This window comes from Lithobates pipiens, unplaced genomic scaffold (assembly GCF_037356315.1).
Source record: "Lithobates pipiens isolate NorthernLeopardFrog02 unplaced genomic scaffold, aLitPip1_a1.2 Scaffold_1, whole genome shotgun sequence".
In the NCBI taxonomy this organism is placed as follows: domain Eukaryota; kingdom Metazoa; phylum Chordata; class Amphibia; order Anura; family Ranidae; genus Lithobates; species Lithobates pipiens.
The window spans coordinates 98,231,277-98,375,455 of NW_027507685.1; the positions used below are offsets into that span (position 1 = coordinate 98,231,277).

At 45.7% G+C, this 144,179-nt stretch overlaps 1 protein-coding gene across 2 annotated transcripts; it reads right to left on the reverse strand.

Annotated features, from left to right (window-relative positions):
- Window positions 1-26,115: 26,115 nt before the first annotated feature.
- On the reverse strand, window positions 26,116-102,813 carry LOC143956264 (keratin, type I cytoskeletal 18-like). Of its 2 annotated transcripts, none has more exons than XM_077466505.1 (9): window positions 102,680-102,813; window positions 84,742-85,062; window positions 78,238-78,320; window positions 72,667-72,823; window positions 67,443-67,607; window positions 64,000-64,125; window positions 59,716-59,933; window positions 43,650-43,678; window positions 26,116-28,412 (listed from the first exon to the last, which is right to left on the reverse strand). In XM_077466505.1, exons 2-9 carry the CDS (start codon window positions 85,054-85,056, stop codon window positions 28,294-28,296), a joined length of 1,212 nt encoding a protein of 403 aa, XP_077322631.1. In that variant the 5' UTR covers window positions 85,057-85,062; window positions 102,680-102,813; the 3' UTR covers window positions 26,116-28,293. The 2 variants fall into 2 exon arrangements, with proteins under 2 accessions (XP_077322631.1, XP_077322701.1); XM_077466575.1 differs by having other exon boundaries at window positions 102,690-102,710.
- Between the last annotated feature and the right edge of the window lie 41,366 nt (window positions 102,814-144,179).

Genomic DNA, 144,179 nt, shown 5'->3' on the forward strand with positions numbered 1-144,179 from the left:
AACAACTGGTCTGACCTATTACCTTGGGCAGAGTTTGCTCACAACAGTGCCTTGAATTCTGCCTCCCGATTGTCTCCATCTATGGCGAATTATGGTTTCCAACCTTCCATGTTGCCTGACTCGTTTGTTCCGCAGATTATGCCTGCGTTAGAGGAGCATCTCCGTGGTCTTCGTTCCACTTGGGTACAAGTCTAGGAGGTTTTGCGTCATGCTAATGATAGGTACAGACTCCATGCTGACCACAGACGCCTGCCTGTGCCTTCCTACCAGGTTGGGGACAGGGTCTGGCTGTCATCTCGCAACCTCCGGCTTTGTGTTCCCTCACTGAAGTTTGCACCTCGGTTTATTGGACCATTCCATTCCGTATCCTTCACAGGATTAACCCAGTAGCTTACGCGTTGGACCTTCCTCCTAGTATGCGCATCTCTAATGTGTTTCATGTCTCCTTATCGAAACCGTTGGTCTGTAACCGATTTACCACCTCGGTGTCACGTCCTCACCCTATTCTGGTTGAGAACCATGAGGAGTATGAGGTACAATCCATTGTTGACTCCCGTAGGTTCCGTGGCGCATACAGTACCTGGTGCAATGGAAGGGGTACGGTCCGGAGGAACACTCCTGGGTTTCATCCTCTGACGTACATGCACCTGTTCTCTTCCACGAGTTCCATAGACGGTTTCCCCTCAAGCACGGTGGCCCTCCGAGGGAGAGGGGTCTTTGAGGGGGGGTACTGTCAGGGCTGGGTTAGCCCTTCCTCCTCTGGGCTGGCCGCTCATCTGTCAGCTCTCTTCTCTTTCCACAGTTACCAGCTGTTCCCGATGATGCTTGTCTGACCTGCCTATTTAAAGCCTTCCTGCTCACTTTTTCATTTGCCTTCGCATTGGTCACATCACAGGGAACCATCTCCTGCTGTTTGTTTCAAAATTTGCTTGCTGACATCCCACCTGGCTTCTAATCCTGCTTGGATCTCTGACTTCCGGACTGGCTGGCTACCCGATCTGGCTACAAGACTCTGGCTATGCTTGACTATGCTTTTTTTCTATTTACCTTTTTATTTTTATTAATAAACAAGTGTGATTTGATTGTTCTTCTGTCTGTTTCATGGTTTCTGACAATTTGTCGCAGATAGAGCATGATCTGCAGAAGTTGTTGGTCAATTTAGTAACTCCTTGTGCTACATAGTACTTGATAAGAGAGTTCATAAGAGTCTTTGTCAAGTGGGCAGCTCCATTTGCCCATTGCACCATGGCTGGGTACATACTCCTGAGTAGAGTTGCTCCTCTCCATTTTCCAGCTTTCCTTCTCATCCGAACTTGCTGCTTCCTGTAATTCTTCCAGATAAACTCTGTCCACTGGGAGAGTCTGTAGGATAAGCACAGGGTGGTCTTCTACCAACCTGCTGTCCACTTCCCGTGGACCACTGGCTGTCTGTTTGGCAGCTGAATTGGCTAGATTGCCTCAAGCTTCCTTCGAGTTGAGTTTATCATGTGCTTTACTTTTAGAATAGTCACTTGGGTTGGGAGAAGCAGGGCGTCCATCAAGTCCTTGATGGCTGAGCTGTGTTTCACAGGTGTTCCTGCAGCCATCAGGAACCCTCTGTCCTTCCAGCTAACACCAAAATAATGGGCAACGCTGAAAGCATATCTTGAGTCCGTATGAATATTGGCTCTTTTTCCCTCTGCCAATTTACATGCTGTAGTAAGTGCTTGCAGCTCTGCCACCTGTGCAGACATCACCTGTGGTAAGGTTTCAGTTTGGAGAACCGAGTTTTCAGTGGTGACCTGGATCCTGCAGGGGTATTTCACTCACGGTGGGGAGATGCGTGGTTTCCAGCCGCATTAGTTCGATGCAGTCATGGGGTGACAAGTCAAGACTCGACTCCTCCTCCTTTCCCCCTCGAGAAGTGGAAGAAGGGTGGTAGGGATCAGTGTGTGACAACGTAATAGAGTAATGCCGTCCAGTAGGAGGGAACACAGGAGTCTCAAGTGTCTGGCAGTGGACAGATGTTTTGGCTGGATCTTGGTTGAGTATGGGAGCAATGTCATGGGGAGCAAGCAGAACGAGGCAGTGTCCGAGGACCAAGTCCGAAGTTTTGCCAAACAAGGCTTGTGCAGCAAAGACAGCTCGCAGACACGATGGGCCTCCTCTTGCTATCGCATCCAGCTGACAGGAATAATATCCTATGGGTCGTAGGCAGATGCCATGTAATTGGGTGAGTACACCTGCAGCATGTCCCAGACATTTGGATACAAAGGGCTTGAACATTTTGTCGTAGTCTGGGAGCCCTAGCGCCAGAGATGGCACACTTGAGGGCCTCAAAGTTGGATATTGCTTCAGGAGACATCTGGAAGGGGTCTGATTTCAGGGCATCATACAAAGGTTGCATCAGTAGGGAGGCTTCTGGAATCCATGCTCTGCAATAGGAAATTAGTCCAAGGAAGGAATGAAGGGGCTTGTGGCAGTGGGATGTCAGAGGTTGCTTTCACCCTGTCTTCAGTGAGGTGTCTTGTCCCATGGGACAAGACAGTGTCCAATGAAAATGACAGATGTTGAGCACCACTGCAATTTGGGATTTGAGGCTTTGCAACCCTGGATGACTTCAACAGTGGGTAAGTCAGCTGCACAGAGGAGAAGGTCATCAACATATTGGAGGAGAATCACTTCCGCGTGATCCTCTTGTTATGTGTCAAGGATGATAGCCATAGCTTTGGTAAACTAGCTTGGAGAGTTCTGTGCCCCTTGTGGCATAACTCTCTAGGTATGTTGCTGTTTTTTTGTGGGTGAATGCAAAAGGTACCAGCAGGAGGGGTGAGGGTGGACACTGAAGAGAGCGTTTGCAAGGTCCACCACTGTGAGGTACTTTGCAGTCAGGGACACCCCCGCAAGTAGCTGGTTCTCTTTTAGGGGTTCTCTTCTTCCTAGAGAACAGAGGTGTGTTGCATGGAGATGTGCAGGGTATCAGGGCTCCATTTGACACGAGGGCTTTGACATGCTTTGAAATAGCTTCAGATTGGACTAACTTTAGGGGGGGTATTGTGGTTTCCGGGGCAATGATGCACCCTCTTTGAACTTGACTGAAACTGGTGGCACCTTTAAGTGACAGTTGTCTTCCGGTCCTGTGTATCATAGACACGCAGGGATTCTGTCAAGTACTTCCTGCGGTATTGAACTTGGAGTTATTGCTTCATGAAGTGTCATCAGAAGAGGCAGAGAATACAAAGCAGATGAGTCTTCTAAGGATAGGGGAGCAAGCTTTTTCTGATATCCTCTTTGAGCCCTGAGACAAAAGCAGTTGATAACGTGTGTGTGTGTGCCTTTCCATAGTGGGAGAAGCCCAGATCATCAAAGGCCTTTAAGAGTCTGGTACTTTATCTTGGGTTGTGATAGTCTGATCTGCCAATTTCTCCTTTGCCCAGTCACGGAGTTGTGCACAGAACTCCATGCCTAAAGTGTAGGAAGTGGAACTTGTCAGGCAGACATCATAGAAGGCTGCCTGCATGACCGGCCAAAAGACATGTCCTACTTTTTTTTTAAATCAGAGAAAGTTTATTAAATAACAACAAAACTTTTGAGTACAACTTGCAGCTTACATCTCAAGTTCAAATCTTTGGCACAGTGTACAAACTTGTTCATCGTTACAAAAGGACTATACAGACAGTTATTTCACCACCTCACATGCCTCAGCACCCCAGCCTGCACAGATATTGACATATTATATTCCTCCCATCCCCTAATTCACCCATACAGAGTTATGTATTTTCAGTGGGTTTCTAACAGTCACCACCCCTCCTATTCTAATTTCACTCCCCCAGCCCTTATCTCAGCATTCTGTCCAGAACTAAATCAACCGGTGAAAGACCAGGAGTATCCAACCAAAACGCCCAGAGTTTCTCAAATTTTTCCGGTCGCCTTCTATGTTGAAAAATGTATTTTTCCATCCTAATAGTGTCCCCCATTTGGGCGATCCATTCCCCCAGTGTTGGGGGCTCGGGCGCCTTCCAGTGCCGAAGAATCATCTTCCGTGCTTGGAACAGGGCCCTGGCCATGGCCTGTCCACTATTGTTCCCCATGGAAACATCATCCAGGATCCCAAGGAGACATGGTTTCGGGTCTGAAGGTATGGTAACCTGAAACACTCTGTTAATAGTGTCCAGTACCCCTGTCCAGAATAGGTGTAGTTTGGGGCATCTCCACAGCAGATGGATCAAATCCCCATGGTCCCTAGCACACCTGGGGCAATCTGGGTCCTGTCGCACCCCCATCTTAAACAGCCTATCCGGCGTGTAGTGTACTCTGAGCACAATATATAATTGAGAAAGCCACTGGGCCACGTTCAGTGAGCAATATTGTACTGCCTGTAGAGCCTCCTCCCATCGCTCCTCCTCAAATGTACCACAATCCCTCTTCCATTTACTCAGTGCCGTCTGCGGGAATCCCGAGGCAAGCACTGAGGACCATGGAGTAAGTTCTGGAGATAAAGCCCTGGAACTGCGTTACATTAACCATAGATCAGAAGATCAGGGTCGGTGAAAGAGTCCACGGGGCCCCCCCCCGTTTGGGCCTTCACCGCATGTTGCAGTTGCAAGTAGTAAAAAAGCATAGACTACGGCAAGTGAAATCTCTCCCTCAAAACGGGGAAGGGAGTCAGCCTCCCCGCTGTAAAAATTTGTCCCAAGTACGTGACCCCGTGCCTCCTCCACCGAGCACCACAATCCAACAGGAGCAACTCCTCGTAATGCCTATTCTCCCATATAGGGCTGTGCTCAGTGAAGCTCTCCACCCCCTGCATTTGTCGTAGTTTATTCCAAATTTTCTGCATAAGGGCATAGGTGGGCAGTCGTTTATTCGATTTTGCATAGGCCAAGGCCTCCATTCCCGTGGGTACATCACCGTGGCCAGAGGTCAGGCACATCAGGGCCTTAACTGGGTCCAGGCATAGGGTCTCCTCCTCTCCCCCTGTCCCCCCCTGCATAGCCCTTGCTATATGTTATGCCTGTGCTGCCAGATAGTAGGCCCAAGGATTAGGGAGGGCGAGGCCCCCCGCCTCCTTGGACCGTTGTAGTTGTTCCAGTTTAATCCGTGGGGGTCTATCTAACCAAATAAAAGCTCTAAAAATTTAATTAATAATGCGAAAGAATTTCAGAGGGATTACCATAGGGGTATTGTGCAGAATATATAAAAGTTGGGGCATAAAGATCATCTTTATCAAATTGACTCTACCGACCAGTGACACCTTAAGACGGGACCAAATTTTAGTTTTATTTCGAATTCTATTTAAAAGTGGGGTTAGGTTAAGGGAAACATAGTCGAGAGGTTCCGACATGACCTGTATACCCAGGTACTTCAGACCCGTGGACACAGGCACGCCATGTACTATCTGACCGTCACTGTCCGGATTAGCATCCAGCAGTAGCAGGGAGGATTTGGTCCAGTTTATAGTTAGTCCTGAATACACAACAAACTTTCCTATCGTCTCCATAGCCTCCCGCAGGGAATCAGATGTATCTCCCTAGAAGTAGCATGGTATCATTTGCATATAGCATGATTTTTTCCTGGAATTTCCCATACTGGAAGCCTCGTATCCTCTGATTTGCTCTAATCAAGGATGCCATGGGTTCGATGGCCACGGCAAAAAGGAGGGGCGACAGTGGGCACCCTTGTCGAGTGCCCCTGTGCAGGGCGAATGGGGCAGAAATGTGTCCCGCCTCTCTGATAGTCGCTCGAGGCGAGCAATATAATAGCTTCACCCAGGACAAAAATCCTTTGCCGAAGCCAAACTTACCCATGACAGCCCATAAGTATTCCCACTCCATGCTATCAAACGCCTTGTGGGCGTCCAGCGAAAGCAAGGCCCTATCACACACATTCTCTCCCTGTGTTTGAAGATTCAGGTAGAGCCTATGGAGATTAACGGCTGTAGACTTTTGTGGCATAAAACCTGCCTGGTCTGCGTGTATAATGGAGGAGATGACCCTATTCAATCTCAAGGCCAAAACATTGGCCAGGAGTTTGATATCGCTCTGCAAAAGGGATATTGGTCTATACGAGCCCGGGTCTAAAGGGTCTTTACCTGGTTTTAGAAGGAGAACAATGTTAGCCCTGGTCATGGAGTCAGGCAGACTTTGGCATTCCCTTGCATAATTAAGAACTCTCAATAGGCGAGGCAGAATCGCCTCGCCATATTGCTTAACCTCCCTAGCGGTATCCCCGAGCGTGACTCGGGTTTGGTTTTTTATTGTACTATCGGTAACCCCGAGTCACGCTCGGGGTAACATTGCAGAGCGGCGAGCGGAGATCTTACCTTCTCCCTGCGCTCCAGCGATGTTCTCCGCTGTCCTCCGTGTCCTCCCCTGTGATCGCCGACGCGATCGCCGGCGAGGTCACGCCATCCTCACTTCCTGGTTCCGTTCTCTGCGAGCAGCAGCGGCGCACGGGAGCGGAACTGGGAGGGAAATTCAAAAAGTTACAAACACACAAACACATACATAGAGGTGATACATTGTAATCTGAGAGGATTACACTGTATCATCTCTATCTGACTGATAAACCATACAGTGCCCCTTGCCTCCAATAAAATAAAATTTAACATGGCATCAAAAAAGCGCCAATTCACTACAAAATCGCCATTGGACCAGCTGAGTGACAGCGATAGCGACACGGAGTTGCTCGCAGAAATTAGCGATAGCGAGTCGTGGGGAGATTTGTCGTCTGACACTGACACGGATCTGACAAGTGACAGCGGTGATGATCCTGCACCTGACCTCAGCGATGTGCGCAATTGGTGCCCTATCCACTGCGATACAGACCAGGTAGCGCCGCCAAGATTCCCTTTCACTGGATCACCTGGGATGAAGGTAGATGTCGAACGTGACAATCCTCTGGCATACCTGCAATTATTTCTCACTGAGGATGTAATTGAAAAAATTGTCACAGAGACAAATCGCTACCAGGTACAGCAATCCGCTACGCTGCATGCCAGGTTTTCCCGAAGCAGAAAGTGGGAACCTGTGACCAAAGAGGACATCTGGCAGTTCCTGGGACTCATCATTCTTCAGGGAGTGGTGGGGAAACCGCTCCAAAAATGGTACTGGACCACCAATAAATTACTGGCCACTCCGTTTTTTGGCACCGTGATGTCGGAATACCGTTTTTCCCTCATCATGAAATATTTCCATTTCACGAACAATGAGGAGTTTGATGAGGCCACGCATCCTGCACCCAAAGTCAAAAAAATCTGGGAGGTATCGCAAATTATTGTGAGCAACTTCCAGCGGACCTACATGCCAGAAAGGGACGTCTGCGTGGACGAAAGCTTGATGGCCTACAAGGGACGCCTGAGCTGGATACAATTTATTGCATCCAAAAGAGCGAGATTTGGAATAAAGTCCTACATGCTCTGCGAGTCATCCACCGGGTACATATGGAATGCGGTCATTTACACCGGTAAAGGCACGAAGTTCAACCCCAGGTACAGCGGCTATGGGATGGCCACATCATCAGTCCTCACACTGCTGGAGCCATTGCTGAACCAGGGATATTGTGTCACCATGGACAACTTCTATACGTCTCCAGAACTTTTTGATGTTTTGCTAAAAAACAAGACCGATGCGTATGGTACGGTTAGGCCCAATCGACGTGACATGCCATCTCTGTTCTCCCGCAAAAATCTAAAAACCGGAGAAATGGTTGCCTGGCAGAAGGGTAAGATGATGGCAATGCGATGGCGAGATAAGAAGGATGTGTGTCTGATGAGTACCGTGCACAATACCGCCACTGCCATGGTCCACACCAAACGTGGGAAAGATGTGCTGAAGCCGCAAGTCGTCATAGACTATAATTGCACTATGGGAGGTGTGGACAGAGCCGATCAGGCAATAAGAAATTTTATCCGGCTATGCGCAAGCAGCAAAAAAAATATTATAAAAAGATTTTCCGGCATCTTCTGGAGCAGGGGAGGGCTGACAGCCTTAGGCCTGGGGGGCAAGTCCAGTCACGTGGCCCACTTTAACCCCAAATAAGTTCACTATCTATGCCCACCTTGTATTACAAGGTTACCCATGGCTAGTGGCCAGCAGAGCCCTACAGGCCATGATAAGCTCCCAGCAGGACCTACAGGTGCATGGCCAGCTCCCAGCCTGTGGGTCCTGCTGGGCACTGGCCATAGCCAGCTCCCAGTAGGACCAACAGGCAGCGATGGTGCGTCCATAAAGGCGCATGAGCGCTGCCCCCCTGTCACTCGCTCTCTCACATAGATAGATTGCATGAATCTATATATGGTTGCTGCTGCCGCCCCCTATTCATGTGCCTGGTCCTTTGTTGGGCGCCATGCATATGAATTACAGCGGTGGAGTTTCTTTGGAAATGCCTGATTAGAGCCATAGGCTCAAATAGGCTTCCTGATTAGAGCCATGGGCTCTAATAGGCTTCCAAAAGGGAAAACAGCGGGCACACTGCTGTGCATTCGCCGATTACTTATTGGTGTGTTGGTGTTGCTTTCCTAACACTGATCTGGCTCACAGCCAATCAGGTTGCTCAGGTCATGTTACCTGTCACCTGATTGGCTGAAACAACAGGCGCCGCTATTGGACGCCTGATGGGAGGAGAGGACGGGAGGAAAAGAAGTGCAGGAGACGCATGAAGGACCCACTCGTTGTCACCTGCTGCCCCACAAGACAGGGCAAGTGCAGGGCAGAAGGCAAGCGGGTGGCACACTGTCACACTGGCAGCATTTGATTGGCACAGTGGCTGCGAATAATTTTTTTTTTTCACATTTTTTTCAGTTTGCCCCCCCCCCCCCCAAATATTTTAGCACCAGCCGCCACTGCCAACAGGCCATGATTAGTTCCAGCAGGACCCACAGGGAATGGCCAGCTCCCAGCAGGACATCATGTACTGTACCATTCCCGAGTCTTTTCTGCAGGTGATCCCTCTGTGTAACGTGGGGACAAGGTCATCCAGTGCCCAGGCAAAGATAGCAAACTGCATCCCCCCCCAGGTGGAGGAGGGAATCGGGGTAATAGTGCCATAATGTTTGTGACATGCTGTGGGGTCACTGGAAGGAAAAAAAAAATGCTGCTGCATTTCTGTCAGTTTGAGAAGGACTGATTGATAACTATGTCAGTGCCATCCAGTGCACTGCGATAAAATGTAGAATTACTGTATATTATTGCAGCTTACTGCACTGCACCTCTGGACGGTACTGCAGTGTAAATGGGGCACATAGAGAACCAGGCATGTACTGGCCATCGGGACTACCGGGAGATTCCCGGTGGGCCGATGGCTCAGTGGGCCGGTCTGGTGCAGTCCTGAGCCGCTCCTCTCTGACAGTGAGTGATTTCGATTTCACTCCTGTCAGGAGGAGCAGTCTCCGAGATATGCTGGAGAGAGCATTAGGCTTTCTGCTCCCTCCAGCCTGCAGGGGGCGATAGACACGGTCAGCAGACTTTCCTTCCTCTCTCCCCTATCGCTTGTTATCACATGACTGGAGAGAGGAAGAAGAGAGGCTGCCTTTAGAACCGTGAGTACATGTGGGAGGGGGACACTCTGATGTAAGGAGCTGGTGGTGGGACTCTGATGTAAGGAACTGGTGGTGGGACTCTGATGTAAGGAACTGGTGGTGGGACTCTGATGTAAGGAACTGGTGGTGGGACTCTGATGTAAGGAACTGGTGGTGGGACTCTGATGTAAGGAACTGGTGGTGGGACTCTGATGTAAGGAACTGGTGGTGGGACTCTGATGTAAGGAACTGGTGGTGGGACTCTGATGTAAGGAGCTGGTGGTGGGACTCTGATGTAAGGAGCTGGTGGTGGGACTCTGATGTAAGGAGCTGGTGGTGGGACTCTGATGTAAGGAGCTGGTGGTGGGACTCTGATGTAAGGAGCTGGTGGTGGGACTCTGATGTAAGGAGCTGGTGGTGGGACTCTGATGTAAGGAGCTGGTGGTGGGACTCTGATGTAAAGAGCTGGTGGTGGGACTCTGATGTAAGGAGCTGGTGGTGGGACTCTGATGTAAGGAGCTGGTGGTGGGACTCTGATGTAAGGAGCTGGTGGTGGGACTCTGATGTAAGGAACTGGTGGTGGGACTCTGATGTAAGGAACTGGTGGTGGGACTCTGATGTAAGGAACTGGTGGTGGGACTCTGATGTAAGGAACTGGTGGTGGGACTCTGATGTAAGGAACTGGTGGTGGGACTCTGATGTAAGGAGCTGGTGGTGGGACTCTGATGTAAGGAGCTGGTGGTGGGACTCTGATGTAAGGAACTGGTGGTGGGACTCTGATGTAAGGAACTGGTGGTGGGACTCTGATGTAAGGAACTGGTGGTGGGACTCTGATGTAAGGAACTGGTGGTGGGACTCTGATGTAAGGAACTGGTGGTGGGACTCTGATGTAAGGAACTGGTGGTGGGACTCTGATGTAAGGAACTTGTGGTGGGACTCTGATGTAAGGAACTGGTGGTGGGACTCTGATGTAAGGAACTGGTGGTGGGACTCTGATGTAAGGAACTGGTGGTGGGACTCTGATGTAAGGAACTGGTGGTGGGACTCTGATGTAAGGAACTGGTGGTGGGACTCTGATGTAAGGAACTGGTGGTGGGACTCTGATGTAAGGAGCTGGTGGTGGGACTCTGATGTAAGGAGCTGGTGGTGGGACTCTGATGTAAGGAGCTGGTGGTGGGACTCTGATGTAAGGAGCTGGTGGTGGGACTCTGATGTAAGGAGCTGGTGGTGGGACTCTGATGTAAGGAGCTGGTGGTGGGACTCTGATGTAAGGAGCTGGTGGTGGGACTCTGATGTAAAGAGCTGGTGGTGGGACTCTGATGTAAGGAGCTGGTGGTGGGACTCTGATGTAAGGAGCTGGTGGTGGGACTCTGATGTAAGGAACTGGTGGTGGGACTCTGATGTAAGGAGCTGGTGGTGGGACTCTGATGTAAGGAGCTGGTGGTGGGACTCTGATGTAAGGAGCTGGTGGTGGGACTCTGATGTAAGGAGCTGGTGGTGGGACTCTGATGTAAGGAGCTGGTGGTGGGACTCTGATGTAAGGAGCTGGTGGTGGGACTCTGATGTAAGGAGCTGGTGGTGGGACTCTGATGTAAGGAGCTGGTGGTGGGACTCTGATGTAAGGAGCTGGTGGTGGGACTCTGATGTAAGGAACTGGTGGTGGGACTCTGATGTAAGGAACTGGTGGTGGGACTCTGATGTAAGGAGCTGGTGGTGGGACTCTGATGTAAGGAGCTGGTGGTGGGACTCTGATGTAAGGAGCTGGTGGTGGGACTCTGATGTAAGGAGCTGGTGGTGGGACTCTGATGTAAGGAGCTGGTGGTGGGACTCTGATGTAAGGAGCTGGTGGTGGGACTCTGATGTAAGGAGCTGGTGGTGGGACTCTGATGTAAGGAGCTGGTGATGGGACTCTGATGTAAGGAGCTGGTGATGGGACTCTGATGTAAGGAGCTGGTGATGGGACTCTGATGTAAGGAGCTGGTGGTGGGACTCTGATGTAAGGAGCTGGTGGTGGGACTCTGATGTAAGGAGCTGGTGGTGGGACTCTGATGTAAGGAGCTGGTGGTGGGACTCTGATGTAAGGAGCTGGTGGTGGGACTCTGATGTAAGGAACTGGTGGTGGGACTCTGATGTAAGGAACTGGTGGTGGGACTCTGATGTAAGGAACTGGTGGTGGGACTCTGATGTAAGGAACTGGTGGTGGGACTCTGATGTAAGGAACTGGTGGTGGGACTCTGATGTAAGGAACTGGTGGTGGGACTCTGATGTAAGGGGGCTGCTGATGAGAATCTGATGTAAAGGGGATGGTTATGGGACACTCAAAACGTAAGTGGGCCGGTCTGGATGACGTCCAGGGCCGAATTTCTGTCCCAGTCCAGCCCTGTAGAGAACAGCTGTATTCTATGTGCTCTAGCAGTGACTGGTATTTTTTTCAGTGTGGAAAAATACCAATCACTGCACTAGTGTGAAAAAGCCCAAATTCTGTAGTATAAGTTAATGGAGAGTGAGGGGCTGCATGTGTTAGACTGAGGCATGATTCTGACAGAACTATTGTATTAGATAAAAGTAAGCTGGGATGGAAAGGGTGTCAGCCCAAGTACATGTGTGGAATGCCCAGAGCTGAGAGGCTACAGTGATTTATATGAGGAGAGCAGAATTACAAAACAGGAGAGAAGATAAAATGAATGGGAAAAAGATAAGTGAATTGGTGCAAGGAGAGTGTGACTTACCTACAGCAAGATTGTACGACCAGGAGAGATGAGTGCACAGAGGGAGGGGGAGGGGGATGAAGCATGAGTGAAATCAGCCTGGAATAAATGAAAGAATCTGAACAGAAACAAACTTGATGTGTCCTGGAAGGAGAGAGAGGTTATAGGAGAGCAGCCAGTAGGAGAGTTAACACAGCAGCAGGAGAATGATAGCTTGAAGTTGCTGGCTGACCGGCCCCCCTGTGAAGTGATGGGTCTCCCTGCCGGTGTTCTGCCTAATAGAGTCCGGCCATCCATATGTGTCCGTTCCGTACTGCGCATGCGCAGTACGGAGCAGACGAAGCTTCGGAAAATCTCCGAAGCTGAACGGCGCCTGCGCCGTGAGTGGAGGAGGTAGCCCCACTATCCAAGCGGACATAGGGTTTAGAATTTTAGAGGGCCCCTCGCGGGCGAGCTTCGCTCGCCACGCTTCGGGCTCGGCCTCGCTGCGCTCGGCTCTTTTTTATTCTAACTCTATGTCCACTTGGATAGTGGGGATAGAACCTGGACTCACGGCGCAGGCGCCGTTCGTCCTCGGCAATTTTCGGAATCTGTGCTCCTGTGTACTGCGCATGCGCAGTACGCAGGGGACAGCATCTGATGGAGGACCCTATTTCACAAGACACCGGGAATAGAAGTTACCTGCTTCGCTGCTCAGTTCCCTCCAGTCTCTACCCACCAGACTACAACTCCCAGAATGCAGCGCAGCAGCAACACAGCCAATCAGCGGCCGACTTCCTCAAAAAAAAAAAAAAAATATGTCAGCAAACAGCCTGTTTTGATTAAAAGTTAGACGGCCTGGGGGGAGATTTCCACCCTGCCCCCCGGCCCAGCCCGCCCCTGTTCTGGAGCAATGCCTTTGGAACGCATATGTCCTATATAGAGCACAGAGTCGCAAGCCTCTTATTCATGCTGATTTTACCTGGAAGGTGGCTGAGCAGATTTTCCTCCAACACCAGACACCATCAGGATCTGGGATCAGACCTGGACGACATGCTGTTGACGTTGTCAACCCAGAACGCCTAACAGGTCGTCACTTTGTGGACTACATACCACCAACCGCAAAAAAGGCAGCACCTACCAGGATGTGCGTGGTTTGCTGCTCAAAGAGAGATAGCATTGGGAAAAAAGTCCGAAAAGAAAGTCGGTTCTATTGTCCGGATTGTGATGTTGGATTGTGTGCTGTACCTTGCTTCAAAATGTATCACACTCAGGATGTTTATTGAATTTTCTTTGTTTGACAAATTTCATTATTTCACATTACATTATTGAATAAAATTATATTATTTATAAGATTATAATTCATGATTTTGTGTTTCTAACTTTATCACATCTGGGATGTCTACTAGAGCCTTGTTTGGTCAGGTTTTAGTAAGTAATTACTAAGAATTACAGGCCTATGATACATAACACCAAATTTTCATGCAAAAGAATTGTACCGCTTTTGGAATAGAATTCCTGACAGAATCATACCGCCAGGGAGGTTAAAGACCTCCATTGGGAGACCATCGTCCCCTGGGGCCTTAGAGTTCGGAAAGAGGCTAAGAGCCCCTTGCAGTTCCTCCAAGCTAATTGGAGAGTCCAGGAGTGCTCTGTAAGAGTCAGAAAGTTTAGGCAGCTCAATTTCCTGCAGGTAATCTCCTAAGTCAGTGGTCGAATAAGATGCCCTGGATTTGTACAAATCTGAGTAAAACCTCACCAATTCTGCCATAACCTTAGTTTGGGTGTTTACCAGCCTCCCTCCCTGTGCGCAACGCTCCAATAGACGGGGACATCTGGGAGACCTTAACAATTTTGGCCAAAAGACGGCCCGTTTGCTCTCCCTCCTCATAGAAGGCCTGCTTGTGGAAAAATCTTTTCCTGTCAGCCGCCTCCTTGGAGATCCGGGTAACCGCCTCCTGCGCGGCTAACCACGCCGCCCTAGCTGTCTCAGAGGGGTCAGCAATGTAGTCTGCCTCCAGTCGGCTTACCAGTCGTTCTGTTTGTTCCCTGATAGCATGTGATTTGGATTTAATTTCCGCCACCTCGTTGATCAAGAGTCCCCTGAGATGCGCTTTAAATGTCTCCCATACAAGCCTTAAATCAGGGTAATCCTCATGTCGTCTCCAAAAGTCAGAGATCTCAGCCAACACCCTGTCATGGGAGGGAAATAGATTAAGCCAGAATGCATTGAGTTTCCATGGTGCCCTCGGCAGATCCGTGGCCGGCTTGGCAACCAAGGAAACCAATAGGGGTGAATGATCGGATATACCCCTCACCAAATACCTAATATCCTCCAATAAATGGGTCGCCTGAGGTGAGCAGAGACACAGGTCAATTCTCGACAGAGAGAGGTGGGTCTTCGAAAAACAAGAAAATTGTTTCTGTAGTGGATTACGATTGCGCCACGGATCAGCCCATCCAAACTCCTCCGTAAACTTCCGCAATGCCGTTCGAGCCCTCGTGTTGGAAGCCGCCAGAGGTGGATGCTTATCCAGGACTGGATCCATGTAGCAATTGAAGTCGGCCACAATAATAAAGGGTACATCCGAGTGGCTCAATTGGTACGTCAACATGACCATCAACACCTCTGTCGTGAAAGGAGGTGGCACATATACAGCAGCAATTATACAATGCAATTGGTAAATTTTACACAGTAGGATCACATATCGCCCCTCAGTATCTATCAATTTGTCCAGCAGGACTACTCACCCCCCTGGAAAACGAGGTGTGAGTGGAATGAAACGCACTACCCACCCAGGAAAATCCCAGGCAGGAGATCGTCTCCGGGACCAAGTGAGTCTCCTGCAGTGCATAAATGGCAGGGGAATATTTCCTAAGGATAGTAGAAACCATAGATCGTTTCAAAGGATTCTGAACGCCCCTAATGTTCCAAGACAACAAAGGTACAGTACTCATTAAGATAGTCACTCATCAACATAATAGGGTAAGGCATCGTGTGTGCCCTAGGCGCTTTAGGGCGTGCATATGTGTGGGGCGCCAAGTGTAACAAAATCTTTTTACCTGAGTCCCAATGAACGGAGTCTGCCATGGCATGGAAGGTGAAACGGCATAGAACACTCCTGTACGCCTGCCGGTTCCTACTCGAGCTGAAGCTACGGTGACAACAGAACAGAAACAAAAAATAAGAATCACAACTACAAAGCAAAAATTCTCCCGAACCCCGCAGGGGCAGAGAGGGTAACTCTCTCCAAAAAGTGAGAGCGGACCCTCCATTCGGCAAAATAGGGGGTAAATATCATTCAATAAAAGGGGGGAGTACCGAGAGAAAGAGTGTACAAAAAAACTTGGGTTCAACATACCCAAAAACTCCAAATGGCTCATTAGTTCAACTACTGAATGTTCCAAACCAAAGTGTTGCTTAACTGTATCAAAGATAACTTCACTTGCTCTCGTTGCTTGTAGAAAAACAGTAGGCAATGGCTTCCCAGCCCAATGGCGTTATGATAATCGCTATACAATCATGCTTAAATGGAGGTCTGGTCAGTCTCCTTCTGCCGCATTTCTTCCCGCTTGTCTGATAATGTGTTCATTAGCATCCAACCACGCGTACGCCTCGGCAGCCGCCTCAAAAAAGTGGGATTGGCCCCCGCCGTAATCCGCAGTTTCGCCGGGAACAGCATGGCGTATGTCACTCTAAGCCTTTGCAAACGTTTTTTAGCATCAGTAAATCTTGCTCTGCGCTTCTGTATCTCCGCTGAGTAGTCAGGATAAAATGAGATGCGTGCCCCGTTATATTGGACATTGCGTCGCTCTCTTGCCTGGCGCAGTACTATTTCTTTATCTTTAAAGTTAAGTAACCTGGCTATCATAGTGCGGGGCAAGTGCCCTGGTGGAAGGGGCCTGGACGGTACCCTGTGCGCGCGTTCAACAGAGTACAGTGGTGTGAACACTTCTTTCCCAAACACCTCCAATAGCCATTGTTCAACAAAGTCTGTGGGGTCCCTACCCTCCGTCTTCTCGGGGAGCCCCACAATACGGATATTATTCCGTCTCAAGCGATTCTCAATTTCATCAGATTTCAGTTCATTCGCTCTAGCGATCCTGGCTGTAATTTGTGTGTCTCTCAGCTTGTCCTCTATCTCACTGATGCGGCCTTCTGCTGCGGTGGTACGCTCCCTCGTTTTCTGTAGATCATGCCTAATAAACCCCAGTTCTTCCTTCAGACCACCAAACTGATCCTGCGGAGTATGAACTGAAGCTGTGCACCGCTGTACTGCCCTCAGTATGTCTGCTAGGGATGGCTGAGCTGCTTCCTCTCCCTCATCCTCCTCCTCCATAGCAGGAAGGCTCTGACTGAGGGACGCCACAGGGCCCTGTGCGTCGCTCCCCTCCTCCTGCTGAGTATGAAACAGGGGTGGCAGACAGGTCCTCCCCACTCCCCTGGGCCGTCTGGGGCACTATTTTCTGGGCATAGTATAACATGTCCCTCGGGGGGTCTTTCGCTGTGCTTGTAGGGGTCTTAGGAGCCTTACCGGGATTTTTGTGCTTCTCCTTGCCACGCTGTGAGAGAGGAGCTGCGGCGCCATGTTGGGAATCTGGCGTTCCGGTCTCCGTGTGTTTTCGGGTCATCATAATCTCCACGGACCGTGGTCGCGGTTCCAGGCACACCAGTGGGATCCCCTGTGCTGAGATCAGCCCAATTTATTAGCTGGCTGGGAAGAGGATCTTTACAGGATCAGTGCGAGAGCTCTGTGATGCACGTCCTCTCACATGGCGGTCTCTGCCATGCCCCCGACATGTCCGACTTTGGTTTGGCATAGGCTGATCAAGTCTCTTGTATCCGAACTATTCTGCGGTAGAAGGGCATTGGCTGTTTCTCTGGGTCAGGCAGACTTGTCACTAAAGCGACATACATCGCCAGTGCCCCTTCTGGTAACTGAGACGGGGGCGGGGGCTGGGAATGGGCACTGTTTCTTATGGTTGCCAGCATATGTTTGAGATCCTCTCAGAACTGTCAGTCCGGAGCCGGATTCGGAGTTAAATCAGCAGGTGGCCTTGGTGTCTGTTGTTGGTCTTCCCACTCGGACGCTTCTTCATCATTAACATATCCGGCCTGTGAAGGTAATGCTTCTGTATTGGGGAAGATGGGTGTGTGGTAAGTACCATCCTGGTTTAAAACAGAAAGAACTGGGTATAGGCTGTGGCATAGTTGCCAACATTGTAAAAAAAAATTCGGGACACTTTTTTGGCAGTAGGCGGAGTAGTAGTATAATTAGGGGACGGGCATGCGGTTATAGGTGTGGCATAGAAAAAGATAAAGCACGCAGCGGCAAAATATGGGCGTGGCTTACATAAAATAGTGGGCGTGACTTATATGGGGCGTGGCTCAAAGGGGTGTGGTTAGAGTCTGAGATGAATGCGGGAAGGAGAGGGAAAGGAGGGGGGGAGAGGGAAAGGAGGGACAGCAGCCCCCCGATCCTACACCACAATAGCAATATGTGTTTTCCAGAGTTTGACAATCAGCAGATAAAGATACTCCAAATACCTTATGTTAGCACTTCAATCATCCCGGCGCCATGATTGTTATGGTGTAAGGATGATTGAAGCGCATTATTTCTATTATTACATTGTAATATGAAATGAAATCATTCAACTCACCATAATGCAGAATCAGTGGGAGCCATAAGCGCGTCACTAGCCACGTTGCCTGCCACCAGATGCCATCAGGTGTCCCAAGCGGAGTCTGTCCTTAGATCAAGTGCCCCATCAGAGGTACCTTCCTCACATCTGTGTCCATCAGCGGAGCCCCTCCTTACATCTGGTGCCCCCCACATACTCCACAGACCGCCCCCCCACATACTCCACAGACCGGCCCCCCCAAACTCCACAGACCGGCCCCCACATACTCCACAGACTGGCCCCCACATACTCCACAGACCGGCCCCCGACATACCACTGGCCCCCACATCCACAAACTGGCCCCCACATACACAGACTGGCCCCGACATACACAGACTGGACCCCGACATTATCTTACCACTGGCCCACGACATCCGACTGGCCCCCACATCCACAGTGACAGACTGGCCCCCGCTCCGACATCCACAGTGACAGACTGGCCCCCGACATGCCGCCGTTGCCGCGCAGAGGCTTTGAACTGTGGCACCGCCCACTGCAGTTTACACACACACACACACTGGCAGCGGGGATGGGCGGTGCCATAGGTTCTCTATTGAAGACCAACTTCTGGTCTTCTTAAAAATGGCGGCCGGCGGAGACATTGTCTCCGCCAGCCGCGGACCTCTAGCGGCCGGCGGCAAAAAACTGGGAAATTCAATTTCCCGGGACAAAATTCATTCGGGACAAATGTCCTAATCCCGGGAATGTCCCGGAAAATTCGGGACAGTTGGCAACTATGCTGTGGTTGGGCCTACCGGGTGTACCAAGATGGCCACCGGCAGGAAGTGCATTGGGCTGGGCAGAAAGTGAAGGCCTGGGAGCACTAAGATGGCTGCCGGGCGGAGTTGTCACAGTGGGTTGTGCTTGGGCTGGAGTGGTGAGAAGGGAGTGGGTGTTTGGGTTGCCCCCTCCCCCCCGTTTCAGGTTTTTGCATATCATCAATTCTGTGATACATAATACATTTGCCAGCTTTCTTAACTTTCTTTATCCAATTTTCTTTATCACACAGGATTCCTCTCTGTTTCTTTAGCAACATAACACAACTTTGTTAACTATTTCAACATCTTCTCTCCTCTTCACAATATCACATGCTAGCATTCCCTTCTCTCTCTCTCTCTCTCTCTCACTGCGGACGGCTTCAGAGTAGAATACAGACAACTAATGGGTTAATACTCCTCTGACTGCTGTCTTATCAAAGAATTCCTAGGGTGGGGGCTCGCAACGTTGCAAGGAAAAAAAAAACCCAACAGGCTCCTCTGTCCTATCTCTTTGAGGGTCTGCCCAAACTCCCGTTTCACTGGGTAATGTACATTTAATCTCAAAACTAGCACGTCAGGGGTGGTGGGGAGCAGGGGCTTATGGCCCAACTGATCCTTCAGGTAGCCACCTTCTCTCACCTTCACCTATCCCCAACCCTTCTTCGTGTATGGCAAACAGTAATCCACAAATACACTCAGGACAAGACATTACACCTGCCACTCTTTGAACTGCAAAGCTCCAGCAGCTGAGAAAAACCTCAGGAGCAGCTCACCTGAGTTGCAAGACTGCCAAATTCTAGCAAGTCTTCATTCAGACTGCCAAATTCCAGCAGCTGAGAAAACCCTCAGGAGCAGCTCACCCGAGAAAACCGTTTATAGACGTTTGCAAGACTGCCAAATTCCAGCAAGTCTTCATTCAGACTGCCAAATTCCAGCAGCTGAGAAAACCCTCAGAGGTCCTACACAGTCAACCTCGAGTAACCTGTCTATAAAGGGCTGCAGAATTCCTTGAGGCAGACAACTAATCTATGGGTGAGGATGGACACACACCTGCAGCTGCACTTTCAGTCTGCTGATTTGCAGTCCTTCAGGATGACAGACAATGAACAGATAATACAATCAGCAGAAAACCATTGGCCGGTTCGTTAAAACAGCCCCAGGCAAGAAATAAGTTACCTGCCTCTTTGGACAATCTAAAGGAGCCAATGAGACAAAATCAACCGGCCCAATCAGAGAAGTCGTACAGTGGTAAGAATAAATATGCTTACCGTACTGTTAGGGCTGCGCGCTTAACCCCCTTGCTCTGATTTGGCCAGCTGTTCAGTCCTGGAATGCGGTCTCCGTTCGATTGAAGCCTGGGGCCCCACATTGGGCGCCAATTGAAATAGATAAGAACTACATTCTAGTTCAAGGTTATCTGCTGCTGTTTCTAATTAAAAATTATAAATGTGCATGCACATTAGAAGTAAACACTCTCTGAGACACGTTCAGCTTGGTTACTTCTAACTTCTGGTTTATTTCTGGGCGGTATCAATATTTTATACAGAAAGATACGTCATTGCTGTGTCAAATTGGTACATCTTATTGGTTAAAATACAAGAGAAATGGAGAAACTTGATTCTTGAAGTTTAGTTGAAGCTGGTTCTGTTATCTCATATGCATTCTTCTCACGCGTAGGATGTAGGGTTCAGATGCCATCTTTAACTCCAAACAGAGAGCCAATCTGTATACTACATAGTAAGTAAGGAGTTGCATAGAAACATGTGTATACACAGAAGCAAATAGATATTTTCTGATTATCATTATGTACATTACATTCCTTCACACTATGGGGCAAGTTTTGATTTTGTTATATTGCAACATGACATGAAAATAGATATGTCAATTGAAAGCCATGGGCTTGAAAGCAGAGGCGAAGCAAGAAATCACAGGGTGTTAATGTGTTGCCCCCTCCTACAGTGAATAGGGATGGGAAATGCAGTGTACACCTTCATATTAACCTTAAATATAGTAGAAAACACCTGTTGTAATTCCCCTGTTGTGCTACACCTGGATTAATAAACGCATTTGTAACCCTTGCAGGGCGGGCCTTGACTTATTGGGCTTACCAGTTACCTTCTCTTGGCCTGCTCTTCCACGTCTAGGGGTTCCCAGGGTTGATACCCAATGACTTGAACACTGACATGGATAAAGTCCTTTTTAAAAGGTCTCTCATGGGAACAGAAAGCACGGGTGAAGAAGTCAGGCACCTTGAACTGCCAGTCTAGCAAGTCCCTAATTCCACCCAGAGAGTAGCCACTTGCAGCTGGGTACTTCAAGGCTGAACAGATCTCTAGCTAGAGATCATGGCAGTCAGCACGTTGACTCAAAACTTGAAGCAATCCTATGAACATATACAAGTTGTAACTAAGGGTGAACAGGAACCTTTTTCCTCAGTACCTGGAACGTTTCTCCTCAATGGTACCGGAAAAGCGTGAATTCGTCAATGTCCTTCCCAACTCCGTAACCAGGCACTTCCCAGGATGCCACTTGCCGGCCCTCCTCTGAAGAGTCCTCCCCCGGTCACTTCCACGAGCTGTGGTGCCTCTCCAAGCACACCCGGACACCTTGAATCCTCCCTCAGTTACTGCACCTCGGACCAGCAAGTTTCGAGACTCGGGAACAGACGGATCCCTACCCCAGACCAGGCCGGTCTATCAGGGGCCTCTGACAGGAACATGTTGTGGGGTGTTGGACACCCCGTTACCAGGACCCCTCATGGGGCTACCCCAGTCATGGAACCAGAACTGACCACACGGGCCTCACAAACTCCTCTCTCTGAACACGTGACCCACACATCTTAAGTACCCCTTTCCAAACTCTCCAGCGGGCCCAGCACTCCCACTGATTGGTTCCGAGAAGGTTGATACTCAAACCGTCCAACCAGGCCTGGTTCTGGCCTGTCATGTGCACCTCACTGCTCACATGACCAGGCAGAACTTCCAACACAGCCCAACCAGACTGATGTCAAGACCAACGTAATTACCTACGTAATTAACCCTCAGAACCCCTACTGTTCTGAGGCAAGAACTAAATTTACATGCGTATGACATTTTGTCCAAAATGTCATCTGCTACACATTCATTGTGGAAGATCGAGCTGCCAGCTTTGTTTTACTTACAGTAAACATACAGCTTCATGTTAACCTGGTAGGTGTTGAAAAGTAAGTAGAAAAAGGAAAAAGGGGGAGTTGTGGGACTGTAAATGCTGTTTGTCGTAAGAAGAAAAAAGAAGGAGAATCAGCCATCTTGGGAGAGGAGGCAGTGGTGGCTGGTGATGGGGGTTCCATTGGAGGGGTGGCTTGGTGGCTGTATAGTCTACTCATCTAATCGGCAGGGTCCCTTCATTAGGGCCTGCTGCATTATGGAACCCTCTTAGGGACTGGACTTGGATGATGTTGTTGAGGTCTCTGACCATGCTTTGGTGCCAAATATACTAGAGGAGGTAAGTGAGGGACAGGCATAACAGCAGAGAGACAGGAGGTCAGCTTAGGGCAGCTCAAAGAGAAGTGGAAGAAGCAGCCACCCTATACCAGATACCATATATAGCAGAGCTGTGGGGTCTAGGCTACTGCTATCTCCTGGGGCCTTTTTCAACACATGCAACCCTCAACATGGTCATTTGCAGTCAGCAGCATCTCAAGTCTGTTAATAACATCAGTCATTTGGGTATTACATGTATGAAGTGCTCACCATGCAGCTTGATTAGAGCAGCACCTGAAGGATATTGGTAGGCAGAAAAAGGGCCACACTTTTCCTTCTCTTTCCAGTTTTTCTCTTTCCGCCTCTCAGCCCACTATACGAGAATCCCTATTAACAGCCTCAAGTGATAGGGATGAAAGTATTTAACGGGTGTTAGAAGTTTTTGTATACCGGTCTATTCCAGCAGGGAAAAGTATCAGCATTGGGTCACGCAGAGAAGGGGCAAGCATAGGATACAACCAGTGAGTGTGGTGCCAGTAGTGATAAGGAAAAAAGGACCACACTTCTCTTCTTCCTTCTTCTAGCTCTTCTCCACCTCTCCGTCTACAATACAAGATTCTCTATCATGAGTCTCAAGTGTTAGGGATGAAAGTATTCATAGGGTGCCAGAGGTTTACCTTACAATTCTTTCCGTGGAGCAACCAAAGTAGGGGCAAACCCTGGGCTGCAATCATGCTCTGATTCTGCCAATCCCAATCTGCCATCTCCATCTTTAGCATTGAGCAGGCAGGTTTCTTTGCCCCAGATGCTGGAACAGAAGAAAAACTGCACTCTCAGCCATACCCATTTCCAGCTTATCAGTGCCAGCTTGGAAAAATATTTGGCTTTACAGCTGATGTTCCAGCTGGTGCAGTCTGTTCTTTTCCATATACTTTTTTCACCTCTGCCCTACCGGCTACCACAGTGGCTGGTTCCCAGACACTATTTGTTTACCATCTCGTAAAGCTATCCCTGCCCTCCATCATCATGAATAAGGTAATGTTTCCATGTCCTGGACAATGTGGTCAGGTTCAGTGTCCACATGGCCACAAATATGCATCCAGCAAGTATAGGCAGGGACTTTATATCTTGTTCATGGCCCACTAAGTCACCTTGCTGTAGCGGGGAAGGATGAAGGATGGGGCACACCACTGGAGCTGGTTGTGCCACTTTCCATCCCGATACCTGGTGATGGTGACAGAGGAGTCACTTTCATCTCAACGCTCTCTTCCGGTGAGCTGTTCTTAGCCCTTGTACACACGGTCGGAGATTCCGACAACCAAATCCATCGGATTTTGTCCGACGGATTTTGTCCGAAACTGTTGCATACACACAGTCGGACAAAGTTGTCGGAAAATCCGACGTGATTACGTTATTTTGTTACGACGGGACTACGTTCACGCTAGTAGCCAATAGCTTTGGTGTAGGATTTTGATCTGAGAATGCGTGGCACTTTGTCCGATCGGAATTCTCTACACATGATCGGAGTATGTCCGATCGGAGCATTTTGTCGAAAAATTTTACCAACAAGTTGGAAAACTTGGTCCGTCGGAATATCCGACGGAAACAGTCCGATGTAGACCACACACAGTCGGAATATCCGACAAAACGGTCCGATCGGACACATTTCGTCGGAATCTCCGACCGTGTGTACAAGAGCTTAGAAACACCAGTCTCCCCAAGCAACAGCTCAGACAAAATGCTACCACACAGTTTTGCTGCTGGTATGCCTAGGGGGCAGTAAAAACACTAGGGCACAATTTCTTTCAGCTCTGCAATGGCAGGCCCAAAGGCTATTAATCCCACACCATCTTGTACCAAGAAAGGTTGTGTGTGACAATGGCACCAACCTACTGTTCACCATTCGGCAGGGAAGGTTTACACAATTGCCTTTCCTGGACACTTGTCCTCAATCTGATGGAGCAGATAGAGCATGGGATAATAGACTGGGCACTAGAAGTAGAGCAACCTGAGGTAGCCTTCCTGGTGTCTCAGGGTCCACTTTATCCTGACCCTGTCCTTCTGAGACTACATCTGGCACATATAGAGCATGAGGAGCATTACTGTCATGGTGTCATTCAGAAGGAGTAGAACATTGAGCAGTCTTCCAGGGGTGGGTTCCATCCCTCACAAATCCTGGGACTTCTATATGTTTGAGGGGAGATAGCTAAGGACAGTGTTTTCAGAGAACTTGCGCCTTTGGTAACCTCTGCCTCTGGTGATTTGTGGCAGATAGCCTTCTTTATGCTCCAGTGCATGCAAAAGGACCCCAGAGTTTGTGAAATCAGAGGGACCATTACCTCTTTAGCTCCCTCCTGGACATTATAAAGGAAAAGCCAAAAAGCTCAAACTGCCCTTGCTAAAGGGGGCAACAGAAGAAACACATTGAGGACCTGCTGCAGAGGAGCCTCCTCTCCAGAGGCTGACAGTGTACCCTTTCATGGTCACGGTGGCTTGCATCGACCTTCTTGCATCCTTACTGGGGTCAAGGGTAGATGAATGGACTACATGCCAGAGCTTGCCAAGTATGCAAATCGAGCCTGTCATAATGACCTAGCTTTAACCGATGGTATGCATATTTGGACGGCTGCTGCAGGTTATGTGACTGCCTGTAATATACATCTGAATCAGTTTTCCATACCCACCTCCCTTCCCTAGTGAAAGTCTCTCTTTAACACACGCAAGACTTAAATCAACCCTGACTCTGTCTGCTACACAGTAAAATATAGTTGTAAATCTATTGTAAAAGTGTGAGTCCTTGTCACATATACATGTCACTACCCCCTATAATATCAAATTGCAAAAAAGAGAGACACTTCCTCTTTAACTCTAAAAAAGGATCATGAGGAGATGGGCATATTTAAGGTAACCAAAATTAGACAAACAAGAAAAATGCAAATTCCAATATTTAATGTATACAGTAGGATCAGTATGTATGTATATCTATGGACCAACGCATTTCGACCCAAAAATTGGTCTTTCTCAGGATCCACTTGATTGTAAACTCTATCAATCACAGTGCCAAAACAAACATACATTATATTATGCAGTATCTATACTGTATGTAGTATCTATAAACTATTGCTCTTTGTAATAATATACATTTTATTCCTTATCAGCTGCATTGCGTGACAGAGTTTACAATTAAATGGATCAGGAGGAAGCCCTGCTTTTGGGTGAAATGCTTTGATCCATAGATATACTTACATACTGATCCTACTGTATACATTGAATGTTGAAATTTGCAGCTGTGGGCAATTGCACAATAAAATTTAGTTGGGTTATATCAGGGTTTCTCAACTAGGGTTCCTCCAGAGGTTGCTATGGGTTCCTCCAGAGGTTGCTAGGGGGTTTCTTGAGCAATGAGCAATTTCTGCCTCTCAAATAAGTACCCACTGACACCCTTGATCCTTTTAGCCATCTGTAAGGGGGTAATTCTTCCACTGAATGCAGGTGTAAGGAGCATTATTCCCACTGACCATCACATTAATGCAGTGATTCTCAACCAGGGTTCCTCCAGAGGTTGCTAGGGGTTCCTTCGGCATTGGGCAATTTCTGCCTCTCGGAAAAGTTCCCAATTACACCTTTGACCTTTTTAGCTATCTGTAAGGGGGTAATTCTTCCCAATGACCACAAGTGTAAGGACCATTTTCCCCAATGACCATCACACTAATGTATCATGAGTTGTAGATTTCTAATTTTTAGTAGGGGTTCCTGAGACCAGAGAACTATGTCAATGGTTCTTCTGTGTTGAAAAGGTTGAGAAAGGCTGCATTAATGTATCATGCCTTGTAGATATAGATTTTTTTTTAGCAGGGGTTCCCTGAGATTAGATAGTAATTTCAAGGGTTTCTCTGTGTTAAAAAGGTTAACAAATTCTGGGTTATACATTTTGTCATCTAAACATATACAGTATTACTCATTTCCAACTACAATGTCAAACAAAATGGATGTGTTTCAGAGCAATAAAGAGCCATATTACCACAAAAAAATTATTTATACAGAGAACTTTGTCTGATTTATTTAGGGCACAAATAGGGAAAAACCAGTTGCACAAACAGAAAACTATATCAAAAAGGTGAGTATTAGATTGAAGGGCTACCAATAAAATGGCCACAGGCCGAAACACAATACACATATAACAATCTCCAAACAAAAACGCAAGAAACCTCTCGTCCACTTTTATCCTATTAGAATTTAAATAGAGTTAATGCTTTATACACACAAGTTATATGGCCAAAGAATTGTAGACACCCGACCTTCACACCCTCAATGAGCTTGTTGGAAATCTCATTCCAAATCCATGGGCATCGATATGGAGTTTGAGCCCATTTGTTCACTTTTCTGGGAAGACTTTGCTCGAAAATTTTGGAGTGTTTGTGGGAATTTGTGCCCACTTGTGAAGTTGGGTACTGATGTTGGATGAAAAGACTGAAAAGCTTAAACCTGATTCCTCACAAAAGTTGTGGGCTCCCCAGAGAGTTCTCCCGTACTTTACTGCCTCCTTTTTCTTTTCTTTTTTCTTTCCCTTCTTTTTCCTTACTTCATTTTTATTTTGCTAGGTCTACGAATATCATAGGCAATTACAATAGGACCACCTAATCATCTTTGGTCCCCTTGAAACCTACCTTTGTTCAGGATCAAAGGCTCCCTATCTGTGAGGGCCCCATTTTGAGTGTTAGCTGCAGTAGCTCTATTTTTGTTATAGACCGGCCCTCGGCAAACATTAACCTCACATGCTGCTTTACCTATCAAACTTATGAATCTTGGAGCCCACCATATCTCAATGCACGTTTGTTATTTCAATTATATAAATTCTATTTATCACCACCTCTTATGCCTCGTACACACAATCAGAAATCCGGCCAGCAAAAGACCAATGAGAGCTTTTGGTCAGGAAAATGGGACCGTATGTATGCTCTATCTGATTTTTGCTGGCCGAATTTCCGCCAGCAAAATATTGAGAGCAGGTTCTTAATATTTTGGTCGGAAAAAGTTTAGATTGGAAATTCCGGCGCGCAAAATTCCTACACATGCTCGGAAACAATTCGACGCATGCTCAGAAGCATTGAACTTCATTTTCTCGCGTCGTCGTAGTGTTGTACGTCACTGCGTTCTTGACGGTAGAAAGTTCAGCGAACGTTTGTGTGACCGTGTGTATGCAAGCCAAGCTTGAGCAGAATTCCCTTGGAAAAACAATCCAAGATTTTTCAAAATGAAAATCCACTCATGTGTACGCAGCATCAAGGGGGACTTTATGTTACAATGGCACTCACGTTTTATTTGTTAATGCCATTCATGCGCTGCTTAGAAGAATATTTATTTACGTGACAGATGGTATGGTCCATGAATCTCATTTCCCTTACTTTTTCTGGCACCCATGCATTGTGATTTCCTCAAAAACCATTCTAATAAAAGCATTGTGAAAGAAAAGACCTGGCATCACCATTGGCATGGTCCATATCTTCTCAAAAGGTGTTCAGTAGGGTTGAAGTCAGAGATCTGTGAAGGCCTCTTAAGTTCCTTCATACCCAGCTCATCAACCCACGTCTTTATAAGGTTGGCTTTGTGCACAAAGGCATAGTCACGTTGGGTCAAAAAGGGGGCTAAGCCCAAACTGGTTGGAAGTGCACAAGTGTGTAAAATATCTATAACATTACCAGTACCCTTTACCGGAAACACCTGTGAGTCAATCATTTGACAGAACGTCCACATATTTTGGCTTTTTATCGTAGGAAAAGAAAATGGGTGGCCTCTAGAAATAATAGTTATAAAAATTTAAAGCAACAATTTGGACCATCATCCAAAATTTTAAGGAATCGGGGTTTGGGAATCTGGTCCCCAACCATGGTTCACCAGGCTTTTTATTGTAGGCGTGATGGTCAGGGGTTCACAACTTTTGGCTATATAGCATACATCTATATAGGAACAGGTTACACTAACACATATACCAAGCAATGGCCAATATTCACTCTAGCTTATAACTAGACTTGAGTTCGTATCCAATAAATGAACAACTTTGAACCCTGGGTAAAAAAAAACAAAAAAAAAAAACAGCCATTTTGCTCTACACTGTACGATCCAAGAACTTGATTAATGGCTGAGAGACTCTCACGGATGACTTTGTTACACGATTATTAAGCAGGCAGCTCAAGCAGTGACTGGATTGGCTAATTTGCTTTCTCGGCATTCTCAAACTCTTCAACCTCACTGGATTCACCAACAATTTTCCCGTCCACCAGCGTCTGCGTGACAATCTTTACAATCTTCTTGGTTCTAATGTCAGGTTCTGCGAAAAAAAATAAAAGATTTTTATATTTTTTTCATTTGATAGAGCTCTCATGTAAAAGCCATGCCATTCTCTAACTAGAAACATTCCAGCTACAGCATTTAAAATATGTCATATATATATGTGTGTAGCGCTGACTCCTGACGAGCAGGCGCTATTGTTTTTGTAAGGTTAAGTTGCCTAAAGCCACAGTTGGGCTTCGGGACTATTGCACTGGGTTCTCCTTGACCGCAGGTGTCGCTCTCACTGCCGGCAAGAGTAGAAACACAGTCTAGCTGTATGCGTTGAATTCCACTTATCTTGGAACCAGCCCAGTGGGAGTGTTTTCCTGCTGTGCATTCTGGGGGGTGGTGTTTAACCACTTAACCACTTAAGGACCGCCGTATTGCCATTGTACGTCATCGCAATGGCACAGGCAGGACCCCCTCCCGCTGGATACGGCGGTCCGGGTTCACTGCAGGAGCGATCCGTGATGAGGGGATGGCCGTTGGTTTCTGGCCATCCCCTCTCGATCACTCCTGGCCAATGAGAAGCTTCCTCCCCTGTGTAAATGTAAACACAGGAAGGAGGAAGTGATGTCACACTCCTCGTGTCGGTCTTTTTGACCGGACAGCACGGAGTGAAGACATACAAGTAAGTGCACCAACAGTCCACTGACACATAGGTACACATAGGCACACATTTCACCCCAGTCACCCCCCGATCACCCCCCGATCGGCCCCCACCCCCCCTAGTCACAGTGTCACTAATGGCAGTGTTCATTTATTTACTGATCACTGCATTTAGTGTCAGTTGTGACTGTAAAAAGTGTCAGGGCAGCTAGTGTTAGGCCCCTTTAGGTCCAGGGTAGCCCCCTACCCCCCCTAATAAAGGTTTAACCCCTTGATTGCCCTCCCAGTTAACCCTTTCACCCCCTTTTACCAGTGTCACTAAGCGATCGTTTTTCTGATCGCTGCATTAGTGTCACTGGTCCCGCTAGGAAGCTATTTTTTTTTTAGGTTCAACGCCAGGTTTTTATAGCGTTAGGTACCCCGATATATAACCTAATAAAGGTTTTAACCCCTTAATTGCCCCTAGAGTTAACCCTTTCACCAGCGATCGCTGTATAAGTGTCACTGGTGACGCTGGTTAGCCAGTTAGTTATTTAGTTATTTAGGTTCCCCGTCAGGTTTTTATATAGCGTCAGGTACCCCCATATAAATACCCAATAAAGGCTTTAACTCCCTGATTGCCCTTAGTTAACCCTTTCACCAGTGATCACCGTATAAGTGTTACTGGTGACGCTGGTTAGGTAGTTCGCTTTTTATAGCATCAGGGCACCCGCCATTTATTACCTAATAAAGGTTTAACCCCCTGATCACCCGGCGGGTGATATCAATTCGGTTTTAGGGTCAGAAAGGGTCTGCGTCGCCCCATGCAGTGCTAGGTTAGTGCCAGTACCGCTAACACCCACGCGCAAAGCATACACCTCCCTTAGTGGTATAGTATCCGAACAGATCAATATCTGATCTGATCAGATCTATACTAGCGTGCCCAGCAATTTAGGGTTCTAAAAAAGCGCATTGTTAGCAGGATCAATCCAGATACCTGCTAGCACATGCGTTTTGCCCCTCCGGCTTGATCCCTGCGATCGCTAACAGTTTTTTTTGTAGCGTTTTATACAGTCGCTGACAGGCTAGGTGCTTTTTTACCTGTGAGTCTCACTAGTGTACCCCTAAATTTAGAGCCCAAAATGGCAAAGCGAAGGTACACTAGTGAAGAGGCCTACACGTTTCTGAGCATGACAGATAGTGAAGAGGAAGACACTGCTCTGTCAGATTCAGGCTCAGAATACGAACCTGTAGAGGACAGCGCCTCCATGTCAGATAGCTCTGACGACGAAGATGAGGTCCCTGCTAACGTCAGGCGTACCCGACCCCGATCTTCTGATGTTGTTGAGGTGCAGGAACCGCAAGTCCCTCGTATGGAGTATAGAGCCAGTACTAGCGCCGCTCATCCTTTTGGTGAACTGGCAAGCACCAGCGGCCTAGTACACCCTGGACGTACATCCAGCACTGCAGTATCACGTGGTGACGTGGCGAGTCCCATAAGTGCAGTTCAAGCTGGCAAAGTGGCAAGCACAAGTAGTGTCCCGCTGCCACCAAGAAGAAGACGAAGACAGGCCCGTCGTTCCCATAGTGCCCTTCCTGCAGAATTCGCCAATCCTGATTGGGTGCCCACCACTTCTGCAGCACCAGTACTTCCCCCATTCACTGCCCAACCCGGTATTCAGGTGGATACAGATGATTTTACGCCACTTGATTTTTATTCTCTGTATTTCACGGAAGATCTCTATAGATCTATTGTGGACCAAACCAATTTATATGCTGGTCAACACATCGCCGCTAATCCCCAGTTGCCTTCCCTTGCCAGAGATGGGAAACCAGTTACGGTTTCCGAATTTAAGACCTTTCTGGGCCTTTCCCTCAACATGGGCACACATAAATTCATGACGTTGCGGGCTTATTGGTCCACGCATCCGACTGACCACATGCCCGTGTTCTCTAACTCCATGTCCAGGAAACGATACGAGCAGATCTTGCGGTTCATGCACTTCAGTGACAATGAACTTTGTCGTCATCGTGGAGACCCTGAATACGATCGGCTCTACAAAATTCGGCCCCTCATAAACCACTTCAACCAACGTTTTGCAGACTTGTTTACTCCCCAAAAAGTTGTCTGCTTTGATGAGTCCCTGATTAAGTTTACTGGTCGCTTGTCATTCAAACAGTACATTCCCAACAAGCGTACCAGATACGGGGTCAAGCTCTATAAGTGCTGTGACAGGGCCACAGGCTATGCATGGAGCTTTATGGTTTATGAGGGTAAAGATAGTTACGTAGAGCCGGAGAACTGCCCTGACTACATAGGAAGCGCTGGCAAGATAGTGTGGAACTTGGTGTCACCCTTATTCGGAAAGGGGTACCACTTGTACGTGGACAATTATTACACCAGTGTGCCACTGTTTAGTCACTTGTTTGATAATCAGATTGGAGCATGTGGCACCGTGCGACCTAATCGCCGGGGCTTTCCCCAGCGGCTTGTAGATTCCCGTCTTAGGCTGGGGGAGAGAGCCTGCTATCGGTGTAATAATTTGCTCGCTATGAAGTGGAGGGATAATAAGAATGTTTTCGTTCTTACCTCCCTTCATGCAGACACGACGGTCCAAATTCCTACGGCGACTGGTATTGTGGAGAAACCCCTCTGTGTCCATGAATATAACAAAAATATGGGAGGGGTGGACCTCAATGACCAGTTGTTGGCGCCGTATCTAGTTTCCCGTAAGGCCAGACGCTGGTACAAAAAAATGTCTGCTTACTTATTTCAATTGGCTTTGCTGAATGCTTTTGTGCTATACAAAACTTCAGGCGGGACTTTAACCTTTCTTTTCTTCCAAAGAGAGGTTGTCACAGAGCTTCTGTATCCAGACGGTTCTGCACCTCACCATTCCCAACCAAATGCAGTAAGCCGGCTGCATGAGAGGCATTATTCTTATGCCATCCTGAGTACCCCTACCCAACGAGCCCCCCAAAAAAGATATCGTGTCTGTACCAAGCGCGGATATAGGCGTGACACCCGTTGTTATTGTCCACGCTGTCCTGGCAATCCTGGTCTTTGCCTTGGTGAGTGTTTTGAACGCTACCACACACTAGTGAAGTATTAGCGTAGGGTACAGCATTTCACAGGCTAGGCATACTAACACAGAGTCTCCCAAGATGCCATCGCATTTTGAGAGACCCGAAATGTTACAGTTGTTACAGTTTACAGTTCAAAAAAAAAGTGTATACAAAAAAAAAAAAGTAAAATAAAAAAAACAAAAAAAATATAAAATATAAAAACCAAAAATAGTTGTTGTTTTATTGTTCTCTCTCTCTCTCTCTCTCTCTCTTTCTTCTCTCTAATTTTTTATACTTTACTGTTTACTGTGTTTTATTGTTAACCATTTTTCATGTTTTCAGGTACGCCATTCAGCTGCAGCGTGGATTTATTTATCTTGACAGCAACAGCATTTGCTCCCACGATACATAAAGCCTTGACTCCAGTGCTGTAGGAGGTGATTTCACCACCACAGTTAAAAAAGAGCATATATGCCGAAGCATGGGGGCATAATGGGTGGAGGAGCGATTTTGCTCCTAATGCCGCGTACATACGGTCAAAATTCCGACGGAGGGCTTGCCCGTGGAAAAGTTTGAACGTATGTACGCGGCATAACTTTTTTGCGGGAGGATGCCCCCATGCTTCGGCATATATATATTTTAGGCACAGGTTGTGTTAAAAAATGTTTTATTTTTTACAGTTTTTTTTGGCATTTGCTTTGCAGGTATGGTATGGTAAGGTTTTACTGTTATACTGTAATGTTACTTTGTTTTAACGTTAACCATAATTTGCTTAGCAGGTACGCCATTCAGCTGCAGCGCGGATTTATTTATCTTGACAGCAACAGCATTTGCTCCCACGATACATAAAGCCGTGACTCCAGTGCTGTAGGAGGTGATTTCACCACCACAGTTAAAAAAGAGCATATATGCCGAAGCATGGGGGCATAAGGGGTGGAGGAGCGATTTTGCTCCTAATGCCGCGTACATACGGTCAAAATTCCGACGAAGGGCATGCCCGTGGAAGAGTTTGAACGTATGTACGCGGCATAACTTTTTTTGCGGGAGGATGCCCCCATGCTTCGGCATATATATATTTTAGGCACAGGTTGTGTTAAAAAATGTTTTATTTTTTACTGTTTTTTTTTGGCATTTGCTTTGCAGGTATGGTATGGTAAGGTTTTACTGTTATACTGTAATGTTACTTTGTTTTAACGTTAACCATAATTTGCTTAGCAGGTACGCCATTCAGTTGCAGCGTGGATTTATTTATCTTGACAGCAACAGCGTTTGCTCTCACGATACATAAAGCCGCGACTCCAACGCTGTAGGAGGTGATTTCACCACTACAGTTAAAAAAAAAGAACATATATGCCGAAGCATGGGGGCATAAGGGGTGGAGGAGCGATTTTGCTCCTAATGCCGCGTACATACGGTCGAAATTCCAATGCATGCTTGCCCGTGGAAAAGTTCGACCGTGTGTACGTGGCATAACTTTTTTGCAGGAGGATGCCCCCATGCTTCGGCATATATAAATGGTGCATGTATGTCCATCATTAGAAGTGGGTGGATGAAGGGAGGTATTCTAATGGTGGGCATACCCACCGATCAATCTCTTTTTTTTCGTTCAGACAACATGACTCTCAGCAAATAGCTTGGGGTGTCTACTTTCCAAAATGGGGTAATTTGGGGGGGTTTTGTGCTATTTTGGCATTTTATGGCCTTCAAAACTGTGATAGGTAGTGAGGAGTGAAATAAAAAATTAATGCCCTTAGAAATCCTGAAGGCGGTGCTTGGATTTCGGGGTCCTGTACGCGGCTAGGCTCCCAAAAAGTCCCACACATGTGGTATCCCTGTACTCAGGAGAAGCAGCAGAATGTATTTTGGGGTGTCATTTCACATATGCCCATAGCATGTGTGAGCAATATATCATTTAGTGACAACTTTGAGAAAAAAAAAAAGTTTGTACTATTCCCGCAACTTGTGGCAAAATATAAAATATTCCATGGACTCAACATGCCTCTCAGTAAATAGCTTGGGGTGTCTACTTTCCAAAATGGGGTCATTTGTGGGGGTTTTGTGCTATTTTGGCATTTTATGGCCTTCGAAACTGTGATAGGTAGTGAGGAGTAAAATAAAAAATGTGCACCCTTAGAAATCCTGAAGGCGGTGATTGGTTTTCGGGGGCCCCGTACGCAGCTAGGCTCCTAAAAAGTCCCACACATGTGGTATCCCCGTACTCAGGAGAAGCAGCAAAATGTATTTTGGGGTGCAATTCCACATATAACCATGGCATGTGTGAGCAATATATAATTTAGTGACAACTTTTTGTAAAAAAAAAAATATTTTTTATTTTTTGTCATTATTCAATCCCTTGGGACAAAAAAAAAAAATTCAATGGTCTCAACATGGCCCTCAGCAAATAGCTTGGGGTGTCTTCTTTCCAAAATGGGGTCATTTGGGGGGGTTTTGTGCCATCTTGGCATTTTATGGCCTTCAAAACTGTGATAGGTAGTGATAGGTAGTGAGGAGTGAAATAAAAAATGAATGCCCTTAGAAATCCTGAAGGCGGTGCTTGGATTTCGGGGCCCCGTACGCGGCTAGGCTCCAAAAAAGTCCCACACATGTGGTATCCCTGTACTCAGGAGAAGCAGCAGAATGTATTTTGGGGTGTCATTTCACATATGCCCATAGCATGTGTGAGCAATATATCATTTAGTGACAACTTTGTGCAAAAAAAAAAAAAAAGTTTGTAATATTCCCTCAACTTGTGGCAAAATAAATATTCCATGGACTCAACATGCCTCTCAGTAAATAGCTTGGGGTGTCTACTTTCCAAAATGGGGTCATTTTGGGGGGTTTTGTGCTATTTTGGCATTTTATGGCCTTCGAAACTGTGATAGGTAGTGAGGAGTGAAATCAAAAATTTGCACCCTTAGAAATCCTGAAGGTGGTGATTGGTTTTCGGGGTGCCGTGTGCGAATAGACTCCCAAAAAGTCATGTGGTATCCCCATACTCGGGAGAAGTAGCGGAATATATTTTGGGGTGCAATTCCACATATAACCATGGCATGTGTGAGCAATATATCATTTAGTGACAACTTTTTGTAAAAAAAAAATTTTTTGTCATTATTCAATCCCTTAGGACAAAAAAAATAAATATTCAATGGGCTCAACATACATCAGCAATTTCCTTGGGGTGTCTACTTTCCAAAATGGGGTCATTTGGGGGGGGGGGGGGGGTTGTACTGCCCTGCCATTTTAGCACCTCAAGAAATGAGATAGGCAGTCATAAATTAAAAGCTGTGTAAATTCCAGAAAATGTACTCTAGTTTGTAGACGCTATAACTTTTGCGCAAACCAAAAAATATACGCTTATTGACATTTTTCTTTACTAAAGACATGTGGCTGAATACATTTTGCCCTCAATGTATTACTAAAATTTAGTTTATTCGATTTTTCTTATAACAAAAAGAAGAAAATATCTTTTTTTTTTCAAAATTTTCGCTCTTTTTCCATTTATATCGCAAAAAATAAAAATCGCAGAGGCAATCAAATGCCATCAAAAGAAAGCTCTATTTGTGGGAAGAAAAGGACGCAAATTTCGTTTGGGTGCAATATTGCATGACCGCGCAATTACCAATTAAAGCAGCGCAGTGCGAAATTGTAAAAAGACCTCCGGTCCTTAGGGTGTTTATTGGTCCGGGGCTGAAGTGGTTAAGGACCAGGCCTCTTTTTCAGATTTGGTGTTTACATGTTTAAAACAGTTTTTTTTTTGCTAGAAAATTACTTAGAACCCCCAAACATTTTATATTGTTTTTTTTCTAACACCCTAAAGAATAAAATGGCGGTCATTGAAATACTTTTTTTCACACCGTATTTGCGCAGCGGTCTTACAAGTGCATTTTTTTGGGAAAAAATTCACTTTTTTGAATAAAAAAATAAGACAACAGTAAAATTAGCCCAATTTTTTTTTTTTATATTGTGAAAGATAATAGTACGCCGAGTAAATTGATACCCAACATGTCACGCTTCAAAATTGCGCCCGCTCGTGGAATGGCGTCAAACTTTTAGCCTCAAAAATCTCCATAAGCGACATTTAAAAAATTCTACAGGTTGCATTTTTTGTGTTACAGAGGAGGTCTAGAGCTAGAATTATTGCTCTCGCTCTACCGATCGCGGCGATACCTCACATGTGTGGTTTGACCACCGTTTTCATATGCGGGCGCTACTCACGTATGCGCTCGCTTCTGTGCGCAAGCTCGTAGTGACGGGGTGTTTTTAAAAACCTTTTTTTTTCTTATTTATTTTAATTGATTTTATTTATTTTTACACTGTTAAAAAAAAAAAAAAAATGGATCACTTTTATTCCCATTACAAGGAATGTAAACATCCCTTGTAATAGAAAAAAGCATGACAGGTCCTCTTAAATATGAGATCTGGGGTCAAAAAGTCCTCAGATCTCATATTTGGACTAAAATGCAAAAAAAGAAAGAAAAAATGACATTTAAAAAAAATATACCTTTAAGAGGTATGGTCGTAAGTGACGTTTTGACGTCGCTTCCGCCCTCCTATGGCATAGAGACGAGTGAGGGCCATCTGAGCCTCACTAGTCTCCATACCCAGCTAGCGAAAGGACCCGATCACCTACCAACGGCTCTGGTAAGCGGCGGAAGGTGCGGGAGGGCCCCCTTCCCACCGCCAATAGCGGTGATCTCACGGAAGGGAGAAGCCCAGCAACTGAAGAACCCCAGGGGAGGACTCTTTCAGAAGACCATGCGCAAGGCTGGTTTCTCTGAAGGAGCCTGGAGACTTAGTTGAAGGATGCCACTTGGATCAACACTCATACGGTATCGCCGGATTGGCTGAGAGAACCTGGTACCGTATGCCAGTTCTTTAAATTTATCCACATCCCTCAGTAATGCTCAAGTGTATCTCACAAGTCTGTGGCAGAGACTTTTCCGAGCATCCCACCGGCTGCTAGGCCTAGTGAGAGAGGTCTATCCGGGGGTTGTTGAATCGGTTTTATTGTCTGGATTCTCTTAATACTTTCACCTTGCAATTTAAGTGCCTGAACTCACCCCTAACCCTCTACCCTCCATTAAGAGACTTAGTTTTTTCTAAATAAATAACCCGAAAAGAGGATTCAGTGTCAGTTTCAACATTCTTTGGGCCATTTACCACGGGATCCCCAAGATGGAGAAGCAAGCAGGGGAGGTAATGGTAAGCCCAAATCAAACCAGCAGGGGGTTAGTACTACATATGTATATACAAAAGAACACAAGAGGGCGCCAACTAAGTGCAGTATTGAAATGCAGCAGCCAAATGCAAACTCACATAAACCAGGTTTGACAAAGAAACCTGTTGTTTTTTTTGAAAGCCCATGGTGTGTGAAACACACTCAAAAACTTCACCCGGTGCCCAAAAAATGTGCCCACATATAAAAAGGTGACACAAAAAAAGTGCAACGGGTACACAAGCCCTCTAAAACCAGAGGGCCTTACCATGAATCCCCCAGGGCGTAAAGCTCCTGATGGGGACAAAGGGGCCCTTTGTCTGGAGGGTCTTCCGAAAGACAGACCCACCAAAGTACTTGGTAGGGCTCCCCCGAAGGGAGCCCCCATGGGAGAGAGTGAACAAAGCCAAAAGGCCCATGTCCACCCCCTCCCAAGACTTTCAGGGCAGGCCCGAGGACCTGCACCCTACCAGTCACACAGTACAACAAACCATGTACAAACAAAAAAAAAGACAAAAAACATGACACACAAATGAATAGGTAAAATAAAGTGGGGGAGGAAGGAAGTTTAAAGGAGGGTGAAAAGTGGCCATTGTGTAATACAATGGCCAGGAATAAACGATTCTTCCGGTCCCAGACAAAATCTTCAGACCTCCTCTTCCTCCTTAAAGTCCATCAAGTGATAGTCTCTGAGCAGACTGTGGACCATGGACATCTCTCCCGCTGGTGGGTGAGGCGCTTTCTGGCACACCATACAGCGTCCTTAAAGCAAGACAGCGCCCGATAGGCGCTGTCAATGTCCTCCTGTGAATGAATTCCACAGAAGAGTCCATTCAGCTCACCAAACTGTGTGATGGGGCAGTCTGTGGCACAAAGTCTTTAAGTTCTGGTTCCAAGGCCCTCAACAGGCCCTGTGCAAAGGGGCACTTCCAGAAAACATGCAAAGCAGTTTACTCCTGGATAATACAAAAAGGGCATTGCCTGTATCTGCACAGGTTTCTGGTTATCTTTGTGCCTGTTGTGCCTGTGCCTCTTTGAAGAAACATTTCTCCAGACCACTTTGCAAGTGGCTGAAGGGAGGCCTGGAACAGTCTCAACAATGTCAGATGCTCTGATCAACTCCAGGGGCACATGCATCATAGGCTTTCAGTACCAACCTTGACCCACGACTTAGACCACAACAGCCTCCCCCCCAGGCAAGAAGGCATGATGTTAGTGCCTCCTCATCAGTGCCACCCCATTAGTACCCTTCAATGCCTCCTCATCAGTGCCCATCAGTGTCACCTCATCAGTGTGGCACATTCGTGCCTCCCCATCAGTGCCACCCCATCAGCGCCCTTCTGTGCCGCTTCATCAGTACCCATCAGTGTCGCCTCATCAGTGCCCATCAGTGAAGGAGAAAAATGACTTATTTACAAAATTTACTGACAAAAACAACCAAAAATTTTTTTTTTTCAAAACGATCTTTTTTTGTTTGTTTTTTTTTTAGCAAAAAATAATTAAAAAAAACAGAGCTGTGATTAAATACCACCAAAAGAAATCTCTATTTGTGGGAAAAAAATGATAAAAACCATGCCATATGGGTACAGTGCCACACGACCACGTCATTGTCATTCAAAGTGGCTGGAGTTGAAGCGTTTAAAGCACGTCTAAAAGTAAAGACCAAACATTGAATATATCACAGCTTAGCAGTCCTTAGATCGGGTGGCTGCTTTAGTTTTCTAGGAACACTTTCATCACGACAGAAAATAAAGACAAAAAGGATAGAAAACATTTCTATGTGGGGTCTTTATAAGGGTCTTGAAACTTCTGCCACATTATAAGATTGGGGGGGTATTTATATAAAAAAAAAAAAGTGGGGGTGGAGGGGTTAAAAATGTATCATTTACCAGCTCCCTCCTTGTCTTAATGAATAGAGTCAGTGACTGATTTATTTTGTTTGTTTTTTTCCATTTATTCATAGCTGAGGCTTAGTAAATAGTGTTTACTATGCTTCAGTTTACGAATGAACGGGACGTCTCTGTATAGAGCTATTCCTGTTCATTCATTCTGAGCATCTGAGGCTACAGAGAACAGAACTCATGAATCTGTCCTCACTCTCTTTCTCTGTCTAAAAAGTGAGACATCAGGGGGTCTGTTTAAACCCCTGATATTTCATCAAAATGTCCAAAAAATATGTAAAAAAAATTAACAAAAATGTATCTAAATTAAAAAAATAAATAAATAAAATGGTAAAAAAAAATTTTTTATTAAAAAAATGACTGGCACCAGTGGCGGAACTAAAATAACATTAAAAAAATAAAATAACATGGTAAAAAAATAGATAAAAAAATGTAATTAAAAAACGACTGGCACCAGTGGCGGAACTAAAATGAAAAAATAAATAAAATAAAATGCTAAAAAAAAATGTAATTAAAAAACAACTGCCACCAGTGGCGGGACTAAAATAAAATGAAAAAAAAATTAAATAAAACGTTAAAAAAATTTTTATTAAAAAAATGACTGCCACCAGTGGCGGGACTAAAATAAAATGAAAAAAATTAAATAAAATGTTAAAAAATATGTAATTAAAAAACCACTGGCGCCCAATTGGCACCAATGGTGGAACTAAAATAAAACTAAACAAATAAAATGAAATGGTAAAAAAATTAATAAAAAAATGTAATTAAACAACGACTGGCACTAGTGGCGGAACTAAAATAAAATGAAAAAAATGTAATAAAATGGAAAAAAAAAGAAAAAAAAAAGGAATTAAATAACGACTGGCACCAGTGGTGGAACAAAAATAAAATGAAAAAAAAATCAAATAAACAGGTAAAAAAAAAATGTAATTAAAAAACGACTGGCACCAGTGGCGGAATTTAAATAAAATAAAATGGTAAAAAAAATAAAATAAATGTAATTAAAAAATTACTGGCACCAGTGCGGAACTAAAATAAAATTAATTTTTTTAAAAACAAATGGTAAAAAGAATAATAATAATTAAAAAACGACTGGCACCAGCGGCGGAAATACCAGGATCGCAAAGGTCGTGACTGGGCTCTGGCGTTTCGCCACCGGACAGGGGGGCACCCAAGACGGCTGGAAGGTGGCCTATTGTGCAACCGTGATAAAGGGTCCCACAATGGGAGTAAAAGCCCTGGGATCAGTGGGAAGGGCCCCAGTCAGGGGTCCAGGGAGGGGGGAGGCAGGGGCGAGAACACATTCCCAGTCCCGATTCACGCCCCCATCCCGACCGACCCAGCATCGGGGGCCTTGAATGTTCTAGCTACGCCTCTGCCACAGGGCACATCTAAATGCAGCAAGTTTAGTAATTTAGTACAAAACTTGCTGCACCTTGATGTGGCCCTCTGGTGTTCACTCACTATATTACAGGTGCCCGTCTATCTGCTGAGGAGCTGCTATGAGGACAAGCAAGCTAGTCTGCTACCCCTATAGACCTATGAACTGTGTACCAAGTCTTTATCATAATAGAGACTATTGGCTGTTTTGTGTCATTTTTTTATTTTATTTATGGATACAAAATTGAGTGGTTTGGGAAAATACCACATTATGGCCACTAGATTGAGCCAATCTAGTGGCTATAATGCAGCATTTTCCTGATTCATATATTTGACCAAGAGAGAAGAAAAAACTCCTAACATTTTATTTTGGCCCTCATTTAACCACTTGACCACTGGGCACTTAAACACCCTTAATAACCAGATCAATTTTCAGCTTTTGGTGCTCTCACATTTTGAATGACAATTACTCAGTCATGCAACACTGGACCTATATGAAATTTTTGTCCTTTTTTTCACACAAATAGAGCTTTCTTTTGGTGGTATTTAATCACCGCTCGGTTTTTTATTTTTTGTGCTATAAAAGAAAAAATACCGAAAATTCTGTAAAAAAAAATATTTTTCTTTGTTTCTGTTATAAAATTTAGCAGATTAGTAATTTTTTCTTCATAAATTTTGGCCAAAATGTATACTACTACATATCTTTGGTAAAAATAAGTACAAATTGGTGGATATTATTTGGTCTTTGTGAAAATTATAGAGTCCACAAGCTATGGTGCCAATATCTGAAAATTGATCACACCTGAAGTACTGACGGCCCATTTCAATTCTTGAGACCCTAACATGCCAGAAAAGTACAAATACCCCCCAAACGACCCCTTTTTGGAAAGAAGACATTCCAATGTATTTAGTAAGAGGCATGATGAGTTTTTAGAAGTTGTCATTTTTTCCCACAATTCTTTGAAAAATCAAGATTTTTTTTACTTTTTTTTTCCACAAAATTGTCATATTATCAGTTTATTTCTCACACAGCATATGCATACCAGAAATTACACCCCAAAACACATTCTGCTATTACTCCCGAGTACGGCGATACCACATGTGTGAGACTTTTAAACAGCGTGGCCACATACAGAGGCCCAACATGCAGGGAGCGCCATCAGGCGTTCTGGAGCACCCAGGACAATTCTGACATTTCTCTCCTACGAGTAAAATCATCATTTATTTGCTAGAAAATTACATAGAATCCCAAAACATTATATATGTTTTTTTAGCAAACACCCTGGAGAATACAATGGTGGTCGTTGCAACTTTTTATCTCGCACGGTATTTGCGCAGCAATATTTCGAATGCTTTTTTTGGGAAAAAAACAGTTTTGTGCTAAAAAAAAAAAACCCAGTAAAGTTAGCCCACTTTTTGCATAATGTGAAAGATAAAGTTACACCGAGTAAATAGATACCTAACATGTCACTCTTCAAAATTGCACACGCTCGTGGAATGGCGGCAAACGTCGCTACTTAAAAATCCCCATAGGCGACGCTTTAAATTTTTTTTACTGGTTATATGTTTTGCGTTACAGAGGAGGTCTAGGGCTAGAATTATTGCTCTCGCTCTAACATTCGCAGCGATACCTCACATGTGTGGTTTGAGCACCGTTTTCATATGTGGGCGGGACTTACGTATGCGCTTGCTTCTGCATGCGAGCACATGGGGACAGGGGCGCTTTAAACTTTTTTTTTTTTTATTGTTCATTTTACTTTACTTTATTTTAGTTTGACATTTTTTTCCCCAAAAATACATTTTTTGATCACTTTTATTATTATTACAAGGAATGTAAACATCCCTTGTAATAGGAATATGGCATGACAGGTCCTCTTTACAGTGAGATATGGGGTCAATAAGACCCCACATCTCACCTCTAGGCTGGAAAGCCTGAAATAAAAAAAATAAAAAAGATTCTGGCTTTGATCGTATTGGCGAGTCGGTAGAGGGCGGCGGGAGGGGGGGATGTCTATGGCTGGGTATTGCAGGGTATCACCGACTATGGCTGGGTATTGCAGGGTATCACCGACTATGGCTGGGTATTGCAGGGTATCTCTGAGTATGGCAATTTATGGCAGGGTATTGCAGAGTATTGGCTGGAATTTTACTGCAGAGTATTGGCGGGTACTGCAGAGTATTGGAGGGTAGTGCAGAGTATTAGCTGGTGTTGCAGAGTATTGGCGGGTGTTGCAGAGTATTTGCGGAGTATTTGCAGAGTATTTGCAGAGTAATTGCAGAGTAATTGCAGAGTATTTGCAGAGTATTTGCAGAGTAATTGCAGAGTATTTGCAGAGTAATTGCAGAGTATTTGCAGAGTATTTGCAGAGTAATTGCAGAGTATTTGCAGAGTATTTGCTGGTACTGCAGGGTATTTGCTGGTACTGCAGAGTATTGCAGGGTATTGCAGAGTAATGGCAGGGAATTGAGGGGTTAAATTTCGGTGAGCAGCGATGTGGGCACTGCAGATGCAGCCCACAGCGCTACTGACACCGATCTCTTCCCCCTCCGCTGTACCGATCGGTACAGAGAGGGGGAGGGAGAAACCGGCGTCATGTTATGTTATGTTATGTCATTTGACGGAGCGATCACGTGGTAAACGGCCGCGACGAGCGGCCGTTTACCGTGATCCGTGGTCACGGATGCTCTCGAGTGCGCACCCCAGGGGGCGCGCGAGAGCGGAATACTGGGAGGCCGTCATACGACGGCCTCTCAGAGTTAAACAACCGCCCTGTGTAACCTATAAATATTAAATTTTTGCCCCCGTACTTGCGGTTTTACAGAACGAACAGCTCTGCAGATTTTTCCATAAATCCTATAAGAAGAAATTTCTAAGTACTGATATTTTTAAGACCCTTTGTTGGAATTTATCTTTCCAATAGCATTTTGTGTGCTTAGATATATTTTACAAATCATTTTAGAATCCAATATTGGTTACTGGATCTTTATAAAAAAATTTTTTTAACATTTAGACTTGAGAATTCTAATTGAATACCTTTGTTAAAAAAAAAAAAATAATCGAAATTAAAAACCAAAGATAACTTACGTTTTGGTTCAGGGATTATGATCTTCTCTCTGAATAAAAAACAAAACAAAACCATATAAAAACAAATTAATATAAAACTAGAACGAACACACTTGTAAAAAGTACAGATTATAGTGTTATCACCAAGTTTATTTTATTTTCTCTGCATCATTTATTTTAAATTCTAAGCTTTTCAGCTTTCGTACCTGTACACTCCTTACAGACCAGAGCAATTTTTACGTTTTCACTATGGGCCTGTTTATTGTGCAATACCTACTTAAGTTAACAAAGTAATACATTTTTGGGGGGGAAAGAAAATTAGGATTTCTTTTGGCAATATTAGTTTACAAAAAATATTTGATTTATTTTCAAATCAATAGATAGAAAAAAAATTGTAAATCCAAATCGGTATTATATATATATTTATTTTATAAATATAAATATACATACAGTATATATTTATGTAAGTATAGCATGTAGTCACTAATAAATAAAATAATATTTTTGCACAGCCATGTGTTTTTTTTTTCTTCATATATAGATAGATAAATAGATAGATAGATAGATAGATAGATAGATAGATAGATAGATAGATAGATAGATAGATATAAATATATATAGATAGGTAGATCCATCGGGAAGGGACAAATACTACATGTGCAATACCTACTTAAGTTAACAAAGTAATACAGTTTTGGGTGGAAAAAAAATAGGCTTTCTTTTGGCAATATTACTTTATAAAAAATATTTTATTTCCTTTCAAATCAGTAGATAGAAAAAAAATGTAAAACCAAATCATTTTAAACAATGTCTGAAAAAAAAAAAAAGCTAATTTTCTTGTTCTGCAACACTGAAAAAAAATACCAAGCAAAGTTAAGAAAATGGAAAAAAAAAATTAAGGCAAAGAATAAAAAGAAAATCAATAAAAAAAATCAATAGATCTAAAACACTGTTTGAAAGACTACCATGGAAGATATTATAAATCTAAATATACATACAGTATATATTTATGTAAGTATAGCATGTAGTCACTAATAAACAAAATGATATTTTTGCACAGCCATGTGTTTTTTTTCACGTGGCTGTGATTACAAGTTATACCAATTATAAATATATATAGATAGATGTATATATATTTCCTCAATGGGGAAGGGACAAATATGACATGTGCAATACCTACTTAAGTTAACAAAGTAATACATTTTTTTTGGGAGGAAAAAATAGGCTTTCTTTAGGCAATATTACTTTACAAAAAATATTTGATTTCCTTTCAAATCAATAGATAGGAAAAAAAAATTGTAAAACCAAATCCTTTTAAACAATGTTTGAGAAAAAAAGAAAAAGGAAATTTTCTTGTTCTGAAACACTGAAAAAAAAATACCAAGCAAAGTTAAGAAAATTGAAAAAATGAAGGTAAAGAATAAAAAGAAAAATCAATAAAAAAAATCAATAGATCTAAAACACTGTTTGAAAGACTACCATGGAAGATATCAATATATAAATATACAGTATATATTGATGTATATTTTATATATATGTAAGGGACTATACTTACAGCAAAAACTCCAGGTTTGACAGTTTGGATCAAGCCCTTACTTAAGTCTACTAATTGTATCTCATTGTGGGTCCATTCATATCCATGATTTCAGCCCTGAGGAAGGGGGAGGAACATCCCCTGAAATGTGTTGCCTTGATCTTATACCTTTGTTCAATAAACACTTGGGTTTGACCATCTCTTGTCATGAACTTTTGTACTTAGGCTGATTTGGCTCTTACTTTGATCCGAACCTGGAAGTCAGCTGTTGGTACTGAGCCAATGAGCTGGGGGTTCAGGATTCCGGCAAAAGTGGCCATGACATCATTGACCTAACATGACCACATGGCCATATAAGGTCAATGTCCCCTGTTGGGATAAGTCATAGTAATATGGAGTGTAGATCCCTTCCGTTGCTCAGTGGGGGGCTCTTTGGTTATGTTTGGCACACCCATGGTGTGTTGGACCTCTGAAGAGAGGCCACTGCTTCCATACAAAGGTCCTTCTTTGTGGAATGCTGACAGGGGAGGGGCTTTTTTTTAACTCAGGCTGTGGCTACGTTCTAAATAAAATAAACTTTGCCTAAGGAATTAAAGCACTTTATCTGCTGTTGCGGGCAGGAGGTGAGGCAGCCATCTTGGACGCGCTCAGTAGAACAACATATTAAGGCGGAGCAGCTTTATTTTTCATTTCTCCCTAAATTAATAAATGGATTTTACTAGACCCCACCCCCACTCCTATTTGCTTACCAGGACTCAAATTTCATTTCCCTGGACCCCCCAAGATGTATGAGCATTGTGTGTCAGCAAAGATACCCTCCCACCCCCCCCCCCAAAATAAAAATTGAGTACTAATTTTTACCCCTAAGAATAAATTCTTAGCACAAATCCCCCCTTAATCACCCTTCCAACCACATCCCCCAAATCACTCCCAGAAGAAATCCTCTCCCCTGAGAAATCTCCCCTCCTAGAAAAATCTTACCCCCTCAGCAACCCCCAAATTCCTCCTCCAAATCAGCCCTTCTAGCACAACCCCAAATCCCCCCTCCCCCATCTAGCAAAAATGCTCTTCCCCCATCCTCCCTTCCAGCAGAAATCCCCCTAAATCACTCTTCCTACCCCCCATCACCCCCAGCAGAAATCCTCTCCCTTGAGAAATCTCCCCTCCTAGACCAAATCTTACCCCTCAGCAACCCCCAAATTCCTCCTGCAAATCAACCCTTGTAGCACAACCCCAATCCCCCCCATCTTGAAAAAACCCTCTTCCTCCATCCCCCCCCAGCACAAATCCCCCTAAGTCGCTCTTCCAACTACACCCCCCAGATCACCCCCAGCAGAAATCTGCTCCCCTAACAAATCTCCCCTCCTAGAGCAAATCTTTTCCCCCCAGTAACCCCCAAATTTCCCCTCTAAATGACCCCTTCTAGCACAACCCCAAATCCCCCCCATCTAGCAAAAGTCCTCTTCCCTATCCTCCCTCCCAGCACAAATCCCCCTAAATCACCCTTCCTACCACACCCCCCAAATCGCCCCCAGCAGAAATCCTCTCCCCTGACAAATCTCCCCTCCTAGAGCAAATCTTCCCCCCCAAATCACCCACATCCAAATCCCCCCCAGCAGAAATCCTCTCCCCTGACAAATCTCCCCTCCTGGAGAAAATCTTTCCCCCCGGCAACCCCCAAATCCCCCCCCCAATCACTCTTCGGACCACACCCCCCAAATCACCCCCAGTAGAAATCCTCTCCCCTGACAAATCTCCCCTCCTAGAGCAAATCTTTCCCTCCCAGCAACTCCCAAATTCCCCCTCTACATTACCCTTTCTGACCACCCCCCCCCAAATCACCCCCAGCAGAAATCCTCTCCCCTGACAAATCTCCCCTCCTAGAGCAAATCTTTCCCCCCAGCAACCCCCAAATTCCTCCTCTAAATCACCCCTTCTAGCACCACCCCAAATCCCCCCATCTAGCAAAAATCCTCTTCCCCCATCCTCCCTCCCAGCACAAATCCCCCTAAATCACCCTTCCTACCACCCCCTCCCCCCCAAATCACCCCCAGCAGAATTCTTCTCCCCTGACAAATTTCTCCTCCTAGAACAAATCTTACGCCCAGCAACCCCCAAATTCACCCTCCAGCAGAAATCTCCCCACATCTTTCCCTTCCACCACAAATCCCCCACAATCACCCCTCCTAGGAAAAACCCTCTCCCTCAAATCACAGTTTTTTACACAAATCCCCCCCTAAGTTTCCCCAATCCCCACACAATTCCAACTCTTCCTCTGCCTATAACTAATCCATCCCCCCAGTACAAATACTAGCCAGCAGGGAAAGATGCGGGGGCATTCAGCTCAGGACTGAGCACCTGGAAGGGGAGAGAGTACAGCCTGAACCTCCTCCCAGCTCTTTCCTCCACCCGGGCTCAATGCTGACAGTAGTAGTAACACTGCTGTCACTACTTCTGACTTCTGTCAGATTGCAGTGACAGGAAGACTCCAGGCTCCACGTGGTGGCCCTCATTAGTGATGGACGAACTTGCAATGGGAAGTTTCACGGACCCCATTGACTTTAATGGCCACAGTCAGGGCAGCGCAGTCCTGTGCCACTGTCCCAGTGTGCCAACCTGTGCTTGAGCCCTTCCCTCTGCTCGGCCCTTTCCCCCACCTATGCAGGGCTCCACTGTGGTGGTCCGGAGGTGCCAGTCCAGTGCTGATCCTCAGCCATGGTGTTGGCACTGCCTGCTGATGGGCTTCTCCGCTGCTATCTCCCTCACTGTCTGAAACCAGCACCGCGATAGAGACTGAGCACTGGCACCAGCACCGTGATAGAGAGCACTGACACCAGCACCGAGATAGAGAGCACTGACACCAGCACCGAGATGGAGAGCACTGACACCAGCACCGTGATAGAGAGCACTGATACCAGCACGTGATAGAGAGCACTGACACCATCACCGAGATAGAGAGCACTGACACCACACCGGAACCATGATAGAGAGCACTGACACCAGCACCGTGATAGAGAGCACTGAGACCACACCAGCACCAAGATAGAGGGCACTGAGAACACACCAGCACTGAGATAGAGAGCACTGAGACCACATCAGCACCAAGATAGAGAGCACTGAGACCACACCAGCACCGAGATAGAGAGCACTGAGACCACACCAGCACCGAGATAGAGGGCACTGAGACCACACCAGCACCGAGATAGAGAGCACTGACACCACACCAGCACTGAGATAAAGAGCACTGACACCACACCAGCACTGTGATAGAGAGCACTGACACCAGCACCGTGATAGAGAGCACTGAGACCACATCAGCACCGAGATAGAGAGCACTGACACCACACCAGCACCGTGATAGAGAGCACTGAGACCACACAAGCACCGAGATAGAGAGCACTGACACCACACCAGCACCGTGATAGAGAGCACTGACACCAACACCGTGATAGAGAGCACTGAGACCACACCAGCACTGAGATAGAGGGCACTGAGACCACACCAGCACCGAGATAGAGAGCACTGAGACCACACCAGCACTGAGATAAAGAGCACTGACACCACACAAGCACCGTGATAGAGAGCACTGACACCAGCACCGTGATAGAGAGCACTGAGACCACACCAGCACCAAGATAGAGAGAGAGCACTGACACCAGCACCGTGATAGAGAGCACTGACACCAGCACCGTGATAGAGAGCACTGAGACCACACCAGCACTGAGATAGAGGGCACTGAAACCCCACCAGCACTGAAATAGAGGGCACTGAGACCACACCAGCACCGAGATAGAGAGCACTGAGACCACACCAGCACTGAGATAAAGAGCACTGACACCACACCAGCACCGTGATAGAGAGCACTGACATCAGCACCGTGATAGAGAGCACTGACACCAGCACCAAGATAGAGAGCACCGACACCACACCAGCACCGAGATAGAGAGCACTGAGACTACACCAGAACAAAGATAGAGAGAGAGCACTGTCACCAGCGCCAAGATAGAGAGCACTGACAGCAGCACGGATACCAGCAACTCGCTGCGGGACCCAAAAATATGACATCACTCAACCTCTTCAAACAGGAGGGTACGGGCATATAGTACGGTGTGCTTTTTTTGTACAAGGAAGTGAGCCAAAGGTAGAAAAGAGGTCTGTGTGCTTGATTAAATAAATCTTTATAGAGTTATGAATCTACTGGTCACATGTGTTGAATTACTCCGAGATCCATGCCTCATTCATTTTTATAAATGTCAGGTAGTCAACACTGTCGTGAGCTAGGCGAGTGCGCTTATCGGTCACGATCCCCCCTGCTGTGCTGAACGTCCTTTCGGACGCTGGACACTGGACGAGGGGCAAGCCAACAGTTCCATTGCAAATTGGGCAAGCTCTGGCCAGAGGTCAAGCCTGCCCACCCAGTAGTCCAGGGGTTCATCACTCCTCAGAGCGTCCACATCGGCCGTTAACCCGATGTAGTCGGACACCTGTGGGTCTAGGCATTCCCTGATGCTGGATCCGGATGACACCTGTCGATGGGTCGGCTGAAAGAATTCCTCCTCTGCAAAAGCAGAATGCAGCAGTTGTCGAAGTAAGGTCTGCAAGTGCTCCATTCTGACAGCCCTCTGTGATGGTGGTAACATTTCCGCCATTTTGTGTTTGTACCGGAGGTCTAAGTACGTTGCCACCCAGTATTCGTCCTTGACCCTTATGCTTTTTATACGGGGGTCCCTGTTAAAACACTGGAGCATGAAGGCCCCCATTTGCACTAAACTGGAAGCGGTGTGGTGGCCTGGCTCCTGCTCATCATCCAGGATAATGTTGTCCTCCTCGTTCTCCTCTCCCCATCCACGCACAATAATAGGGATCCCAGAAAGGTTTAAAGCATGCTCTTCTTGCTCCTCCTCATCCGCCCCAGCACCATCCTCCTCTGACTCCTCTTCAGACTCCTGTTGTTGACTTGTCTCAGATAGAGTAGCCCCCCTGGGGATTCATCCAGCATTGCGACTTCCTCATCTTCCTGCTCCTGCTCCTCCACAGCTTGATCAATGACACAATGCAATGCACGCTCAATAAAGAAGGCATAAGGTACGATGTCACTGATGGCGCCATGGTTGCAACTGACCAGTTTGGTGATCTCATCAAATGGCCACAGAAGTCTGCATGCGGCCTGCATGAGCAGCCACTGGCGCAGTGAAAAAAAACCAAGCTCCTCAGAACTTGTTCGTACAGGAAGTCGTTAACTGCACGTTTCTGCTGGAGCAGTCTATCAAGCATATAGAAGGTTGAGTTCCCTCACAGCGGGCAATCGCAAATAAGACGTCTGACCGGCAGATTGTGTCGCCGCTGAATGTCAGCAAGGCGAGCCATGGCCATGTAAGATCTTCTGAAATGGGCCGAGATTTTCCTTGCCTGCCGCAAGATGTCCTGGACCCCAGGGTATTGGACAATGTATCGCTGCACGACCAAGTTTAAGACATGTGCCATGCATGGCACATGTGTAATTTTGCCCTGTTTCAATGCGCTAAGCAGATTGGCACCGTTGTCACACACCACTTTACCAACTGTCAAATTGAGCGGTGTTAGCCACTGATCTGCCTGTGAACGCAAAGTTGAAAGGAGTGCATTGCCAGTGTGGCTCTTAGCTTCCAGGCACAACAGACGCAGCACAGCATGGCAAAGTCTCACCTGGCATGTCGAATAGGTTCTGGGGAGCTTGGGCGGCGCAGCAGAAGAGACGCTAGCAGCAGAAAAGGAGGAGTCAGCTGAGGAGGAGAGGGAGGAGGATTGAGTAGGAGGAGGAGAAGAAGAGGCAGGCCTGCATGCAATCCGTGGTGGTAAAACCAAATCTACATGGGTGCCGCGGGTTACATGCTTGACGGCCGTCAGAAGGTTCACCCAGTGGGCAGTAAAAGTGATATACCTTCCCTGCCCGTGTTTGCTAGACCACGTCTCTGTGGTCAGATGCATCTTGGCACCGACACTGTGTGCCAGAGATACATTCACTTGCCGCTGAACATGGCCATATAGCTCTGGGATGCCCTTCTGTGAGAAATACTTCCTTCCTGGGACCTTCCATTGTGGTGTTCCAATGGCCACAAATTTTCGAAAGGCCTCCGAGTCCACCAGCTTATATGGCAGTAGTTGGCGGGCTATCAGTTCTGACAAGCCAGCCGTCAACCGTTGAGCAAGAGGGTTATCCGGCGTCATCATTTTTTTACGCTCCAACATTTGGCCCACAGAAGCCTGCCTTTTTCCAGAAAAACGTGAGGATAGCATGATGGAAGGTGGAGTGGAGGACAATTGTGAGGAGAGAGGAGAAGGAGAAGTAGAAGACGAGGCTGGATGGTGAGAGCCTGGAGTGTGGCTTTGTGTGTTCTGTTGCTCCCACTGGGCTCTGTGATGGCAGCTCATGTGCCTTCTTAAGGCGGTCGTCCCTAGATGAGTGTTGGGATTACTGCGACTTATGCGTTGACTGCAAAGACTGCAGATGGCAACACTATTGTCAGCAGCGGACACGTTAAAAAAAGCCCACACTGCGGAGCCATGTGCCGGCATCCTGGGAGCGCCAGATGTGAACGTACATGGTCGATGACTCGCTCCTGATACATTAGCAGTCTGCTTTGTCCCTCCTGTGCAATCTAAGTTCTGCCTGCTTCCCATCCCTATCTGCTGGTCCATATCTCCCTCTGAACTCCCCTCCTCTTCCTCTCTTGTGGGCACCCACGTGACATCACTAGACACGTCATCATCGACGTCACCTTCCCCACCTGTATATATTTAGAGATCTCGGAGTAGGCAGCACCGGGAACCAACCTCCTCCTTGGGCTGATTTGAGTACTGTCGTCAGACTGCTGAGTGGGGGTTGTTGCTACCTCCTCTTCCTGATCCAATGCCAAGAGTGGCTGCACATCGGCAATGTCTTGTGATGGATTGGAAAATAATTCCTGTGACTCAAGTGGAAGGTATATGGTGGTGGTGGTGTTGGTGGTAGTTTCTTTGGGGGTGCACACAGCAGAGAGTGAAGAATAGGGTGCAGATCGAGAGGATGAGGAGGGTGCAGAAGAGTAAGGCTGAGTGAGCCACTCAACCAAGTCTGGTGCGTCCTTTGACGTAATCTTATGCGCCTTCTGCAATTTGCCACTTTGGCTCAAGTCTGTTGCTCCTGCCCTACCCCTACCACCCCTGCGGAAGGGCCTGCCTCTTCTTCTGCCTGTCATTTTTTAAATGACCCTGTGACAAAAGTCTCTAGAGAAGTGCAGTATGTATGTGGAAAGTATATTATACCTGTACAAGTCTATATACTGTACACCTATAAAAGGACCCTTGTGGACCTAGTAGCAAGTGATTTGCAGACTGTCCCTGCTCAGAACACCAAACTGTCCCTCAGTCCCTACACTGATAAAAGACAGCTACAGAATCGGACAGCACTCAGCAGCACAGCAGTCAGCAGTGCACCATAATAAACTTTGTATATTTGAAAGAAAGTACCGTATATACTCGAGTATAAGCCGAGATTTTCAGCCTCTTTTTTGAGGCTGAAAGTGCCCCCCTCGGCTTATACTCGAGTCATCGCTGTCTGCCCGCTCGATCAGCGTGTCGAGCAGACAGACAGCGGCCATTCTATAATTCAAAAGCCGCGCCTCCGGCTCCGCCTTCGCCTGTGATAGGCGGAACACTGAATTTCCCAGCAGCCTGTGTTCCGCCTATCACGGACATCGTATCATCCTCGTACTACGGACGAGGATGATACGATGTCCGTGATAGGCGGAACACAGGCTGCTGGGAAATTCAGTGTTCCGCCTATCACAGGCGAAGGCGGCGGCGCAGCTTTTAAATTTTACAATGGCCGCCGAGGCGCCGACGAAGAGGGCACGGGACGGAGGCAAGGCAAGGCACGGCACGGGACGGGACGGGACGGGACGGAGGCAAGGCACGGCGGCAAGGCACGGCACGGGACGGAGGCAAGGAGGCAAGGCACGGGACGGAGGCTCGGGACAAAGGCTCGGGACACAGGTAGGCTGGACACACACACACACACACACACACACACACACACAGGGATGGATGGATGGATGGAGACACACACACACAGGGATGGATGGATGGAGACACACACACACAGGGATGGATGGATGGAGACACACACACACAGGGATGGATGGATGGATGGACACACACACACACAGGGATGGATGGACGGACACACAGGGATGGACGGACACACAGGGATGGACGGACACACAGGGATGGACGGACACACACACAGGGATGGACAGGCATGTCTCACCCTCGGCTTATACACGAGTCAATAAGTTTGCCAGTTTTTTTGGGGGTAAATTGGGGGCCTCGGCTTATATTCGGGTCGGCCTATACTCGAGTATATACGGTACCGTATTTTTCCGTGTATAAGACGCTACTTTATCCTTAAATTGTTAGGCTGAAATTCGAGCAGCGTCTTATACACGGTCAGTCAGCCTGGGAGAGAGCCGCGCGGGTGCATAGATGGTGCGTAGCTTACGAACGGCTTCCTCCAATCACGAGCTGTATGCTAGTGACGTCAGCTGGAGGTAGAGGCGGAGGTGGAGAGTGCGCAGATGCGATCCCGTTCGACGTGGAGACTGCGCAGATGCAGAGAGCGGAGCGTTTTGAGCCCAAGATGTCACAGAATACCGGTAATAAAAGTAAGAGACTGTCCTATTCTTCAAAATTCAAACTCAGTGTAGTTAGCTATGCAAAAGAGCATGGGAATAGAGCTGCAGAGAGACAGTTTGGACCTCCCCCCACTGAGAGTATGATCAGACAGTGGAGAAAACAGGAAGAGCAACTCCTTAAGATGCCAAAAAAGAAGAAGGCCTTAAGGGGAAAACCAGCAAAATGGCCAAATTTGGAGCAGAGGCTTAAAACTTGGATTTTGGAGCAGCGCCAGAGTGGCTTATGTGTGTCAACCAAACTTATTCAATGTCAGGCAAGAATGTTTGCAGGCGAAATGAACATTGTTGATTTTACAGGAAAGGCAAAATGGTGCTTCAATTTCATGAGGAGAGAAGGGCTGGCCATGAGAACACGAACAAAGTTAGCTCAGAAAATGCCACCAGTTTACGAGGATAAAATCCAACAGTTTCACTCCTATGTCATAAAACTTCGGAAAAAATATGATTTTGAACCAAGTCAGATTGCAAACATGGATGAGGTCCCTCTCAATTTTGATGTGCCTTCCAACAGAACTGTTGATGTGAAAGGAATCAAAACAGTGCCAATAAAAACAAGTGGCCATGAAAAGACACACTATACTGCTGTGCTTTCATGCTGTGCAGATGGTACTAAACTGCCTCCTATGCTTATTTTCAAGAGGAAAACCTATCCTAAAGAGACCATACCACCTGGCATTATTGTGCAAGTTCAAGAGAAGGGATGGATGAATGAAGACATTATGGCCATTTGGTTTGCAAAGGTTTGGTCCAGAAGACCTGGAGGGCTCTTAAAGAAGCCAGCTCTGCTTGTCTTTGATCAATTCCGAGCACATTTAACAGAAAAGACTAAAAGGGTTGCATCAGATTTGCGAACACACCTAGCAGTTATTCCTGGTGGACTTACAGGTCAGCTACAGCCACTAGATGTTTCAATCAACAAGCCATTTAAGGTCCTGATGAGAGAAGAATGGAGCAGATGGATGCAAAAAGCAGGTGATAACTTGACCCCGGCAGGAAGAGTGAAAAAACCAACCATTACCGAGGTCTGCAATTGGGTCCTAAACTCATGGCATGGCGTCAAACAAGAGGTGATTGTGAAGTCCTTCAAGAAATGTGGAATCAGCAATGAAATGGACGGAACTGAGGATGATCTCACATATTTAGACAGTGACTCAGAAGACAGCAGTGATGCAAAAGAAGTTGAAGAAATTCTGTCTGGAACTAGTGATGAAGAAGATGCAACAGAGGTTGAATAAAGTGATATGATGCATAATATACTGGTATGTAAACTTTAATTACTAAATAAAACTGTGTTCTGTTTTACCTGTTTAAAATATGGATTTCTTAATTCTGGGTTGCAAAAGTGGGGGGCGTCTTATACATGGGGGCGTCTTATACACGGAAAAATACGGTATATTATACGTGTACAACCCTATATACTGTACACCTATAAAAGGACCTTTGTGGACCTAGTAGCAAGTGATTTGCAGACTGTCCCTGCTCAGAACACCAAACTGTCCCTCAGTCCCTACACTGATAAAAGACAGCTGCAGAATCGGGCAGCACTCAGCAGCACAGCAGTCAGCAGTGAACCATAATATACTTTCTATATTTAAAAAAAGTATATTATACGTGTACAACTCTATATACTGTACACCTTTACCGGTCCTTAAAAGGACCTTTGTGGACCTAATAGTAATAGCTAGTGAGTGATTAAACTGACTGTCCCTGCTTCACACAGCGTCCTGTCCCTACACTGACAAAAGACAGCTGCAGAATCGGTCAGCAGTGCACTCAGCAATCAGCAGTACAGCCGTCAGCAGCAGTGCACCAGAACCCTATATACCATACACCTATACCAGTCCTTAAAAGGACCTTTGTGGACCTAATAGTAATAGCTAGTGATTAAACTGACTGTCCCTGCTCCACACAGCATCCTGTCCCTACACTGATAAAAGACAGCTGCAGAATCGGTCAGCAGTGCACTCAGCAATCACCAGCACAGCAGTCAGCAGCAGTGCACCAGAACCCTATATACTGTACACCTATACCAGTCCTTAAAAGGACTTTTGTGGACCTAATAGCTAGTGATTTGTGTCACTACAGTCTGTCCCTGCGCCACACAGCAACCTCTCCCTACACTGACAAAAGACAGAATGTAAAATGGCCGCCAGATCAGGTCTATTTATAAGTATGGGTGAATGTCCAATTGTCCATGTGCTGAAATGTCTCAATTGGCTGTCCTGTACCCCATGATGGATGTGTCATGGGTCAAAGTTCTTCACAATTTAAATAAATATGGCCACCGCGAACAGCGCCAGAAGTCCGCCGGTCTGGCGAATCATGAACAAGCTAAATTCGCCGCGAACCGACCGCCGGGCGAACCGCAAGGCCATCTCTAGCCCTCATCTCACATGATACCACTGGCCCCAGGGCAGCTCCCCCCCCCGCCCATCCTTAGTCCCGGCATTGCTTACACCGGTTGCCCTTAACCACTTCTATACCGGGCCTATTCTGGCACTCCTCTCCTACATGTAAAAATCATATTTTTTTTTTTGCTAGAAAATTACTTAGAACCCCTAAACATTATATAATTTTTTTTCAGCAGAAACCCTAGGAAATAAAATGGCGGTAATTGCAACTTTTTATCTCGCACGGTATTTGCGCAACAATTTTTCAACCGTGTTTTTTTTTTGGAAAAAAAACTGTTTCATGATTTCAAAAATAGCAAAACAGTAAAATTAGCCCAATTTTTTGATATAATGTGAAAGACGATGTTACGGCGAGTAAATAGATACCCGACATGTTGAACACACTCATGGAATAGTGCCAAACTTCAGTACTTTAAAATCTCCATAGGCGACGTGTACATTTTTTTCACAGGTTACATGTTTAGAGTTACAGAGGAGGTCTAGTGCTAGAATCGTTGTGCGTGCTCTAACACACACGGCGATACCTCACATTTGTCGTTTGAACAGCGTTTTACATATGTGGGCAGGACTAACGTGTGCATTTGTTTCTGAGCGCAAGCTACCGGGGACAGGGGCGTTTTACATTTTTTTTTTTTTACTTTCTTTTACAGCATTTTTTTTTATCACTTTTATTCCTATTACAAGGAATGTAAAGATCCCTTGTAATAGGAATTGTGACAGGTCCTCTTCATGGAAAGATGCGGGGTCAATAAGACCCCACATCTCTCCTCCAGACTGGAAAGCATGAGATCAGGAAAAAAAATCCACGATCTCATGCTTACCAGCCACATTCGTGGCTTTATTTACAACAGCGGCCCGGTCGTGGACCTGGGCCTCCTACAGTCATAGAGATGACCATTTGGCCACCATAAATCTCTATGCTCATCATCCAGCAGTGAGCGATTCTTTCTCCAGGTCCCTCGATGGCATGGGAGGGCCTGGAGAAGCACCGGATAGCGGTGGAAGGGGGGTTCCCCCTCCTGTCGCCTGTAAGAGCGATAAAGCAGTGGAACTGCCATTATGATCATTCTTATGCTGAACAGTATCGCTGGAAGAAAACAAGGATATCTGAATGATGCCTGTAGCTGCGGGCATCATTCAGATATTCCCACTGAAAGTCCAGGACATCATAAGATGTCCTTGGGCAGGAAGTGGTTAAAAACTACTGTAGCACCCTCTACATTAGGTAGGTGCTAGAGTTAAGATTTTTGAGAGAGCGGGTACATTTAATCAGGACTAGCTGTTAGCTAGGCCTGTTTGCTTTGATCTGCGGGCTGGGAGCGGCTCAGAGTAGGATGGAGACTCACAGACGGCATCATCTTTCAGTTACCTCCCTCTTGCTTCTAGGCCAGTGGTGGTGAACCTTGGCACCCCCAGATGTTTCGTAACTACATTTCCCATGATGCTCAACTACATTGCAGAGTGCAAAAGAATCATGGGAAATGTAGTTCCAAAACATCCGGGGTGCCAAGGTTCGCCATCACTGTTCTAGAGGCTTCCAGAAGGGAGTAGAGGAAGAGAGGTGGAGCTGTCTCGGGTGTCTCAGGGAGCCCTGACCAATCCCTAACTAGGATTGGCAGTGGGGAAGGCCTGCTTGAAATTCCTGGGAGTCAGCCCAGCTGGGGAGGACTTGTCCGGGTGGAAGAACTGGGGGATGGAGTACTAGATGTTGTGGCCTTTGAGGAAGCGCCCCAGGCTGGGGTGGGGTGACCTTGAGCTCGGGAGTGGAAGAGAACCTCGTACAAACCACAGGGGTGTCCTGACCAAGGAGCAGGAGAGGACAGTGGAGTGTACTTCCGGGCAATTCTGCAGGAGGGAGCCACCAGGTGTTGTTGAGCGACACACAGCCAGGAACACTGGGGAGGCATGCCAGAGTGGATTGGGACTGCCGGGCAAGTCTCCAGGAGGGATCCACCAGGTGTTGGTGAGTGACACACAGCCAGGAACACTGGGTAGGCATGCCAGAGCAGATTGGGACTGCTGGGCAAGTCTCCAGGAGGGAGCCACCAGGTGTTGGTGAGCGACTCACAGCCAGGAACACTGGGGAGGCATGCCTGAGTGGATTGGGAGTGCCGGGCAAGTCTCCAGGAGGGAGCCACCAGGTGTTGGTGAGTGACACACAGCCAGGAACGCTGGGGAGGCATGCCGGAGCGGATTGGGACGATGCAATCTGAGATGGATGTAGAGCCAGAGGACTGTGGTGTCATGGGCAGTGAAGACAGACAGCTGCATCCAGGAGGGCTGGCAGGGCCTGAAGAGGGCTGACTGGTAGAATTGCCACCTTTTCTTCAAGCCAAACCCAAACACTTTAGTGCCCTGGGACACCTTTGGGTGCCCCAAGGAAAGTAGTAATGCGTTGTGCATAGCACGCCGCAGCAAAACAGCAGGTGCGGCCAAGTGCCCCCTCAAATGCAGCCACGCCCCCGCCGGCCTGCCATCTGCACTTACCCTGTCTCGGTGGGACAGCTACTCGATGTCTTCCGCTGTCCTCTCTTCCCGTCCTCTGCTATGATTGGATGCTTGGCGTCCAATCACAGCGCCTGTTGTTTCAGCCAATCAGGTGACGGGTAACAGATCCGAGCACCTGATTGGTGGAAAGGCAGTTTAGGGTTAGGAAAGCGAATGTTCATTCGCTTTTTTAACACAGCAGAGCGACCTGCGAGTGCCCAGCATGGCGCTCGTGGGTCACTATTTTTGACACCTATTAGAGCCTGTGCTTCAAAACCACCCCCCGCTGCTGTAATTCAGACGCCCTGCGCCCGAAAAGGGACCGGTGCCTGAGTAGGGGATGCATGAATCTATCTATTGGTGCTAGAGGGGGGTGGCAGGAGAGAGGGGGTGGCGCCCTTAATGCACGGGCCGCCACTGTTGGGCATCTCATAAATTCCTTAACTCCATCCAAGTTGTAATCCCTCAATAAAAACACAAAACAAAGCTAATGAGCCGATCATTGTCTTGGAGTGTCTGGAAGGGGATGGTGGGCTGGGCAGGGTGACAGGTGGGCCACAACACTCAGCAGTCCCTTCGGGGGGGGGGGGGGGGGCTACCGCTACACTACATTTAATGGCATATTATTGATTGCATAGCGACAAATTCTTTTTTTATCTTTTATTTTTCAGCTCTAGTTGGATGGTGGCAGTAAAGGCGAAGCTGTGAAATGTACCTACAACATTAGATGGGTATGAAGGTGCTTTGAAGAACATCTCACACATGAATATCAGCCTAAATCTCCCACACACAGAGAGGACAACTGAGGAATGCCGGACCTCTGTTTATAGAGAGGATCACACAAAGCCGCCACATTCCCGAGGTGTCACAATGAATCACTTCTCCCCATTCAGCTGTGAAATAACTGTGTTCCATCTGGTGCCACCACGCTGGAACATACTCACGGTGGTTCTCCATCCAGCAGACGCCGATACTCGGCAATTTCGGCTTCCAGAGTCTCTTTAATCCTCCACAGGGCCTCATACTCCAGCTTGTTGTTCTGCACGGCACGTAGAACCTCCGACAGGTCTTGTTCTACTACGCTGATGTCACCCTGAAGCCGCTCTAGTTCCTTCTTGTAGCGGAACTCAGTCTCCTGAAGGTCTTGTCTCAGGGCGTTGACCTGAAAAATATAGGTTTATCTTTAGACCCTGGTATCAAGGTCACCTAGCGCCCAGGGAGAACATGCCAAATTGCACCCCACCTTCAAGATGTATGAGGATTACGTATCAGCAGAAATCCCCGCCCCCCCTCCCAAAAATAACATCTACATGCTTAACCCCTAAGCCAATAATGGTGAACCTTGGCACCCCAGATGTTTTGGAACTACATTTCCCATGATGCTCATGCACTCTGTAGTGTAGTTGAACATCATGGGAAATGTAGTTCCAAAACATCTGGGGTGCCAAGGTTCTCCATCGCTGACTTAAGCATACATTCCCCTGCCTCCCAATACAAATTTACCACCCAAAATCTCCTTCCCAGCATAGCATGAGTCTCTGCCACCCCACCCCCTCCCAGCTCATCAAATGCTCTCATTCCCCATATGCCCCCAGCACTAATCCCGCCCCCCAAAAAAATTTCCCCTCTCCTAGTACAAATCCTCTATCCCTCAAATTCTCCTTCTAAGGACAAATCCTCTCCCCCCATTCCTAATCTCCCTTCCAACACAAATTCTCCCCAATCCCCCATTTTAGCACAAATCCCCCCCAAATTTCCCCTCCTAGCACAACCCCCCCCCCCCCCAAAAAAAATCCATCTATCCCTATAATTCTTCTTCTGAGCACAAATCCTCTCCCCCTACTCCTAATCCCCCCTTCCAACACAAATTCTCCCCAATCCCCCATTTTAGCACAAAACCCCCCAATTTCCCCTCCTAGCACCAATCACCCCCCCCCCAAAAAAAATCCCCTCTCCTAGTACAGATCCTCTATCCCTCAAACTCTCCTTCTGAGGACAAATCCTCTCCCCCCATTCCTAATCCCCCCTTCCAACACAAATTCTCCCCAATCCCCCATCTTAGCACACATCCCCCCAAATTTCCCCTCCTAGCACCAACCCCCCCCCCCCAAAAAAAAATTCCCCTCTCCTATTACAAATACGCTATCCCTCAAATTCTCCTGAGCACAAATCCTCTTCCCCCACTCCTAATCCCCCCTTCCAACTCAAATTCTCCCCAATCCCCCATCTTAGCACAAATCCCCCCCAAATTTCCCCTCCTAGCAAAAATTCCCCCCCCCCACCCCCCAAAAAAATTCCCCATATAGCACAAATCTTTCCCCCCTACCATATTACCTTTTCTAGCACAAACCCCCCCCCCCAAATCTTTTTCCCCCCATCCCCCCCTCCCAACAAAAATCCCCTCAAATCACCACTCCTAGCACACCTCCTAAAATTTCCCCTCCTAGAACAATCCTTACCACCTGCCGCCCACAAAATTCCCCCTTCCAAACACAAATCCTATCCCTCAACCTCTTTGTGGTGCCCCCCCACCTCACATGATGATACTACAGTGCCCAGGTCAACCGCCCCTCCTGCCCACCCTTTGTCCCGGCCCTAGTATCCTATAGAACCCCCAGTGCCCAACCTATGGCCTAGGGTTGCGCACCTGTCCGGGATTCACCAGGACAGTCTGGGTTTTGAATCATGTGTCCGGGTTACAGGCAGACTGAAACCCGGACACAATATTCAGACAGGAATGTGGCTTGGAAAAGGGCCGGACAGGAGGATGAGGGGGCACTATGCATGCAGTGGTGACACTCAACGTAAATTTTACTATCCAATAGGTGATGTTTTAAAAGCCTTTACTGGTTTCCACTTTAGAATAATAGAGGAGGTCTGGTGCTAGAATTATTCCCCATGATCTGATGTTCGCGTTGATACCTCAAATGTGTGGGATGACCACACGAGTTAGCCTTTGTGCGCAAGCACATGTGGACAGGGGGAACTTTAATAGTGCCCCATCATTGGTATCAGTTGGAGGAATAGTGCACCATCATTGGTATCAGTGGGAGGAATAGTGCCCCATCATTGGTATCAGTGGGAGGAATAGTGCCCCATCATTGGTATCCATGGGAGGAATAGTGCCCCATCATTGGTATCAGTGGGAGGAATAGTGACCCCATCATTGGTATCAGTGGGGGGAATAGTGACCCCATCATTGGTATCAGTGGGAGGAATAGTGTCCCATCATTGGTATCAGTCGGAGGAATAGTGCCCCATCATTGGTATCAGTGGGGGGAATAGTGTCCCATCATTGGTATCAGTGGTAGGAATAGTGCCCCATCATTGGTATCAGTGGTAGGAATAGTGCCCCATCATTGGTATCAGTGGGAGGAATAGTGCCCCATCATTGGTATCAGTGGAAGGAATAGTGACCCCATCATTGGTATCAGTGGGAGGAATAGTGCCCCATGATTGGTCTCAGTGGGAGGAATAATGTCCCATCATTGGTATCAGTGGTAGGAATAGTGCCCCATCATTGGTATCAGTGGGAGGAATAGTGCCCCATGATTGGTCTCAGTGGGAGGAATAATGTCCCATCATTGGTATCAGTGGGGGGAATCAGGGCCTTCTTTAACCACTTGCTTACTGGGCACTTAAACCCCCCTCCTGCCCAGACCAATTTTCAGTTTTCAGCACTGATGCACTTTGAATGACAATTGCGCGGTCATACAACACTGAACCCAAATTAAATTTTTAAAATTTTTTCCCCCACAAATAGAGCTTTCTTATGGTGGTATTTAATTACAGTTGGGAGTTTTATTTTTTGCTAAACAAACAAAAAAAGATGTAAAAAAAAAAAATTTCATGTTTAATAGTTTGTTATAAAATTTTGCAAACAGATCATTTTTCTCCTTCATTGAAATGCGCTGATGAGGCGGCACTAGTGGGCACTGATAGGCGCCACTGGTGGGCACTGATAGGCTGCACTGGTGGCCACTGATAGGCACAGTTAAGGCGACACTAATAGGCACAGATAAGGTGGCACCGATAGGCACAGATAAGGCAGTACTGATGGGCTCAGATAAGGCGGCACTGATGGGCAAAGATGGGCACAGATAAGATGGCACTGATAGGTGGAACTGATGGGTGGCACTAAGGGGCACTGATAGGTACCACTGATAGATGGGACTGATGGGCACTGATAGGTGGCACTGATAGGTGGCTCTGATAGGTGGCACTGCTGGGCACTGATGGGCGGCACTGATGGGCACTGATAGATGACATTGATGGGCACGGATATGTGACACTGAGGTGCAGCACTGTTGTTGAGGCAGATTGTGGGCACTGATAGGTGGCACTGTGGGCACTGATAGGTGGCACTGTGGGTACTGATAGGTGGCACTGTGGGTACTGATGTATGGCACTGTGGGCACTGATGTATGGCACTGATGTATGGCACTATGGGCACTGATGGGTGGCACTGCTGGGTGGCTGATTGATGTCCCGATCATGGCCGCCGGTGATCAGCTTTTTTTTCTCAGCGCGAGGAGGAAAAATAGCCGATTACCGACTCTGTTTTGTCACATGATCAGCTGTCATTGACTGACAGCTGATCACGTGGTAAGGGGTCAGGATCGACCCCTTGCTCGGATCCGTGATCAGGCGAGTCTCATAGAATCGCCGATCACAGAGCGCGCCGCGCGCGCCCCTCAGAGTAGTGCCCCATCATTGGTATCAGTGGGAGGAATAGTGCCCCATCATTGGTATCAGTGGGAGGAATAGTGCCCCATCATTGGTATCAGTGGGAGGAATAGTGCCCCATCATTGGTATCAGTGGGAGGAATAGTGCCCCATCATTGGTCTCAGTGGGAGGAATAGTGCCCCATCATTGGTCTCAGTGGGAGGAATAGTGCCCCATCATTGGTATCAGTGGGAGGAATAGTGCCCCATCATTGGTCTCAGTGGGAGGAATAGTGTCCCACCATTGGTATCAGTGGTAGGAAATAGGAATAGTGCCCAATTGATGGTATCAGTAGGGGGAATGGTGCCCTATCATTGGAGTCAGTTGGTGGAATAGTGCCCCAAGGCCCAGATAAAGGCAAGCAAAGGACCACATCACAGCAGTTTGGGAGACCACTGATTTAAAGCATAAATTACATTTTTTACGTTTTCCTGAACATGACTTCATTGCGTTGCCTTTATTCCTCCATACAGTAATTCACTCAATAACTCATCGTTCCCACCTGGTTTCCTGCTGTCTCCAGCTCCAGCTGTAGCGCCTGCAACACAGTTCTCCTCTCTCGCAATTCGTCTTGCGCCCTTCTGGTATCTTCGTCTTCCTTTGCCAACTGTAAGCTCATAGCTTCATACTAGAAAGCAAGTGACAGTTAGGTAAAACGATAAAAGTGGCAAAAACAAATACAGATAGGTCATAACATTTTGTTTTGTTTTTTGTTCTACATTTGGTTTAGGGTTCAACAGCAACATACAAAAACCACTTGAGTTCCCCAGTCTACATCAAAGATCCTAAAAGTGTTAAAAAAACGCAGTAAACTGTTTGGTGTATATTGGAAGTCTTCAACTATCCCTACATTATGATGATGAAAGAACTACTTGCTGATGCCAATGAAAGCTTCACAAAATTCCAGAACTTTTGGTTTATATATAGATGCTTCTAACTCAACCAGACTCCTACCCTTGCTCAGGTGAATAAGCATTCTAACTCCATCCTTTTGCCTAATTTGGTTGACCATCTCATCAAACACCTCCCTCTTCCCACTTTATCTTGCTTTTTCTTGTCCCCCCTCCTCCTACTTTCTCGCCTTACAGAGATGTCCCCTTACATTCTTGGTCGGTGGAGAAATGCCATCTCATGGAGGTCAGTAGAAGAACATTTTGCATCATTGGCTAGTGGAGATATTCTCCCTTTGGCAGTGGTGTTTTGATGGTCATTGTAGAAATTACCCCTTGCGTTAGATGTTAGTGGAAAACTCTTCTCCTACTATTGATGGAGGTGTAGCTGTTAGGCCAATCTGCCACTGCCAGAGGAACCCCTAGCAACTTCTGTAAGAACCCTAGTTCAGAAGGGCTGACTTATACTTTCTAGACTTTTCTTTTTGTCTAGCGAGAGCTTTTCTCAACTCAGTTTCCTACAGAGGTCCCTTAAGCAGATAGCAGTGCCAGAATGACCTCTTACCTGATGGTGTCTGCATAGGACCGACATCATTCAGCAGAGCCATCAAAGTGGTGCCAGTGGAGGCTCTTCTCTTATCTCTCCGATATGTAGAGTAACTAATGACACCAGTGATCTAGCTACAGCAGCCTCTCTCAACTTAGGTTCCTCCAGAGGTCCCTTAAGCAGAGAAGTTTCAGAATGGCCTTCTACCTGATGGTTTCTGCAAAGGTTGGCATCATTCAGCAAAGCCATCAATTTGGCAACCCTTCTCTTATCTTTTAGTTAAGTAACCAATGATCTTTTTAGCTGTCTGTAAAAGGGGGGGGGGGGAATTCTTGATAGTAACTCCCACTGTAACTTCATTTTTCCCACTGAACACCAATGTAAGGGGACACCTTTCCTGCTGGCCAATAGTGAAAGGGGGCCCCTCTTCTCTGATCAACAATGATCAAGGGTCTTATCCACCGACCAGCAATGTAAGGTGACTCTTTTCCACTGACCACAAATGTACAAGTGGCACTAAACTGGCCAACAATGTAAGGGAGCAGTACATTGACAACCATGTGACAGGCACTTCTCAGCTGACCACCAATGGTAGGGGTCACTACACCCTCTCTTTTCTGGCTATCATTTTTATTTGCTTCAATTTTAATTTTGTTAATTTATAATCATTATTCCTTTCAATCTTTGTGCCTCATTACAACCTATTATAGTGCCTTTTAAAAGTATTCACACCCCTTGACATTTTCCAAATTTTTTTCATGTTACAACCAAAAACATAAATGTATTTTATTGGGATTTTATGTGATAGACCAACACAAAGTGGCGTATAATTGTGAAGTGGAAGGAAAATAATAAATGGCTTTCCAAATTTTTTACAAATAAATATGTGAAAAGTGTGGTGTGCATTTATATTCAGCCCCCCCTGAGTCAATACTTAAACCCCCTTTTGCTGCAATTACAGCTGCAAGTCTTTTTGAGGATGTCTCTACCAGCTTTGCGTATCTAGAGAGGGACATTTTTGCCCATTCGTCTTTGCAAAATAGCTCAAGCTCTGTCAGATTGGATGGAGAGCGTCTGTGAACAGCAATTTTCAAGTCTTGCCACAGATTCTCAATTGGATTTAGGTCTGGACGGTGACTGGTCCATTCTAACAAATGAATATGCTTTGATCATTCCATTGTAGCTCTGGCTGTATGTTTAGGGTTGTTGTCCTGCTGGAAGGTGAACCTTTGCCCAAGTCATTTTCGGACTCTAACAGGTTTTCTTATAAGATTGCCCTGTATTTGGCTCCATCTTCCCATCAACTCTGACCAGCTTCCTTAATGTCCTTACTGAAGAAAAGCATCCCCACAACCTGATGCTGTCACCACCATGTTTCACGGTGGGGGTGGTGTGTTCAGGGTGATGTGCAGTGTTAGTTTTCCACCACACATAGCGTTGTGCTTTTAGGCCAAAAAGTTAAATTTTGGTCTCATCTGACCAGAGCACCTTCTTCCATATGTTTGTCCCCCACATGGCACCTCACAAACTGCAAATAGGACTTCTTATGGCTTTCTTTCAACAATGGCTTCTTCTTGCCACTCTTCCATAAAGGCCAGATTTGTGGAGAGCACGACTAATAGTTGTCCCATGGGCAGATTCTCCCACCTGAGCTGTGGATCTCTGCAGCTCCTCCAGAGTTACCATGGGCCTCTTGGCTGTTTTCCTATTTAATGCTCTCTTTGCCCGGCCTTTCAGTTTAGGTGGACAGCCATGTCTTGGTAGGTTTGCAGTTGTGCCATACTCTTTCCATTTTCGGATGATGGATTGAACAGAGCTCCGTGAGATGTTCAAAGCTGTGCTCCTGGGCCTTTATGATGCTGTTTGTTCACTAAGATTCTCTAACAAACCTCTGAGGGCTTCACAGAATAGCTGTATTTATACTGAGATTACATTGCACACAGGTGGGCTATATTTACTAATTAGGAGACTTCTGAAGGTAATTGGTTCCACTAGATTTTAGTTAGGGGTGTCAGAGTAAAGGGGGCTGAATACAAATGTGCCCCACACTTTTCACATATTTATTTGTAAAAAATGATGAAAAACATTTATCATTTTTCTTCCACTTCACAATTATGTGCCACTTTGTGTTGGTCTATCGCATAAAATCCTAATAAAATACAGTTATGTTTTTGGTTGTAACATGACAAACTGTGGAAAATTTCAAGGGGTATGAATACTTTTTCAAGGCACTGCATATCTTAATCTGGTTGTACATGGGAAATTGTGTCCTGTTTGCTCTTAGGTGGGGCTTTTGGTTTTAAAGGTTGAAAATGGTTCACTTCAAAGAAAATTCATCATCATCACTACTGTATGTCTAACATCATTATTCAATGTTATTGGCTCAGTCTATAGTACAGTATCAGTAGAATAACGCTGTAGACAACTTTAAAGAAAAGCCATCACCATTAAGTCCAACATCATTATCCAATGGTATTGCCTCCGGCTATAGTACTATGCGGGTTGTACCTGTGTCTGGAATAGGGAATCTGCATCCTCCTTATTTTTTCTCATGATGTCTTCATATTGGGTGCGAACTTCCGACAATATGGTCTGCAAGTCAGGTCCCTGAGCAGCATCCATGGCCACATCTACCTTCGAATGTGCCATTGTCTCTTTGACAGCTGCAAGTTCCTGTATGAAAGATTGAATAAATGAATGCACGAACATCCTAAATAAAATTGAATTATCATTTGGTTCTGCGTATGTTGCATTGTAATGAGTGGGGCTAAGACAAATAAGAGGCATCTGAACATCTGAACATCGTGAGCTTTGGAGAGAGGAACATCAAAAGTGGCCTCAGTAATTTTACAGAGACTGCAGGGAGCCTTAACTTGGGAGCATTCGTATATAAAGAGATTGAAATGATAGTTAACTATAACAGTGACATAAACCATTTCACCAGTCCCCGTTTCCTGTGGCATCAACAAAAAGAGGGCTATCCTCTAACTTCCTGTTTTGGCTATGAGACCGGTAGTTAGGGAAAACCTCCCCAATGGGATACAGATGGCAAAAAAATCACTGACAGAGGTTTTAAAGCAGAGTTTCGTCGAAAAGAAAACAGAAAGTGTAGCTACTGACTTTTAATAATCAGACACTCACCTGTCCTACGGTCCAGCGATGCGGGCGAACGAAAGCCCCGCTCCTCTCCCCCTCCTCTCCACGGCATCAGCATTCTTACTGTGGGTGCCCGGCTGTGGCTTCACAGCTGGGCACGCACTGCGCATGCGTTAACCACGCTGCATGCTGTGAACGGCCGGGCAATCTTCTGGGACCTGTGATGTGTCCCAGAAGATTGCGGGGATGGAGGGGAGAGAAGTGAACTTCCTTCCGGTGCTGCAGTTCCCCCGGGAGGAAGTGGGAGCTGGATGCCTTTAAAAAGAGGGGGTATCCGCTTCCCCCCCCAAAAAAAATAACATGCCAAATGTGGCATGTCAAGGGGTCACTGTCACTTAAAACAGAAGTTTAATTTTTGGATGGAACTCCACTTTAATCCTTCCTTACACTTTCTAAGAAAAAAATAAAAGTTTTGTTCTAATTGAAGAGTTCATAATCATTTATTGCCGACAGAACTGAGACAAATAGAAGGTAAAAGGTAGCCAACATGTTTCGGGGGACAACAAATCCCCCTTCATTAGGGTTTGGATGAGCAATGACAAAACCTCCTAAAGGACTTTAGTCTAAAAAAAAAACTGCATGAGTGTTTAAAAATGAGTCCCTCCTTGACACAGAACACGTTAGGGGAGTTTTTTTAGAGAGAGTCCTATATGACATTTTTAAGCTAGTCCTATAGGTGCATTTGTCCTTGCTCTTTCAAGCCCTGACGAAGGGACCACCAAAACACGATGGATACTTACTATATTTTGTTTTCCTCAATAGCGTGAGTGATAACAGAATTTGGACTCCTAAGACGACTGGTGTTTTTTTTGGTTGATTAAACCTGGATTTCCAGTCGAGGCCACAACCATTTTTGAAGGCCCCAACCTTTGTTGAAGGCCCCGGTAGAGCTGCTGAGGTTCAGCCATCAAGCCCAAGCCTTACTCTTTGATGGACAGGTTAAAGTTCTGAGTCTAGTACCTCGCACCCACTGTTTTTTGGGCTGTCTCCTGTAGCATATCCCTAATTTTCATCCAAAGGTGTCTGTAGGGGGGCATTCTGACCACCATTGAAAGGAAAGCATTCTTCCTAATTATCACCAATGTAAGAGGCATTTTTTGGCTTACCTCCATTGAACTGTTTTTCAGGGCTTCCCCGAAACCTGAACATTATTTTAGGGGTTTCACTGATATGCAAAGGTGGGAAAAGGCAGCTGTACACAATTTGCAGTTACACTAGGAAAGGGGCTGATGCCAATGAACTAACATTGTCTGTACAGCTCTGTAGAATATATGTGTATACGATGTTTGCCTGTGGGTTTTGTGTTGCCTTTCTTTTTTAAATTTTCTTTTAAAACTTACCAGTGGCTTCAATGCCTTCCACTCAGGTTTGCTCTAGTGTGTGTATATGTGACTGCATGAATATATTAGGGACATTAGGCCATAGGCGTCACAGGATATGTGCGGTGTATCTTGACCTCCCAGGCTTGCTGTCTGGGGAGGACCTCTGCTAGGAGAATGGCCTGGGTCCATAAGTTTATGCTGCCCCTCTGGAACGTGGCTCCAGGGCACGAGGAGTAGAAAGATGGCTGCCAGTTATAAGCACTCTGCAGAGGAAGTTTCACAGTGGTGAGAGTCCTGGAGAGCTGGATATAAGCTGCTATCTGTAGACCCTACAAGAAATCTGAACTGCCTGCTTTGCAATCAATTATTGCACAATTAAATGTTGCCAGTCATGGTTTAAAGGAAGACCATACTAGCCTGGGAGGGAGACTGAAGTAATTTTTCCTCAAATTGTTCTTGCACATGGAAGGAACCTTTTTGAAACTGATGTGTATCATGTATTACTTAACCCTTGCTCCCCCAAATTTATCCAAATAAGAGTTCTTATCAAGCAAATATGGACACAGCTAAGGTCAGGGGTCAAGTCCTGGGGAAAAAAGTGTGGGAACTCCCACCCAAGATCCCACTCGCCCACCAAAAAAAAATTATACGCTTATATGCACGAACGCTTCAAAAGTGGTATTTTTCATCCAATTTTCGTATTGTGTGTATGAAGCTTAACTGTTAGTACATTAAAAAAACACAATCCTCAATAAACATAAATACGGTAATTCTCTGAATAATCAGCATTAATTCAATTGTGCTTCTATGCAAATGTGAACATCATGTTCTGATCTTTATTGGGAAATGTTATTTTGTATAGAGTGTTTATGTGGTGAGTTTACACTTTTCATTGAACAGAGTTTGGATAACACAGGGTTAAACGGAAAGGTCATAAATGAACTGCACGTTATCTGGACAGAATGCTTAGGGAGATAGTGATGTGTTCCTGCTTAGGAGATGTATGTTAGCTTGGGGGGCTGCAAACTCTACAGGGCTCCAACACACACTCGCTGCTATTCCAACCCTCCACATAAACTTCCCTCCTGGCATTAAACTTTGCCAGGTATTTTGCTCAGCTTACCACCCCAAACTGACATTCCTCCCTCAGCTCACCTATCTCCCTGCATGTCCTGTGAGCAGAATAGCTGTGCTCCTCCTCTGGGTTCTCTCATCATATGGCACTGAAGATAGAGGAGGGGGGATTCAGCGGGACACACAGAGCAAGTATGCAGGAGACTGGGGGGGGGGATGAGGAGAAAGAAAATCAGGAGGGGCCGTGGGGAGGAGCGCATCACGAGAGGTCTGACTAAATACAATCTTTTAACAGCAGGGACCTGATCTATTCCTCAGGTAGCTGTGATTGACAGGTAGATGGAAGCAGAAGATGTCATGGGGCCCTCTAATGGCAATGCCTGAATGGTCAGTCCACACCTGGTGTGCGGCACTAACTATTGCGAGCTGTGTCGGCTGCTGCTGGTGTAGCACCTGCCACACAGCTCGCATACTTCAAAGTTTAGCAGGAGGTGGCTGATAACGGGAACTGAGTTCCTGTTGTGGAGAAAGTACAGGAACTCGGTTCCCATGCGTTCCCGCAGGACTTAAGCCCTGGTTAAGGTCCATTTATTGGTAGCTACTGAAAGGTCGGTCAGCACTTCGAGGCAAGTGTGAAACTGTTACCTCTAGACAGGCTAGGATGGCCCGGTATTCACATAGGTCCCTTCAAGGGTCTCACTACGTCTATATGTTCAGCAATATATTCAGAAAATGAACATTATTGAAAATCTGTCTGATCAGTGTTGTTCCCTTTAGACAAGGGCAAAAAATAAAAATGAGTCAGAATGTAACATCACTCAGCCCAAGTGAAAAAAATCATCAGATCATCTAATAATTCTGTTGGGTATAGGCCCTCTTGACTTTCAAGGCCTAAAAACATTCCATAGAACCAAGGCAGTTGAATGAGGTTCTTCACTGGTGGTCATCATATGGCCACTCCGACTGTCTGCTGATAGCCATGTCTGGGATAGACAGATTTGGCTAAATCTGTTTCAGAATAAGTATGCACCCAATTCTGAGTTTGGCTGACTCAACCTGCATATAGCCTTTAGGCTTCTTGGACTCAACCCGAGTGAAACAATCAGCAGATTATCTAATAATATTGTTGGGTATAGGCCCCTCTGACTTCCAAGGCCTATAGATATACCATACAACCAAGATGGTCAAGGCAGTTGAATGAGGTTCTTCACTGGGGGTCATTATTCGGCGACTCCAACTGTCTGCTGATAGCCATGTCTGGGGTGGACAGATTTGGCCAAATCTGTTTCAGAATAAGTACACACCCAATTCTGAGCTTGGCTGACTCAAGCTGCATATAGTCTTTATGCTTATTGGACTCAACCCAAGTAAAACAATCAGCAGATTATCTAATAATATTGTTGGGTATAGGCCCCCCTGACTTTCAAGGCCTATACATATACCATACAACCAAGATGGTCAAGGCAATTGAATGAGGTTCTTCACTGTTGGTCATCATATGACTGTCTGTTGATAGCCATGTCTGGGGTGGAAAGATTTGGGCAAATCTGTTTCAGAATAAGTATGCACCCAATTCTGAGTTTGGCTGACTCAACCTGCATGAGTTTGGCTGACTCAACCTGCATATAGCCTTTAAGCTTCTTGGACTTAACCCAAGTAAAAAAATAAGATTATTTAAACATTTTGTTGGGTATAGGCCCCCTTGACTTTTTAAGGTCCATAGATATACCATACAGCCAAGATGGCAGTTAAATTAGAATCTTCATTGGTCATCATATGGCCACTCCAACTGTCCACTGATAGCATGTCTGGGGTGACCAGATTTGGCCCAATCTGTTACCAAATAAGTTTACACCCAATTCTGAGTCTTGTTGACTAATCCTACATAAAGCTTATTGGACCAAGCCCTTTAAAAAAAACGTCTGGCTCTTGTATAAATAGAAAAAGAATGTTGGCTAACAATTGGCACACTACATTTCTAAATTACCTGGAAAAGAAAACATGCCTTTTGAACCATGAATATGAACTATTATTATAATTGAATTCTTTATCAAGAAAATCTAACATTTTAGCTTTCAAGTCTTTCCTGATTAATGCCTCAGAGTTATGAGGTCCTATAGCAAGGTTAATGATTGAGGGAGGTAATGTATTGTATTTTAAAAGTTACTTATTAATAGTACCTGCTCATGGTCAGCCTTTAAGGTCAACAGCTCGTTCTGTAGACTGTCAAGATCGGCTCTCAGGCTTTCATTGAGGGCTTCATTCATTTCCTTAGCTTTCCGTAAGGCATTGGCGTCTTTTTCCACAGACTGACGCAGCGCAGATTCCGTGTTCAACCTTATGAGATAACAACAGTCTCATTCACTGAGCAGGTAACAATGCATAACGGTGCAGATTATGCTTACTTCAAGGCATACCTCTTGGGATTAAGTGGAATTTACCTTAATAAAGCAAGAAGTCTACTTACTTTATTGCTTGTTTGGCTTGATGTGGCTAAACACGGAGCTTCCATTAAAAGAAGCTTATCTTGAGCTTTTATCGAAGAAAGGCATTTTATTTATTCAGTTGTAGAGGTTTTCATATATTTTCTAAAGATAATGTTAAAACCCTTCTCCTTTACTATTAAAGGAAATCTGTACAAAAAGAAAATAACAGAGCTGCCAATGTTGACCATGGGTATTCTCATTCTGACCATTGCTTTTCTACTTAGACCAGGGGTCTCCAAAATTTCTAAACAAAGGGCCAGTTTACTGTCCTTTGGATTTTAGGGGAGCCAGAGTTTTGGGACTAGAAAATGTCCTGGCATCAGCAGGAGAAGTAATAGTGCCCCATCAGTGGTGTTGGTGGCGGGTAAAGTGCCCCATCATTGGTGTCAGTGGGAGGAATAGTGCCCCATCATTGGTGTCCGTGGTGGGTAAAGTGCTTCATCATTGCTGTCAGTGGGAGGAATAGTGCCCCATCATCAGTTTCAGTGGAAGGAACAGTGCCCCATTATTGATATCAGTGGAAGGAACAGTGCCTTATCATTGGTAAGGAATAGTGTCCCATCATTGGTGTCAGTGGGAGCAATAGTTCCCCATAATTGGTATTAGTAGGAGAAATGGAGCCCCATAGTATCAGTGGAAGGAATAGTGCCCTGTTATTGGTGTCAGTGGGAGGAATAAGGCCTCATCCTAGGTATCAGTGGGAGAAGGAATAGTACCCATCATTGGTGTCAGTAGCGGTTAAAGTGCCCCATAATTGGTATCAGTGGAATGACTAGTTCCCCATCATTGGTGTCAGTGGGAGGCATAGTGTCCCATAATTGGTATCAGTGGGAAGAATAGTGCCCCATAATCGGTTTCAGTGAAGGAACAGTGCCCCATTATTGATATCAGTGAAAGGAACAGTGCCTTATCATTGGTAAGGAACAGTGTCCCATCATTGGTGTCAGTGGGAGCAATAGTTCCCCATAATTGGTATTAGTAGGAGAAATGGAGCCCCATAGTTGATATCAGTGGAAGGAATAGTGCCCCATTATTGGTGTCAGTGGGGAGGAATAGTGCCCCATCCTAGGTATCAGAGGGAGAAGGAATAGTAGCCCATCATTGGTGTCAGTGGCGGTTAAAGTGCCCCATAATTGGTATCAGTGGAAGGACTAGTTCCCCATCATTGGTGTCAGTGGGAGGCATAGTGTCCCATAATTGGTATCAGTGGGAAGAATAGTGCCCCATAATCGGTTTCAGTGAAGGAACAGTGCCCCATTAATGATATCAGAGGAAGGAACAGTGCCTTATCATTGGTAAGGAATAGTGTCCCATCATTGGTGTCAGTGGGAGCAATAGTTCCCCATAATTGGTATTAGTAGGAGAAATGGAGCCTCATAGTTGGTATAAGTGGAAGGAATAGTACCCCATTATTGGTGTCAGTAGAAGGAATAGTGCACCATCATTGGTATCAGTGGGAGGAATAGTGCCCCATCATTGGTGTCAGTGGGAGGAATAGTTCCCCATCAATGATATCAGTGGGAGGAATAGTGCCCCATCATATGTATTAGTGGGCGGAATAGTGCCCCATCATAAGTGTCAGTTGAAGAATAGTGCCCCATCATCGGTGTTAGTGGAAGGAACAGTGCCTTATCATTGGACTCAGTGATAGGAATAGTGCCCCATCATTGGAATCAGTGGGAGGAATAGTGTCCCATCATTGGTGTCAGTGGGGAGGAATAGAGACCCATCATTGGTGTCAGTGGGAAGAATAGAGCCCTGTTGCTGGTGTCAGTAGAAGAGAAATAGTGCCCCAAGGGCTGGATAAAGGCAAGCAAAGGGCCACACCAGTCCCCAGAGTTTGGAGACCACTGACTAAGACAGTGACCTGAAAAAGCATTAAGCCAGGGAAGTGTGAAAAATCTGAACTCCTGTACTGCATCATTGTTGAGGTCAATAACTCCATGGGTAGTGAAGCTGGACCTGGGCCTGTACCTTTAGAAGTTGTCATTTATGTCTTGACAGGAATCTGTGACCAGACTATGGACAGGCAGCGAATGAGCATTAAAACACATCCACACTGACCTCTGTAGCTTCAGGCAAAGTGTAGAAATTCATCCTCAGATTTCACATCATAAGCACTGAAGTCATTCTCTAAGCAGCTCAGCTTACCCTGCTCCAGATCGTTGGTCCTCCCTAAGGCGATTAGAAGGGTGGAAGTCTTGAGGGAATGACTTAAAGGATTTATGCTTATGAGTGCTTATGCTGTGAATGTTGAAGATTAATTACTCCACAGCACTGCAGCTACTGCTGTTTCAAATCTCATTTACTGCTTGTTAAGTAAATATACATTGTTGAATGATGCCCATGCTTTGGCCACCATTACGCATTAACCCTCAAATTGTGCACATCAAACCATTTCCATGTCCATACAAATTTAATACCCTTGCAGGGAGATAAAAGGAAACCAATGTGTTTTGGGGGCCAATGCATCCATTGCAACTTTTATTGTTCTTTCTTTTTTAATGTAGAATGTTTTTCCGAGTTTTTGTTTTATAATCAGTACGGCCCTGGTTCTGACAGCCTGTGACAGCTGAACAAGAAATGAGGGGGAATTGACAAAGGATCATAAGATTTGGACAGTCATAATAATCCGACAGAGGTTCTAATTCTTCCCTATCTTTATAAAAAAAATAGTTATTTTGTTGCTTTCTGTGTTGCCTTTGGAGATGTTTCCCATCACCTTTCCTGCCCCAACAGGAAGCAAGGTAAAATCTCTCCAAAAGGTCTGCAGTAAAAAGTTGAAAGCATGGGCGCAGCATATGGGGTTGAAGGGGTCACAATCGCAACACCGCCCCTAGGTCCAGTGGGCCCCTGCAGCCTCCCTGTCATATTATCACATCCTCCACAAAATCCAGCTCCGATCTGCCCTAGGGCCCCACAGCCATGCTCCAGTACTGGGCTTCTACTTTGCATTCCACTGTCCACACCCCCTCCCCATTGGCTGGGGAGAATCTGTGAGCCATTTCCTGAATGGAGAGGAGAACGAGGTGAGGACAGTCCAGGATGGGGAAGTGTCTGTGCTGTGTGCTGGCAACATGGAATGGAAACCAAGCTCAGTGAGGAAAGAGGAGGAGAGTGCCGTCCTGTAACCATGATGGGACCGATGTCTCTGGGGAGGTGTGACACTGCTCAGTTTCTCCTAGTCACCAGCTGGGATTCTCTGTACCCCTCCAGCCGGGGAGGTCTACTTAACCCACTTCCCTGAGAACAGGGGAAAAGACACACACCTCCGGGAGGTAACCTTCCCCCAACACTGACAGAGAAACCTTCAGAAATTGCGAAAACAAATCCCTTAACACCTCCTCGGGGGGCCCCTGAAGGGCTGCAGGCTCCAGTTTTTTTGTTGCATGGCTTTGCTCTCCCAGATCTAAGTTCCCCCTCAAAGCCCCCTGACCACCCCCTGACCACCCCCTCCACCCTGCATGCCATGCCCGACTGCTGAGCTCCTTTCCCATTCCCATTCCCTATACTGTTCCTCCTCATATCAAATCATATTCCTTTACAACACAGCCAGTTAGCCATGATCTGCACAGGGTGTATCTGCCTACTGCAACTAAACAGCCATTCCGACCAGAGAATTTCACAGGTCAGAAGGACAACATAAAAGCCAGATACACCCTGTGAAGACTGACAGATTGTATGTAAAGGAATGTGATTTTAGCCCTGTGTAGTGTGTGTGTGTGTGGGGGGAGCTGTATACAATGCTGGGATGGGAAAGGAGCTCTGCCAAGGGACCTGCCAGGGGTCCCTGTCCTCTGATTCTCCAGCGGTAATCCCTGTCCTCTGATGTAAAGAGGAACTCTGGGAACTCAAAACTCTTAAGCCACTTTTAGCATCTTGGCGTGCGGTTGATGTATCTGCACGCACGTTAGAAGTAGTGGGTCAACTTCTGCATCGGGGCCCACAAGCTTCAAGCTACGCCTCTGGTTGACGGGGGGTTGATGGGGCCCTATCCCTTCCCAACTCAACTACAAAACTAAGAAAAAGGTTTTGGCTAAAGTTGGACCTCAAGTATTTACTTTGTGACACCCTTTAAAGATGTTTACTTCACAATATCAACTCATTAATGATATTCAGATAATCTGAACACGCTTTCAGTCAAACCATGGCCAGGCTATGCACAGCCAAATATTTACATTTTCTCAACAAGCAGAATATGAGCTTTAAAGTAAAGCCTCATGGACCTCTGTAGCTACATTCACTGTGCAGCAATTCATCCTTGAAGTTTACAGCACTATAGTTGTTCAAGTTGGGATTTTTCACTCCTGTTCACCCAATGTTTACATAAGGGATAAGAAGGCTGACCTAGCCTAATTTGTCCTAACCACCCACTTCACAGATGCATACTTACCTATGATTAGGCCCACTTTGAGGTGAAACACACAGGTAGGGATATCTATAGTGGACATTTTGACAGGTAGTAAGATTTTGAAATAAAGTTTTTACTGTGGTGATGTTATGAGATTATGGGCCGTCAGTTCTTGTATTGTTTAGTGCATGGTGAGGGGATGTGAGTAGGCACCTGGAGTTTGGTCTCGGTCCTGCAGTGAGGGCATATGCACTTGGGAGCAGTATTTTCTCAGACCTTCTACTACCTTGATCTTGTCCCACAAGTCTTTACTGCCCTGGCCGCATCTGCGCATTACAGCTCCATAATCTTCTATAGAGCTGTGTCCTGAGACCAAAGTTGTTCAGAGATGGTCCCCTACCTGCTATTATATTCTGGCCCCAGAGGCTGTCAAAACACCTGAACAGTGACTGCATCTGGTTGGTTACAGTCACTGTCCAGCTGGCAATTTTTTTCCAGCATCTCCAACAAAAGTTGACTGAAAAATTGACTTGTTCAGAGACATTTGGTGCCAACATGTCCACCCATGGCTCAAACTACAGTTGATTCAGTAGGGACCCGGAAAACTTTGGGCCATTTATGGCAGTATTTGCAGTGTTTGATGATGGCAGTTAAATATTTTGCCATCTAGTTTTCCATAAACAATTAAAAAAAAATATATATATATATATAAATAAATAAATCTTCCTGGAACCTGTTCCTTTGTTTTTTTTTTTGGAGAATAGAAAAGTGTACTGGACCAACTGTTAAACAATGAGGGACTTACAACAACAAAATGTCTTCATTTTTTCTTTCCTTTTCTTTATTTTACATAAGCCTTACATGACTGTAGTCCATTCAAAATATGGATTGATTATACCCCCTCTGATACTCACTTTTCCTGGAAGTCATCTATGGCCAGTTTGGTGTTGTCAATACCCAACAATAGCCGTGTGTTTTCAAGTATCGAATCTGCAATCTAAAACATCAATGGAGATATGTCATGATAAACAAGTAATGTTGAAATGTTTTGTAGATTTCCGCTTTCTCTGTGGCATTTTATTGAATACATTCTGGATAGGACTTTGCAGATAAAGTTCTAACTGTACAAGCCTATATGAGCAACTAGACCAGCCTTTCTCAACCAGGGTTCCATATATACCTAGGGTTCCTCTAGAGCAGGGTTTCTCAACCAGGGTTGCATGGATCCCTAGGGTTCCTCTAAAGAAGGGTTTTTCAACCAGGGTTCCATAGATCCCTAGGGTTCCTCTAGCGCAGGGTTTCCCAACCAGGGTTCCTCTGGAGAAGGGTTTCTTAACCAGGGTTGCTTTACCTAGGGTTCCTCTAGATGAGGGTGTCAGGAAATGTTCCATCTGCTGATAATACCTGTCTTTTGGCGTGCAGTACTGAGGTCCACCAGCAGGTGTCTCCTGGCAGTTTGGAACTGTCAGGAGAGCTTTTCCATGCTGATGTTGTCATCTTTGGGCTGCAGTACTGGCATCTACCAGTGGATGGATCCTAGCAGTGTGGAGCAGACAGCACCTCCTGCAATCAGGTGTCACTTGAGGCCAAACACAGGCCTATAAATAGCTGGCAAGCACTCACATGTTTGCCTTGGTATTGTCCTTGTGCCCTGACCTGCTGCTTGTGATCCTGAGCCTAATTCTGAACCTGTGACCCATGTTTCTGATCCTGTTCCCTGTCCTGGTCTCTACCCTGTCCCACCAGTTACCATCATCCCTGCCCTGCAGTCTGATCTGTCCATCCTCTCTCTGTCCTGTGTTCCTACCCCATCTGATGATCACCCCATGTATGACCTTGGCCTGGCTTGTGTCTCTGATTCTGGACTGCCCTTTGTTTATCTACTGATCCTCTGTGCATGACCCTGGCCTGGCTATCGTTTATGATCCTGGTATTTCCCATTTATTGTACATATCTGTATGTTGTTATTTGGGGGTCTCTGTTGGTTGATTTATTGCACTGTGTGGTTGTATTTATATTATTCACTTTCCTTAATAAATCATTATATTTCACTTATACACGTTTGGGTTTCCTCTGTTGCAGTCCACACAGTTCAGGTCTTATCTGATACATGACACAGGGTTTCTCAACCAGGGTTCCTCTATAGGAGGGTTTCTTAACCAGGGTTGCTTTACCTAGGGTTCCTCTAGAGCAGGATTTCTCAACCAGGGTTCCTCTAGAGAAGGGTTTCTCAACCAGGGCTGCATGGATCCCTAGGGTTCCTCTACAGTAGGGTTTCTCAACCAGGGTTCCATGGATCCCTAGGGTTCCTCTAAAGCAGGGTTTCTCAACCAGAGTTCCATATATCTCTAGGGTTCCTCTAGAGCAGGGTTTCTCCACCAGGGCTGCATGGATCCCTTGGGTTCCTCTAGAGAAGGGTTTCTCAACCATGGTTCCATAGATCCCTAGGGTTCCTCTAGAGCAGGGTTTCTCAACCACAGTTCCTCTATAGAAGGGTTTCTTAACCAGGGTTGCTTTACCTAGGGCTCCTCTAGAGCAGGGTTTCTCAACCAGGGTTCCTCTAGAGAAGGGTTTCTCAACCAGGATTCCATGGATCCATAGGGTTCCTCTAGAACAGTTTTTCTCAACCAGGGTTCCATGGATCCCTAGGGTTCCTCTAGAGCAGGGTTTCTCAACCAGGGTTCCATGGATCCCTAGGGTTCCTCTAGAGCAGGGTTTATTTTTTTTGAAAATATATCACGTTTAGGGGGTTTTACTAATCTTCAGGCCTAAAATGTGCTCAAAAAATGTCAAAAACAGCCCTGGTAGCAAGGGGTTAAGCCTTCATTAGTCCTCTCAAGATGGTTAAGATTGTTTGTTCATTCCTGTCTGCCCTCTGATGGATTTGTTAAACTGAAGTAATCATGATACAGCAAATTACAGTCTACTGTGGTTATTCATGGGTCATAACCTATTTCTTTCATTACTATTATCATGGCAGGCTTTGTTCCTTTTGTAAAGAAAACAATAAAGCCTTTGGTTTACCTGAGGCACGTTCTGCGTGCCGATCACTGTATTATGTAATATTATAGTCTATTTGATTTAATGCTTGTAACTTACTTTCAAGGAATTCTCGTCTTTTATAGCAAGTGCCTGTCTTCTCACCTTAGTCAATGACTGCTGGGTCATTCCATTTGTAAGAAAAAACCCAACAAAATAATAAAACATTTTTTGGGTAGGAATATTTTATAATGCTCAGTACACATGGTTAAAGTCATATTCTATAGCAAGCGACTGTTTGTTTTCTCACTGTTGGGTCATTCCATAATGCAAAAAAAAAAAAAAAAAAGTGGACAATTTTGGGAAGGAATATTCATAATGCCCTCTTAACGCATGATTAAGGTAATCTTTTATAACAATATAGCAAGTGACTTTTAATTTACCTTAGTCAAAGATTTATAGGGCATTCTATTAACGAAAAAAAAAAGGTGAAGGCTTTAAAGTGTTGTCTATGCTGCTAATTTTCTGACCTTAGTCAAGTATTGCTAGGTCTTTCTATTTGAAAAAATAAAACAAAAATAAAGTAACAAATAAAAGAATTGAGAAAAAAAAAAAAGGAGAAGACTGTTTATTTGATCACATTAGTAAATGATTGCTAGGTCTTTTTTATTTGTAAAAGGGTTTTCAATTAGTAAAATAGATAAATAAATGCAAAATAATAATAAAAATTAAATAATAAAATAATAATAAAAAAAATAAAAAATAATAATGTAAAGGCTTTTAAGTGTTGCCTATGGACAATTTTTGTTAAAGTAAACTTTTATAGCAAGAGACTACTGATTTTCTGACCTCAGTCAAAGATTGCTAGGTCTTTCCATTTGAAAAAATAAAATAAAGTAACAAATAAAAGAATTGAGAAAAAAAAGGAGAAGACTGTTTATTTTCTCACATTAGTAAACGATTGCTAGGTCTTTTTTATTTGTAAAAGGGTTTTTGATTAGTAAAATAGATAAATAAATGCAAAATAATAATAATAATAAAAAAAAGGTAAAGGCTTTTAAGTGTTGCCTATGGATAATTTTGGTTAACATCATCTTTTATAGCAAGAGACTACTGATTTTCTGACCTCAATCAAGGATTTCTAGGTCTTTCTATTTGAAAAATTAAATAAATAAAATAAGGCAACAAATAAAAGAATCAAAAAAAAAAAAAAAGGCTAAGTCTGTTTATTTTCTCACATTAGTAAATGATTGCTAGGTCTTTCTATTTGTAAAAAAAAAATAAAATAAAAAAAAAAATAAACAAATAAAAAAAATACAAAATGTTAAATAAAACAAAAAAAGGTGAAGCTTTTCATTGTCGTTTGAGCACGAATATTCACAATGCTCATGGTTTAAATCTTATAATTAATGAATTAATTAACAAATAAAAAAAACACCAGAAAATGTAAAGTTTTTGAAATCGTCTTCTATGGACAATTATAGGTAGGCAGACTTTTAACGCTCAGTTAAAGTTTTTTTTTTTTTATTATTTAGCAAGCAACTGTTTGTTTTCACACCTTGGTCAAGGACTTATGGGCTTTCCATTATTTAAAAAAAAAAAAAAAAAGAAAAAGGTTTCTGTTAAATATTTGCTTCCAGGCCTTGAGTATTGTTCCGTCAAATTGTTGGTTTCAAGGAAGATTTTGCATGTTTAATGATGTCACCTGAGCTGAAATTAATCTTTCTCAGGAGATGTGGTTCCGTCGAGACTGGAAGGACAAATATTGGCCATCTTTGTAGTAATATGGGAATTCAGAAGAACAAACGTAGAATAAAGTTGGCCACACCCATTTTTAATTATTTTTTAAATCTAACAGATTCCTCCTTCCAAGCCAAACAACATGAATGGACGAATCTATCACTATTCTGTTCTACCTGCATCTGATTGGCCAACGATTTCCTTTCCCCCTGCAGGTTTTAATGAAAGAATTTTGGGGGGGGCGCCAACAGGGCCACCTATGGAGCGGATTTAGGCTCTTCCGTCAACCCATTCAACACCAGCACTTCCGGGATTGGTAGTGACGCGATGACGTCAGCACACAGCTCCACCCTACGGGTTTACGTCTTTAGTCAACCCAGAGGAGGAGCTGATCTGGTTTGGTGAGCTGGTGAGATTGTGGAAGGGGACATCGCCAGAGAGGAGGTCAGTATTGCAGGGGAAATTGCCTTTTTTATTATAAACACACCATGATTACTGTGCTCTGAATGGGTCCTATCTAGTCATCTATGGTTAGTAAGGGAAGTGGAGGGTCCTGTATGCCCCTTAGTGGCCCCAGTCAATTCAGAGTCGCAATGTGTCACGACAGTCTGCTTTTCCCACCCTAAGTGCGTTCCGCCTGCTCAGCATTGGTTTGCAGCTCCCAGGTCCGGTTTCTAGGGTTGAATACTGTTTTTGCTCCAGCGATTGTAGGAGTTGTTCCATATACTGCACATGCAGCCTGTGTCAATAAATGGCCTCCTGGGGGGGGGGGGGGGGTTCCGGTATTACGTCCTCGCCAGTGTTTGCCTAGTGTGTTGGAGACACCTGCTTCTACTGTTCATGGGAATGTTTGCTTTGTTTGCTAACAGATCTCCTCTACCACCTTGTCTGCAAATATGGCCACTGAAGGTTCAATAAGCCAGAACATCGCCTTACAATGGAAATCCATGCGGAACAGAGCCAGGAGGATGCCTAGGTCAATTACCGCCTAAGGTGGCCAGGTTTGCTGCCCCCCCAAGGACCATTCCAAAGCCAGTCCTGTTCCTGTGGCAACCCACCCACAATGCACTGGACAATAAGATTGTAGCAATGACGCCCATTGGCTTCTGAATATTTCTCGGTGAGGGGGGGTGTGTTTGAGACAAGATAATTGGGTGGCAATTATCTTAGGCACACATGTGACCATTCTCCAACCACTGCTAGTTGCTAGGAACTAATGATGCTGTCACCTGGCCACCACCTCCCTAGCAAAGAACACGGTGTGGCTGTACCTTATTTTATTATTATATAGGATTTATATAGCACCAACAGTTTGCGCAGACATTACAGTTACATAACAATTTGGTACAAGAGGAATCAGGGGGCCCCACTCATTAGACCTTACAATCTAAAAAGTTATTGATTGCTAGGATGCTGACAGCTGGAGTGCACATGGGTTTCTAGGATGATGGCGGCTGAACACATTATTATTGGTTACTAAGAAGGCTGCAGCTGGGCTGCAGAGTGCCATTGGTTGCTAAGACGTAGGAGGCTGGGCTGCACAGCACCATTGTTTGAAAGGACACCGGCGGCTGGGCCACACGACATTATTTGGTTGCTAGGATGCAGGTGGCTGAGCTGCACAGCATCATTGTTTGGTAGGACACAGGCAACCGGGCCACACAGCATTACTGGTTGCTCGGAACGCAGATGGCTGCGCTGCACAGCATCATTGGTTGCTAAGATGCAGGTGGCTGCGCTATACAGCATCATTGGTTGCTAGGACACAGTTGTCCGGGCTGCACAGCATCATTGGTTGCTAGAACACAGGTGTCTGGGCCACACAACATCATTGGTTGCTAGGATGCAGGTGTCTGGGCTGCACACCATAACTGGTTGCTAGGACGCAGTTGCCTGGGCTGCACAGCATCATTGGTTGGTAGGACGCAGGTGTCTGGGCCACACAACATCATTGGTTGCTAGGACGCAGGTGTCTTGGCTACACAGCATTATTGGTTGATAGGACACATGCGGCTGGGCCACGCAGCATCATTGGTTGCTAGGATGCATGTCTTTTTGGTCTATTGGTTGCACAACTTTGTTTGCTGGGACACAGATAGCTGGGCTGCACAGCATCCTTGACTGCTAGGATTCTGGTGGCTGGACGACCACACTGTATCATTGGTTGGTAGGATGCACGTGGCTGGGCAGCACAGCCTCATTGATCGCTAGGATGCAGGCAGCTAAGCTGCAGCGTCTCTGGTTGCTTAGATGCTGGCAGCTGGGACACATATCATCACTGGTTGCTATGACACCAGTGGCAGGGCTGCACAGCACCACTGGTCTCTAGGATGCAGTTGGCTGGGCCACATAGCGTCATTGATCGTGATGGTGCAGGCAGTGCCAGCATCCCAACAACTAGTTTAATAATGCTGCCCTGTGCTGGTGTTCGGTATGACCTTCTGGCCCTAGTGCTGCCCTCCCACTGAGTGCTGCCTGAGGCCATCACCTCACTTTGCTTTATTGAAGGCACACCCCCAAATAGAGTAAAAGGTTTCACCCTGCTGTTAAAAAACCATAAACACTTATCGGTCAATCAAGATGTTAGTGCATATGATATCCCTCTATGTGAATGGCTCCCTAAACTTGTCCTCTGCCCCTGAGGAACCATTTCTGGCTATCTGGAATATTACCACACTAGAATATCCCCCAGGTCTTACCTGTTTTCTGAGGACATGGATCAGGTTATATTGGTCTGTGTAATCTCTTTTCACAAAATCATTTGTTGATAATTTCTCTCGTATCTGAATTTCAAGCTGCTGGTTTGACTTTTCCAGAGATGCCACCTTCTCTAGATAACTGGCCAGACGATTGTTAAGATTCTGCATCACATCCTTTTCATTGGAACCATTGGACAGCGCAGAGTTGATCGCCGATGTCGAAGAGACAGCCCAGGGTTTTCCATCGTAGGCTATGCTGGCTGAGGAGAACCTGAGCTTGGAGGAACCTCCACGAGGGGAGACCAGGGAAGCCATGGGAGACTGAAGAAACAAAGAACATGTGTTGATGATTATCCAAAAAAAGTGGAAGAACTCTACAAATATCATTAAGCAGAGACAACTAGTGTGCACCTTCAACTGCTTTACATTCACATCATTCCCTACTCTCAAGGAACTTACAATCTAAGACCACTATCTCACATGCATACACACACACACACACATCGGGACCCATTTAAACAGGAGCCACCTTATCTACCAACTTGTCTTTGGGGTGTGAGAGGAAACACATGCAAGGACAGTGAGAACATACAGACTCCATAGATAGTGTCCTAACCACAGTATCAATGGTTGTTGGCTTGCTAGATAAAAGGGACCTCAACTGTGGCCTCTAACATCCCCAGGGGCCCCTAATATTCAGAATATATAATAATATCGAGAACATTGCCAGAGACTGAAGACTTTCTGAAAGAGATAGTCAAAAACTGGGGACATACAACACGTGTGGTTGGAGACTGGGGATATGCTGCAGGAGACAGTGGGAGACTGAGGACATGTTATGTGGAACTGTGAAAGATCACTGCTATCTCAGCCTCTTTTGAAAGCAGTGCTCCTGCTACTGGCTGCACAATAAGCAGCACAGGGCTGCATGTGGCCCTCAGGCCACGAGTTTGTAAGCAGGTGCAGACTGTTGTCTGGTGGCACTCGACTGCAGAGGCAGTGCAGTGGGAGAGGAAGTCAAGAGGAACATGGTTCCTCTATGGTTTCCTGAGTCACTGGGGCAGCAATCTGATTGGATGAAGGCTGCCCATGTGACTCTGGTGGCTATTTTAGGTGTGGCAGAGCCTATTTAAGACCCTGGCCCCTGGGTTTGGTGCACATTCATGTGTGGGTAGTGTAGGGACAGTATTAACGGTAGGGAAAGGCTCCAGACAAGTAGGGAAAGCTAAGGGCTCCACAATCTCCTTGGACATCTTGGCGTTTGGGCTCGGAATGGCCAGGCTACATTCTTCCCCTCCAGACAGACTGTCGGGTGAAACCTGCTCCGCTACATGCTGCTGGCATCTCTGAGTGTTCCCGGTTGTGCCTCCTCCCACAGGGTTTGTTGTGAACTGTTTTGCCTTTACATCAATACAAGTTCTACTATTTGTAGCTGGACTGTGTGTGTGGTTTTGTCGTGGCACCACACTGCACCCACCCACAAGTTGACCACAGGTCATGGTTGCATTGCATTGGTTGGACCTCTAGCTATAGAGAGATATTTGCAATCTTGTTGATGCTATCTTACACTTCTACAAATATTTTGCTGAATTTCCATTGACCCAGCCTGCTCTTTTGTTCGCCTCTTTTGGGTGAGCTTTTAATGTGGGATGTTGCTTTTTTGTTCTCTTGCCATCTGTCTCCCCAATGTGTTGATCCTGTGCCCTCCCATAAGAGTTTGTTCAATCAGGCCTCTCCCCCTGTATTATTTTTTTTTACCTGGAAAACCCCATGATTGGTGTCTAAAATGTATTTTCCTTATAACACCACAAAGATTGATAAACGATATAGGATCCTGAGGAAGCAAGCTCTTCCACCCAATACCCTATATCAGCCTTTCTCAACCTTTTCAACACAAAGGAACCCTTGAAATAGTTCTCCGGTCTCAGGGAACCCCTGCTAAAAATTTGAAATCTACAACTCATGATACATTAGTGTGATGGTCAGTGGGAAAAATGGTCCTTACACTTGGGGTCTTTGGGAAGAATTATGTCCTTACAGATAGCTACAAAGATCAATGGTGTCAGTGGTAACTTATCTGAGAGGCAGAAATTGCCCAATGCTGAAGGAACCCCTAGCAACCTCCGGAGGAACCCTAGGGTTCCACGGAACCCTGTTTGAGAATCACCGCCCTATATAATAATTATACAAGCATTTCACTTGAAGAAGACATCTTTTTCAACTCACAATGCAGTTGCATATCTGACTGTATGGTTCAATATTGAGTTGGCCCACCCTTTGCAGCTACAACAGCTTCAACTCTTCTGGGAAGGCCATCCACAAGGTTTAGGAGTGTGTCTATGGAAATGTTTGACCATTCTTCCAGAAGAGCATTTGTGAGGTCAGGCTCTGATGTTTGTCCAGAAGGCCTGGCTCACAGGCTCCTCTCTAATTCATCCCAAAGATGTTCTATCAGGTTGAAGTCAGGGCTCTGTGCAGGCCAGTCAAGTTCCTCCATCCCAAACTCGCTCATCCATCTCTTTATGGACCTTGCTTTGTACACTGGTCCAAATCATTTAGTGGAGAGGGTGGATTATGGTGTGGGGTTGTTTTTCAGGGGTTGGGCTTGGCCTCTTGATTCCAGTGAAGGGAACTCTTAGGGCATCAGCATACCAAGACATTTTGCACAATTTCATGCTTCCAACATTGTGGGATCAGTTTGGGGACGGCCCCTTCCTTTTCCATCATGACTGTGCACCAGTGCACAAAGCAAAGTCCCTAGAGACACAGATGAGCGAGTTTGGGGTGGAAGAACTTGTCTGGCCTGCATAGAATCCTGACCTCAACCCGATAGAATATCTTTGGAATGAATTGGAGCGGAGATTGTGCGTCGGGCCTGAACTCACAAATGCGCTTCTGGAAGAATGGTCAAGCATTCTCATAGACACACTCCTAAACCTTGTGGACAGCCTTCCCAGAAGAGTTTAAGCTGTTATAGCTGCAAAGGGTGGGCCAACCCAATATTGACCCCTTTGGACTAAGACTGGAATGCCATTAAAGCTCATGTGTGTGTAAAGGCAGGTGTCCCAATAATTTTGGTAATATAGTGTATCATCTTCTAAGTATGCAGATGCAAAAGGGTTTACACACAGCCTGAGATTATTAAATGGTGCAACTGATTTAATGCCAAATCCACCCCCCCAGTCCAAAAACGAAATTGGATGACCCCCTCCCCTCCTCCTCCCCCAGCCTCATATTACATAAGGCTGGCCATATACAGATCACATTTTGGATGAAGCTTGATGAAATGACCAAAATTAGTTCTGGCCAGCACCACCCCACTGAAAAATGTACTTTTGTCAAAGGAGCCGGGAAAGAGCAAACGTGAAATTCTTGAGGTGTTTTGAGTGGCATGCGTGCTTCAAGAGCGGAAGGACATCACTGGAAGACGACGAGAGATCAGGAAGACCTTCAACGAGCTCAACCCCCAAAAATACTGAATCCATTTGGCAACCTGTGCATGATGATTGTCAGAGAACAATCGTGTGTGCCACTCAAAACACATAGAGCTACCCATGCAGCATTGCCACAAACTTGCCAAATCAGGTCAAAAGTCTCTGTGGCAGATTTGCACAGTTTCACACAGAATTTCAAGTTTTTTTTCTTTGTTCTAAATTGCTGTCCATCATGAAACTCCAGTGGTTAGAATAGCACCAGTTGCACGGCTCCCGATGTACACAGGACAATGTCTTTAGGCACACTGACTTATGAAGGTTGGTGCTCCCTGTGACTAATGCATTTTAAGCCTTCAAATCTTGGTTAAGGAGGCCATTTAAGGACATAAGTATGGCTTTACCTTATACCAAAAGAACTTTATTGTTAACTGACCAAGTTCTTGAGGGGTCATATTGCGAAGGGAGTTGACTTGGGGATGGTCTATTCTTTAGAAACAACTCCAAAAACGTGACAAAACACTAGTCTCAAAACTTTTTGAGACTTCATTAACCTAACATGGCCACATAGCCAAATTAGGTTAATGACAGTGAAATAATTAAATCCAATACTATATAAACAAATTAAAAAATCATTGAATTGAATAAATATAAAATAATTTAATAAAATAAATACGTTAAATAGCACAGGAAATGGGGGGGAAATCAAGCGATTTCTCTTGTTCAGCCAAAATGGTTAAATTTTGCAGAACTTTGCCTTGTTCCTACCCCACCATCCAGACCCCTAGGAACAGCTGATCTCCCTGATAGAAATAGCAGCTTCACACCTGCTTGAGTTCACTGCTTGACCTCTAAGTTGACTGTTTGACCAAGATGCAGCTCCAGCTTTGGAAACCCAATCAATAGTGTTTTGAGACTCAGCGACTCTGTGTCGCTCAAATCCATCGAGTGACCTCAAAGCTGCTATTCTAAGCGGCAGAACAAATGATTGAAAGGGGTCTCCTTGGTGAGCAACTGTGAATGGGACTGTCAAAGGTTACTAATAGTAATAAAAAAGGTCACAACTCCCAAGCCCACCAAGACTGCTGGTGTCTGAAAAGTCAGGTGCAGTCATCAGATGGAGCTCCTCCACACATACACTATATTACCAACATGCCCATAACCTTTAATGGCATCCCAGTCTTAGCCCGTAGGGTTCAATATTGAGTTGGCCCGCCCTTTGCAGCTATAACAGCTTCAACTCTTCTGAGAAGGTTGTCTACAAGGTTTAGGTTTAGTGTGTCTAATGCCGTGTACACACGATCAAACAAGCGGGTGGAAAAGTCCGGCAAACTCAAGTCCGACGGACAATCCCCCCCCGTGTGTAGCCTCCGGCATACTTTTTTGACCCGAAAGTACGGCGGACTTAGAAAGTAGTTTTGCACTCCAATCTTCCCGCCGGACTGGCATTTTGGCAGACAATCCGGCCGTGTGTGTGCCAGTCCGCCGTACTTTTGAAATGAGCGCACTTTTCCCGCCCGGAGAAAAGTCCGCTCATTTCAAGCGGGTCTCCAGGTAGGCAGGGCCCGCGAAGGAGACGCCCCGCCACCTGGTATGGACTTAAAGGGGAACCCCAACGCCGAAAAAAATCGGCATGGGGGTCCCCCCACGCTCCACATCAGACCCTTGTCCGAGCACACTACCCCAACCGGCCAGGAAAGGGGGGACGAGCGAGCGCCCCCCCTCCTGAGCCGTACCAGGCCGCTTGCCCTCAACATGGGGGGTGCCTTGGGGAAGGGGGGCCCTTCCCGACAACCCTGGCCGTTGGTTGTCGGGGTCTGCGGGCGAGGGGCTTATCGGAATACGGGAGCCCCCTTTAATAAGGGGGCCCCCGGATACCGGCCCCCCACCGTATGTGAATGAGTATGGGGTACAATGTACCCCCACCCATTCACCTGTAAAATAAAGTACAAAAAAAACACACAACACACAAGATAAAACAGTTTATTGCACAGCTCCGGGGGTCTTCCGTCTTCGGTGGTCTTCTCGCTGGACTCCTCCGCTATCTTCTTGTAGCTCTTTTGCTAGCGGAGGAGCCCGGCATTCTTCTTCATCACTGCGGCCTCTTCTTCTGACTTCGGGGGTCTTGTCCCCCTCTTCGGTTCTTCTGCCGGGCCACCGCGCCTTCTTATAGCTCTTTTACAGGCGGTGGCCCAGTCTTCTGTCGCCGCCGTCGCCGCCTTCCGTTCTTTTTTGTACTTTATTTTACAGGTGAATGGGTAGGGGTATATTGTACCCCATACTCATTCACATAGGGTGGGGGGTCGGTATCCGGATTCCTATAAGCCCCTCGCCCGCAGACCCCGACAACCAATGGCCAGGGTTGTCGGGAAGAGGCCCTTGTCCTCATCAACATGTGGACAAGGTGCTTTGGGGTGGGGGGGTCGCGCGACCCCCCTTCCCCAAGGCACCCCCCATGTTGAGGGCACGCGGCCTTATATGGCTCAGGAGGGGGGGGGGGCGCTAGCTCGTCCCCCCTTTCCTGGCCGGCCGGGTAGCGTGCTCGGACAAGGGTCTGATGTGGAGCGTGGGGGGACCACCACGCCGATTTTTTTCGGCGTTGGGGTTCCCCTTTAAGTCCATACCAGGTGGCGGGGCCAGCGACGTCTCCTTCGCGGGTCCCGCCTACCTGGAGACGCGCTCGAAATGAGCGGACTTTCCTTTGCGTGTGTGGGCGAGTCCGTTCATTTCAAAAGTAGGGCGGATAGTACGGCGGACTTAGTACGCCGTATTAGTCCGCTGAAAAAGTACCGTGTGTGGGCAAGTAGCCCGTTCGGAAAGTCCGACGGACAGGCTGGAGGGAAGTTCCCCAGACTAAGTCCGTCGGACAGACGGCTACGTGCGTACGCGGCTTTAGGGAATGTTTGACCGTTCTTCCAGAAGCACATTTGTGAGGTCAGGCACTGATAATGGGGGAAAGGACCTAGATCGCAATCTCCGCTCTAAACTTGTTCATCCATGTCTTTATGGACCTCGCTTTGAGCACTGGTCCAAATGATTTGGTGGAGGGACGATTATGGGTTTTTGTTTTTTTTCAGGGGTTGGGCTTGGCCTCTTAGTTCCAGTGAAAGGAACTCTTAGGCCGCGTACACACGCGGGGACTGTTCGCTCAACTTTGTCCGTCAAACAGTTTCAGCGGACAGTCCGCTCAAAATTAGCATGGACGGACTTGGCCACACACGACGAACGAACAGTCCGCTGAAACCGTGCGCGATGACGTGAACGGCACGTATGACGGGACTAGAAAACGACGTCCAATACACTGCAATGCAAACTTCGGTGTGTAAATCCTTTCTGAGCATGCGCGGAACTTAGTTTGACGAACAAGCCTACACACGAGGGGACTGTTCGCTGAAACAAAGTTTCAGCGGACAGTTTTTCGGAATTTCCGAAAAACTTTGTTCAGCAGACTGTCCGCTGAAACTGTCCGCTGAAAGCCCACACACGAGCGGACTGTCCGCCGAAACACTGTTCAGCGGACAAAGTTGAGCGAACAGTCCCCGCGTGTGTACGCGGCCTTAAGTCGTCCATGTCTTTATGGACCTTGCTTTGTGCACTGGTCCAAATCATTTGGCGGAGGGGCAATTATGGTGCGGGGTTGTTTTTCAGGGGTTGGGCTTGGCCCCTTAGTTCCAGTGAAGGGAACTCTTAAGGCATCACCATACCAAGACATTTCGGACAATTTCATGCTCCCAACTTTGTGGGAACAGTTTGCGCATGGAACCTTCCTTTTCCCACATGTGCAGGCAAGTCAAGTTCCTCCACTCCAAACTCGCTCATCCATGTCTTTATGGACCTTGCTTTGTGCACTGGTGCATAGTCATGTTGGAACAGGAAGGGGCCATGCCCAAGCTGTTCCCACAAAGTTGGGAGCATGAAATTGTCCAAAATGTCTTGATATGCTGATGCCTTAAGAGTTCCCTTCACTGGAACTAAGGGGCCAAGACCAACCCCTGAAAAACAACCCCCACACCATAATTCCCCCTCCACATAAAAATTTCGAGGGGTGTGCATAAAGTTTTGGCAATATAGTGTTGATGAGCGAGTTTGGGGTGGAGGAACTTACCTGGCCTGCACAGAGTCCCGACCTCAACCCAATAGAACACCTTTGGGAGGAATTTGAGCGGAGACTGCAAGCCAGGCCTTCTCGTCACAAATGCACTTCTGGAAGAATGGTCAAACATTCTCATAGACACACTCCTAAACCTTGTGGATGGCCTTCCCAGAAGAGTTGAAGCTGTTATAGCTGCAAAGGGTGAGCAAACTCAACATTGAACCCTATGGACTAAGACTGGGATGCCACTAAAGTTCATGTACGTGTAAAGTCAGGTGTCCCAATACTTTTGGTAATATAGTGTACGTCCCAAGAAATAACTGGCTGTGCACCGATGATCTCAGTGTTTCAACAGAACTTTCTGGAAAACATTCACAAAGAAGGCCCACATGGGAACCTCCCCACTCTGATGAGGGAACACCCTCAGAAATTTTATTTCCCTGCCTGTTTGATTGGCTCACTGATTTTCCTAGAAGTCTGCACTACAAGTCAGATTTTAGGCATCCTCCGCAATAGGAATTTCAGTTTCAGTGAGATACTCCCCAAGGGTTAATTCATTCAAAAGGGATGCCGACTCTACAACTTTCCTCATTCGGACACAGAGAGTGGACTAGGCAAAAATTATAAATCAGACCCTCCCATTCAAAATCAATCTGCACTAAGATACGTAATAAGTCAGATTTTAGGCATCTTCTGCACTGGGAATTTCAGTTTTAGTCATATACTCCCCAAGGGTTAATTATGTCTAAAAGGGATGCAGACACTACAACTTTTCTCATTAGAACACTGAACGCGCACCAGGTGATTATGAAAAAACAGACATTCCAAATCGAAATCAGTCTGCACTGAGATACAAGTCAGATTTTAGGCATCCTCTGCAATAGGAATTTAAATTTTGGTGATATACTCTCTATAGGGTTAATTACTTCTAAAGGGAAACAGACCCTGCAACGTTCCTCATTAGAACACTGAGCGCATACTAGATAATTATGATGAACCAGACCCTCCCATTCAGAATCAGTCTGCACTAAGATACAAGTCAGATTTTAGGTATCTCTTGCAATAGGAATGTTAGTTTTGGTGAGACAATCCCCAAAAGTTAATTACTTTTAAAGGGATGTCAACCCTGCAGCTTTCCTCATTAGGAGATTGAAAGTGAACCAGGTGATTATGATTAAACAGAACCTCCCATTCAAAATCAGTGCGCACTAAGATAAAAGTCACATTTTAGGCATCTTCTGTAATAGGAATTTCAGTTTTGTTCAGATACTCCCCAAGGGTTAATTACGTCTAAAGGAATGCAGACACTAGAGCTTGTCTCATTAGAACACTGAACGCGCACCAGGGGATAATGATAAACCAGACCCTCCAATTCAAAATCCTTGTGCGCTAAGAAACATGTTGGATTTTTAAGTATCCTCTGATATAAGAATTTCAGTTTTGGTGAGATACTCCTCATTAGAACATTGAGAGCACACCGGGTGATTATGACGAACCAGACCCTCCCATTCAAACTCAATCTGCACTAAGATACAAGTCAGATTTTAGGTATCTCCTGCCATAGGAATGCCAGTTTTGATCAGACAATCCCCAAAGGTTAATTACTTTTAAAGGGATGTTAGGACACTGAAAGCAAACCAGATGATTATGACGAACCAGACCCTCCCATTCAAAATCAGTGTGCACGTCAGATTGTAGGCATTCTCTGCAATAGGAATTTCAATCTGGGTGCGGTACTCCCCAAGGATAATTTACTTCTACCGGGATGCAGACCCTGCAACTTCCTCATTAGAACACTGACAGCGTACTAGGTGATTATGATAAATCAGACCCTCCCATTTAAAATCAGTGTGCACTAAGATACAAGTCAGATTTTAGGCATCTTCTGCAATAGGAATTACAGTTTTGGTGAGAGACTCCCCAAGGGTTAAATACTTCTAAAGGGATGCTGACTCTGCTAGCTTTTCTCATTAGTACACCGAGAGTTCACCAGATGATTATAATGAACCATACCACCCCATTCAGAATCAGTCTGCACAAGACATCTTGAAACAAACATCTCCTTAGAGCAACAAAAGGTAGGAATCTGCTGCAAAGTTTGTTCAAATCTGTGCAATGTACATTTGGACACCCAGAGGGAATTGTTTTTCTCAAAAGTTACCCTTTAATCACTGTCATTATGCCTGTTTTCGGGTGAAACCCATCAGAGTGGGGAGGTTCCCAGACATGGGTCTTATGGAACAATAGAGTTCTATGGAAACACTGAGAACAATAGTACGCAGTCAGTTCTTTCTTTCTTGGGAAAGGTTGATGATAGGGTGATGTAAATGTTAACTGAATAATGAATAGTTTGCGAAAGCTTTTTTTTTTTCATCATTTTTTTTGCATATCAGAGCTGCTGATCCCCTGCAGCCTTTCTGCAGCCACTTCCTGTATATACAAACTTAGAGGGTTTGTACTAGAATGGGGATTTTTTTTTTGGGGGGGGAGGGAATAGTGCTGCACTCTTTTTGTTATATTCTCCTGACCTCTACTATGTACTACAAGTACTATGTATTACTGACCCCTGCATTCTCTGCTTTTCATATTGCTGACCCCTGCATTCTGTACATTACATATTACTGACCCCTGCATTCTGTGCATTACATCTTACTGACCCTTTGCATTCATTGCATTACATATTACTGACCCCTGAATTCTGAGCATTACATATTACTGACCCTTGCATTCTGTGCATTACATATCACTGACCCCTGCATTCTGTACATTACATATTACTGACCCCTGCATTCTATGTATTACATCTTACTGACTAGTTTGCATTCTTTACATTACATATTACGGACTCCTGCATTCTGTGCATTACATATTGCTGACCCCTGCATTCTGTGCATTACATATTACTGACCCCTGTGCATTCTGTGCATTACATATTGCTGACCCCTGCATTCTGTACATTACATATTACTAACCTCTGCATTCTGTGCATTACATCTTACTGACCCTTTGCATTCTTTACATTACATATTACTGACCCCTGCATTCTGTGTTTTACATATTGTTCATCCCGGCATTCTTTGCATTACATATTGCTGACCCCTGCATTCTGGGCATTACATATTGCCTACCCTTGTATTCTGTGCATTTCATATTGCTGACCCCTGCATCATGTGCATTACATATTGCTGATCCCTGCATTCTGTGCATTATATATTCCTGACCCCTGCATTCTGTGCATTACATATTGCTGACCCCTGCATTTTGTGCATTACATATTACTGATCCCTGCATTCTGTGCATTACATATTGCTGATCCCTGCATTCTGTGCATTGCATATTACTAGCCCCTGCATTCTGTGCATTACATATTGCTGACCCCTGCATTCTGTGCATTACGTATTGCTGACTGCTCTCTGTGTGTTATGCACTCCTAAACCCCAACTAATTACTACTCTCCTTGGGGTACCCAAAAGGCATCCCAGGTCAGTTACAACCTAGAAACACCCCAGAAAAGCCAACATTCAAGGAAGAATACACATGTCTCTTGTATATAGACAATATGACATTATCCTGGAGGACAACACTTGTTGACTTTTCTTCATGTCGCCTCATTTCACGCTTCAGTAAATCAGGTTCATAAAGTCAGATGAAAATTTAGTGTCCCCCGTGACCTGCAGATCCTCCATTCTATTTACTGACGTGTTATGTCAGGTTGTTGTATTCCATGCATTATGTTGCTATGGCTGCTTCCTGCACCATTTGAATAAGCAACAAACACAAGTCTGTCTCGTGTCCATTTATGATCGTTCTTCCTGTAATAAAAGCCTGGCCTTTGTTGGCATGGAGTACATGGCGGCCATCAGCAGCCCCGTCAGAAAGGGAGAGAAAAAAAAATAATAATAAAAAAGTTCTACAGGGAGGGCGGAGGATGGTGGGGGGGATGGGGGACCAGGAGTCCTTATATAGAGAGCAGCGTACATTCCAAAGTCACTTTCAATGTCACTAAGGAACTCAAGTGGAATTATAGAAAAAGATTTATTATGGGGACAATGGTACAGAGATCTTATACTAATATGAAAAAATATAAAATGCACAAATAAAAAAATACGTAAATATTAATATAATATAAATATTTTTATTTAAAAAAGTTTTCTGTATATAAATGTGTATGTACTGTACTGTACTGTGTGTGTATATATCTATCTATCTATCTATCTATCTATATATATATATAGATATATAGATATATATATAGATATATAGATATAGATATAGATATATAGATATATATATATATAAATGATTTGTATATATACAATATTGGGTATATAAATGATATATTTGTACAAAAAAATATTGTATGTATAATTATATAATATAATATATAATGTGTATGTGTACACATTTTTCAATATATATTTTTATTTAAAAAAAAAGGTTTCTGTATATATATCTATATATATATATATATATATATATATATATATATATATATATATATATATATATATATATATATATATATATATATATATATATATATAGATATGTGTGTGTGTTTTTTATATATACAGTATCATGTACATAAATGATAAATTTGTACAAAAATTGTATGTATTTATGTATTTTTCTTTTTCCATTTTGTACAAATATATATATATATATAGTCTACAGTACATACACATTATATTTATATACATAAACATTTTTTTAAATAAAAATATAGTGAAAAAATGTGTAAACATACACATTATATATTATATAATTATACATAAATACATAAAAAAAATTTGTACAAATATAAATAAATAAATACTGTATATATAAATACAGTACTGTATATATATAAATAAATGTTTTTTATATATACAGTATTGTGTATATAAATGATATATTTGTACAAATTTTTTTTAATGTATTTATGTATAATTATATAATATATAATGTGTATGTGTACACATTTTTTCAATATATATTTTTATTTAAAAAAATGTTTTCTGTATATAACTATAATGTGTATGTACTGTAGATAATATATATATATATATATATATATATATATATATATATATATATATATATATATATATATATATATATATATATATATATATATTATATTTGTACATAATGGAAAAAGAAAAATATATATATATATCTATATTTTATGTATATACTGTATAGGCCCCTTGTCCTCATCAACATGGGGATGAGGTGCTGTGCTACAGTGATCCCCCCTGGCAAGGTGCCGTCGCCCACGTTTATCCTATTGCGTTTTGTTTCCGTATTTGATACAGAAGATTTCCAAAAACATGTAGCAATTTTACAATGTATACATCACTATACTGTACAGTAAACAATAGACGTGTACAATTTGTTTTAATCCAAATACAAATTCGGATTCATTTTTGGTTATTTCAAATTTTAACAAATAGTAACAAATTCTCGTTGAAATCCATCAAAATAAATTTTCTAACAAATTCCAAATTTGCAGAACGATTAGAATTCTAATCAGTCAAATAAATGATCGATTCGAATTCTGTGAGAAGCATAGCTGGTTGTTAAGCAGAGGGCCGGGAGGCTGGCCACCGCGTCCTTAACAACCGATGACTCATGAGCTGTCAGCGTGCTTCCCCACTGACAGCTGAAATGTAAACAAAATAATGCCGGCAATAGAAAAATGTTAAAGAAAACATTGTAGGGTCTCCCCCCCCATCCATACCAGGCCCTTTGGGGTCTGGTATAGATTTTAAGGGGAACCACATGCCATTTTATTTTATTTTTTATTTATTTTTTAGCATGGGGCTCCCCTTAAAGTCTATACCAGACTCCAAAGAGCCTGGTATGGATTGGGGGGGGGGGAGACCACACGCCATTTTTTTTTGTTTGGCATGGGGTTTCCCTTAAAGTCTATACCAGACTCCAACGAGCCTGGTATGGATGGGGGGTGCCCCCACACTGTTTTCATTAACATTTTTCTTTTGCCCCCCAAAATCCATAAGCAGTGTATACATCACTATATAGTAAACAATGTATCAGGAAATACTCATATTAAATCCAGGCGAAGAAGTCTGAAGTGCAGGTTTACTCAAGCCACCTTTGTAATACATCATATATACGCTGTATACATTGTTTAGCTTTTTCCTCTAAGGCAACCGCCTGTGTAAAGTATCTTCAACAGCAACTGTAGCTTTTCTTTTTCTCTGGTTTCATGTATAAGAAGAACATTTTTTTCCTCTTCCCATGCGATGTTGTTTCAGCGTGACTACTTTCTAAGGTCTAGTAGATATGAAGATACAATTATTTGGGCTGATCATCTGACAGATCAGATCATTTCAGGTATCCTCAAAATTAGATGAGGGTCATCTGATCTTTATGGGTTGCAGCGATGGGGTGATGGTTGGGAACTCTGTAGGCATCTCTGTAGGCATCTTGGAGCTTCAGAAGACACCCCTTACCAGTTAGTTGATCTCAAAGAAAAGATTCCTACTGCTACCTACAGGCATTGAAACTTGCTTTCACATCCTGCAGGCACAATCCGTATCTCTAAACACGCATATTTGGATCAGCTGATCATTACCACAGGTCACCTATTTAGGCAAACAATTTACGCAGTCACATCAGTAGCTGCCCTCAAGGAGATTGCAATCTAAGGTCCTTCATTAGGGTGGAGCTGAGTGTTCAGACTGAACATCATTTTTGACCGAGCAACTTGTTATTTGAATGTTCATCTGAATACCAAAGGGTTTAGGGCAGTGATGGAGAACCTTGGCACCCCAGATGTTTTGGAACTACATTTCCCATGATGCTCCACCACAATGCAGAGTGCATGAGCATCAAGGGAAATGTAGTTCCAAAACATCTGGGGTGCCGAGGTTCGCCATCACTGGTTTAGGGTGTTCGTCACGCACGAAAAATGAGAGCTTCCCGCTGTCAGTGGTTGCTGTGGAAGTAGCCGGTGCCTAAACCCACCATGTCCTTAGCAACTATTGACATCATCTGACCCGTTCACTTACATGGCTGAGAATTCCCAGAAACAGGCAAGAGGGTAGGGATGAGGGATGACATAAATCCCTAAAAATGGCCACATGGTAATAACCATGACCAAATATTGCCATGGTCATATTTGGACAATGGCTTTACCACACCCTACCCCTTTATTGCCACTGATAGCTCAGGGAGTTGCCATCATCGTGTTAGGGCTGTTGGGTTTTTCTTTAATAGTTACATACCCTGTTTCCCCAAAAATAAGACGTATCGTGATTGTCGGTGATGGCTGCAATATAAGCCCTACCAACCAAATAAGCCCTAGTTAAAGTCCTTTAGGTCTTATTTTCAAGGTAGGGCTTATTTTCGGGGAAACAGGGTAGGGCTTATTGGGGGGGGGGTAGGGCTTATATTGCAGTCAATATAGTTTTAGGGTAGTTACATATAGTTACATAGTAGGTGAGGTCGAAAAAAGACACATCAAGTCCTACCTATGTGTGTGATGTCAGTATTACCTTGTATATCCCTGTGTGTTGTGGTCGTTCAGGGGCTTATCTAATAGTTTCTTGAAACTATCGATGCCCCCCCCCCCCCCACCTGAGACCATCGCCTGTGGGAGGGAATTCCACATCCATGCCGCTCTTAGCCCTTGTACACACGGTCGGAGAATCCGTCGGAATGTGTCCTATCGGACCGTTTTGTCGGATAATCCGACTGTGTGTGGTATGCATCGGACTGTTTCCGTCGGAATATCCGTCGGACCAAATTTTCCAACTTGCTGGAAATATTTTCCGACAAACTGGTCTGATTGGACATACTCCGATCATGTGTAGAGAATTCCGATCGGACAAAGTGCCACGCATGCTCAGATCAAAATCCTACACCAAAGCTATTGGCTACTAGCCTGAACGTAGTCCCGTCGTAACGAAATAATGTCATCACGTTCTGAACGTTTGGATTTTCCGACAACTTCGTCCGACCGTGTGTATGCAACAGTTTTGGACAAGATCCGTCGGACAAAATCCGACGGACAGAATCCGTCGGATTTGGTTGTCGGAATCTCCGACCGTGTGTACAAGGGCTTACGGTAAAGAGCCCTCTAAGTAGTTTAAGGTTAAACCTCTTTTCTTCTAAATTTAACGAGTGGCCATGCGTCTTGTTAAACTCCCTTCCACGAAAAAAGTTTTATCCCTATTGTGGGGTCACCAGTATCATCATTTATCATCATCGATGAGGAGCTACATTGACCAAATTGATGGAGGACCTACATCGTGTTTTTTTTTTTTTGATAAGGGATTTGTCAAAAACGGTGTCAATGTGTTCTTGTGAATGAGTAGAGGCAATATGTACCCCCTATTCAGTAATATGGGGGGAAGGCAGGCAGTATCTGCTGGGTGCCTCCTTATTGATGAAAGGGGCTTCCAGATTCAGGGTTGGTGCCACCCGGTACTGTAAAACATTGTGTCACACCCCCAGCCATGGACATGATACAAGATATGGTCAGAGACCTCAGAGAGGATATAAGAGATCGTCAGAGATTATGTCCATAGTGGCGTGGGAGTCTCCAGCAGCCATGGATGGATGGCGCAAGACAGGGGTCCAGTCTCCAGGACTCCATGTCGGTGCTGCTCACAGTAGCATGGTGGTGGGATGGCCGGCCATGATCCCATCTCTGGGTCAGGACTCGGGAGGCATGCCCACTGCTGTGTTGCTGGGTTGATATTCATTCAAACATGGCACTGGGCAGCGCCATAATGTCACTGACTCACTAATGCGCATGTGCCCGCCCGGCTGAAAATAGCTGAGCATTTCCAAGCCCAGTCAGCTTTGGAACTGTGCATGTACAATTCCAAAGTTGTCCTGCAACCATATTTTTTTTTACAGGTGGTTGGCAACCCAGGAGGAAAAAAGGAGAGAAGAACAGAAGTGGAGAGGAGGGGTGGAGAAGAGGAGTAGAGGAGAAAAAGAGAAGTGGGAGAGGAGGAGAGAAAAAGAAGAGGAGAGGAGGAGAAAGGGAGAGGAGAAATGGAAGATGGGAGGATAGGGAAAGAGTGGAAAATAAGTGGAGAATAGGAAAGGAGTAAAGGTGGAGAGGAGGAGAAGAAAATAGGAGAGTAGGAGAGGAGAAGTGGAGAGAAGAAGAAGAGATTTGGAAAGGAAGAGAGAAGGAGAAGAGAAGTGGAGAGGAGGTGAGAATTAGAAAAGGAGAGGAGAAGAACAGAAGTGAAGAGGAGGGGAGGAGGTGAAAAGTAGAGGAGGAGAGGAGAGGAAGAGAAGTTGAGAAGAGAGGAGAAAAACGCAAGTGGAGAGGAGGGGCAGAGGACAAGAGTAGAGGAGGAAAAGAGAAGAAGAGTAGAGGAGGAAAGGAGAAGACGAGTAGTGAAGGAAAGGAGAAGAGGAAGAGAAGTGGAGAAGAGGAAAGAAGGAGTAATGGATAGGAGCAATGGGAGGGTGGAGGGTAGGGAAAGAGGGGAAAAGAAGTGGAGAGGATGAAGGGAGGAGAGGTGGAGAAGAAGAGAAGAGTAGTGGAGGAGAGAAGAAGAAGAGGAAAGGAGGAGAAAAGGAGAGGAGAAATGGAAGATGAGTGGATAGAGAAAGAAGGGAAAAGAAGTGGAGAAAATGAAAGAACAGTAGAGGAGGAGAGGAAAAGTGGAAAGGGGGAGAGAAGGAAGTGAGAAGTGGAGAGGAGGTGAAAAGTAGAATAGGAGAGGAGAGGAAGAGAAGTTTAGAGGAGAGGAGAACGGAAGTAGAGAGGAGCAGAGGAGGACAAGAGTAAAGGAGGAGAGGAGAAGAAGAGGAGTGGAGAGGAGGAAAGAAGAAGAGGAGGAAAAAAAGAGGAGAAATGGAAGAGGGGAGGATAGGGAAAGAGGGGAAAAGAAATGGACCTTCAATGGAAGAAGCTATACTACTCTAATTGCACCCCAAAAGCGCAAATTGTAAATACCATTAAAAAAAAGTATTTTTTGTAACCAAATTTAGTTTAAATTATAGAAATAAAGAATTTACATTTTAGCAAATTTTATATCAGTTATTTAAATACAAAATCAGTTTGAACAAAATCACCAATAAATGCAATACAAGAGCACAATCTACATACAAAGAAGTCACCCGCATGCATAAAACAAAGAAAAATGAATAAAAAAAGTAAAAAAAAAAAAGAAAAAAGAAAACTTATTGAAACTGGCATCATTTTGTTAAGCAATTAAAAAACTTTTTTTTTTCCCTCTCCAGCACCAAACCCTTTATAGATCAGCTGTATGTATCCCTTTCTACATCAAAGCCAGAGGTCCATACAATGCATCCTTGTCATACCTCCAAGCCAATGAATCATAAAATACCAGAAGCGATGTGCGAAGTTGATTTGGGCAGAACGCCATCTACACATCAGACAGAGGAGAGCGCAGCCTAGAATGGGATCCTACTGTACCTTGCTGTACCTTGCTGCAAGCAGATCCTGGAAGAGCAGTCAATGCAATGGAGTGTTACCTCTCATGGGAAGCTTATATGCAGTCCCAAGGGAGGGGACCTCACACCCACCACAGGAGGATGGCAGTTTACTGAGCTCATTCACAGCAAAGTGCAAAATGTTCCTCAGTGAGCGCTTTAGGTCTGCAGTGACACCTATCTTGTATGTATATGTATTATATGTAGCAATGGGGAGAGACATTTTATATATATATATATATATATATATATATATATATATATATATATATATATATATATATATATATATATATATATATATATTTGTTTGTATATTTGTATATAAATATATTTATATATATTTGTACAATATCTATCTATATATATATTATTTTTTTTGTTTTTTGTACTAATATATTTATATATATTTATGTACAAATATACAAACAAATAAATGTATTTTTTTGTACAAATAGATTTATATATATTTGTGTACAAATATACAAACTAATAAATAAATATAAAAATATGTATATTTGTATTTTTTTATTTATTTCATATTATTATTTATTTTCTTTACAAAACATAATTTATGTACATATATATTTGTAGATAAATATATATATATATACATTTGTTTTTATATGTGTATATAAATATATTTATATATATGTGTAATATATATATATATATATATATATATATATATATATATATATATATATATATATATATATATATTTTTTTTTTTTTTTTTTTTTTTTGTACTAATATATTTACATATATTTATGTACAAATATACAAACAAATATATATTGTTATTGTACAAATAGATTTATATATATATATATATTTATGCAGAAATATACAAACTAATAAATAAATAAATATAAAAATGTGTATATTTGTATATAAATATATTTGTACTATATATATATATATATATATATATATATATATATATATTTTTTTTTTTTTTTTTTTGTACAAATACAAATATATTTATATACAAATATAAATATATAAATATTCAAATAAATAAATATAAATATATATATTTGTACAAATATATTTATATACAAATATATATATGTTTTGTTTTTGTACAAATACAAATATATTTATATGAATATATATATATATATATATATATATATATATATATATATATATATATATATATATATACAGATGCATCTCATGAAATTATAATATCATCAAAAAGTTAATTTATTTCAGCAATTTTATTTAAAATGTGGAACTCATGTACTGTGCCTTGAAAAAGTATTCACACCCCTTGAAACTTTCCACATTTTTTTCATGTTACAACCAAAAATGTAAATGCATTTTATTGGGATTTTATGTGATAGACCAAGACAAAGTGGCACATAATCGTAAAGTGGAAGGAAAATGATAAATGTTTTTCATTTTTTTTACAAATAAATATGTGAAAAGTGTGTGTGTGTGTGTGTGTGTGTGTGGGGGGGGGGGGGGGGGGGGCACAACTGCAAACCTACCAAGACATGGCCGCCCACCTAAACTGACCAGCCGTGCAAGGAGAGCATTCATCATTCATCAGAGAAGAACCAAGAGGTCCATGGTAACTCTGGAGGAGCTGCAGAGATCCACAGCTCAGGTGGGAGAATCTGTCCACAGGACAACTATTAGTCATGTTCTCCACAAATCTGCCCTTTATGGAAGAGTGGCAAGAAGAAAGATATTGGTGAAAGAAAGTCATAAGAAGTCCTGTTTGCCATTTACGAGAAGCCATGTGGAGGACACAGCAAACATGTGGAAGAAGATGCTCTGGTCAGATGAGACCAAAATTGAACTTTTTGGCCTAAAACAGGGGTGCCCAACCTTTTTAAGAGCGAGGGCAACTTAAGCAACTTGGTAACCAGTCGTGGGCCACAATGAGCAGAGCGGGCGAATGACAGGTCATGGCTACTCTATAGGCCCTCCGATCGGATCCACCCAGATGGAAGGGGGCGAACTCCCTTCTATGTTTTTTTATCTGATTTTAGGACCGGATTGGCGGACAAAAGTCTGTTTACATCTGCCACTCTGTAGAGGTGAATTGAGGGTCCGATTGGGTAGGGCCGATCGTGAGAAAAGGGCCTAAATTGCTTTCACACTGATGATTACCCACACTGCGGGTGCAGCATAGTGCACCTGTGTCTATCCTGTGGGTTATTTGAACTTTGCCATAAACTCTGCCTGTGGCAAAATCCGGCGCTGTACAGGAAGCATCGGCTTATGAGGCTCTGCTCTGCAGACATTTTTCTTCCTCTACCACCAGCTTCGTTCACAACACCGATGGTGTGGTATGACGGGTCGGCAACCTCAGATTTGGGCTTGCTAACCTGCCATTCCAGAGCAGGAGGTCACGTGCCACATCAAAGTGCTCCGCAGGCCACATGTGGCCCCCGGGCCACTGGTTGGCCACCCCTGGCCTAAAAGCAAAACACTATGTGTGGGGGAAAGCTAACACTGCACATCACCCTGAACATACCATCCCCACCGTGAGACATGGTGGTGGCAGCATCATGTTGTGGGGATGCTTTTCTTCAGCAGGGGCAGGGAAGCCAGTCAGAGTTGTTGGGAAGATGGATGGAGCCAAATACAGGGCAATCTCAGAAGAAAACATGTTAGAGTCTGCAAAAGACTTGAGACCGGGGGGGAGGTTCACCACTTTTGTTGCCAGTGGTTTAGACAAATTTACACTGTAGAGGCGATTCAGTTCGCATTGTGCGCTATACAAGTATTTCATTCATTCATTCATTATACAAGCTGTACACTCACTACTTTACATTGTAGACAAGTGTAATTTCTTCAGTTTGATGAGTTGAGGTGAAGCAGCCAAACTGTATGATACCACATCCCAAATTTATTGAAAAAAATATGCAGGGGGAAAGAGGTAACTAACCTCTGGGACTTTTAATGGTATCAAATATAATAATAAATTACAAAGCAATTAATGATCAAAGTAGATAGACCATGAAATTAAAAACAAATATTTATTAACACAAATATTCTAAATTGTCTAAAAGCAACCGCATAGATGTGAGTACATCCAAAAAACAGCAGAATTTTACAGATCATTCAAATTGAGTCGAAATAACTTCTACCACACTCGACACGTTTCACTCAATTCGAATTTCCTCAGGAGCTTTTGTGGTACAAGTTGCTTGTATACTGTATTGGATAAAAATAAATACAGAATTTTTTTTTTAAATATAATTGAAACATTGCGAAACACATGGTATATATGAACAGAGATCGACATAAACAAATATGCAAGTCACAATCTACAAAAAACACAGGACATCTATAGCATGTGGTCATGAATACAGAAAGCCCACGTCTCACCTCCAAAAGTTGGCCTCCTTGGTCAATCAATGGTGTACTGGCGCTGATAGTGAGTGTCAGCAATCTGGCAATAGACCAAACAGTGGTTTAGTCACCAATCTATAATAAAACACAAAAGGAAAATATTTTTGTTTTCTGTTTATAAAAAAAAAAATCATCTCCCCCTCCCATTTTTAGGTGTGGGCTGCAGAGGTTTGTGCGGTTGACGTGACTTCCTCTTTGGTGCCAACTCCCCTCCTACTTTTAGTTGAGGGCATTAGAGTTTTTAAGATGGCCGCCATGTGTGGTTGATGCGATTTGCATCATGCGCAGGAAATGTCCCGGGATTTCCTGCTTGGTGTCAGCCTCCTTCTTACCTTCCGGTGAGGGCAGCAGAGTTTCCAGGATGGCCGCTATGTGCGGCTGACGCGGTCTGCGTCACCATGCACATGCACGCCAAATCCCATTGGATTTCCAGGCACACGATGCAGCTAAATCTCCGCCCGCGACTCGGCGGTGACGTCAGATGCTGCCGAGTCAGAGGGATTCTTTATAAGGCAGTTTTCTCGTGCCTTAGATCCTCTGTGGAGACGGTCAGTGAAGGACAGCCTAGTGGCTGCCCTTCCTGTGTAGGTCCCAGCATCCTTCTATTGGGGTAAGATACTCATCCATATTCTTGGGTAAGATGTTTATAGCTCTAAATATTTCCTATATAATTTTTTTTTTAATAAACAGAAAACAAAAATATTTTCCTTTTGTGTTTTATTATAGATTGGTGACTAAACCACTGCTTGGTCTGTTGTCAGATTGCTGACACTCACTATCAGCGCCAGTACACCATTGATTGGCAAAGGAGTCCTCCATTTTTCTATTGATTCTACAGGTATATATATTTGTTGAGGTTACCAACTACACAAACAAATGTTTCGCTGTTCTTTTTTTTCTTTTTGAGTGGTCGTCAATTTTGCGATACTCACATATACATAAATATATATACTATTTTTTCCTTTGTGTAATTTTTTAGACCCCCAACATTTGGAAGGTCTCTCTGCAAGCACGAATTATCCTGGCGCTCCCATCTACTTGAGGCTGCCCTTTATGATTGGTTCAGCTACATTGTTTTTATTTTTGTTTTCAAATTTTGGATTTGGAATATTCAATATAACTTTTGGAGGTGAGACCTGGGCTTTCCGTATTCATGACCACATGCTATAGATGTCCTGTGTTTTTTGTAGATTGTGACTTGCATATTTGTTTATGTCGATCTCTGTTCATATATACCATGTGTTTCGCAATGTTTCAATTATATAAAAAAAAAAAAATGTCTGTATTTATTTTTATCCAATACAGTATACAAGCAACTTGTACCACAAAAGCTCCTGAGGAAACTCAAATTGAGTGAAACGTGTCGAGTGTGGTAGAAGTTATTTTGACTCAATTTGAATGAATTGTAAAATTCTGCTGTTTTTTGGATGTACTCACATCTATGCGGTTTGCTTTTAGACAATTTAGAATATTTGTGTTAATAAATATTTGTTTTTAATTTCATGGTCTATCTACTTTGATCATTAATTGCTTCGTAATTCATTATTATATTTGATACTGTTAAAAGTCCCAGAGGTTAGTTACCTCTTTCCCCCTGCGTATTTTTGTCATTTCTTCAGTGTTGTCACATGAAAAGATAGAAGAAAATATTTACAAAAATCTGAGGGGTGTACTCACTTTCATGAGATACTGTATATCTATCTATCTATCTATCTATCTATCTATCTATCTATCTATCTATCTATCTATCTATCTATCTATCTATCTATCTATCTATCTATCTATCTATCTAATTATATATTAATAGCATTTTTTTTCTTGCTTTGTACTTTGCTGTGCTGAGTTTATATAATCCTGTCTATAGGTACATATATGAAATAAGGTGGAGCACATTGCTAGACAAATACAACCTTTCAATGGAGTGATGCCCACACCCTCCCACCCTCCCACCTGATAAGAAAGGACAGATGATATATATTCACATAGTATATAGACATACCATTATATAATGAACAGGATGTATTTACAGCCTGCACCACCCTGCACTACCACATAATAAAGAGAAAGTATATCTTCTTTGTAATTATTAAAGGACGCATGAACTAGAACTATCTATATGCTCGGTGAAATAAAAAAAATAAAAAAAGGTTTATGTAGACAGGCAAATGCTGCATTCCTGTTCAAATGCAAAATAAATCTGCATTGCCTGCACCTCCAGAGGATGTTCTGCATCCAAATGAATGCAGTGCAAAGCAGGTAAAACGCAGCCTCTATACTGGCGTGTGCAATGCTCCATCAGAGTCCATGGGATTTTGTGGACCTGCCTTTGGCATGCGTTCCAAGCACATGCCAAATTCAGGACGACAACGCCTAATAACATGAGCCCTTATAAGGCCTCAGGAGATACCCCCATCACATGTGATTATATGACACAGAGGTGTGATGTCTCACATATAGAGAACCCTTCTTCAGTTCAGACATGAGCCATTCCCAAGCAGGTTCTATCACCCTGTGGAGTGTGTCAAACGTTGCATTGTGTGTGTGATGGCGCCGTATCACTCTGTAGAGCAGTGATGGCGAACCTTGGCACCCCAGATGTTTTGGAACTACATTTCCCATGATGCTCCACTACACTGCATAGTGCCAGAGCATCATGGGAAATGTAGTTCCAAAACATCTGGGGTGCCAAGGTTCGCCATCACTGCTGTAGAGTATTGTGTGACGTTCCTTCAAACCAGGCCATTGTTATGTGATTTGCATGGAACTGATAAAGTTTCTGTTTACTATTTCCCCTTCATGTGTCCTCCACCTCCACCTTAGTACTCCTCCACCTCCACCTTAGTACTCCTCCACCTTCACCTTAGTACTCCTCCACCTCCACCTTAGTACTCCTCCACCTTAGTACTCCTCCACGTCCACCTTAGTACTCCTCCCCCTCCACCTTAGTACTCCTCCACCTCCACCTTAGTACTCCTCCACCTTCACCTTACTACTCCTCCACTTCCACCTTAGTACTCCTCCACCTCCACCTTAGTACTCCTCCACCTCCACCTTAGTACTCCTCCACCTCCACCTTAGTACTCCTCCACCTTAGTACTCCTCCACCTCCACCTTAGTACTCCTCCACCTTCACCTTAGTACTCCTCCCCCTCCACCTTAGTACTCCTCCACCTCCACCTTAGTACACCTCCACCTTCACCTTAGTACTCCTCCACCTTCACCTTAGTACTCCTCCACCTCCACCTTAGTACTCCTCCACCTCCCCCTCCAACTTAGTACTCCTCCACCTCCACCTTAGTACTCCTCCACCTTAGTACTCCTCCACCTCCACCTCCACCTTAGTACTCCTCCACCTTCACCTTAGTACTCCTCCACCTCCACCTTCACCTTAGTACTCCTCCACCTTCACCTTAGTACTCCTCCACCTCCACCTTAGTACTCCTCCACCTCAGCCTTCATCTTAGTACTCCTCCACCTCCATCTCCACCTTAGTACTCCTCCACCTCCACCTTAGTACTCCTCCACCTCCACCTTCACCTTAGTACTCCTCCACCTCCACCTTAGTACTCCTCTATCTCCACCTTCACCTTAGTACTCCTCCACCTTCACCTTCACCTTAGTACTCCTCCACCTCCACCTTAGTACTCCTCCACCTTCACCTTAGTACTCCTTCACCTTAGTACTCCTCCACCTTCACCTTAGTACCCCTCCACCTCCACCTTATTACTCCTCCACCTTCACCTTAGTACTCCTCCACCTTAGTACTCCTCCACCTTCACCTTAGTACTCCTCCACCTTCACCTTAGTACCCCTCCACCACCACCTTAGTACTCCTCCACCTCCACCTTCACCTTAGTACTCCTCCACCTCCACCTTAGTACTCCTCCATCTCCACCTTCACCTTAGTACTCCTCCACCTTCACCTTAGTACTCCTCCACCTTCACCTTAGTACTCCTCCACCTTAGTACTCCTCCACCTCCACCTTAGTACTCCTCCACCTTCACCTTAGTACTCCTCCACCTTAGTACTCCTCCACCTCCACCTTAGTACTCCTCCACCTTCACCTTAGTACTCCTCCACCTCCACCCTAGTACTCCTCCACCTCGCCATTAGTACTCCTCCACCTTCACCTTAGTACTCCTCCACCTCCACCCTAGTACTCCTCCACCTCGCCATTAGTACTCCTCCACCCTCACCTTAGTACTCCTCCACCTCCACCTTAGTACTCCTCCACTGTCACATTAGTACTCCTCCACCTCCACCTTAGTACTCCTCCACCTTCACCTTAGTACTCCTCCACCTCCACCTTAGTACTCCTCCACCTTAGTACTCCTCCACCTCCACCTTAGTACTCCTCCACCTTCACCTTAGTACTCCTCCCCCTCCACCTTAGTACTCCTCCACCTCCACCTTAGTACTCCTCCACCTCCACCTTAGTACTCCTCCACCTTCACCTTAGTACTCCTCCACCTCCACCTTAGTACTCCTCCACCTCCACCTTAGTACTCCTCCACCTCCACCTTAGTACTCCTCCACCTTAGTACTCCTCCACCTCCACCTTAGTACTCCTCCACCTTCACCTTAGTACTCCTCCCCCTCCACCTTAGTACTCCTCCACCTCCACCTTAGTACACCTCCACCTTCACCTTAGTACTCCTCCACCTTCACCTTAGTACTCCTCCACCTCCACCTTAGTACTCCTCCACCTCCCCCTCCACCTTAGTACTCCTCCACCTCCACCTTAGTACTCCTCCACCTCCACCTCCACCTTAGTACTCCTCCACCTTAGTACTCCTCCACCTCCACCTCCACCTTAGTACTCCTCCACCTTCACCTTAGTACTCCTCCACCTCCACCTTCACCTTAGTACTCCTCCACCTTCACCTTAGTACTCCTCCACCTCCACCTTAGTACTCCTCCACCTCAGCCTTCATCTTAGTACTCCTCCACCTCCATCTCCACCTTAGTACTCCTCCACCTCCACCTTAGTACTCCTCCACCTCCACCTTCACCTTAGTACTCCTCCACCTCCACCTTAGTACTCCTCTATCTCCACCTTCACCTTAGTACTCCTCCACCTTCACCTTCACCTTAGTACTCCTCCACCTCCACCTTAGTACTCCTCCACCTTCACCTTAGTACTCCTTCACCTTAGTACTCCTCCACCTTAGTACCCCTCCACCTCCACCTTATTACTCCTCCACCTTCACCTTAGTACTCCTCCACCTTAGTACTCCTCCACCTTCACCTTAGTACTCCTCCACCTTCACCTTAGTACCCCTCCACCACCACCTTAGTACTCCTCCACCTCCACCTTCACCTTAGTACTCCTCCACCTCCACCTTAGTACTCCTCCATCTCCACCTTCACCTTAGTACTCCTCCACCTCCACCTCCACCTTAGTACTCCTCCACCTTCACCTCAGTACTCCTCCACCTCCACCTTAGTACTTCTCCACCTTCACCTTAGTACTCCTCCACCTTCACCTTAGTACTCCTCCACCTCCACCTTAGTACCCCTCCACCTCCACCTTATTACTCCTCCACCTCCACCTTCACCTTAGTACTCCTCCACCTTAGTACTCCTCCACCTTCACCTTAGTACTCCTCCACCTTCACCTTAGTACTCCTCCACCTCCACCTTAGTACTCCTCCACCTCCACCTTAGTACTCCTCCACCTTCACCTTAGTACCCCTCCACCACCACCTTAGTACTCCTCCACCTCCACCTTCACCTCAGTACTCCTCCACCTTCACCTTAGTACTCCTCCACCTTCACCTTAGTACTCCTCCACCTTAGTACTCCTCCACCTCCACCTTAGTACTCCTCCACCTTCACCTTAGTACTCCTCCACCTCCACCCTAGTACTCCTCCACCTCGCCATTAGTACTCCTCCACCTTCACCTTAGTACTCCTCCACCTCCACCTTAGTACTCCTCCACTGTCACATTAGTACTCCTCCACCTCCACCTTAGTACTCCTCCACCTTCACCTTAGTACTCCTCCACCTCCACCTTAGTACTCCTCCACCTCCACCTTAGTACTCCTCCACCTCCACCTTAGTACTCCGCCACCGTAGTACTCCTCCACCGTAGTTCTTCTCCACCTCCACCTTAGTACTCCTCCACCTCCACCTTAGTATTCCTCCACCTCCAAATTAGTATTCCTCCACCTCCACCTTAGTATTCCTCCACCTCCACCTCCACCTTAGTACCCCTCCACCTCCACCTTAGTACTCCTCCACCTCCACCTTAGTACTCCTCCACCTCCATCTCCACCTTAGTACTCCTCCACCTCCACCTTAGTACTCCAATCCCACTGATTGCAAATACACATCCAACAATGGCGTCTCATCTGCTGTGACAGAAACCTAATTGCTGGTGTAACAGTTGAGATATAATCATGTGCACATTGAAATTCTTAGACAATACTGCCAAATAGCACCCATGGTGTCAAGAGCGGACTGACAACATCAATAAACACCTTCCTTTGGAACATCTGTTGTGTGCCACCATAGCCAGTTTCTGGTTGGTTGTTTCAGAGGTCAATCGAGAAACCACCACAACTGGGGCAGTGGTAGGAGTGCGTACTTTTCTTACATACTTTGTATTAAAAAGGGGCTCCTCTTTCTCATATCACAGTGGTTTACAAACTGCGGGCCAGATGTGGCCCTTTGCTTGCTTTTATCCGATCCTTGGGGCACTGTACTTCCCATTGATACAAGGTACTATTCTTTCCACTGACCCCAATGATGGGGCACTATTTCTTCCACTAGCACCAATAATTGGGCACTATGCCTTCCGCTGACAATGGGGCACTATTCCTTTCATGACACCAATGGTGGGTCACTGCTCCTTTCATGAACAATGGGGCACTATAATGTCCACTGACATCAATGATGAGGCTCCATTTCACCGATTGAAACCAATGAGGGGACACTATTCCTTTCACTGACACCAGCGTTTGGTCACTATTCCTTCCATTGACACCAATGATGGTGCACTATTCCTTCCACTGACACCAACGATGAGGCAACATTTCTCCCACAGATGTCAACGATGGAGCTCTATTCCTCCCACTGATACCAATGATGGGGCTCTATTCCTCCCACTAATACCAATGATGGGGCACTATTCCTCCGACTGACACATGCCTTGGGTCACTATTCCTTCCACTTACACCAACAATGGGGCGCTATTCCTTCCACTAACACCAAAGATGGGTCACTACTACTTCCACTGACACCAACAATGGGGCTCTGTTCCTTTCACTGACGCCAAAGATGAGGCACCAATTCTCCCACAGAAGTCAACGATGGGGCTCTATTCCTTCCACTGATACTAATGATGGGGCTCTATTTCTTCCACTAATACCAATGATGGGACACTATTTCTTCCACTGACACCAACGATGAGGCACCATCTTTCCCACAAAAGTTAACTATGGGGCTCTATTCCTCCCACTAATACCAATGATGGAGCACTATTCCCCCCACTGATACCAATGATGGGACACTATTCCTCCCTCTGACTCCAATGATGGAGCACTATTCCTCCTTCTGATACCAATGATGGGACACTATTCCTCCCACTGATATCAATGATGGGGCACTATTCCTCCCACTGATACCAATGATGGGGCACTATTCCTCCCACTGATACCAATGATGGGACACTATTCCTCCTTCTGATACCAATGATGGGGCACTATTCCTCCTTCTGATACCAATGATGGGACACTATTCCTGCCACTGATACCAATTATGGGGCACTATTCCTCCCACTGATACCAATGATGGGGCACTATTCCTCCCACTGATACCAATGATGGGGCACTATTCCCCCTCCTAATGACCACAGGTCCTTTGTACAGACCACTGAGCCTGGGCCAATGTCTACTTCCACTGGTCATATTCTGCACCCCCCTAAAGTCTGAAGGACATTAAGCTGATCCTTTGTTTAGAAAGTTTGGGGACCCCTGTCTTTTCAGAAAGTTGGGATGTATGTCCTTTTAATTCTCCATTAGGCACCACCATTTTGCTTCACATCCAAGCATGCAAAAAAAAATATATCAGAATGACAATCACAGCCTAAAAGTTAAAAAATCGCCCCGATGGAGCAGCTGATGGTGCCAATTATGAAGGTATGGTTGTGTTTACATGCTAGGGGAATGCAAGGGTTCACTTTAATTCTCCCTATCACAATGCAAGTCCATGAATTGGCCAACCCATTGAAAACAATGTCCTCCTTGTATGGCTGATATCTTATCTCAACAGTTGTTAAGTAGTTAAGATGAGTAATTGCAGTATTTAATCTACCTTGTCTATAGTGGAAATCTACAAATTCCTAATAAAATAACATATGCGGAGTCTTATAAAATGTGAAGGTTACATCAAAAATAGCAAAAAATATATGCCAGGTGAAGATACATTCAGAATTTTTATATAGGGTCATGTGCCGTACAACAATGGGGCCTTTTTTTTCACTTTCTCCAATTTTGCATCTTATTGCCGACACATTTGGAAAGCCGGATGTATCATTGATCTGCTAACTGGGTAATAGGTGTGCAAAGAGCCTTCTCTTCCTCAACACCTTTATTGTGGTAATACTTCCATCCCCTGCATGTACATGTAGTGCTGACCCTTTAACTTGTCCCAGGTTCTCTTTCCCAACAGTGTATTGGTGGCCCAGCACATAGTAGCATTCACGCTCCTGGCTCAATGGGTAGTCTTGGGGTTGCTTTTAAAGGATACCCTTTCTTCTTCTACAGATACTCCTTAGAAAAGCCCTTAGCACTGGCTCCAGGAATGGGCAGCACTGGGACACCAACTGCAATGTACCAGGCCAGGCTAACCTCAATCTTTGTGCAACAAGGTGTAAAAACAGCGCATTCACCCAGATCCTGCTCTTAGGTCTGTACTCACAAGTCCCTGGGTACTTGGACGCCTCCCTCGCCTTAGGGTAGCTGGGGCCTTGATGAGCTCCTAATGGAGGTGCTTTGTTGCCTGGGAGGGGGGCAGCAGCCCTCCAGGCTGGGTGTTTCTCCTACTGGACAGGAACCCTGACTGATCCAGCCCACAGACTATTTATGGTCTCTCCAGCCACCTTCTGAGCACACCTCCCCAGGGATTGGCTGGGACCTTATGAATATTCAGATCGCTCACTTAGAAGGCTCAACTCCTATGTTATGGAGTTTTTCCAGAAAGCAGGAAGAAGTAATCAAATGTGCAGCCTGTGGGACCCTTATCACCCCAAACAATAAGCAGCTGCTACATTTATTAAAGAGGAGCACAAAAATTAACTCAATTTACCTGCCAGCCTAGCATCTAACTAGGAGGGTGCTACATCCATGTTATTCCATTGCTTCCCCATTTCTTCATTCAGTGCCAGTGGGAGCCAGGGGAAAATTTCAAGTACCTCCTAGTATGGAGGACCTAGTGACCCACTCCATGTGACAACGCTCGGCCAATAGCTCTGTGTGAACTACGTCTCTGGCGACCTATAGAGCTTTCACTTGATTCTTGGTGGCTGAATGGAGTGTTGGAGTGAAAGTAGGTTGAATAGGAATAAACTCCTGGTTCAATCTGAACACAGGTTCGGCACTGAACTTTGCTTGCTTGGGCGTTCATTCAAAAGCCAGACTTTCAGCTTTATTTTTCAGCAGCCAGACATCATACATAGTAGCGAGTTTCCTTCTTCTGTTATCAATAGTTGTAAAGGAAGCACCCACCGCATTCTAACCAACCAGTAACATCACAAGCCCTATTCATTTATTGGCCCCTGGTGTGATTCAGGACAGAAGAGGGCATGGCTTCGGGTCTGATATAGTTTTTAAGGGGGAACCCAATGCTAAGATGAAGAAAAAAAAGCCCTCAAAAATCCATGCCAGACCCTTATCTGAGCCTGGTAGATCAGGGAAAAATGGGGGGGGGGGGGTTCTTACATTCTTCTCCCCTGAATCACACCAGGCCTCATGCCCTCAACATGGGAGGAAGGGGGACTGGCAAAGCCCCATGTACTCATGTTAATTAGTACAACGGCCTCTTCCCCACAACCCTGGCCTAGTGGTTGTGGGGGTCTGAGAAAAAGGGGGATTATCTGAATCTAGAAACCTCTGTAGCGGTACACCCCGTATTGGCTGCTGAGTGATTGTGGCCCACCTATTACCCTGCCCAGCCCGGCATTCACTTCCAGACACTCCAAGACAATGAACAAACCCATCAGCTTTGTTTTTGTGTTTTTTGGGGGGATTAGAACTTGGATGGGGTTAAGGAATTCATGGGATCCCCAGGAAAAAGATTCTTGCTTTGTATTAGATACTGTCCTCTTGCACAACGCTTGCTGCAGACTATCTATCCTTCTCCCTCCAGCACAACACTTCAGGCACAGCTAGCACATGATTAGGCCTGACTATGGTTTCAGCCAAGCCTTAGCAAAGTTCCTTATTACAGGCAGGGACCGCAGGCCCCTATAGTGTAGACACAAAGGTTTGAATGCTAGCCGCCCTCTTTAGTGGGCTACGGATCCCAGTCAGCCCTTTTCCGGCCCCCGACAGCCCTCCTGGCTGCAGCTGTCCAACTTCGCAGTCTCTCATGCTGGCTCTACATCCATCTCAGACTGCACACTCCCTGTCCACTTTGGCATGCCTCTCCCAGCTCTCACGACTGTGCCTGTCACCCACGACACTTGATGGATCCCACCCGGAGACTTGCCCCGCAGTATTCTCTGCTGTCCTCTCCTGGTCTTGTTCACAACCCTTGGGTTGTGTGGGATTCCTGTACAGCTTCAAACCATTTAGCCTAAGGTCACCCCCCCGGAGTAGGTGGCTTCCTCCAAGGCCCTGACAGCCTAATACTCCATCTCCAGCTCTTCCACCCAAACAACTCGATCCCAGCTAGGCTGACTCTAGGTATTTAAGGAGGCCTGCCCCTGCCAATCCAGTTTGGGGATTGGTCAAGGCTCCTTAGAACCCCAGACAGCTACACCTTTCTTTCCCACCTTCCTTCTAGAGGCCTCTAGAAGCAGAAGGGAGGTAACTGAAAGATGAAACTAACTGTGAGTCACCAGCCTACTCTAAGCCACTCCCAGCCCCACAGATCAAAAAGAAAAAACAGGCCTAGCTTTTAGCTAGGCATGCCTAAATTGACCTGTTCTACAAAAAACTCTCACTCTAGCACCTACACTAGGTAGAGGGTGCTACACCCCCTTAAACTTTAAGGGGACAACCAGATGCCAGCTACACCCCTGTGTAAATGAACAAGGGTTACATAGTACCTCTACTCATTCACAAAAAAAAAATAATCCCTGGGCTAGTTTAATAAAAACAATATGGGGTTTTTCCTGGTTATTCATACCAGACATTCAGATCTGGTATGAATTTTAAGGGGAACCACATGCAAAGAAACAAAAAATTGAGCTGGAGAACCTTCCAGATTCTATACCATACCCTTTGGGTCTGGTATGGTCTTTAAGGAGCCATATCAACCAAAAATCGACCACATTAGACCCTTATCTGAGCATGCAGTCTGGCAGACCGGGAAAGTAGAGAGGGGGAGCATATGCCCCCTTATATCCTGAATCACACCAGGCCTCATGTCCTCAACATGGGAGGAAAGGGGGTACCTTGCTAAGGGGGGGCGGCGGGGGCTGGCAAAGCCCCATGTCTCCATGTTAATAAGTACAAGGGCCTCTTCCCCACAACCCTGGCCTAGTGGTATTGTGGAGGTCTGAAAAAAAGGATTATCAGAATCTGGAAACCCCCTTTAGCTATAAGGGGACAACCAGATGCCATCTGTTCCAACCCCCCTCCCCCCGTGTGAATGAGTAAGGGCTACATAGTACCTCTACTCATTCACAAAAAAAAAAGGAAACAGTTTTTGACAAGCCCTTAAAAAACAAAAAAATGTTCCATGCTATTCATCTATTGTCCAAGGATGCAGATCCAAGACACATGACCTGGTGTAATTTAGGAGAGAAGGGGGCATGCCTTCAGGTCTGATGTGGATCTTAAGGGGAAACCCCATGCAAAGATCAAGAAAAAAAGCCCTTGAAAATCTATGCCAGATCCTTATCCGAGCCTGGTAGATCAGGAAAAGGGGGGGGGGGGTGGCTTCCTTCTTTCTGCCCCCTTCTCTCCTGAATCACACCAGGCCTCATGCCCTATATGGGATGAATATGGGAGGAACAGGGTTCCTTGCCAAGAGGAACCCCCTAGTAAAGCCCCATGTCCCTATGTTAATAAGCACAAGGGCCTCTTTCCCACAACCCTGGCCTAGTGGTTGTGGGGGACTGAGAAAAAGGGGGATTGTCAAAATCTGGAAACCCCCTTTAACTATAAGGTGACAAACAGATGCCACCCCCCCCCCCCCCCATGTGACTGAGTAAGGGTTACATAGCACCTCTACTCAGTCACAAAGAAAAAAAACTTATGTCAGATCCTTATCTGAGCCTGGTAGATCAGGAAAGGGGGGGGGGCTTCCTTCTTTCTGCCCCCTTCTCTCCTGAATCACACCAGGCCTCATGCCCTCAACATGAGAGGAACGGGGTACCTTGCCAAGAGGGACCCCCTGGTAAATCCCCATGTCCCCATGTTAAAAAGTATAAGAGCCTCTTTCCCACAACCCTGGCCTAGTGGTTGTGGGGGACTGAGAAAAAGGGGGAGGAAAATCTGGAAGCCCCCTTTAACTATAAGGGGCCAACCAGATGCCAGCCGTCCCCCTCTGTGTGAATAAGTAAGATACATAGTACGTCTACTCATTCACACAAAATAAAGAAAATAGTAATAAACACTTACACAGTTTTTGACAAACCCTTCAAAAAACAAAAAAATGTTCCATGCTATTCATCTATCACCCCAACGATGCAAATCCAAGTCAATGAAAGACGTGAAAAAAACCCAACAAAAAACTGTGTAATGCCCTGTACAAGCGGTCGGAAATTCAGACGAAAAAAGTCAGATCGGACTATGTTGTCAGAAAATCTGATTGTATGTAGGCTCTAGCTGACTTTTTCTGTCAGAATTTCAGACGGAAAAAGTTTGAGAGCTGGATCTAAAATTTTCCATCAACAAAATCCGATTTTTCTGATCGTGTGTAGAGAATTCACAAAGTGCCACGCATGCTCAGAAAAAATTTGGAGACGAAAGCTATTGGCTACTGGCCTCTACGTAGTCCCGTCGTACGTTTTGTACGTCACCTCGTTCCGAACTTTGGGATTTTCCGACAACTTTGTGCGACCGCGTGTATGCAAGACAAGTTTCGGCCAATATCTGTCGCAAAACATTGACAGATTTTGTGGTCGGAATGTCCCACCATGTGTATGGGGCATAACACGTGTGCTGGCAGCAGGTATTAATAAGTCCTGGTCAATGGCCATTAACACTATCCACTCCAAATCCTAAATTCCAAAACATATAAGAAATGTCCATCAACATGAGTCAATGCACATAGAAAACACACGTTGACACATGACAATAAAAAAACAAAAAACCTTTATGCATGTTACCGCTTACTTCTAGTCGCCTCCTAGAGCACATGCATGCATTAAAAAGCACAGCATTATAGATGGGCACTTGCAGGGGTGGACTGACCATTCGGCCATTCAGGCACTGCCCGAGGTCCCCAGACCACTAGGGGGCCCTATCAAGGTTTCCAACCTCAGTAAAAACAGGGACAGTTTCCCTTACCGACATCCTTTTGGTCTAAAAATCCTGAGATTATAGCTGCCCCACCTCTCCAGTACCTTCTCAGTCAATAGAAACATGTCTGTGTATACTGTGTGTACATGTATGTGTATACTGTGTGATTGTATACTGTGTGTACATGTATGTGTATACTGTGTGATTGTATACTGTGTGTACATGTACAGTAGTGTGAAAAAGTGTTTGCCCCCTTCCTCATTTCCTGTTCCTTTGCATGTTTGTCACACTTAAGTGTTTCGGAACATCAAACCAATTTAAACAATAGTCAAGGACAACACAAGTAAACACAAAATGCAATTTGTAAATGAAGGTGTTTATTATTAAAGGTGAAAAAAAATCCAAACCATCATGGCCCTGTGTGAAAAAGTGATTGCCCCCTAAACCTAATAACTGGTTGGGCCACCCTTAGCAGCAACAACTGCAACCAAGCGTTTGCGATAACGTGCAATGAGGCTTTTACAGCGTCCTGGAGGAATTTTGGCCCACTCATCTTTGCAGAATTGTCCTAATTCAGTTACATTAGAGGGTTTTCGAGCATGAACGGCCTTTTTAAGGTCATACCACAACATCTCAATAGGATTCAGGTCAGGACTTTGGCTAGGCCACTCCAAAGTCTTCATTTTGTTTTTCTTCAGCCATTCGGTGGTGGACTTGCTGGTGTGTTTAGGATCATTGTCCTGCTGCAGAACCCAAGTTCGTTTCAGCTTGAGTACACGAACAGATGGTCGGACATTCTCCTTCAGGATCTCTTGGTAGACAGCAGAATTCATAGTTCCTTTTATCACGGCAAGTCTTCCAGGTCCTGAAGCAGCAAAACAGCCCCAGACCATCGCACTACCACCACCATATTTTACTGTTGGTATAATGTTCTTTTTATGAAATGCAGTGTTCCTTCTACGCCAGATATACTTGGACACACACCTTCCAAAGAGTTCCACTTTTGTCTCATCGGTCCACAGAATGTTGTCCCAAAAGTCTTGGGGATCATCAAGATGTGTTGTGGAGAAATTGAGACGAGCTTTGATGTTCTTTTTGCTCAGCAGTGGTTTTCTCCTTGGAACTCTGCCATGCAGGCCATTTTTGCCCAGTCTTTTCCTGATGGTGGAGGCATGAACGCTGACCTTAACTGAGGCAAGTGAGGCCTGCAGTTCCTTGGACGTTGTTGTGGGGTATTTTGTGACCTCTTGGATGAGTCGTCGCTGCGCTCTTGGGGTAATTTTGGGCGGCCGGCCACTCCTGGGAAGGTTCACCACTGTTCCATGTCTTCGCCATTTGTGGATAATGGCTCTCACTGTGGTTCGCTAGATTCCCAAAGCTTTGGAAATGGCTTTATAACCCTTTCCAGACTGATAGATCTCAATTACTTTCTTTCTCAATTGTTCCTGAATTTCTTTGGGTCTCGGCATGATGTGTAGCTTTTAAGGATCTTCTGGTGGACCTTACTGTGTCAAGCAGCTCCTATTTAAGTGATGCCTTGATTGTGAACAGGTGTGGCAATAATCAGGCCTGGGTGTGGCTAGAGAAATTGAACTCAGGTGTGGACAACCACAGTTATAGTATGTTTTAACAAGGGGGGCAATCACTTTTTCACACAGGGCCATGATGGTTTGGATTTTTTTTTCACCTTTAATAATAAACACCTTCATTTACAAATTGCATTTTGTGTTTACTTGTGTTGTCCTTGACTATTGTTTAAATTGGTTTGATGTTCCGAAACACTTAAGTGTGACAAACATGCAAAGGAACAGGAAATGAGGAAGGGGGCAAACACTTTTTCACACCACTGTATGTGTATACTGTGTGATTGTATACTGTGTGTGTATACTGTGTGTGTATGTGTATACTGTATGATTGTATAGTGTGTGTGTGTATACTGTTTGGCCCCATAATCTCTGATTGCCTGTGGTCCCCATAATCTCCTATTGCCCGGGGGCCCCATGAGTTGTCAGTCTGCCCTTGGGCCCTTGACAATTGCAAGTACTTTGGATTGTAGACTTCCACAATGGCAGGGACAGGTGTAAACGGTTTTATGTTCCCCGTCAATGATTATAAAGAGGTGACCAACTAATTAGTAAAATAAATAAAATAAATATTGGGACTGGACAAGGACAGTTTATTCTTTCTATTGCTCCCGGAATGTAATGATGGTAGCTGGTGTTTGTATAGTAGGTGGTTGGTGGGTCAGGCAAACATTTAGAATTGTAGGTCAGCCATAAAGAGTTCAGGATTCAGCAGCAAACATGAGAACCTCTGGAGATTTTGCCAGGGGATGAGGTGGGATCATCATGGGTATCATCGATCGTTTGATAGTGGTGGGCTTCCAAGGGATTAATAATATAGTAATGTGATCCGCTAATATCACATAGACAGTGCCATGTCATGACAATGTGTTAATATACACTCGCCGGACACTTTATTAGGTACACCTGTTCAATTGCTTGGTAACACAAATTGCTAACCAGTCAATCACATTGCAGCAACTCAATGCATTTAGGCCTCTAGACGTGGTCTTCACCACGTCTAGATGCCTAAACTTGTTGAAGAACTTGTTGAAGTTCAAACCGAGCATCAAACAAGGGAAGAAGGACTTGGCATGGTTGTTGGTGCCAGACAGGCTGGTCTAAATATAAAAAATAAAAAATACAGATCTACTGGGATCTCAGGTTTACAGAGAATGGTGGGAGAAAGAGAAAATATCCAGTGAGCGTCAGTTTTGTGGAGGAAAATGCCTTGTTGAAGTCAGAGGTCAGAGGAGAATGGACAGACTGGTTCCAGATTATAGAAAGGCAACAGTACCTCAAATAACCACTCGTTACACCCAAGGTATGCAGAATACCATCTCTGAACGCACAACACATCCAACCTTGAAGCAGATGGGCTACAGCAGCAGAAGACCACACCGGGTGCCAATCCTGTCATCTAAGAACAGGAAACTGAGGCTACAATTTGCACAGGATAATTAGAAAAATTTGCCATTCAGCCTTATCCAGTCTATGTGGTTAACATGTATAAGTTGGCCTCAGCCTTGCACCAGTCCACAAGCCATATCCTTGCACAGGTTCACCAAAATTGGACAATGGAAGATTGGAAAAACGTTGTTTGGTCTGATATATCTGGATTTCAGTTGCAACATTCAGATAGTAGGGTCAACATCTGGCATAAACAACATGAAAGCATGGATCCATCCTGCCTTGTTTCAACGGTTCAGGCTGGTGGTGGTGGTGGAATGGTGTGGGGGATATTTTCCTTAGTACCAATTGAGCATGGTTTAAATGCCAAGGCCTACCTGAGTATTGTTGCTGGCCATGTCCATCCCTTTATGACTACAGTGTCCCCATCTTCTGATGGATCCTTCCAGCAGGATAATGCACCATGTCACAAAGGTCCAATCATCTCACCACTAGACAGTGAGGTCACTGTACTCCAATGGCCTCCACACTCACCACATCTCATCCAATAGAGCAACTTTGGGATGTGGGGCTGGTACTGGAGGATTTTTTGGGGGGGGGGGGCCTCCAGATCCACACTCACTCTACGGGAGGAGCCCCCCAGTGGTCACAGTTCCCAGGTGCCCGGGGCCACAGCTTCTGTAAACCCGGTCTTCTTTCCGGGTCTTTGGTCTCCTGTCCCGATTGGCCTGGTGGCAGGAAGCCATAAGCCGACTGTAAGTGTTGATTCGCAGGTATCGCAGGGTGGGAGGATTTTGGGTCCCTAGTGCTCTGCACCCTGAGGACAACACGAAACAGGCCAATTGGGGCCTTGGGCTCTGGTCACATGCTTGTAAGGGGTTGAAGGACCTGGAAAGTGCACGACCACACACGTCCAGGCTAGGGGGGCAGATTGAGCGGACTGGGGGCGGCACCCCTGCGCCCCTTGTGGACCGTCCACCACTGGAAAGGGAGATTGGCATCATGGATGCGCAGCCGACAAATCTGCAGCAACTGAGTCATGCTATCATGCCACTATGGAGCAAAATCTCTGAGGAACGTTTCCAACATCTTGTTGAATCTATTCCATATAGAATGAAGGCAAAAGGGGCTCCGCCCCGCTACTGGCAAGGTTTACCAAATAAAGTGGCCAGTGAGTGTATATTTAACAGGCAGGCAGTTGTTGTGGAAAAAAGGTAAATAACTCAGTGGCAGTCATGGCAGTATGTGAGTATATTACTGGCAATACAATGGCAGAAAACTGGCAATACATGGGTAATTATTTATTACATGTACAGTATAAATATAGCACGGACAATTTACACAGCGCTTTAGATACTGTGCATTAACATCAGCCTCGTTCCTGGAGGAGCTTTACAATTTAAGGACTTATGACAGGGTCAAAGATTGCACTAAATGGGCAACATATGGGCAGCCATGGCAATACATGGGGGACAAAGTGTTATTTAGGGTAATATGTTAGCAACAAATTGCTAGTCTTTGCATAACATTCGATCTACAGACAATATAGAAGGACGTTAAGCAGGATAACAAGCTTTTATATAGCAGTTCTGCACATTTCTAGAAGGTTATATCACTTACTAATCAATGTTATATATCACTGATGTGTCAGCTTGCCATGTGTGTGTGGAATCTACTTTAGCGTGTGATCTGCCCATCACACGTTTACATTCCCTGTTTATATATTAGGAAGGCAATCCGCCCTCCTATGACAACCTTATTAATCTGACCGATCGCTCATTTCGCTTGAAAAGGTTATTTTAACACTTTGTATACATCTTTCCATCATACCGTCACAATTCATGGCCCTTGAAATGTCCTTTTACCTACTTTGTAGGGAGGGGACTACATAAAAATAATGGAGAAGAAGGCAGGTTTACTATTCAAACTCTCGCAAGTTGCCTGGGGAAGATAAAAGTAAAATCTATAAATCATCGGCTCCGCTGAGCATTGGAAGTGCTGGGGCTATTGGGGGCTTTTTATAAAAACAATTCGCTAGACGAATGTCACAAGCATTCGCCCAGATATAACCAAATTTGGCCTAATAGGTTTAAAATGGAAGGCAAGTCGAAACCTTCTGTAACTAAGCTTAAATCTACACCCACCCCCAGTAAATATGTCTATACTTACCTATACTGTGGGCGCTCTGGTCCGGTGATGTGACTGGTTTCCAGCCATGGCTTCAGTGTAGAGAAGGGACACCCGGCAATGAATTCCCCATAGCAAGCCTATGGGTGACATCAGCCGTTGTTGCTGCTTCATTCCCCAACACTAAAGCTCCCACTGGAGAGATCATGAGACCAGACGGGAGTGTGCGTTGGCACATGTGTGAAAAATCGCGTTAAAAAAAATCTTGCTGCAATCACTGTTAATGGTTTTCCAAGCGCGGTAAGTGGAAACGAAAAAAAAAAAAAAGGTACATGAGCTACCCCCCCCATCAGGTCAGAGGTCCCTCCATTATATCAGAGGTTCCCCCATCACATCAGAGATATCACAATAAGATCAGAGGTCCTCCATCACATCAAAGATCCTCCATCACATCAGAGGTCCTATCATCACATCAGAGGTCCTCCATCACCTCAAAGGATCTCCATCACATCAGATGTTCCCTCATCACACCAAAGGGCCTCAGTCACATCAAAGGTCCCCCATCTCATCAGAGGTACCCCATCACATCAGAGGCCCCCCCATCTTATCAGAGATCCTACCATTACATCAGAGGTACCTTCATCACATTGGAGGTCCCTCCATCACATCAGAGGTCTTATCATCACATCAGAGGTTGCACCATTACATTAGCTGTCCCCCTTGTCGCATCACAGGTACCCATCACATCGGAGGCCCCCCCCCCCCATCTCATCAAAGGTCCTACCATCACTTGAGAGGTCCTCCATCACATCAGAGGTCCCATTATCACATCAGTGGCCCCCCCCATCTTATCAGAGATCCTACCATCACATCAGAGGTACCTTCAACACATTGGAGGTCCCTCCATCACATCAGAGATCTTATCATCACATCAGAGGTTGCACCATTACATCAGATGTCCCCCTTGTCGCATCACAGGTCCCCATCACATCGGAGGTCTCCCCCATCTCATCAAAGGTCCTCCATCACATCAGAGGTCCCGCCATCACATCAGATATTTCACCATCACATCTGAGCACTCTCCATCACATCAGAGGTCATACCATCACATCAATGTTCCTTCATCACACCAGAGGTCCCACCATCACATCAGAGGCCCCACCATAACATCAGTGGTCTCACCCCCATCACATCAACTGGCCTCCATCATATCAGAGGTCCCCCATCACATCAATGTTCCTCCATTACACCAGAGGTCCCACCATTACATCAGAGGTCCCACCATCACATCAGAGGTCTTACCCCATCACATCAATGGGCCTCCATCACATCAGAGGTCCCCCATCACATCAATGTTCCTCCATCACACCAGAGGTCCCACCATCACATCAGAGGTCTCACCCCCATCACATCAAAGGGTCTCCATCATATCAGATGTTTCCTCATCCCATCAAAGGGCCTCTGTCATATCAAAGGTCCCCCATCACATCAATGTTCCTCCATCACACCAAAGGTCCCATCATCACATCAGAGGCCCCCCCCATCACATCAAAGGGTCTCCATCATATAAGTTGTTCCCTCGTCCCATCAAAGGGCCTCTGTCACATCAGAGGTCCCCCATCACATCAGAGGTCCTCCCCATTACATCAAAGGGCCTCCATCACATCAGAGGTCCCCCCGTCGCATCAGAGGTCCCCCATCACAGCATGAAAACGCAGGGGGGGGGGGGGGAAACTGTGTAAAAACATGCATTCACAAAATACTAGGTGTGAACCTAGCCTTAGGGGTTAAAACAGGTAGTGAAGAGGTGACATATCAGCTCCCAGCGACCTGTGATATGCCCTCCGAAAAGTGATCCACCGCAGATTGCTCTTCAGAGGGTGACACCAGTGTAAATGAGACTTCTTGAACGGTTTCCTGGATACAGATTTTCCAATCACAGAGCAGAAATAGGTGGAGGATAATAAAAAGTCATCTCTACTAATGATCCAGAGGCCCTGACATCCCAGTAATGAGGGTTATGTACAAAGAATCGTTCAGTATGAAGGTTACACCATGGCAAACAATCACATCATTACTTTCAATGCTAGAATTGATAAACGGTTGATAAATGTTCCTTTATTGCTCCAAATTACACAATATTTACCCTTCGGTGTTTAGCTCCATGATGTACAATGGCATCATTAATGATATGTGTGTAGGAACACAGCAAACAGTCATTGGCTTACAATGCAACATAAACGTTCTGCCTAAACTGTCCAAATAATGAAAACCCAACTCTCAGTTTTCCTCTAATGTCTTAAATCTGACCTCCGCCCCCCCCCCCCCCCCTTCAGTCTCTTAGACAAAGGTGCTGGAATGATGGAGTGATGCTGGAACAGAAAAGGGTCTTCCATAAACCAGTGGTGGCCCATCCATAGAGGGAGCACAGTCGCTGCTCTCCCCCAATCCATGCGTCCGGCCCCCTGATCTACATAACAGGGCGCCGGACTATGGATTCCAAAGCTTGGGGGAGCAGTTTGGGGGCCACCTGATTAGAACCACCTGATTAGAGCCAGAGGCACTAATAGGCTTTAAAAAATGGTGGGCTCGGAGCGCAGAGCATTGCACTCCGATCCCACCCTGTTGTGTGACGATAGCAAATTAATTTTCAATATTTTCACACTAAAGTTCCTCCCCCCCAATCAGGAGGCAGGTCTATGAGACCTGTTTCCTGATTGGCCAAAGCGTCAGGTTAGTTCCAGTGAAGGGAACCCTTAAGGCGTCGGCATACCAAGACATTGCGGACAATTTCATGCTGCCAACTTTGTGGTAGCAGTTTGGGGATGGCCCCTCCCTTTTTCAACACCAGTGCACAAAGCAAGGTCCATAAAGACATGGATGAGCGAGTTTAGGGTGGAGAAACTTGACTGGCCTGCAGAGTCCTGACCTCAACCTGACAGAACACCGTTTGGGATGAATTAAAGTGGAGACTGTGAGCCAGGCCTTCTCGTCCACATCAGTTCCTCACCTCACAAATGTACTTCTGGAAGAATGGTCAAATATTCCCATTGACACACTCCTAAACCTTGTGGACAGCCTTCCCAGAAGAGGATGAGTTGAAGATGTTATAGCTGAAAAGGGTGGGCCGACTCAGTTTTGAACCCTACTGACCAAGACTGGGATGCCATTAAATGTTCATGTGCGTGTAAAGGCAGGTGTCCCAAAACTTTTGGTGATATAGTGTATGTACCCACTTCAATACAGGGCACTTAAACACCTTCCTGCCCAGACCAATTTTGAGCTTTCAGCGCTGTTGCACTTTGGATGAGAATTGCGCAGTCATGCTACACTGTACCCAAATTAAATTTTTATCATTTTTTTCCCACAAATAGAGCTTTCTTTTGGTGGTATTTGATCACCTCTACGGTTTATATTATTTGCTAAACAAATAAAAAAAGACCGAAAATTTTGAAAAAAAAATGTTTTATTTTGTTTCAGTTTCAAGATTCTTCTCCTTCACTGTTCGGGGCTGCACTGACGGGCACTGATAAGGCGGCACTGATGGGCACCGATGAGGTGGCACCAATGAAGTGGCACTGATGAGGTGGCATTGATGGGTACTTATATGTGGCACTGATAGGCGGCACTGATGGGCACTGATAGGTGGCACTGATGGGCGACATGGATGAGCACTGATAGGTGGCACAAATTGGCACTGATAGCTGGCACGGATTGGCATGGATAGGCAGCATGGATGGGCATGGATAGGCGGCACAGATGGGCATGGATAGGCGGCACAGATGAGCATGGATGGGCACTGATAGACGGCATGGATGGATGCTGATAGGTGGCACGGATGGGCACCGATAGGTGGCATGGATAGGCACTAATAGGCGGCATGGATGGGCACTGATAGATGGCATTTTATTGTATTATATTACTGATGGATGCCAATCAGTGCCAAACAATAATGCATGCCAATCAGTGTGGCCATTGTGGGCACTGATTGGCATCCATTGTGGGCATTGACTGGTGGTCTAGGGTGGCATACCTGGTGCTGGGCATCCCTGGTGGTCTGGTGGCATCCCTTGTGGTCCAGTGTGGGCATCCTCGGCGGGGGGGGGGCTGCACTGATAATTAATCAGCACAGACCCCCCCTGTCAGAGGGGCAGCCGATCGGTTCTCCTCTACTCGCGTGCCATTGTGGGCACTGATTGGCATCCATTGTGGGCACTGACTGGCATCCCTGGTGGTTTAGGGTGGCATACCTGGTGCTGGGCATCCCTGGTGGTCTGGTGGAGTTTCTGGTGGCCCAGTGTGGGCATCCTCTGGGGGGCTGCGCTGATAATCGATCAGCACAGACCCCCCCTGTCAGAGGAGCAGCCGATCGGCTCTCCTCTACTTGCGTCTGACAGACGGGAGTGAGGAAAAGCCGATCAACAGCTCTTCCTATTTACACTGTGATCAGCCGTGATTGGACACAGCTGATCATGTGATAAAGAGTCTCAGTCGGAGACTCTTTACCGAGATCGTAGTTGCAACAACGATCGCCCCGATGCGCGCCCCCAGGGGCGCACATTGGCTCAAAATCCTGAGGACGTCATATGACGCCTCGTCAGGATTTTGAAACCACTTTGCTGCCGTCATTCTGCTATAGGCCGGGCGGCAAGTGGGTACAATCTGGAGGCACCCCAGTTTAAAATGTAAATGTTACTTATCAATGGGAAATCTTAGCCTGGGATGAGGCACACAACCCCCTCACAGTAGAACCCCCCCCCCCCCATCACATCAGAGGTCCTATAATTTCATTATAATCTCCCCCTTCACATTGGAGGTTCCCCAATCACATCAGAAGCCCCCACTTACATCACATCAAAGGTTCCCCATTTCACATCAAAGGTCGCGCCATCACATCAGGGGTCGCCCCATCTCATCAGAGGTCCTCCCATCACATCAGAAGCCCCTAGTCACATTAGAGGTCCCCCCATCTCATCAGAGATCCCTCTATCACATCAGCAGTACCACCATCACATCAGAAAGCCCCCCATCACATCAAAGGTTTCCCGTCATATCAGAAGTCCCTCCATCACATCAGAACCCCCCCCCCCCCAATTCAATTACATCAAGGGTTCCCCCATCACAGCAGAGGTCCCTCTTTCACATCAGAGGTCCCCCATCACAACAGAGGTCCGCCCATCATATCAGAGATCCCCCCCTCCATCACATCAGAGGCCCCCTATCTCATCAGAGGTCCTACCATCACATCAGAAGCCCCTTTCACATCAGAGGTCCCCCCCATCACATCAGAAGCCCCTTTCACATCAGAGGTCCCCCTCATCACATCAGAAGCCCTCTTCACATTAGAGGTCCCCGTCACATCAGAGGTCCACCCATCATATCAGAGACCCCCCTCCATCTCATAAGGGGTACTACCATCACATCAGAAGCCCCTTTCACATCAGAGGTCCCACCATCACATCAGAAGCCCCCTTCACATCAGAGACCACCCCATTACATCAGAAGCCCGCTTCACATCAGAGGTCCCACCATCATATTAGAAGCCCCCCATCACTTTTGAGGTCCCCCATCTCATCAGAGGCCCCCCCTTCACACCAGAGGCCCCCCATTGCATCAGAGGTCCTACCATCATATCAGAGGTCCTCCCATCAGATCAGAAGCCCCCATCACCTCAGAGGTTTCCCATCACATCAGAGGTCCCCACATCGCATCATAGGTCCTACCATCATATCAGAGGTCCTTACTTCACATCAGAGCTCCTTCTGTCACATCAGAGGTCCCCATATCTCATCAGAAGTCCTACCATCTCATCAGAGATCCTACCATCAGATCAGAAGCCCCCCTTCACATCAGAGGTTCCCCCAATACATCAGAGGTCATTAGGCCCCCTCCCTTATTATATCAGAGGTCCCCTCATCACAGCAAAGCCCCCCTTCACATCAAAGGTCCTCCTATCACAGAGGTCACCCCATCACATTAGAGGTCTCCCCCATGTATGTATGTATGTATGTATGTATGTATGTATGTATATATATATATATATATATATATATATATATATATATACTCTGCACAATGCAGGGTGTAATTCTCTGTATCTGTTCTTATTCTACATGAAAGGACAGAGTGCCCTTTGATAGATTTTTATAATGTATGAACAAACATCTGTCTGTACTTCCATTATTTGTCCCATATGCAAATATTGAGCTTCAGAAGGTAGGTATTTGCATTGGATGTCTGGGCTGTGACGGGACTCGTATGATGAGACATGAAGCAGGTACATCAATATTTCAGCAAATGGCCTCCAGCCTTCCCTTCACGCCTGCACAGTTGTACCGTCTCCTCTTCTGGACTGAAATGGCTTACTCTGTTTTCTCTGCACACTGTGAGCTTCTCACAATGTGCATCAGAAACGGCAGCAAGTCAGGTAGGACCTTCCTCATTTCCTGGCTGGAGAACATCCAGCATCACCTAGCCCTTCCCTCACCATCCTGACTGTCCCTGGCCCTTTCATTAATTGGATTTCAGTTCTTTCAATCCTGGAGTCTCAGCATCACACATAGGCGTTACCTAGGGAGGTTAAGCCTGCCTAGGAACGCCCACTTCTCCAGACTTCTCCAGACTGACACTCACCTTTTAAGGCATTTTTATTTTGCATAACTCCCCCCAAGAGCCAGCCCAAAAGCCCTACACCAGGGCTAAGGGCTCTTGAGAGGAGTACCTAGGCAGGGTGCTTTGATGTTTTCAAGAAGCAATGTACAGCACCCTGCTGGCCCCTCCCTCCAGCCATGATCTACCTGTATAGACATGTACGTAGCTGTAGTGCAACGTAAGCGTAGGACATACATGACAGGGTGCAAGGCTTACGCAGGGGAATGGTACGAGGGGTTAAGAAAGTTACAAGGCTTACCTGATTGGAGGATGGTGTAAGAGGGGGTGGAGTAGAGTTGATGTGAAGGCACGTGAGTCTAGGAGGGTCAGCAGTCTGGAGCAGCAGGTCAGGAGGAACGTTCAGGATCAGCTCCCTGGAAAAGATGAGTGGGTTAGAGCAGCTTTGGGCCCAGCTTAGATCGGCCGCAGAACAGCATGGCGCAGACTGGTTACAAAGCCAAATTGCGGCCACCCTTCAGGGGGTAGGGCAGGGACCTTCCGCAGATGGGGTACCCCCGACACGGGCAAGGAGGTCTCGGCCCCCTGTGCGCCTTAGCCCTGACATTGCCCCCTGTACTCATCGCCGGCTTGGGAGCCCCAGTTGGGCCCCTTCAGGCCCCCCTGCTAAGCAGACACCCCGGTCGTCTAGTGGTGGGCCTGGGAGGAATCCCCGTCCACGGCTGAGTCCCAGAGGGAGGGGGGTCACTCACCGGATCCTACCTCAGGCCACCTCCAGGACCGCGCGATCGGTGGTGGTTCCAGTGGTTCCCCCTGGCGATGCTCCGGTCGGGGGGGCCGCTCGACGGGGGAGAGTGGGGTCCTCGGGCGCCGGCCTTGTCCCGGAGGCGGCCGTCGGCCTGCCACGTGTGGGCGCCATCTTAGCTTCGGGGGGGGCCCATTAGAAGATGCAGAGCGGCAGTCGGGTGGCCACGCCTCCGGGCATGTTTCTGTGCCTGGGAGGGAGGGCCAGCGGAGGAGCAGCGCGCGCGCGCTCGGCGCGGCGCGCGCTGATGACGTCGGCGGAAGTGAGGTCGGCGCGACCCGAAGTGATGTCCTAGTAAACAAAAAACATGGCGGCCGCCATGCACAACAACAGGAAAACGGTCGGGAGCGGCCTGGACCGTCTGGCACGCCAGCGCAGAGGCCCCCGAGGGTCAGAACACTGACGGAGGACAGCAGCATGGAAGAGGGAGAGCTGCAGGAGGACGAGTGCAATCCGGCGGCGGCAGTAGGGGCAGCGGCTGGAGAGCCTTCCAGGCAACAGCAGCCCGGTAAGTCCTTGGGGTCTGTGGGGGGGTTTCTTGCGGGGGTGGGTGGGGGGGATGCAGGGGTGGGGGGGGCGGAGGGGGGGGGGAGTTGTTGGTGGTGTTGAAAGAGCTGCTGCACCGCCTGCAGGGCGATTCGGTGCCGGTGCACGCCCCGATTGCTCCATGGGTAGGGCCGCCCGCCGCGGCTCGGGTAGAGCTGGGGACGGCTGTCCCCTCCGGGTTGGGGTTGGCGGTGGGTGGGGTGGCAGCGGAGACGCAAACGGAGAAGGAGGTGCTGGCGCGGAAGGACGGCGAGGGACCAAGTGGGGCTGTGGTGGACAAAGACAAGGATGCTGAGAAAATTCGCTTGGCAGATGCGGCGAGGAGCGAAGTTTATGTGTGCTTCGAGGGACCGTTAGGTGCGCATTTGAAGAAGGAGGTGAGGGAGAAGATTTGGAAGGACGAGTTTGTGGAGATCTTCTCGTTGTTGCCGTTGGAGAAGTTTAATTTAGACAGGGTCAAGCCTGATGAGAGCAAGAAAGAAGAGGAGGAGAAGAGGAGATATAGGCTTATTCCACGCACGTTTGCGAATTGGCTGCAAGCGTTTGCGATTTTAGCTAGCGTGATTGGGGAAAAGGCGCCGGAGAATTGTTCGGCATTGTTCTGTTACCTGGAGGCCATTAGTGAGGCGCACAGGGTTTATGGGGGCTTGGCCTGGCTACGTTATGACGAACAGTTTCGTCAACGCAAAGCGGTACGGACGTCCATTAGGTGGGACCACAAGGACATCAGCCTGTGGATGAAGTTGATGACTTCGGCCCGGGCCCCGGGACAGTTTTTTCCAGGGGGGGCCGGCGCCGCCGCCTCAGCGGGATCGCTGGCCCCAAAAAAGAAGGGGGTCTGCTGGCAATTTAATGACGGGACGTGCAAGTTTGGTAACGCCTGTCGTTACAAGCACGAGTGTTCGGGATGCAGTGGAGGGCACCCCTTCGCACGTTGTTTCAGACAGGGCAAAGGTCGTACTGGAGATTTCGCTGGAAAAAGGGATGACGCCGGTGAGGCTGGAAAGGATGCTTCCTTTCCTAAGTAGGTATCCTGATCGTGCGGCGGCGGGGTTGTTGGAGGCTGGTTTTAGGGATGGGTTTAGGATTCCGAGTGCATTGAGGGAGGTTCCCCCGCTGGCCAAAAATTTAAAGTCGGCTTTGCTGCATGAACACGTGGTGTCGGCAAAATTGGCTAAGGAGATGGGGTTGGGCCGGATGGCCGGCCCATTTCTTACCCCTCCGATGGCGGATCTGGTGGTCTCGCCTTTGGGGGTTGTTCCGAAGAAGGAACCGGGGCAATTCAGGATGATTCACAACCTGTCTTACCCCAGGGGCGGATCGGTAAATGATGGTATTGACCCGCAAGCTTGTGCGGTTACTTATACATCATTTGATGCAGCGATAGCGTGGGTGAGAAAGTATGGCAGGGGGGCTCTTTTGGCTAAAACGGATGTAGAGGCGGCGTTTCGTTTGTTGCCGGTGCATCCAGGGAGTATGTGCTTGTTGGGTTGTTGCTGGCAGGGGTCATATTTTGTCGATCGCTGCTTGCCCATGGGATGTTCTATCTCGTGTGCACTTTTTGAGCTGTTCAGTTCGTTTTTTGAATGGGCTGTGCGGGAGACGGCGGGAGTCAACTCGGTCATACATTACCTGGATGACTTCCTGTGTGTAGGGCCGCCAGGATCCCGCGGCTGCGGGATACTGCTGGGGACGTTGCAGCATTTGGCCGACCGGTTTGGGGTTCCCTTGGCGAGGGAGAAGACAGAGGGTCCCAGGTCGGAGATAGTGTTTTTGGGAATCACGATTGATTCCATGGCCATGGAATGTAGGTTGCCTGAGGAGAAGGTGGTGGCGCTGCGGTAGGAGGTGGTCGCGGCGCGGGGGAAACGAAAACTCAGGTTGAAGGAATTGCAATCGCTCCTGGGCAAATTGAATTTTGCTTGCAGGATTATGCCTATGGGGAGAATTTTTTGCAGGAGACTGGCGGCAGCCACAGCAGGGGTGAAGGTGCCCACTCATTTTGTGCGGTTGTCCAGAGAATTACGGGATGATCTGGGTGTATGGGGGGTGTTCCTGGTGGAGTTTAATGGGAGAGCGATTGTGCAGGAGGGACCGGTCAGCAACGCTGATTTGGTTTTGTTTACTGACGCCGCAGGTTCGGCAGGTTATGGAGCTTATTGCCAGGGGCAATGGAGTGCCGAACCATGGCCGGACTCTTGGAGGGAGGCGGGGTTTTTAACTAACCTGGCGTTACTGGAGCTTTTTCCCATAGTTCTGGCAGTGGAATTGTGGGGGGACAAGCTCCGGGATAAAAAAGTGCGCTTCCATTGTGATAACATGGGAGTGGTGGTGGCCATAAATAATGTTTCGGCCTCCTCCCCCCCGGTGGTTAGGTTGTTAAGGAGGTTGGTACTCAGTTGTTTACGGATTAATGCGTTTGTTTATGCGGTGCATATCCCTGGGATTGAGAATAAGTTGGCGGATGCTCTGTCTCGTTTCCAGTGGGAGGACTTTCGCAGACTGGCTCCGGACGCAAACAGACGCGGGGACCCGTGCCCTCCAGAGATGTGGGGGATTGCGTTGGAATCATCGGAGGACTGATTCAGCAGTCGTTGAGTGAAGGTACTCGAGCGGCTTATAATGCAGTGTGGAGGGAATGGTCGAACTGGTTGGGTGAGGTTGGGGGGTCGGAGGGCCCGGCTGAGCTGCTGCGGTGGGTATTGGGTTTTATCTGTTACAATTATGTGTCTGGGGTGTCGGGCTCGGCAGTCAGCAAGAAAATGTCGGCTTTGGCCTTTTTGTTTCAATGTAAGGGGTTGGCGGATGTGACTAAGAATTTTTTAGTTAAAAAGGCGTTGAGGGGTTTTAGAAAAGGGGCGGCAAAAAGGGATTTGCGGCGCCCGATTTCTTTTGAAGTTTTGGGTATTTTGTTGAGCCACGTCTGGGAAGTGTGTTCTCTGGTTTTTGAACAACTACTTTTCCGAGCTGCTTTCCTGGTGGCATTTTTTGGGGCGTTTCGGATAGGAGAATTGGTGTCGCCATCTAAAACAGCTCCGGGGGGTTTGGGGAGGGGTGACGTTTCATGGGCCCCTTCTTCGGTGGTAATTTTGGTCAGGAAGTCCAAAACGGACCAGTTGGGTAGAGGGGTGCGGGTAACATTGTTTCGGGGGACGGACCCTAGTTTTTGTCCGGTGGAGGCTTTAAGGGTTTATTTGGAGGTTCGCCCGGACCGGGACGGGGTGTTATTCATGCATGCGGATGGTTCGTGCCTTTCGCGGTTTCAATTTACGGCGGTGTTGAGGAAGTGTTTGCGGAGCGGGGGTTTGTCTCCGGGAGAGTATGCTGCTCATTCCTTCCGGATAGGGGCGGCCACGGAGGCAGCTAGATGGGGAGTGCCGGAAGAGGTTATTAAGCAAATTGGGAGGTGGGAGTCTCGGAGGTATCGGCTTTATGTGCGACCGCACCTTGTGTAAAAGGGGTGGGAGTACGGTTCATTGGCGTGGTCGACTATATGTTTTGGTTGTTTTGGGTTGGGTTGGTTAATTTTTGGTTATGTCATTTCAGAGCCGGGATGTCTCATTTGGATTTTGCGACATTCTTTTGTGTTCTGGGGGGCTAGACGGGCGGATGTACGGCCGGACAGCAGACAACTCAGACTGTCCAGGGATGAAGGCCGGGTTCGATGGATTGGCATCCCGGGACTGATGTGGCACAAGGTGGTGCCAGAGGTTCATCGCTATGCAGGCCTGGATAGGGCACCGGACGTACTGGTCATACATGTGGGAGGTAACGACTTGGTTGTTAGGCCGATGCGCAACATCATAAAAGACATACGGTGGGACTTCCTCAGGCTTCGTACTGCCTTCCCGGACATGATTATTGTGTGGTCCGATATTGTGGCCCGCATGTCTTGGAGGGGGGCCGGGTCTTGTGAGAAGATTAATAAGGCCCGGATAAAGGTGAACAAAGAGGTGGGGAGGTTTGTTGCCCGGAATGGTGGTATTGTGGTGAGGCATTGGGAGTTGGAAGTGGAGACGTGGAGGTATTTACGGGGGGATGGTGTCCACCTTAACCCAGTCGGGATTGACCTGTGGGCTTTGGGTTTGGAAGATGGCATTGGCAGGGCTCTGCAGGTGTGGCGGCAGGCACAAGGGTGAGGTGTCACTCTTGTGCTGCTGTGGCGGTAGGGTCCTTGACGGCTGGTATGCAATTTATCTGTTCCAAATTAGGTTTTGGAAAAGTTAGGACCCATCATGGGTATGGAGTCCTCCCGGGTGGTCTGGCGGCTGGCCAGACTGACGGGCTAATAAGTTGGGGGTCTGTGGTCAATTGGTAAGTCCCCGAGGCAAGTTGGCGGCTGGGAACGAATGCCATAAAAAGTTGGGATTACAGGCTCAAGTTGAAATGGGGTCGTCAGGGATCAACAACTGTTTATCTGATGAGCTGGTTTTGGTTACAAGAAAATATATGGTAAAATAAAATGGTTACAGAAGTTTTAAAGAAAAAGTTTTAGTTTGGTTTATTGTTTAAATAAAGGCCTGGAAAGGCCATTTACATCCAGCAGGTGTCTGTGTCATTTTTTATAAGAAAAGGTATAAAAGGGGTGTACATGTATGGATTGGCGTAGTAAGGTATCTGGCTACCTTGTCAAGACATGTACGTAGCTGTAGTGCAACGTAAGCGTAGGACATACATGACAGGGTGCAAGGCTTACACAGGGGAATGGTACGAGGGGTTAAGAAAGTTACAAGGCTTACCTGATTGGAGGATGGTGTAAGAGGGGGTGGAGTAGAGTTGATGTGAAGGCACGTGAGTCTAGGAGGGTCAGCAGTCTGGAGCAGCAGGTCAGGAGGAACGTTCCCGCCCGCCCGCCCTTTTAATGGGGAGGGTTGGTTGGCCATGGGGTGACCATGAGTACGAGTGGCGGTAGGGTCCTTGACGGCTGGTATGCAATTTATCTGTTCCAAATTAGGTTTTGGAAAAGTTAGGACCCATCATGGGTATGGAGTCCTCCCGGGTGGTCTGGCGGCTGGCCAGACTGACGGGCTAATAAGTTGGGGGTCTGTGGTCAATTGGTAAGTCCCCGAGGCAAGTTGGCGGCTGGGGACGAATGCCATAAAAAGTTGGGATTACAGGCTCAAGTTGAAATGGGGTCGTCAGGGATCAACAACTGTTTATCTGATGAGCTGGTTTTGGTTACAAGAAAATATATGGTAAAATAAAATGGTTACAGAAGTTTTAAAGAAAAAGTTTTAGTTTGGTTTATTGTTTAAATAAAGGCCTGGAAAGGCCATTTACATCCAGCAGGTGTCTGTGTCATTTTTTATAAGAAAAGGTATAAAAGGGGTGTACATGTATGGATTGGCGTAGTAAGGTATCTGGCTACCTTGTCATGCATAAAGAAGCACAGAGACCATCAAATGAGTCTAATGAATGGACATCCCATTTTAAAGCTATTGGTATTATTATGGAGTTGCCCCCTCTTTGTGGTTATAACATCCTCCACTCTTCTGAAAAAGCCTTCTACAGGATTTTGTGTGTTATCTGTGGGTATCTGTGTCCATTCAGCCTAAAGAACGTTTGGGAGGTCAGGTACTGATGTTGGAGAAGACCTGGCTTTGGAAAACCTGTCCACGCAACTTGTAATGAGCTACATGACCAAAGTCTTGTTGACACCTGACCTTTACACACCTAGATAAGATTGATGGACATCCCATTCCAAACCATGATAGCCATGATAATCAATATGGAATTGCTCTGTTTTATGGCTATAACAGCCTCCAGTCTTCTAAGTAGGTATTCCACCAGATTTTGGCCGGTGTCTGTGGGAATTTGTGCCTATTTAGCCAAAAGAGCATTGGTGAGGTCAGGTGCTGATGTTGGATGAGAAGAACTGATCTGTGTTCAGTAGGGTTGATGTCAGTTACTGATGTTGAATGAGGAGATCTGATTCCAAAGGCATTCAGTAGGGTTGAGGTCGTGTACTGATTTTGGATGAGAAGACCTGATCCCAAAGGCGTTCTGTAGGGTTGAGGTCAGGTACTGATTTTTAATGAAAACACCTGATCCCAAATGTGTTCCATAGGGTTGAGGTCAGGTACTGATGTTGGATAAGAAGACCTGACCCCAAAGGTATTCAGTAGGGTTGAGGTCAGGTACTGATGTTGGATGAATATAAGACGAAAACAATTCCATAACTCAGCTCACCAACCAGTCTGCTGACCAACCAAATTACCCTGTCTAACAGTCTGTTAAAAGCAGGGATTTAGCTAGCACACATTTGCAAACGCATGTGAAAGCTGCAAGGCCTCGTCACGGCATCCTGTGTTGCTTGCAAATTTATAAGTGTCTCCACAGTGGAAGCACATGCATGGGATGGATAGATGTGGGACAGGTGAGCCTGGAGGCTGCCCAAGCCCCCTTAAAAGAACAGGAGCACACTGGACACCCAGCAAGAGCACAATGGTAGCGAAGGTGCCCAGCGTGTCCCCAGAACCATATATACTAACAGTAACAAAAAACTGGCCACTGCCCACACCTATAACTGGTTGGTCAGCAGACTGGTTGGTGAGTTGAGCTATGGAATTGTTTTTGTCTTATATGTATATGCCCTCCATGTGCTCCTCACTGTGAAGGCCAGTTATAGGTGTGGGCAGTGGCTAGTTTTTTGTTACTGGTGGCTAGGCCTGTTTGTTTTCATTTTGGGCTGGGAGTGGCTCGGGGCAGGGCTGGGTGACTTACAGGTATATACCGGCTCAAGGGACTGTCCCTGATTTGGAGCATGTCCCTCTGTCCCTCATTCTGGTCTGATCTATATAGTTGAATATAAAATGCACTTTTTATCTTTCAAAAGGTGTTTCCCAGTGCTAAACCGTTCATCCAGTTTCTAAATTGCTGCATTTGTACATTTTAAAAGCCAATATAAAGAAATAGTAGAGGTAAAAAAAAGCACTTGTGGATTTAATTCACCTTTTTTTAAGGTTAATTCTTCTTTAAGAGGGTGTGACAGGGGGCGTGTCCTATGCCTACATACATTTGCTAGTAAGTGTCCCTCATTCCCATCTCAAAATGTTGGGAGGCATGTCAGGTAGCACCACTGTCACCTCCCTTTTCTTTCTAGAAAGTGCTAGAAAGAGAGGAGGAGAGGAGAGGTGGAGCAGCCTGGGGTGTATTGGGGAGCCCTGACCAATCCCCAACTTGGATTGGCAGAGGGCAGGCCTCCTTAAATACTAGGGGTCAGCCCAGCTGGGGAGGAGTTGTCAGAGAGGAAGAGCTGGAGTGAGAGAGTGTGGAGGCTGTCAGGGCCCACTGGGAGCTCTGGGGGGTGACCCTGGGCCGAAAATGGGGTGCATCCAGGAGGAGAGAAGAGATCCTGGAAGGAGAGGCACGTGAGAGAGCAATGTGAGGACAGCGGGAGAGAACATTGCTAAGTGGCTCCAAGGAGGACAACTGGTCGCAGCCAAGAGAGCTGGTGAGTGAAGCACAGTCGGGAGGACTGGAGAGGCACGCCTGAGAGAACTGGGTGATTGCAGTTTGAGAGATGGGTGCAGAACCAGAAGGGAGGACTGTGGGAAGGGCAGTGGAGAGAGGTCATTGCAGCCAGGCTTGCTGGCAGGGCCTGAAGAGAGCTATCTGGGATTGGTAGCGGAATAGAGGACAGCTAGCACCTGAACTATTTCTACACCACAGGGGCCCGAGGTCCCTGCCCACAAAGGCAGTTCACTGAGGCCTGGCTAAGTTAGTGTCAGGCCTAACCATGCGGGGCTAGCTAGTCTGGAGGAGTAACGGTATGCAGCAAGTGAAGTGCTGATGGAATGAAGGGAAAGAGGTCTTAAGCAAGAGTGTGTGCTGGAGAGAAGACTGGAGTGTATATACTGGAGTGTATATAGAAGTCCCAAGCAAGTTGCACTGAATGTTCCTGGGCATCCCATAATTTCCCATTTCCCATCCAAGTTCAATCCCTTCAATAAAAAAACAAAGCTTATGGACTGTTCTATGTCTCTGAGAGTCTGAGAGATGGATGCCGAGTTGAGCAGGGTGACAGGTGAACCACTACATTCAGAAATCCCTATGGAGCATGGCTACACGTCTTGGAGATGGCTTTGTACACAGGGGCACAGTCATGGCAGAACAGAAAAGAACCTTCGCCAAACTTGTCTAAAATGCCTTTGTATGCTATTGTTTGTGAAATAGAAACTGCATGGAAACATGCATGATCACATGTAAATAGCTTTAAAAGGGGGTGTCCAGCAAGCTTCTATAAATGTGATGATCGGGTGTAGGGATGGGCTTGATTTCGGTCCAAATCCGGTTGCCAGTGCTGGGCCAACTAGTTGTGGTCAAGGCTTACCACAAAGGGTGGGGATGCTGGTGCTGTGGGATGCTGGGGATGCTTCGACCTAAAAAGTAGCAGAACTACCAGGGTCTCAAAGGTACCACTTGGGACCAGGCCCTGATGTCCTGCCACTGTGGGGGTGCCCCAAAGTAATGCGTTTTTTGTGATTTAACATTGCAGTCTATAGCACTCAAATTGCACCAAAGTCACAGAAAAGTAGTACTACAGGGACCTTTTTTTTTTGGTGCTGCGAATTGGGTCGCATTGATTAAGACAGCACCCGTTAATTAAATGTGTTTTGACTTGTCATGAAATTTTATGTGTCGCAAGTCGCATGATAAGTCTAAACACTGGGCTTATAAGGGGCCCTAGGCCTGGAGGGAAGGGCCCCAGGCTCGGAGGTGTGGGCCCGGGCTCAGAGGGAAGGTCCCCGGGCTTGGAGAAATGAGCCTGGTACCAGGGAAAAGGACCCCAGGACGAATGGAAAGGGCACCGCCAGTCAGGGGGGACCTTCATGGTTTCTTGCAGTTGGGCCCTGAAGGTTCTGGTTATGCCTCTGAACCTAATATGGCCACAATGTGGTCATATTAGGTCAATAATGTCAGGAGCCTCCTCACCCCTTCGTGTATATGCAGTTGCTGGGAGTAGGGGTTCCGACTTAACCCAAGGCCAACCCAAGCTCATCCCCAGCCCAGTGTCCACAAAATGTCCATAAAGTACACGACTAGTTGTGTGCTATGTATGTCTTGAACCTCCAAATCTGGTATCTACACATGTCCCTCTTTCCTTTCTCACTTTGCTTATTTTCCAATCTAGAATGTCACAAGTATAAAAATAATTTGATTAATTACTTTCTGCTGTCATCGTCCATTTAACAAAAGATGAATTAAAGTGATGTGTCAGAGAATCCTCGTTGAAGGAAAACACCAGCATGGCGGGTCATACATGCCATTGTAGGCATTTTAGCACTGTCCCTCTAATGGGTTGGTTGCAGGTCTCAAGGAATGACTGATTTGCTAAATTTCACAAAGTATGACTTGGTGGTGAGGTCAGGCCCCGGGGTCTGTGTAACACTGACTTCCCACTACCCTACCTATCAGTCTGTTTGCTAGGCAATATAAACTGTGTTATGTACTGGTTCCTGACATGTTAACATAAAGCCTGATAGTGGTAATAAGATTTATGTTCTCCGTACATCTTCCTGCCAGAAGAAGCAACAAGCAGCTATAACTATAACTCACTCCCACATGTGCTACTTCGTATCAGAGAAACGCTGCCAACCGTCTGATGGAAAATACAGAATTCAAGACAGTTTAGTCCAACCTTTCTCAGCCTAGGTTCCTTCCGAGGTTTCTAGGGGTCCTGGAGCAACAAACAGTTTATATCTTTCCAGGAGATAACTACTTTCCCCACTGACCACCAAAGTAAGGCGCATTCTTCCAACTAACCACCAATGTAAGGAACATTCTTCTCACTGATCACCAATGTAAGGAACATTCTTCTCACTGATCACCAATGTAAGGAACATTCTTCTCACTGATCACCAATGTAAGGAACATTCTTCTCACTGATCACCAATGTAAGGAACATTCTTCTCACTGATCACCAATGTAAGGAACATTCTTCCCACTGACCACCAATGTAAGGAACATTCTTCTCACTGATCACCAATGTAAGGAACATTCTTCTCACTGATCACCAATGTAAGGAACATTCTTCTCACTGATCACCAATGTAAGGAACATTCTTCTCACTGATCACCAATGTAAGGAACATTCTTCTCACTGATCACCAATGTAAGGAACATTCTTCCCACTGATCACCAATGTAAGGAACATTCTTCTCACTGATCACCAATGTAAGGCACATTCTTCCCACTGATCACCAATGTAAGGAACATTCTTCTCACTGATCACCAATGTAAGGCACATTCTTCCCACTGATCACCAATGTAAGGAACATTCTTCTCACTGATCACCAATGTAAGGAACATTCTTCCCACTGACCACCAATGTAAGGAACATTCTTCTCACTGATCACCAATGTAAGGAACATTCTTCCCACTGACCACCAATGTAAGGAACATTCTTCTCACTGATCACCAATGTAAGGAACATTCTTCCCACTGACCACCAATGTAAGGAACATTCTTCTCACTGACCACTAATTGTGAGGAGCATTCTTCCCACTGATTACCAGTGTAAGGAACATTCTTCTCACTGGTCACCACTGTAAGGAACATTCTTCCCACTGATCACCAATGTAAGGAACATTCTTCCCATTGACCTCCAATGTGAGGGACATTCTTCCCAATGGCCACCAATGTAACTTCCCACTAACCACCAATGTGAGAAGCATTCTTCCCACTGCCCCCTAAAGTCTGAAGGACATTAAACTGGCTCTTTGTTTAAAAAGTCTGGAGACCCCCTGATCTAGAACACAAAAGCCTCTGGTCAGATCTATTATTTGGTGCAATACCGTCGCACTTGCGAAAAAAAAAATCTGATCCTACAAAGGGGGAAAAAAATAAATTTTGGTCCTGAACACTAATCACAATATTCAAAGGTAGAATGGGTGGGGTCACGGAAAACATTCGTGTAAACATCGATGAGTACAAGGGTGGGGCTTAGAGAACAAACGTTAACTATCCCAACATCCTGTCTCGTTTTTAATATGCCATTACAGACCTATTTATAAAGCGGTGAAGGTGACCTTTTTTCACCAAATATTTATTGATGGCAAATCAATCAACGTTATCTAAAACGCTTGTCCTGGAAAGTTCACATCCAGTGGATTCATTGTCAATGTTGGATTCGCTGCTCTATTAATATGCCCCCCCCCCCCCCCCCCCAAGGCTGTATCTACACTTTGTAAACAAACGCAAAATTGCACTGCGGTTGTTGCAATTTTTTTATGTCACATGGTATTTGCGCAGCATTTTTTCAAACACAATTTTTTTTTGGCGGGGGGGGATACACTTTAATTTAATGAATTTTATTGTAATAATATTATAATAATATAATATTATAATTATAATAATATTGTAACATTGTAATACCCAATTGTTTGGCAAAATATAAAAGATGATGTTATGCT

Coding starts and splice junctions, on each gene's coding strand:
- LOC143956264 (XM_077466505.1), bottom strand. CDS start 85,056: ATGGCTTCCCTGGTCTCCCCTCGTGGAGGTTCCTCCAAGCTCAGGTTC. Junction 72,824..78,237: donor ATAGATGACTTCCAGGAAAA/GTGAGTATCAGA, acceptor TTATCTCATAAG/GTTGAACACGGAATCTGCGC. Junction 59,934..63,999: donor TGGAGACAGCAGGAAACCAG/GTGGGAACGATG, acceptor TATATTTTTCAG/GTCAACGCCCTGAGACAAGA.